Below are 103679 nucleotides of genomic sequence, written 5' to 3'. Positions count from 1 at the left end.
TCATTTTGGAACAGTGTGAGCAGCAGTAGCCGTAGTCTGCTTCGAGACACACATCTGCGAAAAGTAAACCAGTTAAACCAAAGGTAAACTTAGAAGCAGCAGTTTTACTGCACTGTACAATAACTAACCAACATCCAGGGAATTCTTTGCAGCAAACCCTGGTAACATTTCATTTGACATGCGCAAAAACAAAACGGCCTTTTCAGGCATAGCATTTATCCATGCGCTACACAAATTCAATCTGAGTCATGCACCTTTTTGAGTTTTACATTTTACAAAATCTATTTTACCTGCATGCAGGATTTTCTTATTGCTTTCTAATGAGCACTAATGATCCTCAAAAATCCACAAAACCGTGAACAAACTTAACCTGCATTCACAGTACAGAAATGTGCGCCATGGAGTTTGTCAAATTAAAGGGAAAAATTATGTTTAACTAGCACCCTCTAATGGATGTAGTTGGTTGCTAAGAGGCAGAATTTTTAATCAGGGGCAGAAAGCCGCAGTGCTGAAGGCATAACTTCAAGAATTTTTTTTTTTCTTCCACAGAATTTTAATAAGATGGCAATATATCATGACATTTGGCTGTTTGCACCATACCCTAATGTGGTTATAATGTGCTCGTCGTGGGTTCCTAATGTGGTTTTGATGCCACCGCCTTGCTATGCTGTAAGTTTAAATAGTCAAAATGCAGCATCTCACTGAATTTGATTAATGCTATCCCAATGAATTATTTTATCTATTACAACTCACAAACAATCACTAATGGTACATGACAGTGGTCCATACACAAGAGATTTAATATAAATTGGATAACACAATATGCACACCATTATAAAATACAGTTTTCTAAAAATCCTTTCCCTCTTGCATAACCTAAGTGGGGTTCAAACTGATGGATCTCATTTTTGAAGGCAGTTGTGCCAACTAAATACCTCAAAAACCATCCTAAATAAATTATAAATCAGTCCTGGAATTACAGCAGTACAAAATGGATGTGTGCCACGCTCGCTGTTCCAAGCGTTTTAAATATTCAAAACAGGACACTAACAGAAATTGAGTCTTGGCTGCAACATTGTTTTTTTTAATAGTTCTTTTTGAATAAGGATTTGTTTAATGTGCAGAATGCACAAAGCCAAATATGCTGAACCTGTGGAGTATGCTGATATTTCTGCTGTTTCAGTGAGTGAATGGCATCTTTCAGGAATGCCTGAGCATGTGAGGAATCTACACAGGGTAGCAGACTGCTTCCAGACAACAGAAGCTGGATGGTTTATATGTGCGGGATGCTGTCAGTTTACATATATGTTAATACTAACAAATATTGTATATCTGATCTACTAACACATATTTTCATTTTCTTAAAACTGTACTAACTGTGTTAGTGTTGTACTTTTTTTTTTACTGCCTTTCTGTTGTTATACCTTTTCATGTTTTTCGTTGATGTTGTTTTTATGAAGAATTGTTCCTATTTGGTTGGACTTGCTCGGTTTTATTTGTTGTATTTGCTCAGCACTGTTGAACTTACACCGATGGGGAAACTTCCCCCAAACAGAATCTCACTGTGTGACCGAGTCAGAAAGATAAAATAAAAACAGCAGAACAGTTTCTAAAGCCAAAACGTGTTCAGCAATGACCTTGGTGGCATCAGACTTACGGTCACACGAGTCTTCCAGACGGTTTCCCACTCTTGTTCTTACAGACTCTTAACTTCTCTCTCTCAAACTGATCTCGTTGTCTTCCAAAAAACAAACAAACACTTTAAAAAAATGAAAAAGATAAAGAAGCCATAAATAACACTTGGCCTTGGCACCGATTATCCACAGAGGGCAGGCCTGACTCCTCAGGCACCTCCCGAGTGTCACCAGGGATTTAAACACGGACTCCTTGCACTAAGAGCCCAAAGAAGCAGCAGAAGCAGGGACGTTCTGGCTTTTCTGGATATGCCAAGAAGCAGCAAAGCAGGAGTAAAGACCAGCAATATGCAACCAGAACTACCAGCCTGCACTCAAGGAGGGGAAACAAATCTAACACGCTAACTGCACTCACAACTTGCAGGCTATAATGACAGTCTGCAATAAGAATTACTGACATGGGTTGTTTTTTTTCTTAATTTTGTGGTTTTTGCAAAGCATGCATACTTTAATGTTCTTTGGCTCCTTACGGATGACTCCCTCTCAGTATCGACAGACACGTGCCCTCAATTCACCCTCTCTCCATGATTGCCATCAGACCTGTGTACATTTCTACAATAACTCCTACATGAAATGAAAGGAGGTGTCTTATTCTGATATAATATTCAATAAAATAACATATATTTGTATGATTATAAACAATGTTCTCTGATTTTTCTGTGTGATTTCTTTTTGTCTCAGCTTCCTTCTAAATCTTTCTTAAAGGCATTAGCTAGTAACAAAATGAGTTTCCCCTTTATTGCGCTGTAGGACATTAACATTTTTCCTTTCCTTTATTTGTCCTTGCAGTCACATTGCTTGTATTATTCCATAGTCTGATCTATGTAATGTCAAAAAATACATAAAGTAAAAAATGTTTTTGAGCCAAGTTACAATTATGTTAGAAATAAAGAAGTATCTCATTGTTTTTTTTAAATGTAGGTCAGAGTTGAGCTACGGGAGACAAATAACAGAGGGTGGCAGCTCAGGATGAATCAGCTGACCTGCCCCTATTCTTCCCTTTGTTTCTCTAAAGAGCATGTGAGATTGTACTTTGTCCCTCATTTCCTAGTCAAATAAACTGCACCTTCATGATAAATTTTAAATAGTAATGTTGACAGCACTGGGTCAGAATATGTTGACTACAGTAGTTATAAGACAGCATGGGTATTTCAAGTAACAGCTAAAAGATGGGCAGAGGTTAACCAGTCTGCAAAGAACAATATCATTTAGATAATTTCATAATTTACATAAATCAATTAAGATACAATCAATAAAAGGAGAAAAAATAGCAGTAGCAAGAGAACATCACAACAGGCAGAGTAACGTATGCTAAGCACAATGATAACAGGAGAACAGTTTTGGTTAGTTCCTAATAAGATGCTGTATTTACAGTGCAAATTAATGACCTGTGTCAAACCTGAATTAACACCTGAGAGCCCGTAAACTGCACACAGAAAGTCACTTTCCATCTGTAGTGTACTGCTAGCTAAATATTAGCAGCAATCACTGCATAAAAGGGTGATTGTTATTGGAATCGTGTAGTATCAACAGGCATGTGCTGATTTTTATATGCCACCTTACTTTATCAAAGCTTACTTAGCTTACCCAGAATCAACTGACAGTACTGCAAGATCTTATCAAACCCACCTGCTAACTGCTCTTCTTCTCTTAAGCGTATAAGTAAGTGTCCTGGCTCAAATTAATTATATTAATGATAACATAGTTTAGCATCATTTTCTGGAATTATTTTCAAATCTTATATTTTCCGAACTTGACTATTGAGGACAATACAGGATAGAATGAAAACAGGTTTTGTGTCCAGTGTTGTTGATGTCATGATGTTGCAGTGCACTCACACAAAAGCATGGCTTGCCATTAATGGTTGCTGCAGGAGAAAGAAGATGAAGAGGTAATTTCATGGAACAAATCAGAGGTTTAGATTTAAAACACACTTTAACTGAAATAGAGCAAAAGTGTAAACTGTTTTGATAATGTGGGGACATTAGTTACGTTAGCTAGCTAACTAGCTAGTTAGCTAATAATCTTTAGCTACTTATATCACTAAAGGTTATTAGCTAATTGTAACCTTCTGATCCACTGGTCTGCTTGGATCTCATGAGTTGCCAGCCAAGGAGCTAATGTGTTATTATTTCAGTCTGTTAAAACATTTCTATTCCTATTTTGATCAAATTGAGCTTCAGTGTTTGTTTACAATACAGCTCCAGATCCTGGTGATAGCAAGTCAAAATGATGTTACCTGTCCATGTCCAACAGCAGCCTGTATTCAGTCTGAATATTGCTATAAACTGAAACAGATCCATTTATGTATTTTATTCACTGTAACATGTACATTTACCAAAAATGATAAAGCTGTAGTTTCTGTTTTCCACACATTCATCGATGATGATTTCACATAACTAAACAGTGTGCTGTCCTGTTGTCGATTGTGGACGCCCCACTTGCTCTTATAATAATTATTGTAAGATTATATATATATATATTTTTTTTTTGAGGGTGTACACCTCACCCCTGGCGTCGTTGCCCACCTCTCAATTTTAAATACACGTAGACATTGAGGGCTAGCAAGAGGGACTATGCGCTTACCTGCTGCTCTCTGGCAGGTAGCTCCATGCCCTCCTGGGTTTTAATTGCACCTTAGAACACACATGTATCAACACTACAATGAGCGGGTGGAGGGAGGTTTGGAGTCTTCTCTCACCCCCATTCTCTGCGGCCTGCTGGAGCGGGGGGGCTAGGAGGAGGAGTTGGCCGTCCGACTGCGGTCTGGAGTGTGGGGCCTCCCTGCTGCTGCGGAGTCGGGGCGGTCTGCCTCTCCCCACCGCAGGGAAAAGGGTAACACCACCTGGGTCTGGGTCCAGTTCCCCCCTCCAGGGGCAAGGGTACCTAGACCCGGTTCGTAGAGTACGCTTGGGGAGTGTGATCGTGTGTACAGCGTCTCTTTATGTTTGTCTCCACGTTGGTTGAGTGTGGAGTAAGTGCATATGAGAGCATGAGGGTGGGAATGGATGTTTGTATCTGTGTGTGTCTGTATGTCTGTGTCAGGTTGGGTATCAGACGCCACCTCTCTGGGGACATCTCAGGCCCTCCAAGGTTTGGAGGCCTATCTCCCCCTACCACCACTTCCCCTGCCGGTGGCGGACTCCCTCAGACATCGGTGCGTTGGTGGTTCTTTGTGTCTGGGGATGGGCGTCCAGGTACACACCGGCTCACTCCTTGGCGGCCGCTTATCGGGGCCTGGAGCCTGGGGCTCGCTCGGGCCATTTCGGAGGTGGGGTGCCCCCGGCCTCTCGGCCTGGGGCTCGGTCACTCAGGCACAGCTGGCTGCCGGCGGAGCTCACGGGCGCGTCACTGCAACCCCCCCTGGCTTCTGCTCCGCGGCTGCTGAGTGAGCCCTCATCTCCTCAGCTCTTTCTGGGACAGTGGCGCGGCTGCCCCTCTGTTGGTCTTCCTTGGTCTCTTGTGTTCTGGGGGCCTCTGGATGTCTGGAGTTTTGATCTCCTCCATACCTGCTTCATGCCCTGGAGGACGGGGCTGTGGCCCCCCCACACCCTCTAGCAGATCATTACATGAAGGAACCTTTTAAAAACAAGCGCGTCCATGCTCACAGGTGTACACACGGGTAATCACACCCACAAACTACACCCTTTTTGGCTCCTACCTCAAAGCACACTGTGTTCTGTTGATCTTATGTGCTGCACAATAATGTTTAATATTTAGTATTTACTGTCATATTCCCATATATCATTGTGATGTTGTTTATTCTATTACTCTTGTTCTCTTCTGCTTGTTCTCTTTTTTCTTTCTCGACAGGTGATCCAGGTGATCGATATATGCATTTTTTTTTTCTGCCCATTCTGTTGGTTTTTGTTTTTTGCCCTTCTCCCCCGTCCCTCTTCTCAGCTGTTTCTCTTTCCCTCTTTCTTTCTCCCCTTCTTTCCCCCAGTCAAGTCTGTCCCGTATTCAGCAAGTGAAAATAAAATAAACAATAAAAGGTGAATCAAATGGACCATTACGGCAAGGCTGCGATGGTCAATTTGGTAAAGTAAATCCGTTGGGCATCTTTCTTTGCCTTTAGACAATAATTCTGATGGCAAAAGAGCCAAACGGGACAGGCAAAAAAAAAAAAAAAAAAAAAAAAAGATTATATTTTTGTCATTTTCTAGTTTCTAGTTGAATGAGGAGGGTGGAGATAGAGGGGGGGAGAGGACAGGTTGCACAAGAACAGGAAGAACGAGGGACCAAATAGTGAAGTTAACTGGAAAAACAAAAGTTATTTTTCACAAAGTAGTTTTTTTTTTTCATGTATTTCAGTGATGCTCAGTGTGCTTTCCAGTAGCACACTTAAAAAAAACCAGTGGACATTGTAAACATAGCCTATTGATATGAATGACAGGTTTTTACAGGATTCATGTCACTCTAAACATGGCTTGAACAGGATGGATGCCATTACATTGACGTGGACTATAAATGTATTCTCCACTCGTGAAATCGGGGTACATGATGCTCTGTGCTGAGTCTGCTTAATAAAGGGAGGGTTTGTACTGTATGAATTGAAAAACTTTGTGCACATGTCTAAGGAGTGGCAGTGTGATTTTCCAGTGTCTGTACTGAATAATGCCACTTTAAGCTTGATGATTTGTTGGACTTATCTGCTTTGCCAAAAATGTTTCTTTAACTTCTTTAAAGACTTAGCCTTTGCCTTGTGTTTAATAACTAAAGGCTCCACGCTAAAACGGGTGGATTAGATTGAAATCTCTGATCATTCACTCTGAATTACACTCAAAAAAGAACTATTTGAGTGAACATTAAAAAATAATGGAAAGGATTTCCATGTGATTAAATTGCTTTATTTTAGCATTATACAGTTCTGTTATTCCAACTTAATGTACTTGAGTGTGACCAACTTAATTAATTAATGATGAATCAACATATTTACTTTAGTTGAGTTCAGCTTAATTCAATTGAGTTGATCCAACACATGCAAATTATGTTAGTCCAAAGAAAGTACATAATGCTACTAGAAAGGCATTTATTAACATGGAAATCTTTTCCATGAGTATTTTAAGTTCATTTAAAGAATTATTTTTGGAGTGTTCAACAAATCAGAGTCTGGTTAACATAAAGCTTGTCATGCGCATCTTTTTCCCCCCTCCAATTTATTGGATTTAAGAAATGCCATCACTCTCGTCTATCCTTTTCTGCTTGTCCTGGGGGGTAACTGCACGTACCCAGAGAGACACAACAAGGAGAACATGCAGACTCCACACAGAAAGGCCCTGGCCAGTTGGTGGATTTGAACTCAGAACTTTCTTGCACTGATATAACAGTGCTAACCACCATGCCACCAAGCTGCCACTCCATATTTTAAAAGAAGTTGGAAAGCTGTGAATTTGATACAGAATTTTCTTTATGTTGTTGTCCTTGACAGGTTAAACCACAATAAATAGCAATAGCATACACATGGTGTATGTATGCTTTTCTGCCTGACATAACCCCCGATATTTTCCTGTCCATGACTTTGTAATATTGCGAGTCCAGGCTACAAACCAGAGTATATCATGTCATCACAACAAGAATCTCTTTTTTTTGTCCCTAGCTAAAGGCCAGCAAGGTAGGCTGTCCACGAAGCCAATATGCACTGTGGGTTCCGTAGGGATTCCAGCTTGGTCAACGATGCACTTCCAGTCCTTGCGATCTGTGGCCTTAAACTTTACCTTAGATGTCATTGTTTAAGATAATCTTCAGTTCAACAAGAATAAATTTAACTAGTTTTAGGTTGTTGAATTTCATGCAGATCATACGTGATTTAACTACCGTAGAAACATAAAATCCTTTTGTTCAAATTACATGTTAGACTCTTGTAAATGTAACTAATTTGGTTGCTTTTGAAGGTAACATAGTAATGTTTATCCCACTGAATTGAGGTTTGCAAATGTGAAAAGGGTGGATGACATTTGGAAACAGCTTATTCCATTAATGTGAATTAACCTAGAATTGCCCCTGCATTGAAACACTTTCACTTTTAGGTAAGGCCTAAATTACTTTAGTATAACAATCAACAGAAGGCGTTATTCAGTTAGGCCAGTATTTGGTTGCTGGCAGCCATTGCAGCTGTCATTCAGAAGGAGCAAATATCTTCTCATTTTACTCCACAAGTAGAAAAGGCATTCTGGTGGGCCAGAAGGAAAATAATCCAACGCTGTAATTGCTCTTCACTGATCACCCTTACGCTATCTGGTGGAATAGAGGCAGCTCCTTCATGGTGACCAGTTGAAAAAGGCCAGCAACCAGATGGCTTTACGACTAAGTAGAGAGTGTTTGAAGAATAGTGTGCTGCGAAACAATATTCCTTTCCAGCGTCCTATTAATGCCAAATATGAAATGTTATACAGCTAACGCGCTCTTAGCAGCTATTCCAGCTTTCATGTGAGTTTTAATAGAAAAAAAAGGAGAAGCATATTAGTTTGTTATGTCACGAAATGGAGCATGGACACTTACTTATCTTGATTTGAAGCTCTTCAGATGTTGATGCATTTGCTCTCGAGGCCCTCACCGTCCCTTTGAACTTCTTGAGTGCAAATTATATTTCTTAGAGTGCTTTGCCGTTCTGTATTAGTGATGTTCTGACACGGTCAGTGCAGTCCGCCTGTATGTGGATCACCCATGAGAATACTGTGCTGACAAATGTGTCTTTTTCTGTAAAAGTTATTAGTGGTCAAAGGTGCGTCCCAAAGACAAAACACTGTACTGGTATGGATTGTAGAGCTGCCTCTTGGCATTGCACCTTTCCAGCCTTACAAGTTAAATTAAAGCATTGTTGTGCCTTCTTCCTTCTTTGTGTGTATATGTGGAGACCAGTTGTTTATACTGAACACAGCATAGGTTGCCAGACTGTTACAGAATGTGCCCCAAATCTCCAGCTTGACCTCTGAGGTCAGAAGTGGAGAAGTGGCGGTCAGAAGGCAAAATTATTTGCTAGAACAACTCAGATTTCACTTTTCTTCAATTTTCTTCAAAATTGCCCCCTTATCCAATTGACAATCTTGTTTGTGGTTTCCAACGGCCATAATCTACATTCAAATTCAAGGAGTTTTCATGGAGGTTATTGAAGTAAAACATTATGATGTTTAAGATCTGAAAGCTCAAGACAACAGCTGCCAGTCTTCTTGTGTGTCTCTTCCTTCCTCAGCATTGGACTCTCCAAGTGTCTCAGACGATAAGCACAACCAAATCAAAACAAAGTCTGTCAGTTATTTGCAGCTCTTTGGCATGTCTGTAGTTTCTGCAGCCTGATATATATTAAGAAAAAATATCTGTTTTTTTTCCCCTCCTCTTTGCCTCAGCATCCCTGCTGTCAAATCTGTCAGTATAAATCCAAAGGGCAGAGCAAACAAGAGAAATAAATATACATATCATGTACACACATACATACATCCATATTTTTTTTCTGATGGGGAATTAACAAACTAACATCTGTCTGATCTACTAAGAAGCAATCTGTCTTTTCAAAGACCTAAGATTATTTAACCAAAACATATCAGACGGATGAATAGCTGCAATTACGTCTCTCGTTCACGACCCAGCAGTCAGTTACATATTACAATCTGTCAGAGATAACTGTGGTAAATTAATGCCTCGCAGACTTTGATAATTAGACTACAAGTTATATTCTGGAGCCAAAGTTGAGCAGCATCTGATCGAGGAGATTATTGTGCACTCTGGTCTGTCACAACAAGTTCCCCTTTGAGATGTGACCTCAGTCAGGGTCAGACAGCCCGCTTTCTTCCTCTGATCCTTCTTGTGCTTAATGGGAGCATCTTAAATCTCATGGAAGCATGACTCGCGCATTTATATGAGATTATTCTCAGTAAACCCACACAGAGTGGAGCAGTCTGTGCTCAGACTGAATGGAGCTTTATATTTCTTAATGTAACAAATAAGGATTAAGGCATTAAACCAAATATAGTTCTCAGGGTATCTGGAGGAACCAATTACCCTCAGCATGTGTATGTTTCTATTATAGGAATCTACATGCTAAATTTGAACAAACGTGGGAAAATCACAACCTTGCACCGCGTTTAATTATGTTTTCCCAGTGAGTGCCAATGTTCTCCCGACTGCACGCAATTCACATGGTCTGTCGTTGATTTTCCTGTCAACAGCACAGCATCAAACGGATGCAGAGAAATGATAGAAAAATTTGAAAGAATTGCATGTACATTATGGGAATGCATATGAAAATCATGCTTTACTATTTAGCATCACTTCTAAATATGAAGCAAAAGATGTCATAAAAACTAATTCTAACGAAAATGAACATTTAACATTTTAGTAAAAGTTTGCTTAGAGGAAAGAAACTAAATAGAAATCATATCAGTAAGTAATATTCAAAGATGTTGAGTTATGTCAGTGAGACACAGTGTCTGTGTTCCTGCTTCATTCTTCTCAAGTGTTGTCCAATGCCCGAGATGTAAGAGGGCAATGAAAAACATTTTCTAAAGGTACGAGTAAAGCCTTTTACAGCTGCTGTCGAAATACAGCCAAATTTAGATAGTTGGCTAAAGTTTAAAATACTATGTAAATTTAGGCATTAAGATGTGGTCAAGATGAACTGCAGAAGTTAAAGCTGATCATCAGAAGGGACAAAAGGGTGATTTCAGTGATTTTGAACATGGTATGGATTGGTCTGAGCATTTCAGAAATTGCTGATCTACTGAGATTGTCTAACACAACCATCTTTATGGTTTATAGAGAATGGTCAGAAACTATCCAGTAAGCAGCAGTTCTCTGGGTGAAAATGTCTTGTTGTTGGTAGAGGTCAGAGGAGAATGGCAACACTGCTTCAAGCTGAAAAGTAGGTAACAGTAACCTCGGTAACCTCGGCAGCCGGAGGTGATGGACGAGGGGCGCGGGGGGTCCGCGCCTGCCGGAGGAGGAGGAACAGCCGGGTGAAGGGCTGCTCTTGCCGGGAGTGGTGGAGGAGCCGCTCCAATTTGAGGCGGCGGACGAGGAGCGCGAAGGTCTGCGCCAGCCGGAGGAAGAGGAGCCGCGCGAGGGGCTGCTCCAGCCGGGAGCAGCGGCATTTACAGAGGAGCTGCGCGAGGTGACAGAGGTCCCCGTGTTTTAACAGGCGGGCGTGTTTGCGGCTGCCATGCAGGTGCGTCCGCACGGCACCGCAGACCACGCCCACCACAACCATTCATTACAGCCAAGCTATTCAGAAGACCATCTGTGAAGAAGCAGATTGGTTATTGCAGCAGAAGACTACTCCGGTCAGCTTAGAGCAGGAAACTGAGTCTGCAATGCAAAACTGGACAATAGAAGATTTTTAAAAACGTTGCGTTGAGTCTCCATTTCTGTTGGGACACTGTAATTGTAGGGTCAGAATTTGACATAAACAACATAAAAGCATGGATCCATTGTGGGGGCAGTGGGGGGGGTAATGGCGTGGGTGATATTTTCTTTCCTCTCTTTGGGCCCCTTACTACAGCTTGAGCATCATTTGAACTCCACAGCCTACCTGTGTACTGTTATGACCACAGCACACCAATCTTCTGATGGCTGCTTCGAGTATGTCATCTCAAACTGCTTCTTGAGCATGACAGTGATTTCACTGTACTCAAATGGTCTCCACAGCCACCAATTGCGCACTTATGAGATGTGGTGGAATAGGATGTTCATAGCTGTACATCTCTCAGGAATGTTTCCAGCACCTTGTTGACTCTATGCCATGAAAAATTTAGGCAGTTCTGAAGGCAAAAGCAGGGGCCATTCCAGCTGTGTATCTATCTTGTTTAAGATCACAGCTGATTTCTCCACCGCTTTATGGGACAGGAATGACTGCTGGCTCTTTCATTTTTTTTCCATAATGTTTGCTAGAAAATAGCAAATAAGAAGTAGGCTTATAAAACACAGTTTGTGATCATCAAGATTAAAATTGCGTCCATTTGTTTTACCTGTATATATGTGACCCCGTGACTTTAAATGATGATTATAAGAAGTCCCAACATACACCGTGTCCTTAAATATTCAAGCTCCTCTAAATATATGAACAGCATCATATACTCATGGATGTTTTAGTAAAAGCGTGAGCTAAAATGGCTGTGTATAGAACTGCTTTGTGTTCTATTTGCTTTAACCATTAGATGGCAGCATTTCACTTCACATGTCTGTTTGTTTCACCCCTGTGTAACCTTACGTCCTTTATCCTGCTTCCAAGAATCATAAAGAACAATTCTGGGAAAAAAGACCTCAGGTGAGTCATAACTGTATGAGGAAAAGTCCTACGTGATATGCTGAGGTTTCATGCAAACTATAAAATCTGTGATTAGAGAATTTTTGAAACTATGTTAAAATTTCAAAGGTTTTGTTTCATTTTAAAGAGTTCCAGTGAGTTATTTCCTTACGTTGCTCTATAAAATGAACTAAACTACAAAACCTTGTTTGGTTAGTTTGTATGTATTCTGAGGTCAGTAATGTGGATTATAAACCAAACAATAAAGGTGTGATTGATAAGAAAAATTGGATCAACTGTTTAGGAAGTACAGCTATTTTTATACATAGTCCCCACAACCTAACATAATTTTACAGATGTTAATTTCTTTTAAATCATAACCAAATATTCACTTGAGACTTCTTCACTTTACTGCAGCCACCTTGAATTACTGCTTCAGTGCGGGTGCAGATCTAACTTTAGTATTTAATAACTCAAAATCACCTGTTGGATTGAGATCAGGTGACTGACTTGACCATTGAAGAATATCACATCCCACACTTGACCATCTCTTGGGCTGCTTTAGCGGTGCGGTGTGGGTCAATTTCTATTTGCGCCGTCCGATCAGTTTTGCAACATTTGGCTCATTGTGAGTAGAGAGTATATTGCCCTGTTGATCCTGCTTACGTCTATCAACAGTCTGTGGTCCTCTTTCCTGTTTCAGATTGAGAGATATGACTATTGTGTGATATCGTGGTACTTCTGTGTCCTTGGCTTAAGGAAGTAATCTGCTTAAATGCACATTGAGTCACCTTTTAATGAATTAATGTATAAACCACAAGATTTTACATGTTCAGGGTTTTTATTCAGCTGTGTTTCTGATGATTTTTAGGACTCAAGCACATTTCAGCTGTGCTATTGAGGAGTTGAGGAGTGGAAGTGCACAATATTCTCTTTTTGAAAATATTGTCCTCTTTTTTCATTTGAGTGCACAGCAGAGGAGAGTCTGTACAACTGCTGACTGCAATGTTATAGCATTTTTTTCTATATAAGGCTTCTTTGATTTCATGTTATGACGGCGACAAATGCATTAAAAACATTTTTTGGGGGTTGCTCTTTTGTTTCTCAAAAAAGTGGACTGCTGTCTGTTGCAGTAGATGGTTCTGTATATTTGAATTTTTAAACCAGATGCAATTCCTGACGCAATGCTCCCCAGAGGCTAGGATTGTGTTTAAGCCCAGTCACATACCCTAGAGATAGAAGCATTACAACAGCTGAATACATGTATAGTAGTTTGTTTGTTTTTTCTAAATAAGTCTTTTGCTAATTTCTCGTTCTCATGAACACAAATGAATAAAAAAGATGTTCAGCTGAAGGGAGCAGTCGAATGGGGGTTTATAACACAGTGTCCGGTGTCTGAAATCTACACCTACTGCTTTAACTTCAGTTAACTGTGTTAAACTGTTTGGGGTGAGCTGTGAAAACAAGCAGTTGAAGAAGAGTGGTAAGCACTACGTTGGTAAAAGCTTGACTGCAGTGCCAAGATCGATTTTAGTCAGTTTTATGGTCATTCAGCCAATTAGTGTTTTGTTTGCTTGCTTGCTTTCTGGTATTGGAGATTTTTTTTTTTTTTAAAGTATAGCCAAAGGTCTGAAGGCCATCGACACAATTCATAGAATTCAGCGTGTAGAGCAAATACAGATTAAAAGACATGAACCTATTATTTCTTTCATCCGTTCAATTTTGTGTTTTTAACATGCTCGACACTGAGCTTTTGTAAAATGTTCCATAGAAATAAAATCACTTTGAATCAGATGAAGTTCCCTTGCATAGTTTTGCTTTCATTTTTGAGTATGTGTGGTTTTTGTTTTTGAAAGGCAAATGATGTGTCATACTGGGATATATAAAAACTAGCTGCTTCCACTGACTTGACAGATTGCTTGTCTGGTTGGTGCAATTTGCTAATAATTACCAAACTTGTTATACACAGTCCCTCCGCTGTTGTTATATACTCACTTTTCCGCTTTAAAAAAACAGTACCTATTTAAATCTTTTTAAGCAACACACCCTCCCTTTGCTTGTTTTTCTTTTATTAGCTAACCTGTTCAAACCCCTGGCTTCCATCCAGCTTCACCTTTTCAAATCTTCCAACGACAGGAGGAAATGGCCTGTTGTTTAGGCTCAACCAACTAACAATTTGAGATGGAGTTGTGGGGGAGGGGAGCTTGTCAGGCGATGGCTTTAATCATGTGCCCCCCCCCCCCTCTCAATGACGTAGTTCACAGTCACAGAACGTGGGGCACGTGGCTACGTTTACGGCGGGTTAACTAAAATGTAATGGATAAATTGAAAGTTTAACATATCTGTCCAACAACAGATAAGAGATCTACCGGCAATCCTCCCGAAACTTCCGATGAAAGGACACGCCCTGTGAAGCAAAATAAAAACATTTTAGTTGTTCCGTTTGCTGCCATCCGCGTCGAATGAGTCATGTGACTGACCAAAACTCAAGAGACAAGTCAAAAATATTTATCGTTTACTTTCTGTATGATGACTCACAGTGGTGACATCAGATTTAAAGTGAAAAGTCTCGGTTTCATAGTAGAACACCTCTGCTCTACAATTTACTTTTTTGTTAAGATGTTACACACCGGCGCAAAAGCAGGAATAAGTCCACGTGCCTAGCCTTATCGGATATACTTGTAGGTGGAAATTGCATTTGAATGTACAATTTTATGCTTTCCATCAACTCCAGCAGATCCTTAACAAAACCTGTTTGACTGCTGATTGAGTTGGCGCCCACTGCTACCACACAGTTGGCAAACAGAAAAAAGTCAAAAGAGAAAGAGAGCCCTATTTTTCATTCTTTCTATATCAAATATATATTGATTGATTATATCTATGTAATCAAAATTCAGATTTCTCAGCAAGGTACATATTTAAATAATATGAAAATCCAGTTATTGGGAAAAAAAGAAGATGACACAAATCAAAGTACTGGATGTCTATAGACTTTCTGACTGATAACTCGCATTAAAATCTCCAGCATTTCCTCATCTCAACTCATGTTGTTGTTGTGAATTGGTAAAGGCACACCCTCAGGGTGAGTAACACTCTCAGTCTAAGCTTCCTGAATTACTCCCCAGATCTTCACTTTTTTTTCTGTCTATAATTCCAGCAGTAAGACGTGCTTGATAGGAAAATACTTATGTAACAGAGATGGTGGCAATGGTTTTGGCAATATTCACATGTAGTGAATATAAATACCCAAAGACAGAATGTACAAAATTAAATAATTATTTATTATTTGATAATTATTTTTAAATATTACAGTATTGAGGTAAGTTCATAGTCTTGAAGGTGAATTTTAACATGGCTTGTGATCATACTGTTTTACCCATGTGTCTCAAAAACAAATAAACAAACAAAAACACTCACACACAAAACTTATAAACTTATTATTGTTACTGTGGTATTTGTATGAAACTTCACTTCCCACATTACTTCCAGGTATGTAACTGTCACTTCCTACTTTGGAAATTTATTTTGGCTAATAAAAAAGAAAGACAGTTTGTATTCTTATAATACTATTTATACAGCAAAGAGTAATATGAATGCTTAACAGAATGCCACCCTCCAGCTCCCAAAGGAAAAGGGAGGATTGGGTCTCCCCTGCCTCAGGAATTATTATTATGCCGCTCAAATAACCCCCCTCTTATATTGGTGCAACAAAACATACACAGCTAGGTGGAAGGAACTGGAGTCCAGCCTGTTGGACCGATTCCCTCTACAAGCTGTAATGGCAGATAAGGGTCTAATGTGTCGGCTGGAAAAGTTGGGGAACCCCTGGCTAACCCACACCCTCCAAGTTTGGCAGAAGATAATCAACATTTGTGGGATACACAAAATATTAAAAATTTTTCAGGTGGTTTGCTTTCGACTCAGATTTTATTCCAAACAGACACGACTCTAACTTTAAAGCATGGATATCTTATGGCCTTACGACATTCCTCTCTCTTACTCATAGAAATATTGTGCTCAGATTTGAGGTCTTGCGGGACAACCACAACCTGACAAAATATGACTTTCACAGATACCTACAGCTGAGATCACATATTGATCATGAATGCAAATTGTCCGACTTTAATGATGCTGAGTCGCATTTTTTCCTCATCCTGAAAAATGCCACAACCATGAACCCTACTAAATCCATTTCTAAACTATACAAAGCTCTCTCTAGTGCCAGCGAGGATAACACTTTATACACTAAAGATAAATGGAAAAGGGAATCAGGGATTGCTATTTCTATGGGGGAGTGGGAAAATGTTTGGTGCTGCCAGTGGTCCACATCCAGTTCTATGAACTGGAAGGAACATGGCTGGAAGAATATTATTAGATACTTCAAGACACCATATCAGGAGAGATATAAAGGGGCTCATATGCAATGCTGGAGACAATGCGGCTCGACTGTTGCTAACCATTTTCATGTCTTTTTGGACTGTCCCAAGTTAAAAAATTTCTGGATGGGTGTCCAGGCCTCCTTAGGCGCAGTCTTTAACGTTCAAATGCCTTTAGATTTTAAGGTCTTATACATGGGTCTGGTCCCTTTTCTGGAACGTAGGAGTGAGATTAAGTTGGCACAATTACTCTTGGTGGCAAGTAAAAAAAACAATTACTAGAAGATGGTTAAGCCCAGTCCAGCCTACCCTGGATGACTGGTTTGGGATCATTTTAGAGATATTTAGGATGAAAAAACGGTCATATCTGTAAAGAAATCAAAAGGCCAAATTCCACCAAATTTGGAACAATTGGATCCTATTCATTACCCCCACAAGAGCTGACTTCACTTGATCTCACTGTTACTTGTATTTTTGTAATCTACTTATCTAATTTCTGACAATTGTTAATTCACTTTTTTTTTAAATTTACTTATATTACTATTGTTTATTTATTAATTTATTTATTTGTTTACCATGGCAGCAGCATGGGCATCCCCCCCGTTCGTGTTTATAGTTCCATATAATGTGTTGTGTACCTCCTTCTGGAGAGCATGTGAGCAACTCTCCTATAGCCAGTGGAGGATAATATGCACCTGTTGATCACTGTGTTTATCATTTGCTCTCCTGGACTTAATCTAAAAACCTGGAAGGACTCTGTTCCCATGTTATTCATATACTGCTATGCAGATGGATTTTTCTTGTCCATTCCAAATAAAGATATAATAAAAAACAACAACAAACAAAACAAAAACCGAATGGCCCCGTTATAGAAGGCCGAAGCTGCAGACTCTTTCTGGTCAGAAAAGTCTGTCTCCAACAGATGCTGTCTGTACAGCTCAGTGGATAGCAATATTTTAATACTGGTTCACAAAAGTACAACTGAAAGTGCTGCAAAATGTTGTGGTTGTTACTGTTGATTGGTTTCGTTTACTCAGCGTCTTTCTGTGGTAAGAATTGCGGCACTGTGTTGTTTATCACATTCTCACTATGTCAAGGTTTCTTAAAAATATCTTAATATATATATATGTGAACATAAAATTAAGTTTTTATTATTATTTTATTATGTGTTAATTTATGATTGTTAATTTATTATAAATAATACAAAACTATTTATCCAGAATCTTCATTTTGACTGTCGAAACAGTTCAATTTAAAAGACCTCACTATTTTATAGCAGTAAAACAATTCCCCGTCTGTCTTTCTGTATTTCTTATCACTGTGTCAAAAGCGGGACAGGAAGTTGTAATATACATATATGTAATGTGTACAGTTTGTTATAAACTATTTATGGGCATATGCGTGGCATCGCAGTGGTCTGGTTCAGGAAACACATCATGAAACTTCAGGTGTCCGCTGCTACGGCAGACGAAACTACGTGCGCGTCCCCGCCCACCTGTGAAACCGCCTAAAAAAGCTCGCTCCCGTTACTCCCTCTCCATTCAAGGTGCGGCAGCCAAGCAGGTGCGCGAGGAATCGTCGAGAAATCATATAGCTGTTGTTTGCTAACTTTATTTTTTAAAGCTAAGGAAAACGTGCCTAGATAGCAAAAGACGAGCCAGTTTTTTTTTCTCGCAAGGAAGCAGACTTGTTTTTTTTTTAAAGAAGAGAGAAGTCTGTGTCTTGAGGAGTACCTGAACAGGTGAACAGCGTCCTTTGTTGTTTCAAAGTCAAGTCGGAGAAGAAGTAGAAATGGCTAACTCGGGTCTTCAGATTCTGGGATTCGCCCTGGCTCTTCTGGGCGTGATTGGACTCGTAGTTGGTACAATTATGCCCCAGTGGAAGATGTCTGCCTACGTCGGGGACAACATCATCACTGCGATCTCCATGTACGAAGGACTGTGGATGTCCTGTGCGTTCCAGAGCACAGGTCAAATGCAGTGTAAAGTGTACGACTCCATCCTGCAGCTCAACAGTAAGTAACACAGTTGATGGCTTTTAAATAAGTACGAGCGTCCACATAAATTTCTCTCTGTAATGGGCCAAATAGTTTAAAAGTTTAACGGCAGGCTCCGGCTTACTGTGAATACTGCGGCAACTTGTTGTACTGTCATTGTTCTTAAGATGGAAGAGGAAATTTTTAATGTCTGGTAGGAAGTGACTTGCAGATTGTGCCTACTTTAAATCTTTCTGTTAACTTTTTGGCGCAGTCTGTAGCTTGGTTCTTGGTTTCCTAGAACTGGTCTAACCGGTTTAATCACTCGTTCTTTAATTTTCCTGTTTAAACCACAGAGGAAGGCTACACCTGCGCAGAGCAGCACAGGTTCATAAAGGCTTTTAACGGGCCAAATGTTTAAACTTAGCTTCTATTTTACACACGGGAATGTCTGTGCACACCTTGGTAATGATTACCTATAAACCATTGTATGATAGAGAACCCCACCCACCCACATGTGGAGCTTATACCTTTCCGTGTGGGAGTTTATTTGACACCATTTACTCATCTATGTCTGAAGGCCATATGCAAAACCCTTCTCTATAGAGCAGAGCCACAAATGTTTCTAACAAACACCCAATGGCAGCTCCTTTTCGACTATATTCCATGAGGAAAACAAAAAAAGTGTAGTTGGGTCATGGAGCTGTAAAGTCTAGGTCATTCTTGTTGACCAAAGAGTTCTTCCTGTTGTATTCCAACCATCTTTATGGCTCTTATCTCTTATTATAAATCAGTGGCAAAAGTAGGTTAATAGTAGCACAGCAGCTTTATTTCCCGTGCTTCAAATTCAGCTGATCGAAGCTGTGCCCTGGGGTCAAACTGCCTGAAAGTCACTGTGGGACAGATCGCATAACTTGTAGTTGTGAATAGCTAATTCACTTGATGGTTCATAGACAATTTCTTTCAATGAACAAACACAAACCCATCTGTATCAGTTTTCTTTTTTTTTGTGTTATTTGTCAAAACATTTGATTAAAATATCTGCGGCAGTGCCGTATCACCTCTTCAAACATGAACCCAATCCAACTCTGATAAGTACTGTGTGATTAAACCTGGTGGTTAGATATGGAGCAAGTGAGTAAATAATGGCCTGTTGTTCAGAAATGGATGCTTGAAATTTCTTTACCAACAATGGATACCAAAACTGGGGAAGGAAAAACACGAATTCAGAAGTGCGAAAAAGTCGTTTCTGAGCTCGTTGTCTGACTTTTAGCGAAACCCAGATTCTGTCAGATGGTGGGGTTTTGTTTTTTTGTTTTTTAGACTAAGTGTGCACCTGCTTTAAAAAGTGATCTGTTAGTGCCTGAGGTTGGGAGCGTCTTCCTGAAATGAAACCTGAAACCTGGTTAGACCTGTTTCAGACTTTCATGCATGTACTACCAGGCTCCCAACCCCCAACCCCAACCCCTCCCCCTCGAGCTTTGTTAGACTTCCGGGTAGAGCCAGTTTCTGTGTGTCGTTGTTATAGGGAGTGGCAGTGAGACACAAGAGACAGGTCTCTCTGTTGTGTGTTTGTGTCTGTATTTCCACCACCTTCTTCCACATAGAAAATCTAAAAACATAAGTCTGAAAATATAAGTGAAAGCTTAGTATAGTTACCAATAAATTGCTGCAGGAAAATGCTGCTGTTTTGCTTACTGTTTTCTTTTTACCTCCTTTTAGATTCACGGTAGTAAATCCTACAGCCTGTCACCACACCCTTGTAATCCATGTAACATATTACAGAGTGCTTCATGTTTGTCACATTAACTGATGGTTTAACCCTGGCCCTTGTGTTTTTTTTTTTTTTTGTTTGTTTGTTTTTTTTTTTAACCAGGTGCCCTTCAGGCAACCCGCGCCCTCATGATTGTGAGCATTATTGTAACGCTGGCTGGTCTGGGTGTAGCTTGCATGGGGATGAAGTGTACCAACTGTGGCGGAGATGACAAAGTGCGCAAGTCCCGCACTGCAATGGGTGGTGGAATTATTATCTTGATTGGAGGTAAAGAGCAATCTGACTTGGTTGTCTTTAATTTTTATTTATTTATTTTTAAAAGGTTAACAGAGTGAATAATGTTGTTGTGTATTCTGCCACAGCTTTGTGTGCCATTGTTGCCTGCTCTTGGTATGCGAATGACATCATCCGGGCCTTCTACAACCCCTTCACCCCTGTCAACACTAAGTATGTACATTACGATCTCAAACTGACCTTTGTGTACTCTGAATATCGAGTCATCTTGGCATAGTTCATCTGTTTGACTGACTAACTTTTTTTTCTAGGTATGAGTTCGGTGCTGCCATCTTCATTGCCTGGGCTGGTGCGTTCCTGACCGTTGTGGGAGGCGGCATTCTGGCAGCAAGCTGTTCAAAAAGCAAAGGGCGTCAAAGTGGACCAAAGTATCCCATCTCCAACCCCAGATCCAGTGGTAGCAACAAGGATTATGTATGAACAGGAACGTTCCTGGTTTGAAGCTGAAGGAACACTTTAACATTTACACTCGTCCAACTCAGAGATTGAAGCATTGCAAAGATGTATCGCAGGAGGTGGAGACCTCACTTTTTATTTTGTATTTTAGTTTCACCAGTACTAACCTGTGATGTTACTCTATTTTATTAAATTCAGTAAAATATTTTAAATGATGGCTGTTTACCTGAGACCAAGATTATTGGCTTAGTTTTGTCTGGATCTGTACCTACTGCTTGCGTGCTTATATAATGTACACCACACCACCACCCACGTACTATGTCAGTCCTGCCTCATTCTGCCAAAATGCTGTACTGTGACACTGGCAGCAGACCCTTTAGATCAGTTACAGGTTTGGTTCAGTGAACCTCTGCAATGCACTTTGGTGTCTGAAGAGCTTTGGGGCGCGCCAGTTGTAAGCAAATTTCCCCCCCCTCCCAAACTAAATTCTGGCATGTGGCTGTGTTATCTTGCTGCTGCCATCAGAGAGTGCCATAACACATGAGGGAGCATAGTGGGTCAAGTTGCCAACTATGTCAACAATTGGGCAACAAATCCCCCCCCCCCCCCCCAAAATAAAAAAACATGTGTGAGGACTGAATGCATAACATTTAATCTGCCATCCAAGATGAGAAGCTCTGTGCTACCAATATTTTGTTTCCCCTGTGTAAACACACAAATCATACAACCACAAACCATTATAGTTTGTTTTGTTTTTTTAATCATTTGCAGGAGTGAATTTGGAACTACAAATACAGATTTTTCTAAATTTCTAGTGTTTTGCTGAGAAATGTTGTGACCTTGTCTTTGACTTTCTGTCTTGATTACTGTTGTTTTTTGTTTTGTCACAATATCTGTTGCATACAATAAATTTTCAGTTTTTAAAAAAGATTTTGTTTTGTTTTGTTTTTTTATTTGTAAATTTGTGTTGTGCATTAAAAATGGAAAGAATTTCTGGCTTTTAGATTTGCGCCATCTCAAAATGAAGACAATGAAAATATGGAGTATTGCAGTGCAGACATATCAGACTCCAGTTGCAGATAAATTTCTTATTGAGGCTGAAATCATGAAGGCCACACAGTTCTCCCTCTAAAGGGAAGCCATCTTCCTTCCTTCACACATCATTTAGCTGGCTGCTTTGCCTTTAATGCCACCTAGTGGTGTGTATCTCTCTCTCTATATATCTCTGTGTATGTATATATATATATATATATATATATATATAGATATAGATATATAGCTATCTATATAGATCTCTATATCTATATCCTCCTTGCCGTTTATGAGGCTGTAGTGTCTTGCTCTAGATCTCCTTTTCTCATTCTGCCTGCCATTCTCTAATCATTACTCTTTCCTCCCTCCAGGCCAGATCATAAACCTACTTATGATACTGGTTTTTCTTAAAAGGGTCAAACCTTTAACGCCTCTCTGCCAGTGTCCCACACCCTCAAAAAAAGAAACATCTATTGTCTTGTCCTGTAAGATTCAATTCAATTGCTTTTGGTTTATTGTCATATATAACAGTGGCGTTCATGTGGAATCCATTTTGTTTTTAAAGTTGGAAAACATTTGTCTAAATTCTGAACACCATACATCCCCTACTCTAATCAGCCAGATAGCACTGCTAATCAGAAACGTACCTCGCTGAATTGAAGGGACTTTTACTATCCACGTAATAGAAAGCCACATTGATACATAATACTTATTAAATAAACAGGGTCTCTTGCACAAGGCTTCTCGTGTTATAGGAACAGTTCACCTCACAGAGCTATTTATCCACCTGCATTGTTTAGGCATAGGCATGTGTACCCTTTCTTTGATACATCAGGATCAACCTTGTGGGACTCAAAATGTAAAAAAATAAATAAATCTATAAACCTTGTTATAAAACAACATTAACTGTACTTTTTACTGAACTACATCCACACACCAGAAGAGAGGGAAGCCATCAGTGTTTAAAGCATGACCACAAGCCCATTGTCACACTTCCCTCTGCAGTGAGTTGGCAGGTGTGGTTCAGCAAAGAGGTACTTACTGCAGTTTTTCCTTTAAAAAAAAACAAACAACAAAAAAAACCCACATCCTGTACCAATTATTTCCATTATAATCGAGGGAAGGCAGATGCTTAACATCTCCCATAACAGGCAGCTTATACGAAGAATCTAAATAACCAGTAAAATATGTAAACTTAATGTGGAGGTGAAGGTTCCCTTTCAAGCAGCACAATCATTCACATGGTAAGCCATTTGCAGGTTGCTGCAGCACATCTTCACTCAAATATTCAATGTGCTGACACCGGAGGGGGTTCTTTATAGTGGTTTGATCAAACAAAATCAAAAGGATCTTGCTTAGAAACGTGGCCAGTGTACACTAAAGTGGCCTTGGCATTTAACAGCATTACAAAGAGAACTTTATAGCCCATCTGCATTTCTGTAAAATGGTTCCTTTGTCAGATGACAAAACGCCTATAAAAAGTTATTTGTTCAAAGGTCACATGGAAACACTTGATTTTGTTGTTTGCCAGTCTCATCCCTTCTGTCAATGAAACACCAAGAAGAATGTTGTAATAACTCAGAAACCTAATTTTAAATAAACAACAATAACAAAGATACACATTTATTATTTTATTTTATCAATTGAGGGACAGTCTGTTGAAAAGTCGTAAAAACTTGACAGCATGGAATGGTCTTGTGTTTTAACAGGCCTCATGCACTGAGAACAGAATAACCACAGTTGGTCAAACTGCATCTTCAAACTTGATACCAGTAGAAATTTCTATGAAACATTAAACAATTCATTTGCAAATTAACTCACACATACAGTTACTGAGCATGTAACCTTTGGCCGCTGGGCTGTCAGTAGGCATGGCAACACAGAGCAAACAGTTTCACAGAGCTGAAATGTGTTATTACTCCACTTCTAGGTTCGTCGCCCAAACCGATTGGCTGAATCGTTTTCCCCTTGGACGGTAAAAATACATCTCCAACACATTTTGAAAGGAGAGAAATCGCTGTCACAGGATTATGATGCAACAAATCTAAAATTATGATAAACAAACGACAATGTTCTAGAAAGAGTGACACGTGTTCCTGTTTTTAATTATACTAAACCAAACAAACTTCAGAGTATTTTCAGTATTAGATCCCTGTTGAAGCGTGTATTTGTTTTTAAATTGTGTAATAGGTGTATTTTAACTGTTTCTTAATAAGAGTATATCAAACTTACCAAAGTGGGGAGAGAAAAAAATATATATATGAAGAAACAACATAACATTCTCCACTATCTGGTGCCAGAATTTATAAGTTTAAAACAATGCAAGGATTTATTAAAAACAAAAAACAACAACCCCAAAAACAAACAAAAAACCTAAGCCCTGTGCTCTTACAAAAGGGTGATGGAGGTGGACTATGCACCAGCACTGCACAGCTACCGCCCCTCACTACCTCTCCAATCTCTTCATCCAGGAGGGCAAATTGAAGTGGCCTATATGTAAAGAGCGATTTAAGGACAAGTGTGAGGCACTCAGTTCGGCTTCAGAGGGTTTAAGAGGTGCTAAGGGCATAAACAAGTTATAAAAATAGATAAAACTGCAACGTCTGTTATTCCTTCAATGCCTGCCTCCACTTCCACAGCTCTGCAATGACCTGAGGAGAGGAGAAAAAAAAAAACAAAACAAAACATATAAACAGCTGACTTAAATTGTTGTCAAAAACAGCAGGTTCATGCAACATGGTCTCTCATTTACTGCAACACAACTTCCTCCTTACTTATGATTGGAATATTTGGACTTTGATGCCCCCTAGTGGCATGACAAATAAATGCCAGTACACCGCCTCCATTTAAATCAAATTACGGCCAGTAGCTACATTTTCACAATAATCCAAGTAAAAATGTTATAATAGCAGGCAATAGAAATTTGTTGTTTACCTTGGGCTCTGTGACCTTGTGACCATGTTTCACAAAGTTCTCAAACTTGGGCTGGGCTTTAGGTAACGTTACTCCCTATTAGGAAAAATATAAACAAATGTCATCAATTTGCAACTTTAATCATGCCAAACAGATTCAAAAGACATCCAAGAACAAACCTTTTTCACTGCCTCCATCATCTTGGCTTTGATCTCTGGCACACTCAAAGGTCCTTTAGGAGTTGGTGGGGTTTTGGGAGACTTGTCACCTTTTCCTTTAGGTGTCTTTTCCTACATTGGGCAAAAAAATAAATAAATACAAATAAATTAAAGTCTAGACATTAGAAGTGTTGGATTTAATTTTTAAATACATTTGCCTTTGCTCGCCATTCTTGCTCATGTAAACCATTGTTACCTGTTTTTTGGCTGGAGTGTTCGGTTTTGAACTCTTGCCATTCTGTGCAGGTGCTTTGGGTTTGGATGGCGTCTGTTTGGATGGTATAGGTTTGGCTGGAGCTGCCTTGGCCTGTAACAAATGGGCAGCTGTCAGTTGCAGAGTGAGCATGTGTAAATTAAGCTTCAATTTAAAACTCCGCGATAAAGATATCTGCTTGCCTTAACGGGCGATTCTTCTTCCATGCTCTCCTCGTCGTCCTCGTCAGCCTCATCATCATCCCTGAAGAAATGAGAAAGATTAAAGCAATAGCAGTTCAACTTTTTTTTTCCTCAAATTGACCTCTTGCCTGCAGCAAGGTCAAAGCTTGATTAAAAGCAACAGTGCTCCAAACTGTTGTCCTCACCATCCCAGTAGAGAAATGAAACTTAAAGATGCACACAAGTCATAAGGCACTGTAGCCATTTACTGGAGGGAGGAGTGAGGGAGTGGGCTGTTCGATATAACGATATCGGATGATGATATGAAAACGTCTAGGTTTCATATCACACAATCGTGTGTTTGGTGGTGTCGCAAAAATAAACTGTTTGCAGCAATACTTTTTCATCGTTTTGATGTTCACTGTAGTGGCTATATTCTCAAAGTTCTCTCTTTCTCTTATATTAAAATAACCACACTATGGACGGACAAGCGACTGCTTTTATGCGTTGTTGTTAGCAACAACTATTGCTCCAACGTCCGCTTGTTTTTTTCCCCCCCCCCACATAAACCTTTCACAATGAAGGTGAATATCCTGTTGAGATTTTTCAAAATAAACAGAATCCCGTGAAATAGTATGCAGAGTGTTTACGGACGAGAAGCTAAAAAGAGCCGTCAGTTGCTAAAAACCAAACCTTAGAACAGGCTTTTCCCCTGTAGCACAACGTGTAATAAATACTCAAGAAAATTGTGGCCATTTCAACTTATCCAACACTCAACTCCAGGTATACGACACCCAGCTGAAAACATTTCTTGCAAGTCAAGTTGCCCGAGAATCACAGAATTTACAGAAAACGTAGAATTTTTGTGATATTGTTGTCAGGACGATAAATGTCTTATATCGGGATATGAGATTCCTACAAGTTTTGCTTTTATAATGTTATGAAGCAAGCTCCATTAAAGCATTATTTCCACGCAATTAGAGTGTAACAAATGAGCTCTTATAAAACATGACAGAACAAGTGTTCAAAAGCCATCTGACCTTTGCTATGAATTTTATTTTCACAATTTGAGTTTGTTGGGGAAAAAAGGGGGTCATTTTCAACAAAAGCCTGCTACACATGCTGGCAGCAAGATGAGCAGAGGCATGTTCTTTTACCAGCAATGCAGTGACGCAAATATGAAATAACGCTTTGCCCAGAGCTGGCCATCTTTAACAACTGATCTCCTACAGTCATCGGCTCTCCAAGAGGCAGGAGGAGGAAAGATGTAAAGCTACCATCTGTTCGCATGAGGACTGCAACTTAAGGACTTCACAGCATTTGTGTGGTCAGACACTCACTCATCCTCCTCATCTTCATCGTCCTCATCATCGTCATCTTCCTCATCATCGTCGTCATCATCCTCCACCTCCATTTTCATCTTTTTCTGTGTATGACATTAAAAGTCAGTCATGCAATTTACAGCGACAAGTTTACACTTTATACTGAAACCAATATAAAAAAAAAAAAAAAAAAACAAACCTGAGACTTTGCAGCAGGGGAAGTGGCAGGCCTTTTCTTTGATGTTTTGACATCTTCCTCCTCCTCCTCCTCCTCTTCATCGTCATCCTCATCTTCATCAAACGACTGATCTGCATCCATCACTGCGGGGGCAATTTACAAGGAATTTATAATAAAAAAAAAAAAAACTACTCCGTCTGCTGTGCTATGAGGAGTCTTGATTGTGTGAGGGTTATCGCCACATTCTCTGAATTATGAATACTCACTGACAAGGTGCTGTCCACTGATATGGATCGGACCAGAACCTGCCTTCAGGCGAAAAACTGCTGGGGGTGTGATTGTGTAGCCGCCAAGACATGCCTGCAGCAAAACACACAAATAAGCCAGCTGCTGCAAAACTATACAGCAGTTTTTCCTGAGGCAGCACAGAAGCCCCTACATGTGAGGCTAAGGAAGACTAAAGCATAAAATAATTTGGTCGCCAAGGTGTGTTTTCAAGCAGAACGTTTACTTACACTTGGCAAGGTAGAGGGCTTAAGTGAAACCAGAACTGCCTTGACCTTCTGACCCTCTGCGTCCTGCCCTTCTACCTCCACCATATGAAGTTCATCTTTTGTGCTGGGGTCCACACACACCTAAAGACACAACAGAACATTGAAATTTTCCACCACCAAAACATCAAAACTGAAAATGTTAACCAACGATTTGGTATTCACTGTACCACTTGGCTGCATCCTTCTCACACAACCACAAGCAATGTGCTCAGTGTGTGGGACACAATGACATTTTGTACACTGTGTCGTAACAGCTTCAAGTATACAGGGATGAACAAACTGCATGAAAGACACGCACCATCCTCAGATCCAGCTGATGCTCCAAGTCATCGTCATCAGGATTGAAGACAACTTCCTTTCCAGCTTCCAGCACACACCCTGATGAAGAGATTAAAATAAAATAAATTATTTTAAAAGAATACAAAAGTAGAAAATGAGTAGAACCAATCACTTAGGTGTAAAGCGCTACATATAAGGTGCACACAAGAGGGAGCCCTACAGAACAAGGGGTGAACATTGCCACATGGCAACAGCAGGAATTCCCCTCAAATGAAGAAGGGGAAGAAGTGAAAATCACGTCATCAAAACTTATGCTAAAGTTCTGAAACACCTAGCAAAGACACGTGCCATGTTAATATTCCAATATGCATCCTCTACAGGTATGACATTTCAATTAACCTGGGTTAAAAGCCAATTGCAGAGTTTTGGATAAGCATCACCAAACTGGAGACAGTCTATTATCAAATTAGGACGATTTGGCTTGGTTTCTGTGCGTGAAAAAGATATTTAGCTCTTGCTCTTTTAGAACCACCTCAGAATTTGCAACATTAAAACAGTACACTGTGACCGTATCTGCTGTTTAAACGATGTCTGAAGTATCCACCCTAAGAGAAGAGGTTAAATTTTAGTTAGTAAGGGGAGCAGAACGACAGATGAAGAATAGAAACACTCTTTAAGATCTGGGGTGGCTTAAAATGCAGTCGCAGGAGGAGCGGTGGGGAGGTCAACGCGGTCCGCGTGTGTTTGAAGCCACGTTGAGACCAATTTCCCCGGCCAGCAGAAAACTGTCAGCTTGAAGAAGAGCTTCAACGGGACAGCTCATCTAAAAAAAAGCAGGTGCTTCAATAGAACAGCAGCGATAACTCTTTGTTTAAAGAAACTGATCAGATATCAACTCCGTTAATAAATCACGGGGGCCGCCATGTTGATAACCAAGCACGTGTGTGGCAAAGTGGTCTGAAGCACAGCAGCTCAGCAAGACTCATTCAACCTCCTGCCACGACTCATAACAACCAACACCACAAGACATTTTAAATGTTTTAAATGCAAACAGGTCCACTGTCTTCGTCTGGAACAAGGCACGTGTAACTAAGCATGCTACGTGTAATTTTTTCTGTTGCTAACGCCAAAAAACACGAGAACACAGAATATAAAACAACCCCAAGTCACACATAAAACAAAGGTGTGCTCTCACCGTAAAGGAACGTTTGTGGTGCCATTGGTTCATCTAGCCCGTTCATGTTTGACACGAGGACACTGACAAACTCCTTATATGCTGTAGAAGAATAACCAAATGGTACCAGCAGCCACTGACTAACGTGCTACAGTGCTCCCGCTCTTCTTCTTTTCTCAATGAGGCACGGAGTGAAAAAATCAGCCCACACCGCCACCTACAGGACCGCTGCACAGAGCGTCTTAAAGCTAGCTCCATTGTTTGTGTTGGAAAAGTGTAAACGCGCATTGACTGTTAGGAATTACGGTCATTTTGAAATACGTCTCAACACTATAGTCCTTCATTTATTTCCCCATGCATACTACAGTCATTTAAGATGTTTTCTTTACATAAACCTTTAATTTTACGATCCGTAATGCCAAATCACAGCAACAACAAGGTGTTTTATACTGTAATGGAAAGACCCTACAATAATAAAGTATTAAAAAGTATTTTTTTTATTTGTTAAGCCACTCAACACTGATCTATCAGTCATTCAAGAATGATTGAATTAGGACGCATAACTCAAAGGATGAACCTTGAACCAATTTAAAGAACCAATTTTAAATTGTCTCTTTAAGCATTTTACTAGTAGCCCGTCAAAAAATCACATCACTTGTTTCCCTTTTCTGGGTCAATCTATGAGAAATACCAAAGATAACACAGTTTGAAAGGCATAAAACAATATTTTTGCATCACAAGGTAATCCCTAAAGAGCTTTAGCCAAAAACTTGGCATATTGTGGTATGGTGTGCAGTGTGTCCTTAAAGACATAAAGTGAAGGACAAAATAAGTGGCAGGTCTAGAAAAATAATCTCCTGCACATCGACACTATTTGAAAGTAAAAAGTAGAAAAAGAAATTCAACAATTTCTACAGCCACATGTAAAACATGATGACGGCTTTGCCATGTTTTGGGCTCGATGCGGGGATCTTGTCAAAATTGATGAAATTAGGAATGCAGAAAAGTACTGTAAGAGTCTGATCACCATGAAGAAAGATTAAGAATTCAAATTTTGCGCAGAACTGTACTCATAATATAAATGCCAAGAAGTTAGCAACAAATAGTTGATAGATGGGCAATTTCTTCACCAAAAATCTTTTTTTCTGATTTTCCCCCACAGTTTGAATAGTTGAGCTAAATGAATACAGATGGGTAAGAAGAGGAAAAAAAAAGCTAATTAACATGACCCAAAGAGCTTTAAGTGTGAGGACTTGCAAATGTCATGGCATATGATTCACAGTTTTCATACTTGTTACGTCCCCACGATGAAGGTCTAGGGGTGTGTGTGGGGACTGGTAACAAATGGGTCCAGAACAGAATGAAAGGAGAACAGACAGAGGTGTTTAGTAAATAAAATAGTTTTTATTATAGATAAAATTAACATAAAGAGCCGGCAACGCTGTTTTACCAATAACACTAGAAAAAGAAAAAGGTTGCAACAACAAAGAACACAACAACCAAACAAACTCCACACCACGAGGAGGCACTTCCAGGGGCCCACAAGCTAACCCTGTCACTAGCAGCAGCTAGCTTTACTGCTGCCGAAGCCCACAAGCCTACACTACTCATGTGAAGCAGCTACACTGCAAACTGCTTCCACAACTCCACACTATAGGACCTCTCCCGACACCTTCGACACACAATGTGGGAACACCAGAGAAAAAACACTCTCTCATACCCAGTTCATCCCCAGCTTATATGACCTAGGAGAGGTGATTGCTAACTGGGCCCAGGTGGTAAATGAGGCCAATGAACAGCAGCTGTGTCCTGGGGAGAGAGAAGAGCAAGAGAGAGACAGAGGGGTGGAGCAAGAGAGGAAGAGGCGGAGAGAAAACACCACACCCACACAAGGGCAGTTTTAGGAGGCCCAGCTAGGGCCGTAACACCCCCTCCCATAAATACAAACCAGTGGTTTGCCACAGGATGTCCTACACAAATCTTAAATCTATCACCTACCGTGCACCATAATAATGGTTAGGCATACCCTACCAAATCTGCCAAGACCTTTTTGATGGGTTGAAAACACTGAATCGGGTTGGCTCAAGTCCCTCAACATAGTGTCCCAAGTGACAGCCAGATGTTTTTTGAGCCATCACATATGGAGAACCCAGCGAATAGCTAGAAGGCCTTTCTGAAACACAAAGACGCTTCTTCGCTAGCTCATGGCAACAGGCATGCTGGCTAGCCAGAGGTGCAGGTTGGAATGGTTGTGTCACACACAATCTGTCACACTGTAGGTCATCTGGAAGATGGTCAACAGGTGGCAGCTCAGAATTAGTCGACCTCTGACAGTGACCAAAAGACACCACTGAGCAATTATGCTCCAATTGTCGTCTCGGACTGGCAACTTTGTCCGTTTGTGAACCACGATTGACTCCTTTCAAAGCAGAGCCTTTTTGCTTTGAGTGGGCTTTCAAACAGTTAGCAACCAGGTGGCCAGGTTTGTGGCAGAAGAAACAGAGCTTTGTTTTGGCTCTTGAAATCACGCCTGTATCAGCTTTGCTAGCTGGCACACTCCTAGCCCTCGAGACCAACTGTTTCTGTTTGTAGGCCTCACAATTTGCTATCAAATGGCCAGACCTGAAACAGAAGAAAAACTTTCTTTTCACCTTGGGACGGGACACAGGTACCTCGCTCTTTGGGTACTGCACAGCTGGCACATTGCTAACCTTCACTGAGGCATCGCGTCGGTAATGCTTAATGACACTGGTTTTATGGATGAGGGCAAACTCATCAGCCAGTGTTGCAGCCTGCTGTAATGAGGAAACCCTTTGTCCGCTAAGGTGTACTGCGATGCGCTCGGAGACGCAGTTCTTAAATTCCTCTATCAGCATTAATTCACGCATCGACGCCAGGTCTGTAGCTTTGCTGGTGTGAGTACAAGAAAATAATTAGTATAATATGTGTTAAATTTGTTTAGATCAGAGGAATAGGGAAGGATTTGTTTGTCTGTGTTTTAGTTTGGCTTAGTTGTAGGCCTGAGAGTGTGTAATTGTTTAGAGAGAAATGAATTTATGGATACTGGGGGTCTGCCTGCCATAAAAGGAGACAGGAAGCTACAGTTGGGGGTTGCTGATGCTTATACCTTTAATAAAACTCATAAGTGTTATACACTTAGAAGTAGGTTTGCAGGAGATTCTCCACATGATCTGTAAATGTAAGACAGCAAGAGGCCAATGGCCCAGTGGATGCAGAGTGGGGGTCTCAGTGTTTGTAATATGTTAACTCTGTTTTCTATGTTGTGTAGAGGAATTATGTGTAGCTTGGGTGAGATTACTTTTATGACCCCCAGGAAGTCACGTACACAGAGACACACAGTGCTTTGACTGTTATGACGCACCCACACCTACATGCACAGTCACTCACATAGACACACGGGTATGCGCACACACAGGCACTCACATGCTCGTGCATACACACACAGAGAGAGTTTCCAGCACACACTGGGGGGTTTTATGATGGGGTCACTTCTACAAAACTGTTTCACAGACAAAGCAGTGAAGATCTGCAGAGGGACACCGGCCTTGCACGTCTTCCCTTCTAGAAGATGCATGCTTAGATGAAGATGAATAAAGATGAATAAAGGTTTTGTGAAATGACTACTGAGTTCCGGTGGCGTCTCTGGATGCCTGAGGAATAAAAAGAACCGGGGTGAAACTGATTTCTTAACACTGGACACCACCGATCAAAAAGCACACTTTTCTTCCTCGCGAAGTCTCAGTAGGATTGACCTTGTCCTCTTTTTAATCCCCGGAAACGCTGCCTATAAGCTTCTGGGACTAGCTCATAAGCTAGAAGGATGGCACTTTTTAGCTTGTCATAATTCAGACTGTCCTCAGCGGACAATAAGGAACAAACTTTCTGAGCTTCACCTACCAGCTTACATTGTAACAAAATGCCCCACGAATCCCGTGGCCAGTGCAAGGCTGTGGCTATACGCTCAAATGACTCGAAGTAACTGTCGACCTCAGTGTCGCGGAACACCGGAACCAGACGACTGTTTTTCCCTACATCAAACGGTGCATCTGCCTGCCGAATGGAGGCAGTTGGAGGAAGGGAAGCCGGCTGGAGTTCCAACTGTTGCAACTTGACAGCTGTCTCCACCTCCTTCAATTCAACCTCCCTGGCCCTTGCAAGCTCTGCCTCTAAACGCCTAAGTTACAACTCCTTTAACTGGAACTCCCTTTCACGATCCTCCTTTTCCAACTCAAGACGAGCCAGGCGTACACGGAGCCTAGCATCCTGCTTCGAGCCTACTCATGATTCAATGGAGAGAGGTTCGAAGTGAGGCAGTGTCATCTGCTTGTCCTCAGGCAACCCCTGAGCAACAGGCGTAAACACTGATGGAGCTACAGCTTGAGCTGGTACCTGCGGAACAGGCTGAGACGCTACACCATGCTCATGGACTGGTAGACACCGGCAAGGCCACTATCCCTTTCTCCACCAATCCAGACATAAGAGCAGCTTTCAGCTCAGCCTTACGCAGAGCTATGGAGACACAAATGCCATAAATTGCTGCCACCTCATGCAAATCCCTCTTCCTACAGGCGTTCAGCTGGACAATCGAAGGGTTTGCCTTAAACATGGCAACATCAAAGGTAGCCATTCAAAACTACCTGAGGCTAACAATAACAACAAAGCAGCACCACCTCCAACACACAAATCAAAAACAGGTGGGAAATATATGTGACCACAGGGTTAACCAATAAATAAAAATACCATCGACCCTCTCCCCAGACCTACCTACTAAAATCTTAGCCTAGTTAGCTTCTGGAGTGTACCAGGCTCGAGGCAACCTTAAAGTTTATGCATCAAGTGCACAAAGCACAGAGAAGCCTACCCCCGACAGGGAACTAATCCCCACTTGGGATTACTCCGAAAATAAAAAAGGCAAAATAAAAAAATGAGTGCCTGAAGGAGGAGCTTACGCTCAGCTAGACACCCCCCTGTGCTAACTGGAGAGAGTATAGCAGATACAACACAACTACACAAGCCACCGGCAAACAACACACTACAACCCAACCGCTGTTCCTTCCAGTCATATCCCGGACGAGCCCCCACATTGTTACGTCCCCACGATGAAGGTCTAGGGGTGTGTGTGGGGACTGGTAACAAATGGGTCCAGAACAGAATGAAAGGAGAACAGACAGAGGTGTTTAGTAAATAAAATAGTTTTTATTATAGATAAAATTAACATAAAGAGCCGGCAACGCTGTTTTACCAATAACACTAGAAAAAGAAAAAAGTTGCAACAACAAAGAACACAACAACCAAACAAACTCCACACCACGAGGAGGCACTTCCAGGGGCCCACAAGCTCACCCTGTCACTAGCAGCAGCTAGCTTTACTGCTGCCGAAGCCCACAAGCCCACACTACTCATGTGAAGCAGCTACACTGCAAACTGCTTCCACAACTCCACACTACAGGATCTCTCCCGACACCTTCGACACACAATGTGGGAACACCAGAGAAAAAACACTCTCTCATACCCAGTTCATCCCCAGCTTATATGACCTAGGAGAGGTGATTGCTAACTGGGCCCAGGTGGTAAATGAGGCCAATGAACAGCAGCTGTGTCCTGGGGAGAGAGAAGAGCAAGAGAGAGACAGAGGGGTGGAGTAAGAGAGGAAGAGGCGGAGAGAAAACACCACACCCACACAAGGGCAGTTTCAGGAGGCCCAGCTAGGGCCGTAACAATACTCATTAAATTTTTCAGTGACTCCTTAGAGCCTGCCCTGTGTTTTTGTGCTCTTCACTCATCTGTTTAGGTTTCTGCTCTAATAATTATTACATTTTTTAATAGCATACAAAAATATAGGCACACCAGTATAAAGTAGCACACCACTCAAATTTAAGAATGGACACATTTATTCATATGGCTTAGAATGAACCTGTTGGTGAGATTTAATAATCTGATTCCAAAATAAGATCTCCAAGACCTGAGGCTGCGATGTCACACGGTCGCACGGTGCAGAAAAAAGAGCCTCTCTAGTGACTGCGAAAAAGAACAGCAATTAATATTTTAGTGCCTAAACTACGATAGTCTTGCGAGTTTTCTATTATGGTGGCGCATTTAAATACACCACGAGTCACAGGAAACCTTCAGTGGGCTACTGCTACAGAAAAAACCCTATTTTCGGTGTACCATGTACGTCAGTGTGACATCACTGTCCTCGTTTAAATGGAGGACACAGTGCCAAATGTTCATTATTACAAATGGAGCTGTCCTCAGTGTCATATCACATTCCAAAGCTGACATTCAGCGGTTTTCCCTGCAAGATTATCAGAAGCTTTCTCAGTTCTTTGCTGGAATGGACCGGCAGCAAAATCTTGCTTTTTCTGACACAGTGATGTCTTTTGGACAAAACTTCCTCTGTGGCATCGCTGTCTCCATTTGAGAGTCACATCTCGATTACTTGTCATCTGTGCAAATGAACATCTAATAAGCCTCTTCTTCAACATCTTTGATTTGCGGGCATTTCATAATTATGTTTAAAATTTATTCCTGTTCGTTTTTCAATCTTTTTTTAAAAAACATTTTTGACAATACACCAATTTGACCACAAGCCGAAAAGCAGCAGATGAAAATATGAAAAAAAGAATGAATTGGTTTCTTTTTCACTAAAAAAAGAAAAGAAAAGATAAGCACACACACACCATGTAAGACCCAGGAAATGTGCTGCTTTAAAATTATTTGACTTGTACTGTAAGTTTTGGACAGACGAGCATAACACAGACTCAGCACACAAGCGACATCCAGGTCAGCACAAATTTACAAGGGTCACCGCATCAGTGAAACCAACGTACAACGTTTGCGGTATCTCATATCTGTCAACCGCAAGATGGATGAGACACAAGTATAGATTTACTTATGGTCAAATCTGTCAAAAAATTGGAAATAAAACAAGCATGCAATCATACTTTGGCAAAAAAACAATTAAAAAAAAAAGCAAAAAAATAAACAAACCCCAACTGCTTCTTGGCAAAAAAGAAAATAAAACGTTCAGCTTCTTGCGCACATTGCCCTTCGCTGGTCAGGAGCAGCCTCATAATGGATGAGCAGCTTTATCTTTAACAGGCCAATCTTCATGTCTTCATGACAGAACAGAGACGAATGTGTTAAAATCCATGTCTGTCACATCAGTCACTTTGTGTTGTGTGTCGAAACTCGTCAGGAGCACTAAAGAGCATCCCAGTCCAGTCCCTTCATACAAGTCATTGTGGGGGATTCAGCCTATATCCTGACCACAGCTGGATAAAACAGGAGGGGGAGGAGAGACTGGATGTACTGCACATATGCATCCACACACACGCACTCACATTCAGCCCTCTCATTTTTCCATGTGGTTGTCTCCACCCTCTCCGCTTGTTCTACATCACGTTTTCAAACAGCTGCATGGATCTCATCATAGTTTCATCCTGTTGAGAAATAAGACAAATGGTGTATGGAATTATTTTGAATACCTGTGTGTGTGAAATGAAATCATCTGATGGATTGTGGGTTTTTTTATGCTTGACTTTTGACATAAAAAAATTTAAGTAATGGTGAAATTATGTAGGCCTATTTACACTTTATACTATTTACTCTATTAACACTGCATGTATTCAGGCTAATATACACCACTGAGTCCTTCTCTAAAAAAGGGCCAGATTTAACAATGTCTGTGAATCTGGATTAAAAAAAAGTGTTTAAAGTTTTTATAACATGTATAGTGCCATCTTGCACCAGTACATAACGTGATGTCAGTGCGTTAGTTGGTTGCTGCTGATCGCTAATATAATTTAATGTAAGTCTAACTACTCAAAGAACCAATAACTCAATGGAAAACAAAGAAACAAAATCTAAAAAGCAATCTAAAAGAGTCACTTTAGTTTTATGTTTAAATAACAGAGGATATACTGTTCACATTCACTCTCTGTCTTTCAAACAGTAAGTGGCTTTTAATTGTTAGCTAGCTGCAATGAAATGGGAAACTCCACCTCCACCTGCCGTAATGTTAGCGTTCGTAGACCACTTTATGAATGAGGACTGTGTGGAGGAGAGGTTGTTTGAGTCAGGTGTAGTGGTGGTTTCACGACTAGAATAACAAGCTTAAGTAAGAAACTAGTTGCTTTTTTATGCATATTATATTTTAATTCTTTAAAATATAATTCATTTGACAAAAACACATGAAGAAGAATACTGACCTCTTGGCAGGCTACAATGAACTCCTCCAAAGTCACCACGCCATCTTTGTTCTTATCCATTTTCTGTAGAGAAAAAGTTGTTTTTATTTTGTTGATTCTGTTCTGGTGGCATTGCCTTGCATCCTAACCCTAATGAAACAACCCAATAATGACTACAAAGCTGCTATAAACCAACAAAGGTTTCTTGGGAAGTTACGGGGTCATGACAAGAGACATTAAAAGTCTGCTTTCCTTTCATAATGTGTAAACACTAGGGTTTATAAACCTTACGAGACTGAAAAATGTAGTTAAGTTGAAAGTGTGAAAAAAACTCCATAAAGGGAGTTGATCCAATTTAAACAAATAGTATGGCTTGTTGTCTGTAAATCTGTAAATTTTATTGTCAATTCTTACTGTCATTTAATGGTCGGGCATTGCACAGCAATAAGCATTTCACCAAACATCATACTGTGTATGGTTGTGTGTGTGACAAATAAAATTTGAATTTGAATTTGAAATGAACCTGAAAAAAGGCATCCACATGCTGCTGTGGAACGTCTCCCTTCAGTGCAGGGTAGGTGTACTTGCCCATCATGTCATATATGGCCCTCACAATCTCAGTCATTTCCTGCAAGAACAGGAGATTCATGTCATGCTTAGACAAAGATTTGAGATAACAAATAATATCCAGTTAAAACTGTAACAACACAGTCTCACCTCTCTGTTTATGTATCCATCTCTGTTGATGTCATACAGGTGAAACGTCCACTCCAGCTTTTCCCTTAGTGTTCCCCTCAGCAGAATAGATAGTCCCATTACAAAATCCTGTCCAAAATAGATCAGGGAAGTGGGAAAGCATAAATTAAAAAAAGAGCAGAAAATTAAAGAAATAACTAACATTTTATCCATTTTTGTACCTTAAACTTTATGGAACCATTGTTTGCAGTGTCAAAAGCGTTGAACAGATAATGCGCATACATGCTTGCATCTGTAACACACACGGAAGAAAAGTGTAAAAAAAAGAAAAGCTTCATAGTGCAATAAAAAAGATTAAAAACTGTGTACTTTACCTCCATGAGGAAAGAACTGTGCATAAATGTGTTTAAAAGTCTCCTCATTCACAACTCCACTTGGACATTCCTGTGGAAGAAATGAGACTCTACAGTTATTCTACTCAATGAAAATTTGGTTGTCTGATGATGTGATGCACACATATACTATATTGCCAAAAGTATTCACTTGTCTGCCTTCACATGCATATGTACATAACTGACATCTCATTTTTAATCCATGGCATTTAATATTATGTAGCAATAGCAACTTAAACTCTTCTGGAAGGGTTTTCAACAAGACTTAGGAGTGTGTTTATGGGAAGGTTTGACCATTCTTTCCAGAAGTGCAATTGTGAGGTCAGACACTGATGTTGGATGAGGAGGCCTGGCTTGAATTCTTTGCTCTAATTCATCCCAAAGGTGTTCTGGCAGGTTGAGATTAGGTTGAGATACAGACCAGTCAAGTTCTTCTACAACAAACTTGCTCAGTCTTGTCTTTATGGACTTTGCTTTGCGCACTGGTGCGCAGTCATGTTGAAACAGAAAAGGTCATCCCCAAACTGTTCCCACAACATTGAGTTTCTTTCACTGAAACAAAAAGGATGAGCCCCACTCCTGAAACCCCCTCCCCCGCAAACTTTACACCTGGCACAATGCAGTCAGACAAGTACTGCTCTCCTGGCAACCGCCAAACCCAGTATTATCCATTGGATTGGAGAAGCATGATTTCTCAGTCCAAAGAACATGAAGCGCTTTGTGCGCTTTACTTGAGCAAAGGCCACATGAAGCACATGTGCAGTTGATTCCACAGAAAATTAGCGACCTCTGCTCAATATGCACCTCAGTCTTGCTGACCCCACTCTCTAATTTTATGCGGCTTACCACTTAATGAGTTGCTGTCATTCCCAATCTCTTCCATTTTGTCATAGTACCACTAGCAGTTAACTGTGAAATATTTAGTAGTGAGGAAATTTCACAACTGGACTTTTTGCACAGTACCAGAGCTCCTGAGAGCAACCCATTCTTTCACAAATATTTTTAGAAGCCGTCTGCATGCCTATGTGCTTGATGCTATACACCTGTGGCCATGGAAGTGATTGAAACACTTCAATGCCTCAGTGATTTAGAGAGGTGTAAGAATACTTAGAATGGAATAGAACAGAGCTTGGGCAATATAGTGCATTTTAGTATGACTGCATTTTTTAAAATAACAATATCTGGTGTGTGCTTACATTTTTAAAACCACGATAGAGGATCTGCAGTTCCTGTTTGGTGAAGTTTGTTTGGGCTTCGAGTTGCTCAAGTCCTTCTGGTCTGTGGCACACCATCGTCATCTCAAGCTCATCATCTGTTTTATCTACAGGGAAGGGTAAGAGAGAGGCAGTTTAAAAAAAGAAGATGTATGTGAGCCTCAACATTTACACACTGTCTGTTTAACAGTATGTCCCACTCAGGATTTAGAAATATGATGGCTTTTAAATACAGGAAAGAGATGACTCAGCGAAGCTTGAAAATGTTAAGTCGGCAACGAATGTTGTGGGATCAGAGAGAATAAAAAAGTGCTTCTGGGAGTGAAGCAGAAGAAAAATAAGGGAGGATGAGGGAAAAAGAGAACAAAGGAAGGATTTGAGGAGAACTTCATCTACTTGACAAATTAAGTTTCCCCTTAGGAGCTGAAGCATTTTATTAATGGCAACATGGTGCTCAGTGCCCAGTCCTGTGGAGATGGATGGTGGTTAATGATCTGAAGAGATGCTGCTGTGGGCAAGTGTTTGTCACTGTGACTATCTCACGCTACAGGGCAGCGGCTTTACAAACATGGACAAATATCCAGAAGAAAACTCCCAGTGGCTGTTGTGGGCCCCGGTGAAGAAAAATCTGAAGTCCGACGCTTTGTGTGAGGTATAGAGATGGCCTATTTACAAAGGGTGGTCTGTGGCTTGAAATGCATTGTTGAGACTGCAGGTATTATTAGATGATATGTCCTTGAATGAATTGTTTTGGCACAAAAGTGTGGACAAAGCACACTATCAATTCCCAGAATTTCTCAATCACCTATGTTATTAACTTGAAAAACACACGTGAGAACAAATAAGCTTCCTAATGGATTCAGACTCAGTTCAGATGATTAGACACGAAGAAAAGGAGATTAACATGAGCACATTGTTCTTCTTCTTTTTTTTGGATGGTAGTGATGACTCATTCATTTCAGCCCATTCATGAGTGGTGTCAGGATTAATCCTCAACAATGAAACTGTATCAAGTAGCATACATCATTATGCCAGAGGCCATTGTGATTTAAATTTTAAACAGGAAACAGGAGAAGAGGCACAGCTATAGAACTGCCTGCAGCCACATTCTCGGTCGTAACAGGTGCAATCTTCATTTAAGTCCCACCTACACCAGGGGGGAAAGCAATTACCGGCTCTTCATTGACTTTTGAGTGGGAGAGACGATCCTTGTCAATTCTGTCTGCTAGTGAAAAATAGAAAACTTACTTAAACATTCTGTGTGAAATGGACTGCAGACTGATTACAGAACCCAGAATAGGTTTTTATGAATTTCTAAACTGAAAAACTGTGACTTTAAGGAGAAATAAACTTCTAGGAAAATCCCGTGACTAGGAAATGTAGTGAAACTGTGGGATCCTAACAGTCATATACGGAATGAATATGTCAAATAAGTCGATAATGCCAAAATTCCAGCTTATGTCCATACCATAAGCTAAGCAGGGTCAGGCCCGGTTAGTAGTTGGATATGCAATGTGTTAGTTAGTGCTGTTGCCTCATAGGAAAAAGGTTCTGGTTCAAATCCACCATTTAGCCAGGGCCTTTCTGTGTGCTGATTGCATTTTATCCCTTTGTTTGTCTGGGATCTCTCTGGCTTCTCCCACAATCCAAAGACATCCAGTTAGTGGGGTCAGGTTAATTGGTGCTTCTAAATTTCCCATAGTTGTTAGTGAGAATATTGTCTTTCTGTCTGTGTTAGTTCGGTGACAGACTGAGAACCTGACCATGGTGCACCCTGCCTTTTGCCCTTGGATGGCTAGGATAGGCTCCAAGCTCCCTCACAACCCTGAATTAAATAAATGAAAAGATGGATGGATGTCAGTTTTAGTCCACTACATTTCTGCAAAATGAGGTAACAAACTTTCAGAAAGCTGTAACATTACTATGCATGTAAGTGCTTTAGCTAACAACAGTGGCTTGCTACTGTTGTTAGCTAAAAGTTTTTTATTTAGTTTTTATCTTTTTTATTCTCTAGTGTCAGAAAGGAGAATTATTCATGGTATGTTCATTGGTAGAGGAAGATTGAAAAGCTGTTGGCCAATCAGTGTGCACTTTCACAGTGAGATCCATCCCTTGCTTGTCACTTCCAGTTTCAAACAACAAGATGGTGAGACCAAAAATGCTCATCTCAAGGCTTAAAAATGGATGTCTCCGAAGGTACACCCATCTGCTACGCTGTTTAGTATTTCTAATAGATAGCTAACATTAATTTTATAATAGCTATGTAGATACAAGGTGCTAAAAAAGTCCCAGATTAACAAGCTAAATCTAACATTTTAGCCAGCTAGTTGCACTTGTATGGGCAAGCCAGAGGGGCCGATGGCGCGATATGGCAGCCTTGCTTCTGTCAGTCTGCCCCAGGGCAGCTGTGGCTACAACTGTAGCTGCCTCCACCAGTGTATGAATGTGAGAGTGAATGAATAGTGGTATTGTAAAGCGCTTTGGGTGCCTTGAAAAGCGCTATATAAATCCAATCCATTATTATTATTATTATTATTATTATTGTATAAGCATGCCAGCTTTCTTTTTAATATTGTGATGCTAACTTTATTCTCCTGTATTTTCTCCTGTGTTTCATTTAGTAAAAACATGCACTAAAGGTTTAAATACTGCTTACATCTGGACAGGATGGTTGACACAGCTATAAAAACTGTTAGGGAGTAGTCATTTCAATGAGATTTTCCACATGCTTGGGAAACTATAGCAATAAAATGTTCACTAGAGACACACATGTTGCCTCTTACCCCAATCTGCCACTTTTACATGGCCTATTTGTCAGTGGTGAGATAGCATGGTGTCCATTACCATGCAAACATATAATGCGTTACTTTCTCTCAATCTTCCTTCCATCTTCCTCTGAGCTCCAGTTCCAACCCACTGACTCATGTTGTCATGGAGATAGATAGCCATAATAAATGCGAGCAGTGGTGGTATACTGGATCAACCATTTTTTAAAGGTGTCAAACACAATTTGTACATATATTTTCCCTGTGACTAAAAGTCTCTCGGTTACATGAAAACAGAAAGACAAAGGTGCTGTTAAGACTCCACCTATGTGGACTAATCTTTCCTGTGGGCTGATTTCTCTTTGCTGTTAATGTGACAGTGTGATTAGAAACAGATGAAATGGAATGAGGGTGATGAAAAGGCAGAGGTGTTGATTAGAGAAAGCTGAGACAGGACTAGGAGGAGAGGAAGGAAGAGGTGGCAGAGCGTGAAGAAAAACAAGAGACAAGAAGGAGAACAGCAAAGGGCAAAATGGGAAAGCACAGAATAACATCGAGAAGAAACGAGAGCTGAACTGGGCTCAGAAGCACAGTCAGCAAAAGAATATGTTGCCTGAGGGTTTCAAAAACCTGTTGAATATATCATATCATATAACAGAATGATTTGATCGCAGAGTAAGACTCAGACAAAGAAATGCTGCAGACTTTTGCAGTGAGTCTTGTTATAAAAGGTGCAACAACTGCTCTGCATGTGATCACTCATTAGCATGTAATGGAAGAAGGTGGGAGACGCTGAAATGGTGCTGATAATTGAAAGTGCGTGTACATGCTTTCTTACGCAGTCAGTGGCAAACACTGCAGCACTAATGAAAATGAAGGTCATGTAGAAGTCTATGGGAAAATTACTCTTGGTTTTCATTATACATTTATGGTCTTAATCACTAGTTTCAAGTCATAGTTGAATCTAACATGATCTATCACATCATCTTGTAAAGTATGTCCTATAGGCTGATGTTATATTTTGATTAGGAAGTTACTACCATATGAGTGTGCAGAGTCCCTCAGATCTGCCTCCTTCTCATCACATCTGGTTTTGGAAACACCAAGATCAAGGCAGACACTTTTTACAGTTCTGCATGCTTTGACTTTGGCATGATCTTGCTTTCTTCTTCCCTTTTTTCTTCTTTCGTCCTCTTAACTTCACGCAAGCAGCCGACTGCCCAAACAGCTAGCCTTGTTCCAAATATAATCATCCTACCAGTTTATCTAAAGCCTGCTACTTACGAGATTATATCTGGTTTCTTTAATCCAGCAGCCTTCTGGTGTCTGTAGCCATGAGGACAAAAGTTGAAGAAGTCACTGAGCCGGGTCAAAATCATAGTCCCCTACGTGATTCCTCACAAAACCCACAGCAGGCTGTTTGGTTTTGCTTTGTACAAAAGCTGACTGGGCTTTGGAAGTGCTGAATGCTGCAGGAAGAGTGAGGAGAACTGTTTCCCCTACCGTGTTGTGTGGACAAGCCCCCCCAATCCTAAGAACACATTTTGACCTGAATGTTTTTCTTGATTTGCGACAGCAATCTCTCTGCGTGTTTCAAAGTTTTGTTGAAAGTTTATACAGGACCTTTTTCAAGACAAACCAGGTATAGCACAGATTGGCTATACTGGTCAAATATATACCAGTTATATTAGGGCATTAGAGAGATAAAAACAACAAGCCCTCTTCCTCTTAAAATAAGTTATATGATTTTGTGTGTATATATATATATATAGCATTTACGCATACTCAGTGATGAGCAGTATTGCTAGAAAAAGCTATATTTTGTATCCTACTTGTAGCTTACCTCTGAGTCTCATTTCTTGTGTGGCTGTGGTACCTGTTTATCCCCTACAGGATCAGACTTTATCTGTCCTATCTTACATACCTCCTCACAGCTGGCACCACAATGCATTTTTTAACAGACCACTTACTTCGAGCTAAAAACAATCCCTAGATGACCTGCTTTGCTGAAAGGTCATTTAAAGGCTCTTATCAAAACACAGACAAGCGGTATTTTGCTGCCTTTTCATGGTTCTAATCTCGATCTCCCGCTGCCATAAATTCATCATTCACCCTGGTGGAGTATGCGCTCACACTCTCCCTTTATGCCCCTACAACCCAGTCTCCATGACAACAGGCTTTTCAAGCATAAGGCCAGGGAGAGGTATGATATGTGAGCTGCGTGTTAATTCAAATGCCCAAAACCTCGCTCCCTCCGTGTTTCTGTTTCGCTCACTCACTGGCGCGTTCGATGGGCATGCACCAAACACACACAGGCATAATTACAGAGACAGAGCAGTGATTTTGCTCTGTTATTTTCAAGGACATCTTTCTTCCATCCTGTTGTCTCTAAATCATTATCTCCGCACAAGTGCTGTACCTCGTCACTGAACGTGAGTAAGAGATGCTTCACCCTCCACAATACTGCTGCCACTTCTAGAAGTAAACATTGTAGATTTCTTTTTGAGAAAACAGAATCAGCACTACTGGCTTTTCATTAAACCTATGTAACATTTCCACGATTCATTATCCACTTATTTTTTTTCCTTTAACTTCATAGTTCAATTAATTAAATCACTTGGCAAAAACAGGGTGAAAGCATAAAGTCTCTTTGCATTGGATAAGCAAAGAAAATAACTAAAACAAACACATATCATGATTGGCAGCTGGTGTACAAACACTACGATCTTAGTGTTACTGTCAGTTTGGTCTAGCTTTCTGTTGCTCTTTTTGTCTCGTCTCCATCTCTTCTCTTTGTGACTAACATCGACGTACCTCTAGATGGTCTCCTCTGTTTGGTTTGCATGGTCAAAGTGCCCACCACTGCACCCATGTTGTCACCGTGGAAACCAGGACGGCCAAAACAACCCAGAGAGTAATAGTCCCTCTATTTACTTCACGATTTTGTCAGCCTGTCGTCCCGTCGCTGCCTCCCTCCACGGCGCTATACCTTACAGGATTTTTTTTTTTTGCCCCTGTCAAGTCCTTTCACTGGGTCCAGATCTGTCACCGGGGGGACGCTTCTCCTCTTTGAGCTGACTCTCTTGAATTTCTGATCCCTGTCTCCAAAGACACACACACACACTCACACGCACAAGCTGCTCCTGCCTCTTTGCGCCACTCCCTCTGTTCTGTGCCTCACTCTACTCATCTGTCAGCCTTTACCCCCCCACTCTTTCGAGCTCCCTGCCTCCTCATGCCCTTGTGGTATTGTAGAGTGGTGTAGTCACTAATAACGCTTACTGACATGTGAAGTGTGTGCATTTAAAGCACACACGTGTATTTTCTCAACCCAGTGGTTACTACTCCAAATGAGCAATTTGCTCCCTGAAGTGTGTACCATAATGAGGATGTAGCTATATGTAAGACTGCCCACTTGGGATGGCATTTGTGCATGCCTATGTTAACTCACCACAGGATAAAGGAGCACATCTTTTTCTCTATCTAGAAAGAATTAAAGTTAATTGTGAGATTTTGAAGAAATATTTTTAGAAAAAAAACAAATCAAATGTGCTACAAACAAGAACATTTGTATTAAATGGTGCCAACGAATCTTCACAGAGTGGACTGCGTGTAACGTGGGATGGAAAGCTGTGGGGGTGAGTGATGCTTGTTTTCCTTCAAACTCAGAAAATAAAGCAGGGTTGCTGGATTGCAGCACAAACAACACAAGCAACAAAAAATAGCTAATCAGTAAAGCGTAAAATTTAGATTTCACTGTGGATTTCTGCAGGAGAATTCAAATGGTCTAAGTTTATGGAAGCTACTTGAAGGGCAGTTAGCTCAGTCTTTGTAAGCTGCTTGTAAAAACATTGAGAAAAACACAGAAAAAATGTGAATGATATTGCATCCAATCAAATATTCTACTGGCGGCCGACCAAAAAATGTATTGTCTTTGTCTCGCTCCTTGTTTGTGTATGTGTGTGTCTTTGTTTGTGCACGCGAGGTTCAGAAAACCCTCTCACACTTTAAAAAATTCATTGAGGGCCATTTTTTCAGTGCTGTTTCAGCTTTCTTGTTTCTTGAAAGTTGACGTCTATATGTTCTGTTCTGAGTATTAAAAACAAGATCCATGAGCAAAAATGATAATAATGATGATCAAATCCACACTGTATGGGAGTACAGATTATTTTTTACAACCTAACTCTGGAGCCTGACCCTAGATCAGCTGTGCAGTTCAGTTTCTTTGTGTGGGTAGTGCTGAGAAAAAGAACTTAACATGGACTAAATAATTAAACATGAAGTCATGCATAATTCTAAAATAATTTAAACTTCTCTCAACTTAGATATTATCTGAAGTTAGATGGATGTAGCCGCTGGATCTGAAAAGTGAAGCAAATTTAAGGATTTTTTCTTAAGGTTAGAAAAGGTCAACTATTTTGGCTCCAAAAATAAGTCTGACTGCATGCCGGTCAATGAGAAAACGACCCTACTGCTTACTTTACAACCCCAGTAACCAGATTAGTAGCCCCAGCTTTTAGAGAATCCACAGTGATGTATGTTTTGTAAACTGTGATCTAATTTTGAGTAAAATAGATGATCATCATTGTATAGTCAATAAGATAAGTGACTGTATAGTGAATGGGGGTTATCAAGATCTATTGCTTACTTGGTGTCTGAAATCAAAAAAGCCAAGATGGTGAGAGCTGAGCGAGGGGCATTCTGCAAAACATTAAGGACCATCATGTTTTATATCAAGTGTCTGTCCTAAATTTTTCTTGTATCCCAGTTTCATCCATTCAAATACAGTCCCTCTGTATAGTGACTTTCATGTAATGATTTCTCTGCCTTCTTCAATGCAGTAGTATTTATTTTTCCTTCTTGGATAATTCAGGAAGCATAAAGAATTCGTAAACTGTGTCACAGATGTTTCTAACTCGTTTATAATCTTCACCAAAAATAACCTGCTTGACATACAGACAGTCACACTCACACACTTGCGATGGGAAATTAAGTATTCCGATTACTAAATAACCCGGTGTAATCCCTGTGACAGATGTTTGCCATCTGGAACAGTCTTAGTGCACCATATCACCCTGCACTATGACAGACATTCAAGGACGCTGCATTGCAGTCTGGCTTCATAATCTCTTCAAAATCTTTTCTCTAATTCACATACAACCCCTTCTACAAACAGTGGGAAGGACACACTTGGACCTTGTACACTAATCAGCCATTATTTATGATTTTATCAGTCATGTTGTTTTCCATTGCTACTTTGGTTAGTGTTTTTTTTTTTAATAAAAATATGAGATGAGAGAGGTGTTATCTTTGGTTCTGAAACACAGCTGACACAACTGTTTGCTCTTTCTTTCATAGTCAGTATGCCCTGAGCAAAGCAAGAAGCACATTTGTGCACTGCCTATACTGTGTGTTTAGATTTAGTCGCTCCTGGTTCCAGTAAAAAAATCCCTTTATGCTTTTGGAAAATTACACGATTCCCTTATGAAAAACCCAACATACAGGCAGCAAAACCAAGAGATAAGTATACACACCCCTGTATCTGGTCTCTAAGATTGGAATAGAGTCCAGCCTGACATCCAGAACTAACCTGGGCATTGAGTTGCATCCCACTATATCTAGCCAGTACTTCTCAACTGCAAGAGCTCAAGCTCCTTACCCTACGGTGAGGTAATATTCCATGCCCCAACAACCACTTTCAACAGCTGGGGTTTGACCTGCCAGGGGCTCTGCCCTTGACCGCCACACAGCATACACACATTGCAGCCCAACATGGGCCAGTCCTCTTGAGGATTCATCAGCTATCAGACATGCTGTAGGGATTTGGTGCATTGAGTGCTCGGTGGCTGGTTAAAATAACACATTCACAAGAAATCCTGTAATTTGAATGCAAATAATGATAGTGCACATGAAAGACTGTTCTTTTCACTGCCACATGTCCTTTTATTTCCCAAAGTGTTTCATTGCTCCCTCTGCTTTTGGTATTCTGTATGAATGCATGCTCATGCACGCATTAAAGGCAGCTCATCGTTATCATTAAACTCCTCTTACTACTTCCTCTAACAGTTATTTCAACCTGCAATTGCCATGTAAATCAAGTGAACCAAATGATGATTGGACAGGAATCACTTTCCCTCCAGTGGGCTGAGACAGCAGTTTCAGACCTCATGTGGCTTTCTAGTCTGACTATGCAAGAACTTGCATCTTTAAATTATGTCGTCTCGTCTTCTTTCTTTAACCTGACATTCAGTTGTGTCCTTTTTAGAGCTACTACTGAGATGGGAATTATTACACAACAGCTTTTGAAACTAGTATAGCAGCTTTCTGGAAAAAATGGGGAAATTCCTGGAGTTTGTGGTGCTTTTCACTGTCAAGTAAATTTGTGTATATTAATTACTTTTGTTTCTTATGAAATACAAAACCAAATAAACTAAACATAAATGGGTAATATATATTTTACTGTTAATACAACTACATACTACTTATTATTAATGCCATTATTAATATAATAAGCTGAATTACAATGATTCTTTAGGATTCCATAAGGAACGTTTTAATAGAATAATCTCAGGAAGCCATCTCATATGATTTCAAAGTAAGTATGTTTATTTTTTTATATATGATAATACAAATGTTTAAAAGGAGATACTTTTAAAATTAAATCCTATTTTCAAAATGTAAGACTCTTATGAAAATTAAGAATTAGAAATGCATTTGTTGTAAAGTAAAATTAAATGGATGGATGGACCTGTACACCTGCAGTACCTTCATGGCCCACCAGATGCCATCAGCTTACACCTTGGGAATCACTGGTTTAATGCGTCATATAAAGATTAATTGGATGGTATCATTTTCAAGGTTTGACTGATGATTAAAGCTTGTTTTTATTGTAATAACTATTTATTAATATAAGAATACAAATTTAAGCTTTAACTTTTAAAGATTTAAGAAAAACTAAGCCTGAAGACTGTGTCTTATTAGAAAGCTGTGGCTCAACCTTTGTGTGTATCTGTGACAATATGATGCTAATTGTAATCCAAACACTGAGACTGGAGTCACTTATCTGTAATGAATGCTATATAACAAATCTCAGTAACATTTGAAAATTGTTAACAAATTCACAGTATAGTGAATAAAATGTTAAGCATCTAGATTTAAGTGTCATTGTTTGTTATCAGATGTGATAACAAAGATCAGATTGGAAATAATAAACTAAAATACACGATACAATTATTATTGATGAAGACTATTTATCATATGTACTAAATTTGAATGTGTTTTTATTAATTGTGGTTATTATTATGCATTCACCATTAATGAAGCTGCTTTGGCTTCCATCACATCTTTTTGATTTACCTGTATTTGATGACTTTTGAATCTTTAGGCGAGTACCCACAGCTCCCCTTTGTGCCACTTTGAAATGTGTATTAAGTTATCTGTGAGTGCAAAATGATGCTTTATTTCAGGAGGCTAGATAATAATAATAATACTAAAAAAAAACCAAAAATGCATCAAGCATCTTAAAAACAGACAGTCACAAATTTAGTGTGAATGTTCTTACAAAGTGTTTTTAACCCTGCAAGACAAAACCCATCAAAAATAGCCTGAAAATTCAGATTTTTTGGAACTGAGATGTTTAATAACCCCATAACAAAATCCACAAAAATCATTTTGCTATATCATGTTGTGTGAAATTATTATATATTTATTATATTTTTTTTATATCACATTTGATACATTGGAGATTTTTGGCACCTTTTTGTTAACAACAATGTTAATTTTAGACAAAAAAAGAATTTTGTCCATAACGTTTTGAATTTATGGCAAGTATTGATCATGTTGATGAGATAGAGGTCTCAGAAACTCATGTATGAGACATGATACAAAGTGCATTAGAGGGTTAAGTTTTCTCAGCAGAGAACTCTAACACATGAGCTCAAGTTTCTAATGCTGTGGAGTTACTTGTTAAACGACAGATGGCAGCAGAGCGTAACAGTTCCTGATGCAAGCAGCAGCTCATGTCGCCATTCAAAACAAGTTTTGCTCCCGATTTAATGCATCACATGCAAAAATCCTCAGGGAACTACTAAATATGAACATGAAAGAGGAATTCCACAGAAATGTGGCTGAGCAAACATAACCATACTGTTCGCTGGATCGAATAGCCATCTAACCATAGGAGATTCTGCATATAAATACCAAGTAGTAAAACAACGTGGCTGGACAGGAGTAATGGTGGGGCGAAACACGTACACACCCACAGAGGAGGAAAGAGCAAGAGATAAAAATAAATCTAGAAGAAGACGGTTACATAAAAGTATGTAGTGAGGTGATGTAAAAAATTAAAAGCAGAGACACACACTGTCAGCTCCAATCCACTGATTCTACAGCCACAAAAAAAGGGAAAGAATCAGAGGAGAAAGATTTTTTTTAAAGGAAGATGGTTATAAAACTGGAGTTTAATGCCAGATAACTCTTATGCGGGTTTTGAATTAAATAGATGCTACGTTAGAAGAGCTTGAGCCATAGATTTGAATCTATCTCTGCAGTGTGTGGTGACAGAACCACTGCTGCAAGGTTATGCTCTTAGAGGACACATGTGACTTGTAATAGTGAGAGACAGGTGCAGCATGAGGTCGGGTAGGAAAGGTTTCTGTCTTTACCTGCACTCTTCCTGTTTTCAGGACCTGGGTCTACACAAAAGACAGTATAAATCTATTGTGTTTGTTGAACCATGCATTTTTTATGTGCTTCCCCAGATGTGTCTCGTTTCCCGTATCTAAACAAAGATGATTGTCAGTTTGCATGATTGCATGATGTGAACTAAATTTTAAAAGTAGATGTTGAAGTTGTGATAAAGATAATCTTTACCTCATGAGTTTGAATATAATGGCAAATTTAATTTTATGGGTATAGTTTGCTAGGTCCATAGTAAGCTGTGGCTATAGTAAACTATAAACTCTGTAGTTTATTGTGTGAGTGTTGGCAAACAATTACAACAACAGACCTCATTGAAAACATGCTTACAGGGAAGAAGCTGGTTGCAAATGATCCATCCATCCTTCCATCTATCCATCCATTTCAGCTCCTACCTAGGGCCGTGGAATGGGTGGAGTCTATTCCATCTTAAAAAAAAAAGACATGCAACCACAAACCCACCTACAGCCTACATCTACACGCTAACTGAATTTCAGGAAATGTGATAGAGATGGATCATGAGCAAAGGATGGAAGTTTTAATTCTTCCAAGCAATCTAAAGGTGATTGTTTTGTAGGTACAAAACTTTGCTTGTTTACAAAAACAGCAGGGACATTTCAGACGCCTGCTTTAAGCAACAATGCCACAATTTTTATCTCGAAATAGAGGATATATATTTTCATGCAAATTGATGGGGTAGTGTTGAATCTATTTTTTTTACCATTCAGATCTGGGAGTGGTCTTGTGGTATTTAAGAAATGATATTGTTTTAATTGTGAAATTCTTTTAAATACATTCAACGTTAAAAACACAGACATTTTTTTCCTAAAGCTAAACTGTATGTCTGCTGTTGTGGTTGAACAACACATCACAAAAAAGTTTGAAATAGTATTTGTTAAAAGTTGTCCTTAATAAAATTAAATCTGTGTGCTGTTCCAGTTTCCTTGTCATTCTGTCAAAGTCCCGTCAGTTCAAAAAGAGGTTTTTCTTTACTTTGTCAGGTAATGCACAGCATCAGATTTCCCATTAGATTTGACATTCAGATTCCCTGGATGTTGCACTACAACATCAGTACGTCACAGCAAAATATATATAACTCACTCAAAATATACCTCACAAGTCCCTCCCTTTGTCTGAGGCCTTTTAGCTGGTTTCTCACGTGCTGTAAAATTCGAAAAAGTTGCCTCTAGCTGAATGTTTGAGGCTGCACTCTGCCATCTTGCTTTTAAAATGTGCTGTGAGAGGTCACTGTCTCTTTTTATAACAACAGGGAGGACAGCCATTTTTAAATGTGCACTAACATGAATGCAAGGTCAGAGCAACTGTCAAAACACTGAAGCTACTAGTGCTACTCCTTTGTATCTTTACATGGAAACTATTTTTTTTATTTTACAAGGAAAGCACTATGTAAAGAGCATAAAGTACAATGTAATGTTAGAAACAGGAATAACAGTAAGTCAGCTGCAGCCCCGAGGCATATCATAACTACTGTATCCTCACTTGGTTTGCAATGTTTAAAGGTCTGAGGATGAATATGCATGCTGCTGAACTTAATAAGACTTAAGGCATAAGACTAAAGATAAGACAGTTCATTTTTGTCTATAGTGTATGCAAGGAAAAATGCAAAAAACAACATAGCATATAGCTGTTAAAAAAGTCTAAATAGCTTGCTTGTGTGTTAATGTTTATGAGAACATATGTGCATGTTTTCATGTCTTCATCCGTGCATACTTTAGCATGCGGTCTTCCTCTGCCGCAATCTGGAAACAAGTGCTTGAGAAATCTGATTATAATTAAACTGTGCAGAGGAAGGGCTCAAAGCTAAACAAGACATTGTTACTTCATGCTGTAACCACACATTACAAGATCAACCCCCTCCATGTAAGCACCAAAATCAAATTAATACCAATGATGTTTAAAACTTTGAATAATGTTCTGTTATCATTCCTCCTGTGACCCTGAATTGGATACGTGGAAGAAATATTATGTTTGCCTGTGTTTTTGCATGGATGGATAGTTGTGCCTGTTCATCTTGAGCTATGGCAATGAGAACCTAACATTGTATAAATGTAAAAATTCCAAAGGTTTAAAACCCCCACTGTGGCATAAAATCATAGATTTATTAAATCCCAGTTTAGACCACTTGAATGTATTTTGACCAGTGTCTCTTAATTAACTCTGTGACATTTAATTATGAAGCTAAATGAAGACTCGGCCCTTATGCTGCCCAATGCGCACGCATCTTAACTTTAAGTCAGTAAAGGTCAGCGAAGCACAATAGAACATTTTGGACAGAAGCAACAAATGTCCAGATGCACAGTATCAAGCAAGTGGATGCTCAACATAATTTACATTACATTTGATCAATTATGCATCCTTTAAGAATGCAAAGAAAAATATAACTAATGTCTACAAATAATGAGAGAACCAGATATCATCTTGATAACCAAGTCTGCTATAAACTGTAATCCTTCATTCCTTTGGTAAAGGATTAGCTCCTAACCATAAAAAAGTAGGTTTGGGATTGTTTCAGTCAAATAGCTACGGTATGCGATTGTGTTGCATGACCTAGATAGTCAGCCTACTCACTGCCATGAGTTGGTTGGATAATTTTTAGAATAGCTCAGCGGCTGACTAAAACACCACTTTATATCACATAGGTTCATGCTACAAAGGATTTACATACTATTTTTTCTTCTTCTTTTTTTAACATTGCAGATGAAAAAACACTGGACAAACACTGCACATGTAACAGAGTAAGTACTTTGTAAGATTTTGGTTAGTTCATTATTATAAACCTAAGCCTGGCTGGATTCCTGCTTAATTCAATGCAAAACATTGAGCTTGTTGCTCCTGTAAATGCATATTTGCATTTGTAACACAAGCTGTGGGAAATGTGTCAACAGATTCATCCTTCATTATGCATGATAGTAGCTGTTTATGTGTAAAAACGTACAGTTCAGGCATCATGCTGTCATTGTCAGTTTGTTGACAGTATCTGATGTGTTTCTCAGTTTGCAAGTTTCTTTCTTTGCCCTGTGAAAAATCAATTTCTCAGAGTGCTTATGGCTGCAAATAATTTAGAGGTAGATAGTAAGAGTATCCAAATGCTTCTAGATGGAAAAGTCAAGAAGTGGTAAAAATACATAAATTTGGAATTTGTGGCCCACAGCGAGTGTTAAAATGAAGCACTGCCTGCACCTGCACAAATATTTTATGCTCCATACATGTGCGTAGGGTGAATTTTAAATTTATATCAGACCACAGGTTCTTCTGAAAGTGAGAGCAGTACTGTGTTTGTGTGTTTTTTTAGTCGTGACATACTCGCAGCTGCACTCTGACATCGTGACTCAGCGTTTGATTTTTGCAGCTTAGGTGAAAAGTAACTTTTTAACTATAACTGAGAAAGGGGCAGAAAAAGCAAACAAGCACTAAAGCATGATGAATAGAAGAAGTTTAGAGTACACCACAGCCTCAGCCTGTGAGCTATGTGCAGATGGGAGTTAAATGACCTCATCATTTAACTCAAAGCCACTCAAAGCATGCATGTCATACAAGAAGGAGAATTTCCTGGCGTTTTTTTTTACTTGTGTTTTTCTGCACATGTGAGTCTCTATAGCGAAGCTTACTAGATGTAGATGAAAATTAAAAGTATACAGATATGTCCAAATGAAATATTGACATATCTGAAATATCTTATTAGCTAAAGATAAGTCACATAATTTATTGAAGGTCAATTTTTTTTTGTAGGTGGTCCTCAATAAATTTGAGGTCCAAAAAATCATTTTTGGTTATTATCTCAAAATTTTGGGTTTGCAATCTCAAAATTTCAACTTTTTTCCTCAAATTCAAAAGGTTGATATACCTAACCCAACACCAACTGTAAACACATGCAGTCCTGTAGTGACGTTTATGCTTCAGCACAGTAAGCTAACACAGTAAAAAACAGCATTTTCATGCAACCTATAAGAAACGCTAAATTAGTATCATTCAGGTGTTTTTGCAAGACACTTTACGAAAATGTAATTTAGCAACACATCATACGTAGATCAAAGATTGAAGAATGATTTAAAAACAATGAAGAAATATATGACATGTAGGGCTGAAATGTGTAAGTTACATTTCTAGTGTATCAGTTCCCATGTTCCAGACAGTTACATAAAGCTGTGTGAATAAATAGCAACATTCAAAATGTTTGCATTATTTCCTTAACTTGGTTTGGTTTATCTGCTTTTACAGCTTTTATGCTTAGGTCATATTAACGCAGAAATTTAAACAAAAAAAGTACAAGGGATTCGTAAACTCTTTCCTGCAACTGTAGCAAAGCAAATGCTCTGTAATTTTTAAAGACACAGTAACAGAACATGTGCCTCTTGCTAAATAGACCACACAATGGCTCAATGGTGGAATTCAAATTAAATCTATGTCAGAAAAACAATCCTATTACAGTCTTAATATGAACTTTCAGCAAATGAATGATGGGATCATAATTTGACAGATTTCTGCTGCTAGGCTTGGACTAACAAGCACCCCTTTCTTTTCCTGTTTTTCACTCGGTGTGGATTTATGCCATCATTGCATTTCAATTCTGTGTTTTCTCTCCACCGCATTTTCTCTTTGTACCTTTCTACAAGTATCTCTGGCTTCTTGGCTGTAAGTTTTGGATCTGCAGCTACTAGCCTCACCGACCTGCCCAGTATTGATTGCTTGTTGTTTCTCACTGCTCTTCTTTTCTCCTATAGGCCTTCTTATTCCAACACTTGAGCCTACAACCACTTTCACATACGCACTGCAGGCCTGAACCTTGTTAGGACTATGGCACCACATTTGGGTAGGTATTTGGCTATGCAGTGTGAAAGATTTAGGAAACCTGTGGTTGTATGCAACAAAACAAAACAAAACCCCCCACCAGGCTTAGCCAAATGGCTCAAACATCGCTTTTGCAGATTCTACGGGAAAGAATTGCAGACTTTCAGCTACATGCTGTAGCTGTTTTCTGTCACCAGGGGACAGTGTCACAAATAACTGATCTGTGGGCTACACACAGCGTCATCCGAGTTGTGCTGTCTCCTGAGCAGTCTATTCGGGCGGCTTCTTCACAACCCACACAAAGTATTTCCAGTAGTACGAAGCAAGCTATTTCCTGTTGTGTTTTGCATGTGGCTACTGAATTATGTTTCGTAGGTACGCTATAACCATAATCCTTTCTGAAACCCTGCACTATAACCTACAGCGTAACCTACTCTGTAAGCTGATGTGTCCCTCCTCAGGAATGTTGCTACATATTGCATCGACTACACCTGCAATGTGATCTGTACTGTCACTTTGTCCCGCTCATTTCTGGATAATTCTTCTTCTGCCACCATTTCTGAAATTGACTGGAGAGAATGGATCAACACCATCGTCAGCTGATGTTTTGGTGGTGAAATTGCAGTGCAAATGGGGCTCACCGCGGCAACAGTATCTGTCGCTTTCATAAGCTATGTTAAAGGCTCTACGTTAAGTTTAACACAGACGTATAAATTATGCTTGAGAAAGGTAGAGGCAGTGGCAGATGGGTAGGCTTTCTTCAATATATCTTTAGGAATCTTTGAGGTTCTTTAATTAAAGCAAAACTGAGTGCTATTAGAAGGCAGCTGAAATCTGTCACTGATATAAAGTACAACAAACAGGATATCAGAAAAATAGGGACACTTACTAGCAAATTATTTTAGATCAACTGCAGGAAGACAACATTAAGCTGATCAAAGCATTGCTTTGTAGGGGGCGAGAGAGAGAGTGGTGGTGGAAAATGTCCAACATCCATCCACTTTTTGCCAAGTGCTTGGTGACAGGGAATAATTATTTTTCTATATCAAGTAAAGTTTGGCCTAACTGTTCAAAGGCAATAATAAACTATCTTGTGATGTGCTGCCACATAAAGAAAAAGGAACTGAACTGAATTCACATGCATACACAGGAGTAGCCATAAGACCTCACTGTATCTAAGTTAGCTAACACTCAAGAGGCTCAGAATATGTGAGTGCATCAGTACAAAGTACCTTTTGTGAGGGTTCCTGAGACCAATCTCTGCAGGGACTGGATTAATTTGAGCACCCCCTGTCTGCAGCGGCTGGTACAGCCAGCCATCCTGAGGTAGATGCAGTGGCAGATGGGTAGACTTTCTTCAATGTATCTCAAGGAATGTTTGAACTTCTTTAATGTTGCCCGTGATTCTTATCACAAAAACGAATCTGCTTCATGTGACATCATGAGGTCCTTCAAGCAGCTCCTTGTGAAGAAAAGGGATACGATTAAGCCTTTGCTCCACAGCTTATGTGCAAGACATTGAATTTTACTTACAATATGCTTCCAAGCTGTCACACATTAGTACCTAAAGCACTCAGGCGTGTTCCACTCTCTCATTCAGAAAGGCATGCAGAAACACTCAAAAGAAAAACATACAAATATACACAAGCAGTAGCCAAACAACTAGAAAATGTTCAACATTTCCTGTTCTCTGGCTTCAGACCTTTACATTAAACTTTTTAAAAAGCAAAGTTGCTTTTCACAGACCAAAATAAGTGAGAAGATAAATAATTAAAAGGACTCTAAAAGTAGAACACGAAGCGCTTCGCCCCCCTGGAAGTTCTGTCGGTCCAAGAAAGAGCAGAAAACCTCATGCAGTGCTTCTTACCTCCTCTGTCAGTTTGTCTCATCACTTCTTTTCTTGTCCTCCACTTTCCTTTACCTTCTGTCCTGTTAGTTGTTCTGACTGTTGTCCCCTTGTATAATATTTTGGTGTAAGGTTTCCCTCTAAACTGCAGTGGGAACCCTGCGGCTGTGATCTGTCGAGGAGCTCTGCTCTGGTGCTCTCAGCAGATCTGTACTGCAGAGAGTGCCAGCAGCCACCACTATACCCACCCTGCCTCCTCGATGCTCCCTCCTCCTGTCTCACATTCTGCTCTTAGTCTGGTTGATGTGCTTTATCTTACCTTTTTCTTGATCCTGTATATTTGCACGATACACCAACTGGGCTGAATCAATCAAAAGAAACAAATAAAGGTTAAGCATGGTGGATTATAACTGGAGCACTAATTCAATGTATAAAAGGTTCCATACGGAGTTTCCAGATCCTCTCCATGTTGCAATAACAGAGCGCTTTATATTAAAGTGGGTCCACTCTTGGTCCTCTGCAGTTACACTCAGTGTATTAAAATGTAACCTTTTCCTAATAAAACATCAGGAATGTGTTTTAAAGCACACGTGTGCTTCATGAAGCCAAGACTTAAGCCTGAAATTTTAATTGTATGTGAAATACTATTATTTTGACCTTGCAAACAGCTGATTTATTTAATTCAGTTATTTGCATTGAGATTTTTGAATTATTAAAAAAGTGATGTTTTTTATTTAGCATAATAAAGTGTTTAAATATTATTATCATAAACCTTGTCGTACCCATTAAAGATTATTTTTTGGTGTAAACAGGTAGGAAGATGAGAAGATGATACTGTGCATTCGTGTGTTATAAGGTTTCCCAGAATGTATTAAATTAAATACCATGCAACCACATGAAACAAATGGAATAAAACTAAATTAGGAAATTACATTAAAATGTATAATGAAACAGCAGCTATACCAGAACACTATTACCTGATCACCTTCATCGTGTTCATCATTAACCAATATGGAGAGTAACATGCACAGACTGCATGCACGTTTTTGTCACTTTCTTAATCAAACTTCTATCAGAAATGAGACTAAATCCTTGCTGAGACAGAACCACGCTCTGTGCCAAATTCACTTTCAAGCAAGCAACACACAGTAGTCTACTCTATCTCCAAATGACTCCAAAACAGGTTATGTAAGCCTGGGAGTTTGCTTTTGGAGACAGAGCTTTATGTTTCTCACTCCAGTGACCTGGGGAAATGCTCAGGGAGAGCATGACGCAGTACTTCCTCTGTCTGTGTTTCTCCCCCCCCCCCATCCTGTCTCGTCTTTATTTAATGTTTACAGATTCTATTTATCTTCCAAGGTCAGTGGAATATTGTTGTGAGTCTCTGTCTGATACTATCTTCATCCTAAATGTCATCATCAATAGATTCGTACAATAAAGAAAATAAATAAATAAATAAAATAAAGGAAGCTTAAGTAAGACCATAGCTTTCGTGACTTGAGGTGGTTGTTCGCACAATTCTGCTTTGATCCCATGGGAGGTGCACTTTACTCAAAGAGTGGCATGGTAAAAATAGAAGCACAGAGCTGGCCACATTGCCAAAAAGAATATGTGGAGGATATCGGCAATCAAAATTCAATTAGAAAATATGAAAAGGCACTTTTTGCAGTATCATAATGCGTTATTATAACAAGAACACACATAACAGGACAGGGTTGTTTACATTTCTGCCATGAAAATAATTGAATTTTTACTAAAGGGCTAACAAGGGTAAAAAAAAAAAAGAATTGTGTGTTGTGACTGGCCAAACAAATAACACTCGAGGGCTGACAACACTCAATACAGAAATTGACTACAGACCACTGCAAGACAGGCAGTATAATATAGCAACAAATTAGAACAGAACAGAAACTTTTTGCCTACTATTTTCATGTGAAAATGGCTGCAAATGAAAAAGGCTATTAACATTTGTCAGCTGATAGGGCACTTTCTATCATCTGAGTGGCATATGATCCATTAAATTCTGTAAAATGCAAAAAGCAGAAAAAATTATTTTGCTTTAAATGCTTTATATTCTTCAGTTAACAGTTATTCATCCTATTCTACAAATTCAGACATTCATGGTTTAGCAATGAATAGCAATAAAGTTGTATAAATAATTTAATATAGACATAATATAAATGTAAATTTAAAAAATCACAACAAAAATAAATGGCTTGAGAACTGCATGACAGGGTTTACTGTCATATAATATGGTTATGTCAATGTGGTTAAAGTCGTTTTAACTGGGTAAACGTATCAGAACCAGGCAATTAAGTGAAAAACAGCATTTTATTTGATGGCCACCAGATGGCACTAGCTGTGGTTGCAAAAAGACTCAGTCCTATAGAAGTCGGTAGGATAAGAAATTCATTCATTTTGTGTAACATTGATTAAGCAGACCTTCCCAAAGTGTGGGGCCCGCCCCCTGGGGGGGCAGGGCCATGGCAGGGGGGGCGCGGTATGAAAAGGAAAACAACAGAATGCTTGGACACTGCTAGCACTGGGCGCCCACAGAAACGCAAAGCAGGAGATGAAGCATAGCTGAATATGTTTCCAAACCAACTTCATTCTAAGCCAAAGACTAGAAAATATGGTGAAGCATATCTTCCCTTTGGTTTCACCTGCACAAGTGCGAAGGTCTCCCCTGCAGAATTGGTTTTCCCTTCGTCGGGAGCACACACTGGGCTCTTCAAATCACGGACAAACAGTATCCCACATTCTTGATTTTTAGTTGACAAACACTTGTTGTAATGACTAACTACTCCTGGAGATGTTAGCTCTTTATACAGTAAAGTTACAGTGGGATACAAATAATATCAGGCTGATCCTGCCACGATTTGTTCCCTCGGTTCAAATCACGGACAAACAGTATCCCACAGCTGTTTATGTTTTTAAACCCATTTTGCACAGAGAGGCATTTTTTTAAAAAATGTATTGATAGCAATGTTGAATATTATTACACAGGAAAAAAACAACTACACGTAAAATAATTACACCGTGAGGCCTCTGCTTTTGTAAATGGAGGCATGTAAAACCTGAAGACAGTCAGATTAACAGTATTTCGTCTCTATCTGCCATTCTGCAATCTATCTCATGTAAACAATAACAAAAGGCACACACCTTTGACGTTGCGTGACGAACTCTGTATTCCTCGTCCACACATAAAAGCGAAAAATGAGTTTTAAAAAATCTCCGTTTTCGGTGACGAAACAGCTGCGTTTTCAAAAATACCCCTGTAGGTGTGGACGTAGCGTAAACGAGTTAGTAGTTTATTTTATTACTACCAGATTACTTGTATTTGCTTAATTGTTTACTAAATGATTGAGGTGTGAAATAAACCGCAATGGAGCAGAATATGGGTGTGTGTGGTTGGAGGATGTGTGCGTGCGTGTGTGCACGCGGGGGGGGGGGGGCATTTTTCATGTAAGGGGGCCCAGCAAAAAAAGTTTGGGAACCACTGGATTAAGGTGACCCAAAAATGTCACATTTATTAAAAAATGTCAGATTTATTAATTCTTGGTTATACTATCTTTCACAATGGAGGATTATCCATGGCCATTGGCTAGCAACTTGAGGTTGACAAGTCTTCAGGAATGAGAAAAAGTTTCACAGTTCCATACACTCTGCTGGTCCAAGATGGAAGTGGTGAAAATGCTAATCCAGCATCTAAGATTTGATGTGTCCTCCCCATTATTTCTGTGTACGCTTTTCTTGCTTTAGTTCTAAAGGAGTTATTAAAAGCTGCTTATGGTACACTTCAGCTCTTCTTCAGTGTCTTCAGATTTATGATTAGCAAGAGACAACTCATCAGTTAAATCACAGGGTGACTTGCAACTTTCCTTTCTACCATGTTTTGTGCCGTCTGGAGATTGTAACTGTTTCAGAAACCTGCTTCTTTCCCTTCAGTCATTCAGACTGCAGCCTTATCTGTATGTGCAAACAACAACTGCTCCTCCACAAGTTCCAGCCTTTGTTTCATGGACACTTCTGTGAAAATTACAGAAAGGATATGGAGTATTTAATGGATGGCACTCAAGCTAGCTGTCAGACACAGTAGCAACAAAATTGCAGTAATTTACAAGCTGAAAAGAGAAGTCAGCGTAAAAGTGCTTTAAACCTGCCATTCTTTTTAATGGGTAGACAGGGACAACTCATCTGGTTGCAGAAACACTTCTGATTGTATGGGAGTCTATAGGGAAACAGCCCTCATCTTCATTAATCATCAGAGTTCAGTCAACACAGTGGCTTATGTCATGGTGGCTATTTCCATGTCTTATATACAGTCTATGAAGCCAGCAAGAAATAAAAGATATGTTAAGTTCACGAATTTCTGTTATGAGATGGAGACAGGACAGGGAGTGACGCAAGCATTTCTTTACAGGTTGCTTTATCATTAGATGTGCTTTCCAACAAAGCTGCAAAGCACCTTGCGAATCCAGAAAGTCACCCATTGGCATTCTCGTCTGCTGCTTCATCCACATACTCATTGTAATCATGTCTGCCCCGCAGAGACCATTAGTAGCCATGGCAATGTCAACACACATAGAACTTGGATAATTCACTGGTCTAATTTCTGCACCATTTCTAGAGAGTGTGCTCTGTGGCATAGTTATTAGTACAGCCCTTCATCAACGTCATAACCCAAACCAATTATTTGATCTATCATTGTGTACCAGGCAAAAGTGACATTAGTCATAAAAAAATGTTGGCAGCAATATTCTGCAAAGATCACTAAAAAGAAGCCAAAGGAAGTTGAAGAGAGAAGAACTGGTTTGTTCATAGTATCCATGGTGATGTATGAATCTGAATAAATGAACTGATGAAATACTTTGTCACATATTGGCAGAAAATATTGTTGCCATAGTGAAGCACATTCCTCAAGCACAAAGAAGGCTTTTTCAAATAGCGCATATTTTGAATCAAATTGCTTGAAAGTCGAACCCCCGGTGCTCTTTCCTGCACTCATTCTGATGATCCTGGCGAGGGAAGCTACAGATTTTTTGCCATTTCCTCGGGGTTATCTGTTCAGTGCTGTCAGTATGAAAACAACTGCTGTTGGGTGCAGGCATCCGCACAGCTGACCCCTGCAGCAGCAGTGTGCTGCCTCCCACACTCAGATGTTAAGTCTTCCAAGCCCCCGCACTGAGCATGCTCAGACAAACCAGCTCCTGGATCTCTACAGGAGTTTAGCTTAGCAGTCATCTGCGCATGGAACGATGCGAAGTGACAAGAACAGTGGGAAGCCATGGAGCTGAGATAAGAAGCAGAGCCAAAAGCTAGACCGGCATACAAAAATACACACAGGCCCACGATGGCAAATGGAGTATACATAGAAAAATTTATTTATTTATTTATTTTTTGCTCTGTCAACGCACAAGTCCGTCAGAAACCAGACAGAAACATAAAGAAAGACGATCTTGTGTAAGCTGCTACAGTAAGAAAATAATGTTGATATAGCGTAAGAAAACACAATTTTATTAATAACATGCCTTTATCCCATTTTCAGTACTTCTAAACCTAAAAGCAAAACCTGTAAAGTTGTACAGTTATTCCGGCTCTCCCACAGAGCTGCAAATCTGTGCACTTCCTCTGCTGCAGCTGACACTTATGTAGGTAGAACAGAAGTGCTGACTCCACAAAGAAAGCCTGTACTGCATCAGAGAGGAAGGCACAGCACAAACACGTGTTACAACCTTTTCAGTGCAAACGCAAAATATCTCCAGATTAGGCTCCAGACGCAGAGTGCGGTTGTTATCGGAAGCGTATAGCGTAGAGTAGTTTTTTCACTTTTATGTGTTAATTCTAAAACAATTGTAAAACCTCCGTCAACTCCCAGTGCAGCCTGCGGAAGAAATTTGTTTAATTATCCATGGCAGCTGCTGTCCTGTTTGGGTCTACTGGGGACAATTAGGACGTGCGACTTAACAAACACCAGCCAACAGCCTCCAATCACATGCAAAGGCAGTATTAGCAAGCGTATGCAGACTTTCATGATGGCACTGAAACCAGAAAAGGAATCTTATTTTAAGTTATTTTTTTCTTCACCTCACCACCCACCTTCTCCTCCTACTCCGTTGCATAATGCATGAGGATATTTAAATGCTCTTATCACATTCCCAAGACAATAAACAGATAGATACCAAATAAATGAACAAATGGCAGTGACTGGGCACAGACTATGTGAAAATTAGAGAACGCTTTTGAATTTTTAGACTCACATAAAAAACAAAACAAAACAAAAAACTGTATTTATGAGCTGATATCATTTCTATTAGTTCTCTTTTCTTATCTTTGACCTAAGGAGAGTCAGTGTGGACTGAGACATAACCTTCAATTCGGATCTTAATTAAATAATAATAATCATAATAATAAAAAAACTCACTTTGTCTCTTTCTAATCCCAAAGCTGCACATTGGGTACATTCCAGAAGGGTTCTGATCTTAATGACTCGAGTGGTCTCTAATGAATCCTAAAGACCTGCTAAACTCTGCCTCTGACTGCTGTTCATCGTCCAATGCATTATGCTGTCAGAGTGCTCTTTTTAATATGTTGATATTAGTTATTGCGGAGATATAACCACAATCAGCAGACTGTACCTTGATTTACTGTTATTTTAATAATCCATAATTGTTGATTTCTGCTTGTTTGCTTTGTGCCACATGGAGAAAGACTAAGGCCTTGAAAAGCAAATACGCTTCAGATGTTAAACAAGTCATCAGAGAGAAAGCTGGCTAACACTGCCACCTGCTGGAAATATATGGTTTGTTCACTGATATATGGGCATCTAGAAGAAAACACAAACAAACAAACAAAAAAAAAAACAGTTGATCTTGGTGAATCATCTCTGAAAACTATTCCCATGCCTGCTCAGCCACTCAGGGTGAAGCTATGAAATATACTCCTATGAAAAGAATTAATCCACTATATAGGATTATTTTGGCCCAACTAATCCTATAGTGGATTAATTAGAGACTGATCCTTTGGCAATGTAATGTAATATCAGGTCATTCAGAAGCTTGTGTTGTGTCATTTTTGACACATGGTTCCACTTCTGTAAATGATGGGTTCAAAAAACTACATCTTGCTTTGATTTTTTTTGAATTTGGCTAAATTCAAGTTTATTTGTGTAGCTCCAAATCACAATAGCAGTCACCTCAAGGCGCTTTATTCTGTAAGGTAAATGCCCTAAAGTATTACAGAGAATAAATTCCCAACAATAAGATCATCCCCTGTGAGCAAGCAGTAGGGAAAAACTCACTTTCAACAGGAAGAAATCTAAAACTAAAACTAACAGTTAACTCAAGTTTCCACTTCAAGCCAGAATCACAGCATATTAAATTGTTTACTTTAGTTATAGACTTTTGTTTTGAAAGATCATTACCAAAAAAAATAACTGCAATTAACAACAACTCAATCTTATTAAAGAATTTCATAGTTTCATATGATGGTTTTTGCATAGTTTCAGACAAATGAGATTTAACATTTTGTGCCAAAGTGAAACTGACATGACACACATTTTTTTTCTTTCTTTTCTTTTCTTTTTTTTTTTTTTACTGTATGCCCTTAACCCAGCGGTTCATCTTAAACACTGGTAAAAGAGAATTTTATTTACAAAGATAACTGATGCTGAAATGGCAATCCTCAACAGCAGACCTGCTGTTACGCATATGTGATGTGACATGTATGTGCGGTGTTACATAAACGTGGACAAATAACCGTTCGCACAGAGACACACTCCAAAGCTATAATAATCCAGCTATTGACAGTTAGATAAAAGTGCTGCTCTTTGGACATTTAATTTTATTTATCCTCGGCCCTAGAGGTGTAATGTTGGAACTGACGATACACAGGTAAACAGAGATAAAGGATCGCACATCTGAGACTATAAAAGGTTTCAAATGTATCAGGCCTTAAATAAATAGTGAGGCAAGTAAAAATTTTGGATTAGAGCACTTCTGAGCCAACGATGCGTTTTCATAAAGGCCATGATGACGCATCGGCTTTTTCATCAGCTTAATCACAATGAAAAATTACAATTTGGTCCCATCATGTATGCTGATGACTACAGACAGCACTCTTGTATCTTGATTGTCTTTCTGACATTTATATTCAGTCTGGTTTAGTTAAGCTGCAGCACAGACAACCCAGACTAAGTTAGATTTGTATATCCTGTTAAAGAATGGAACCTGTTGTTTGCATAAGTTATTTGTACTTACTTATAATATGTATTTTTTTAAGAAATGCAATATACATTATACATACAGATACATATCAGAGCTTAAAAAATAAGGATCAGTTCATTAATTTTCTGATGAATGATGTTTTCAGTAGGGGTGCAACGATATTCGTATCGATATTGAACCGTTCGATACAGTGCTTTCGGTTCGGTACGCATATGTATCGAACAATACAACATTTGTAATTTATTTTATCAATTTTCCTTCTGACGATGCTGTCTGTGTTGAGCGCTCAGTGAATCTGTGTTCGACTACTCCGCCTAGGCTGCACTGTCGAGCGCAGATCCACTGAGCGCTCAACACAGACAGCACAGTCAGAAGGAAGAGAGCAGGGCAAGCTAGCGAGACAGAAGTTAAGCTATACTTGCAACAGGCAAATTGAACCTCATTCAGATCTCATAGTTTCTTCCCCTCTGCTGTAGTTTCTTCCCCTCTGCTGTAGTTTCTTCCCCTCTGCTGTCGGACACATGAACAATAACCATATGACTGTTCCCACCACTAACACATGACCCTACGCTGTGTTCACTGCATCATTCCATGTTTGGCACTGATCACCACCTGCACTCATGTATATATCATGTATATATCTATCCACTTAGCACTTTTAATTCTTATTCTTATTTTTATATTTTTATGACAGTATGTTGCACTGAAGCACCGCAGCAATTTCCTAATGTTGTAAACCTCCTCAACATCTGGCAATAAACCCTTTCTGATTCTGATTCTGATTCTGATCTGGCGTTTGGAATTATTTTGGTTTTCATGTGACGTATGACCCTGAAGGTAAGCGAGTCATGGACTAAAGTAAAACAGTATGTTGGATGTGCCATGCAATGCTCAATTACATGGGTGTGAACTAGTGTGTTAGCGCAGTTAGCTCGTTAACGTGTTTGCCGTCTAGCCCCATGCACGGAGCGATCGGCGGTAGCTCGTTAACGGAGATTTGCCGTGTTGTGGCGTTAAGGTCATTTCAACGAGATTAACCTGAAAGCACTAGTGGGAACACAACGAATATGACTGCACATTTACGCCGACATCATCCTAGTGCAAAGACAAGTGGAAGCAGACAAAAAAAAGCAAGCATGCTACTAACTTTAGCCGAGTCATTTAGACAGCTGTTAGCACATGATTCTCCTTATGCTGCTGAGAATATAGCCCAGAAGAAGCGTATAGTATAGCTTTTATTTTGGAAAGAGACATTTCTCTGTAATAAACTCTCTTTTCCAAAGATGAGTGATTCCTCAATCAGATACAGGGCTTGCAATATCGCTAGCCCGACGTCCCGGAGCTAGCGATTTTTTCAGTCGGGCTACCAAAATCTATCTCTTCCCTGCCCGTCGGGCTATTGTAGGAAAAATATATGTCAATGCTTTTGCATTCTTTCAGAAATGTAGCTGGGTAATTATGTCATTGGCATCGGTGAGCCACTGTCAATATGTGACATATTGAAGTCGCGTTTGAATTTGCGCTTGTTTCTTTGCTTTCACTTTGCAATCGTGCGAACTGTGTATAGAGCGACAGCACTGATCTGTGAGTGATGATAATTTGTGCACCAATTCCTCTGACATCGTCTTATTAATCGTTAGCTTACTATGCAAACATGACAAGTGAAATCTCCCGCAGCTTAAACATGTGAGAGGTTGATCGCGCAGAGAATCGCTGAGCTTATGTGAGTGAGCGTGTAAAAGCATTTCAGTTCTGCTGAGCCAAATAAGACAGGTCAGGGTGAAGAAGTGACAGCCAAAGAAAAGCTTACCACAAAACGGAGAAGTTATGACAAATCAGACTATAAGGCAAAAAGAAAGTGCAGCTTTATGGTTTCATGGACAAAAGAATTTCTGTGGCTGCAATATGATGAGCTAAATAACCAGGGCTGCACATAAGTGGTCCGCAGGTGCGCATTCGCTGTCAAAATAAAAAACACGCACAAGGGTTAGGGTTAAATTTAAAAACTGTACTTTTGAGTTAAAATATATATTTATAATTTTAATAAATGACAAATTAAAAATGCATGAACATTTTTTTGTATCGAAAAAATATCGAACCGTGACACCAAAGTATCGAACCGAACCGAACCGTGAATTTTGTGTATCGTTGCACCCCTAGTTTTCAGCTATCATTTTTTTTCCAATTAAACACACAAAGCAAACAAATATTGATTATAATCAACATTCACAAGAGCATATCTCTCACTTCACTCACTTCAGATTTTGAAAAGACAAAGAGAAAGCTGCACATTCTGCAGTTGCAGTAATAAATAAACAGTTTAATATAATGCATAGAAACAGATGTAATGTCCAGGAAAGAAAGCCCATTTATTAAATGTTCATGACTCTCTGTTTATGTTTCTCCTGCAGGAAGAACATTTGTCCTTCTGAAATGCCAATGAAACCTCCCACAGCACCTACGTGCAGGAAGCTGTACATGCAACACTCACTCTGAGCTGTGTTTGGTGCAGTAAGGTCCAGCTTGCCTTGTTAATGAGTTTTGTTGAATTAAGTTCCCACTGACAATCTTCTTCATACATTCAAAGACACAAATAAAACCATGTTAGAGCATTATTCAGTATATAGCACACTGTCTGTAAAATATTCACAACATTCATGTCAGTTTACTTTTGAGTAATGTTTGATTTGGTAGAGTTAGGAGGTAATTAATAAAAGTACTTTTATGGAATAAAAATAACAAATATAACATGAAATGAGAATGCTTCATAAATACACTGAATGCATTAATCTCTTGCTGTGCTAATTTCATTATAAATTAAAAATGTAAACAGAAATCATACGTTTTGCTTAGATTTACGTAGATTTGATTTTTACAGTAGTCTATATCACCACTGTGCACAAGTTTCACTTCTGTCTATAATGGCAGATAAGTGATCTCATCTGTTGATGTATTTATAATACATAAAGGCAGCATAGCTATAATGATGTAGCTCATGTCCATTAAGATAAAAGAAAAGAGCTGGTCGTTATCATAGCTTAACTCATATTTTTCTTTAAAAAGTATATCTTGTTCAACTGCAGTTAATCTGTAAAAGTGTCCAGGAAGTCCTTCTGTTTGTCCTATTTGGGTTCATACACATATTGCACATATCAAATGAACTTGCTGGTCACTTATTTACTTTGAATAGCAGGGCTGGAGGGTTTAAAAACAAACAATTTGCAAACTTTTAACTACACATGTCTCCATGCAGCTTTCTGGGAAGCTTACTGAGTCATCTATTTATTCGACTCAGATCAACTTCGCTACACTGAAGACTGCAGTTAAAAACATGCAGTTCGAACTTCTGTCTTAGTCCAACACTATTATAACCAAAGAAAAATGTGCAACTTAAAATAAACATTTAAAAATTTATGTTATTTTCCCCTCCCTTCCTTCCCTCCCCATCTCCAGCTGCCTCCCTCTTCCCGCTCCACCACAACCACCCACACATGCAGGGCCTTGGAGTAGGGGTATGTCACCAGGGTGCAGAGGAGGCTACCCCCCCTCTGTCCCCTTCTGGCTGCCTCTGCCTCAATTTTATCCCACAACTTAGACATTCACATTACTCACACTCTCATTACACATACATATAGGATCTTGGGGGTGGGCACGATACACGGAATCCAAATTACCATCAGGGTGTACACCTCACCCCTGGCGTCGTTGCCCACCTCTCAATTTTAAATACACGTAGACATTGAGGGCTAGCAGGAGGGACTATGCGCTTACCTGCTGCTCTCTGGCAGGTAGCTCCATGCCCTCCTGGGTTTTAATTGCACCTTAGAACACACATGCATCAACACTACAATGAGCGGGTGGAGGGAGGTTTGGAGTCTTCTCTCACCCCCATTCTCTGCGGCCTGCTGGAGCGGGGGGGCTAGGAGGAGGAGTTGGCCGTCCGACTGCGGTCTGGAGTGTGGGGCCTCCCTGCTGCTGCGGAGTCGGGGCGGTCTGCCTCTCCCCACCGCAGGGAAAAGGGTAACACCACCTGGGTCTGGGTGCAGTTCCCCCCTCCAGGGGCAAGGGTACCTAGACCCGGTTCGTAGAGTACGCTTGGGGAGTGTGATCGTGTGTACAGCGTCTCTTTATGTCTGTCTCCACGTTGGTTGAGTGTGGAGTAAGTGCATATGAGAGCATGAGGGTGGGAATGGATGTTTGTGTCTGTGTGTGCCTGTATGTCTGTGTCTATATGTCAGGTTGGGTATCAGACGTCACCTCTCTGGGGACATCTCAGGCCCTCCAAGGTTTGGAGGCCTATCTCCACCCACCACCACTTCCCCTGCCAGTGGCGGACTCCCTCAGGCGTCGGTGCGTTGGTGGTTCTTTGTGTCTGGGGGTGGGCGTCCGGGTACACACCGGCTCACTCCTTGGCGGCCGCTTATCGGGGCCTGGAGCCTGGGGCTCGCTCGGGCCACTTCGGAGGTGGGGTGCCCCCGGCCTCTCGGCCTGGGGCTCGGTCACTCAGGCACAGCTGGCTGCCGGCGGAGCTCACGGGCGCGTCACTGCAACTCCCCCTGGCTTCTGCTCCGCGGCTGCTGAGTGAGCCCTCATCTGGGACTCTCCTCAGCTCTTACTGGGACAGTGGCGCGGCTGCCCCTCTGTTGGTCTTCCTTGGTCTCTTGTGTTCTGGGGGCCTCTGGATGTCTGGAGTTTTGATCTCCTCCATACCTGCTTCATGCCCTGGAGGACGGGGCTTTGGCTCCCCACACTCCCTAGCAGATCGTTACATGGAGAAACCTTTGGAATGCAAGCATGCTGATCCACACAGGTGTGCACACAGGTGTACACACGGGTATTCACAGACGCGGACTACAGCTTTCTTGGCTGCTGCCTCAAAGCACATTGTGCGCTGTCTATCTTGCGTGCTGCACAATATCGTTTATTATTTAGTATCTACTGATATCTACTGCCAGCTAGTTTATTGTGATGGTGCTGTTTTTTTTATTATGTTGCTCTTTGTTGTTTGCTTTCTCTTCTGTTTTTTTTCTCCATACAGGTGACCCAGGTGTTTTTTTTTTTTTTTTTTTTCTTTCTTCCCCCCCTTCTCACCGTCTCTTCTCCCCTTTGGTTTTCTTTCTCTCCCTCTCTTTCTTTCATTCTTTCTCCCTGTCCTATCCCCCAGTCATGTCTGTCCCGTTTGTAGCAACTGAAAATAAAATAAATTCATAATTATAATAAAGGTCAATCAAATGGACCAATATGGCAAGGCCATGATGATCCACTTGGTAAAATAAATCTGCTTGGCATCTTTCTTGGCCTTAAGACAACAATTCTGATGGCTAAAGATCCAAACGGGACACAAAAAAAAATAAAAAAAAAATTGTTATTTTCCTATAACAGTGTTATTAATCATTAATAAAACTTTTATGTAACATTTCTTGTACTGTGCCTGGAATTGCATAAACTTTGGCACTATCTATCATCTAGAAATGAGTGACAGTGTAAACCATTGGATAATCTTTTACTTTGAGTGAGTAATAGTAAGCAATATTTTGCTGGAACTCTAGATTCTATTGGGGAGACAACATCCATAGCATTTCATCTTGGCTCATCAGGAATACTATTTCCCATTTGTAGCGTGAGGGTCTTCTCCTCTGTGTCTTTTTCTTGTATGTCTATCTGTCCCTCACACTGTTGAGAAAGTCTTTTTCCATTACTAAAGATCAATCGATTATTTACCGATACACCGTTAAGATGCAGTTTTCTCCGATATAGTCTTTTGCAGTGAAGCAGCTCTCTGTAGGCTCTGTGGAAATCCCTGTTAAAGGCTGGATAAAGTATTGGATTAAGGGTAGAGTTAAAATAACCCAACCACAGGACTACGGAGTGAAGTGTATTAGGCGGGTTTGTCTTTTCCTTCATTCCAATCCAGGTGAAGTAGGTGAAGTAAGGGAACCAACAGATGACAAAAGCCCCAAGTACTGCAGCCAGGGTCACTGTAGCTTTGTGCTCTCGGGCTATTACTGCAGTTGCTGTACGTGCAAATGATGGCAGGGTGGCACGAATTCGCCTAGCCTGAAAAGATTGGTTAAGAGAAGGACAGAGAGCCAGGGGACAAAGATAATGAGATCTTGGGACTTAACCATGTCACTGATTTGATAGTCAAGGATTTACAATTACAAGACAATATGAATTTAAATAAATGCCATTTAAATGTCCACTGAAAAAACAAAAAAATATCTTTATTCATATATGTATTTCTATAGCAGTTGGCCAGACATCTTCAAAAAGAAATGTAAGCCTTGAAGTAATGACCTTTGACAAAATCATAATAAACACTGACCTGTTCTCGTGCCGTCCTGAATATGCAAAGATACATTCCACACATAACCATCAGAGGCAGGTAAAATGAGCCAAAGGCATAAAGAAGAACATAGTTGTTATTCCATCCAAACTGACAGTAGTAGCCCTCTTTTTCATCATCCCCCATGCCCCAGTCTAAGTTTTGAACCCTGTAGTCCGCTGTGTTCCACCCCAAGTGGATAGGCAGAACGGACACAGCTAGTGACATAGCCCAGATGGTGATGATAGCCAATGTCACCCTTAGAGGTGTAACTCTCCGGGAGTGGCTAAGGGGTGCTGAAATAGCAAGGTATCGGTCCACACTGATTGCTAGGAGGGTCAGGATGGAGGCCGTGCACAGCATGACGTCTAATGAAATGTAGATGTTGCACAGGGCTCCTCCAAACGGCCATTCCCCGCTGCGCAGCTCCACAGTGGCGGACAAGGGAAGCACCAGTAGGCCAAGGAGGAGATCTGTCACTGCCAGCGAAACCACGAAGCAGTTAGCAATTCTCCATAGTCGACGGCTCATTCCTACAGCCAAACACACTAGCACGTTACCACCAATGGTTAGAATGATGAAAAACACCAGGATGAGCCAGCGCAGTGCTGTGGCGATCATGATGCACTCCTTCTCTGGCACTGGAACAGTGCTACTGCCAGTACCTCAGTAGTAAATATTGAAAATGCCTCATCTGCTTATCTCCAAAGTTTCTCAGCTGTTGTCAGGTCCCTCAGACTGTCTTTTCCATGGTATCTATGTGCATAGAAGCAGTCTGGTTTAAAGGTTTATCTCTGTATGGAAAGCCCTTCATAGTCTTCTCTTGTTTCACATTGCCACAGCCTCTGAAGTAAACATGATCCTGGTGAAAAACAAAAACAATGGGGTTACTTAAAAAGCTATAAAAAGGAAACATGTTTATCCCTCTGTCATTTAATGAAAAGTCTAAGTCCAACACTGTTAAAGGTCAAGATACCACAGATGGTCACTGAGAAAATGACAAATAAGCAAACTATGCACAGGGCTGCATACAAATCCTGACATTATGTGTGTATATGTAGATATAAAATAGTGTCACTTCAATTTGTTTTTTAAGTAATAAGGTTTCCATAAAAATATAAATAATTCAATATAAGACAGTGGACTACAATACTGACTGTTTTGGCTGACTGAAACTGAAAATAGTTAAACAGGCGATCATATGCTACACACTGAATGCAGCATGAGCTCTGGACCTTTTCTGCATGTCTTTCTCTGCGTGCTCTTCCTACTTTCTTGTCTCATCTTCATTCCTCCACTATCCAATAAAAAAATAAATCTTCATAAAAGATTTGGTTTTTGATTTTTTATGCTACTAATGCAGTTCTAAGACCAAATGTTCTCAGTTGAAATCAGAAATGAGAAAATTGATCTCTACTCTGACTTTGGATTTGACCTGCCAGGGAATCTGTAACACTGCTAAGTAAAGTTACATATTTTTTCAACACATATTAAAGCATTCCACAATAACATTTTCCATTTTCTTTCACAAAATCATGTTGAATTTACCCTGACTCATAAAACTTAGACCAGAGAAATGTATACAACCCTTGCATTGTGCCTTATATTGTTAAATAAACAAATACATCCAGTTGAGGAGTCCTCTATAGACAGAAATGCACCCAAGTAATGACACCCACACTGACATTTCCCCATGTTACACTATCCATAACTGCCAGATCTGCTATAAAATATACAACAAATAAAAATAAAAAAAACTGTCCCTAGATGCAAATTTTTACTAGCTACACTATATTATGCACAACCATCAGCGTAATGCATAACAAGATATTAAAACAGTCATAAAAGACAATAGTATAAGTCTAAAGGTATAAGAAGACATAAACATTAAAGCTCTTTAAGCATGGGAGGACTTTTAAAAGAAAAAATAATCCCGACTTACATCAAATTTTACAGTATGAAAATATAAAAACCCTGAATGATCAGACTCACGCTGTTTTTTTTTGCCGTGTTTGACAGCTGCCCTGCCTTGAGCCAGTGCTGATGGATGCAACTCATAGTTTAATAACAAGCAACATAAACCAATTTCCTGTAAGAGTTAATTTAATTTGATCACATCTGTATAATGTATGTTGTCATGCTTCATGTGTTGTCCATGCATCATTTTTTAAATTCATTCAAAATAGAAATTAGACACATGAAAATAGCTACAATCATAGACTGTTTCATCGCTAGTGTTTTTGTTTGTTTTTTTTTGGCCTTAGACAAACATCAGAGACACATGCAATATTTAGTGAGCATGGTTTAAACAGAACGTAAGATACCAGAGCAGAGCCTCAACTTTATGACATGTTTACCAAGACAAACTGTTCATTCATGTTTAGATTACAGTTGTGGTAATTTTCTTTTGTGGCACCAATCCAGATCCTCTCTTCAGGGGTTACACAACAGAATGTAATTCATGCTGCAACAGCAAACATGCAAAAATAATAAGAACAGATATCGCGTTATGGTGTTTATATTGGGGTGGAGGAAATTATGGCTGTGTTCCAACAATAATAGAATGATAAGTAATGATAACAGAATAATTATTGTTCTTTTGACAACCGTGTTCAAAGATCCTATTTTTGGAAGAGAGGATATGTGATTAATTTAGCCACGAGGTTTTGTCTCAGGAACATGCTAGGTACACAGACTAATCAGGTGTAAATGTAGGTAGAGCTAATTAAGCTTTTCAATTATTTTTTTTTATTATATTCTCGGAAAGAAAGTTATTATTTCTAGATACAGCCATAGTCTATTATAGCCTATAGTGAATGGCATCTCTAAAACATTGTAGATCAAAATTTTGACAGTCGGTATTCTTCAGAAAGGTTCATTAGGTACACACTTCTAAATGAAACCAAATCGCTCAAATCAAATTAAATTAGCCAAATAGAATTTTTCACAGTAAACCTCACAGTTTTTATTTTTAATTAATTAGATTCTAATTTAACAATTTTTGAAACATTTTTTAATCATTATAATGTATGTATAGTTGACTGTTTTTTGTCATTTCACTTTAATTTTCTGCAAATTATCTAAAAAGCATCATCCCTATTGAATAAAATAGATTCATGTAATTTAATTAATTAATTAATTAAAGAAAGTCAGATCCATATTTCTGGCTTCATTGGCAACAGTTGTGAACAATACTCTTCAAAACGCTGAAGCCCTGTTTTTTTTTTTTTTGTTTTTTTTAAAAATCTCTACACATACTGTTCTGCTAACAGTGTTCCTTCTAAAAAAAAGCACACAAAATGCCAACACCCCTCACCTAAATGTTCCTCCATATGATGATGTGCATGATGGATATTCCGTGATTTGATTTTCTTTTAAATTTACCAGTGTAAATGTGATAAGTCTCAACATTTGGAGACTTTGGAGATCTCATAATGATGGAGCAAAATTCTAAATTAATTTTTTTTCTTCCACAAATACTGTTCAAGCATAACATAACATAAGAAGAGTACAGGAAATGAGTGTCTCCTTTCCTTTTACAGTAAATACCTGAAAGTTAGGTAAGGTGCAGTTTATCAAAAATGACAGTTTTCTTAAGATGTAAGGTGGTTTATTCTTCACACAATTACAAATAAATTAGGCAGTACTTAAAAATATTTATGCAGTACTTAAAATTACTTACGGTATAATTTGTATCTCCTTTCCTCCAAAATTTGGGCGCTATTATTTAATCACGAATCAAATTGACTTACAATGTAATTATTTCTTCTTTCCTGTAAAGTATGTGAAGTTAAGAACTACCTATAATAATATAATAATATAATTGTATCATAATCAACTCATAACTAGGCCATTATTTCAAATCATGACATTACCATTTGTCTTCTCATGCTTCAAGTTAATGAATTTAAAGCAGCCTTTGTTTCACCTGTACTTGGCCATTCAGAGAATCGAACCTTTTAATGTTTTTGATCATCTCGATGGATTTCCCTCGGGGATAAAAACGTGTTGTTTCCATGGGGACTTTGTTTGTTCAGCACAGACAGAGTTTTAGTCATCTGGCTACCGTCATTTACAGCCATAATAACCAGGCTTTACTGAGTATAGGCCATAAAAAGTCAGGGAGGATTTAATAGGAAAGAAATTCAAATAAAAATCACTGATGTTTGTCTCCATTTTTTTGCACTTTTGTTGACTTACAAACACACAGAGAGAACCGGTGAAATGCAACATTTTATCTGCAAACAAATAAAATAAAAATAAATAAATAAAATTTTCAAACAATTTTTGATTTGTCAAACTGTCACTTAGCAAGAGGTTAATAAAAGGAAGAAAAGCCTAAAGATTAAAAAAAAATAAGCTTGCCAAGTAATACTTACAATAGTTCCCTGCAATGTGAATAGTTGGATATAATCTGTGGTCACCATGTTTCAGTAGGACACGTGCGTGTGTTTATAACAAACGGATGTGCGGATTGATGTCAGGCTAACACTCTGTGCATGACTACAAACTACATGCCACAAATAATGCTGCCTCTTTTAGCTCATCATACTACATTGCTTACTAACAGTTACCACATGAAAATTCTTTCTTCAATTCTGCACTCCAGACTATCTCATGAAAATAATGAAATGGTAATATGTTTCTGTTCAGCAGCAATCGTGCACACAGTGGTCAGAGAACCTGAATTGATCATGGAACTAACGAAGGTACCAAAAATCAACAATGAGAGGGAGTAAGATCTTGGCTGGAATGGCAGAAGAATGTAGCGAGTAGGGGGAGGGACCATTATACAGTGGGGCAAAAAAGTATTTAGTCAGCCACCGATTGTGCAAGTTCCCCCACTTAAAATGATGACAGAGGTCAGTAATTTGCACCAGAGGTACACTTCAACTGTGAGAGACAGAATGTGAAAAAAAAATCCATGAATCCACATGGTAGGATTTGTAAAGAATTTATTCGTAAATCAGGGTGGAAAATAAGTATTTGGTCAATAACAAAAATACAACTCAATACTTTGTAACATAACCTTTGTTGGCAATAACAGAGGTCAAACGTTTACTATAGGTCTTTACCAGGTTTGCACACACAGTAGCTGGTATTTTGGCCCATTCCTCCATGCAGATCTTCTCGAGAGCAGTGATGTTTTGGGGCTGTCGCCGAGCAACATGGACTTTCAACTCCCGCCACAGATTTTCTATGGGGTTGAGGTCTGGAGACTGGCTAGGCCACTCCAGGACTTTCAAATGCTTCTTACGGAGCCACTCCTTTGTTGCCCGGGCGGTGTGTTTTGGATCATTGTCGTGTTGGAAGACCCAGCCTCGTTTCATCTTCAAAGTTCTCACTGATGGAAGGAGGTTTTGGCTCAAAATCTCACGATACATGGCCCCATTCATTCTGTCCTTAACACGGATCAGTCGTCCTGTCCCCTTGGCAGAAAAACAGCCCCATAGCATGATGTTTCCACCCCCATGCTTCACAGTAGGTATGGTGTTCTTGGGATGCAACTCAGTATTCTTCTTCCTCCAAACACGACGAGTTGAGTTTATACCAAAAAGTTCTACTTTGGTTTCATCTGACCACATGACATTCTCCCAATCCTCTGCTGTATCATCCATGTGCTCTCTGGCAAACTTCAGACGGGCCTGGACATGCACTGGCTTCAGCAGCGGAACACGTCTGGCACTGCGGGATTTGATTCCCTGCCGTTGTAGTGTGTTACTGATGGTGACCTTTGTTACTTTGGTCCCAGCTCTCTGCAGGTCATTCACCAGGTCCCCCCGTGTGGTTCTGGGATCTTTGCTCACCGTTCTCATGATCATTTTGACCCCACGGGATGAGATCTTGCGTGGAGCCCCAGATCGAGGGAGATTATCAGTGGTCTTGTATGTCTTCCATTTTCTGATGATTGCTCCCACAGTTGATTTTTTCACACCAAGCTGCTTGCCTATTGTAGATTCACTCTTCCCAGTCTGGTGCAGGTCTACAATACTTTTCCTGGTGTCCTTCGAAAGCTCTTTGGTCTTGGCCATGGCAGAGTTTGGAGTCTGACTGTTTGAGGCTGTGGACAGGTGTCTGTTATACAGATGATGAGTTCAAACAGGTGCCATTCATACAGGTAACGAGTGGGGGACAGAAAAGCTTCTTACAGAAGACGTTACAGGTCTGTGAGAGCCAGAGATTTTCCTTGTTTGAGGTGACCAAATACTTATTTTCCACCCTGATTTACGAATAAATTCTTTACAAATCCTACCATGTGGATTCATGGATTTTTTTTTCACATTCTGTCTCTCACAGTTGAAGTGTACCTCTGGTGCAAATTACTGACCTCTGTCATTATTTTAAGTGGGGGAACTTGCACAATCGGTGGCTGACTAAATACTTTTTTGCCCCACTGTAGTTCAATAATTTAACAACTGAAAAAAGAAACCACGAAGAGCAGTCTGGTGAAATCCTAGAAGAGGTTATATAATTTTTGCCCAGTGGCACTGGGTTCTTGCCTTGTCTTCTGAAATTCTGCTTTTTGCTTTTTTACTACTTGTTTACAACTTGTTTAGAGTAAACTGATTTCATTAGGGACACGGCTCATGTCTTTTCAGAGACACAGACTTAATTTCATGTGGCTCATTCGGAACAACTCCTACATGTTTACTGCAATATCAGCAAGCCCTACTGTCATTTACCCAAATCTGAATCTGAAGTATGAAGTCAGCAAAATCAGAAAATAGAACCCATTAACTTGATAATCCACATTTAAAACTCACATATGACATGCAAAAGCATGCCTGGCCACAGCTTATCTCTGTGTTGCCCTATACATACATACATACTGCCAGCTGCCTACATGCCAGCTAACATCCTCTGAATAGGAATAAAAATCAAATAAATCAAATCCCCACATCCGTTTGGTATAAACACACACACGTGTCCTACAGAAACATCAAGTTTATCTTTTTGCGAGAGCCTTCATCTCAGCACTGTCTCATTTCAGATAAGATCACAACAACAACCACAAAAGAGAAATGTTTATTGCCTCACCTCACGTGGTTTGTCATAAACACCTGTCAGATCCAACACTTCTTCCTTGAACGTAGATCTTCTGATTCCTCAGACCTGGCTGTGTAAACGTATCCCTCTCTCTCTCTTGCTCTCGCTCTCTCTCTCTCGCGCGCGCTCTGTCTCTCCCTACTGCCCGCTCTGTTTTTGTAGATGTTATCAGCACATGCACTTCTTGCAGTTCTGTGACATCGTTTCATTTGCTCCCTTTAAAGTTTATTTCAGCCCACATCTTCAGAAGAGTTGAATGCTTATCCCACAACTTCAGCCTGTATCATTCTTTCTTATACAAGACAGAGTTAGTAGGTAATATAATTAGTGGGAAAAAGTGAGCCGCTATTTATTTAATTATAAACAATATGTCTTTAATTATATAACTGTATATTTGTTATCATTTACAATGTTGCAGTGCAGACCACTAGTAGTCATTATATGACACTCAGTCGATCATATAGCAGTAAGTGCATCACCTGCTTAGAAAGTCTATTCTTTTCTCAGCATTTAGAAAGGATCCTTTGAGCAGCATATAATTTAAACAAAAAACCTGCAGCACAGGAAATAAACATATTGTTTTTTTAGTGACCTACACAGCTCAGGGATGATTATCAGGATCCGCACCCTGCACACGTGTGATGCTTTTCATAGAATCAGTATTATACATTCATGTTGGTAAACTGATATGGCAACTTGCTGATGTTTAGCACATGATCCTTGCTATCTGTCACATTTTGACTTGTTTGCATGGTAATATTGATTTATTAATGCAGAGCAAAATTTAAAGTGCAGTTTGCTATTTTTTTTTTTTAATTCTAGGGAATTAAACATGCAATTAAACAAGCTGACTGCACTCGTGGAGTGCAGTCAGCTTCTTCAGCCAGTAGGCTTCAGCCAGTAGGCGTGAACCACGTCAGGGCCTGGTGCCAACTCTTCATATTGGAGACCCTTTCTTGGATGTCTGCCACTGTGATGGTTACTGGACCCTGTTCAGGGAGGTTGCTGTGGTCTCCCCTATGCTCTTCCAGTATTGCTCCGTCTCCAGCCTTGGTGGTGCTGTTTTCATATTGTTCCCCTGCCACTGAGAGTACACCATGGCTGGTTCTGTGGAGAACAGCTGGTTTATTCTCCTGCCTTCAATCTCTCTAGTGTACCTCTTTAAGTGGCTGGCCAAGGCTGCCTCAGGTATGGACAGCTTGCTGTACTTCTTAGGCACCTTCTTTGTCTCACCTTTCTGCAGCTCCGATAGTTGGCTAACCTCTCTCCGTGCTACCTTGGTCTTAGCCTCTAGTCTCCTTCTCCATGGTTCAACTTATAGCCCAGCATCTCACTGATCACTGCTGCCATGGTGTAGATCAGCTTGTTAGAGTTGGTAATGGTGACTGTAGGTATCGTCCGCAGTGCTGCATTAACATCATCTAGCAGACCTTCTGAGGGTACTTCACATAGTCTTGGTAACCAGCTACGGGTGATCCAGGTTTTAAGCTTGGCCATGATCCTATCTTTCAGTTCCTCTCGCACTAACGATCCTGCTTCTATCGCACTTGGGGCTTGGTACCCAGTCTCAGGCGCGGGTGATGATATCTCTCCCCTGACCTGGCATCCTGGCTCCCCCTTGCCGTAGCATTTGTGTTGTACCTGGTCAATAGCTGTGAGAGCAGTCCCTTCTTTCGAATGTTGGAACACTGAGCTGCTAGTTGTTTCGCCGTCATTGTGGATGTTGGGTGTCGAAGATTCCATAGGTCTCTCATCCTATTCATGTAACCCCTTCCACCAGGGTTACATGCGTAGTAGCATTCCAACAACGCCCTATTTTCATCTCTTGCCCACCGATGCCTTCTTGTTCCAGTAGCCCACTTCTCATTAGGGTGCTCTGGTTCCTCAACACCTGACGCGGACCTTGTTGATCCGGGTGATGGCGCCGGCATGCCTTCATATTTATCTGTCTCGCTCATGTCTGCGGTAGGCTTGCTTAGCATGGGGGGTCTAGCCCTGAGAACCTTACTGGATACAGACCCTCCGCTCCAAAGGCATGTAGTCTTACAACTACGCTATCCAGCTATATCTATCTATCTATCTATCTATCTATCTATCTATCTATCTATCCACACACATATATATGTATATAGAACAAAAAGTTCAATTTCACTCTCAGTCATTGTCACTTAACAGGCATTTTATTTATGGTCTGTGTCTTATATATTCAATAACAATGTCTCTTCTCAGCAGCAAGTCCCGACTTAAAAAAAAATTGTTTGTTGGTATTTTAGCTTCAAACCTTCTAGTGTGACATGCACTGTCTCTCTTGAATCCCTAAACTAATATTCAGGCTCTATAATGACTAGTGATCCATTATAAAACTGTACCTCCATTGCAATAAGACTCTAAAAATAAATGGTCATTTAACAAAAAAAGTTAATGGTTTCTTTCAAACGAGGTTCCTGAGTTGACAGTACGTGCTCAAATCACCATACTTGCCCACGAAGGAAAACAAGTTAACAATTAAAGCAAGTCTGAATAATCCTGCAGGCTCAAGGGATTAAACAATAACGATGAGTTATGATACCTAACTGTACTGCAAACTCTAGATGATATAGGAGGCTTCATTTTTTCAAAGATGTCTGTCCTGGGATCCCTGTCACATGTATAGTAGTGCACATATTTGGATGTGTACACACGCAAGATAATCTCGCATGTGTACACATCCAAAATAAAATCAGATATCCTGCTAAAAATGTAAATATAATTCAGTTCAGTTCACTCTAAGATAGAGATATATATACTAAAAAAACAAAAAAAAAATTCCTTTGCAGTAAAATCTGGGTACATACAATGGCTTGCAAAAGTATTCGGCCCCTTGAACTTTTCCACATTTTGTCACATTACAGCCACAAACAAGAATCAATTTTACTGGAATTCCACGTGAAAGACCAACACAAAGTGGTGTACACGTGAGAAGTGGAACGAAAATCATACATGATTCCAAACAGTTTTTACGAATAAATAACTGAAAAGTGGGGTGTGCGTAAATATTCAGCCCCCTGAGTCAATACTTTGTAGAACCACCTTTTGCTGCAATTGCAGCTTCCAGTCTTTTAGGGTTTGTCTCTACCAGCTTTGCACATCTAGAGACTGAAATCTTTGCCCATTCTTCTTTGCAAAACAGCTCCAGCACAGTCAGATTAGATGGACAGCGTATGTGAACAGCAGTTTTCAGATCTTGCCACAGATTCTCGATTGGATTTAGATCTGGACTTTGACTGGGCCGTTCTAACACATGGATATGTTTTGTTTTAAACCATTCCATTGTTGCCCTGGCTTTATGTTTAGGGTCGTTGTCCTTGCTGGAAGGTGAACCTCCGCCCCAGTCTCAAGTCTTTTGCAGACTCCACGAGGTTTTCTTCCAAGATTGCCCTGTATTTGGCTCCATCCATCTTCCCATCAACTCTGACCAGCTTCCCTGTCCCTGCTGAAGAGAAGCACCCCCAGAGCATGATGCTGCCACCACCATATTTGACAGTGGGAATGGTGTGTTCAGAGTGATGTGCAGTGTTAGTTTTCCGCCACACATAGCGTTTTGCATTTTGGCCAAAAAGTTCCATTTTGGTCTCATCTGACCAGAGCAGCTTCTTCCACATGTTTGCTGTGTCCCCCACATGGCTTGTGGCAAACTGCAAATGGGACTTCTTATGGTTTTCTGTTTCTTCTTGCCACTCTTCCATAAAGGCCAACTTTGTGCAGTGCACGACTAATAGTTGTCCTATGGACAGATTCCCCCACCTGAGCTGTAGATCTCTGCAGCCCGTCCAGAGTCACCATGGGCCTCTTGGCTGCATTTCTGATCAGCACTCTCCTTGTCCGGCCTGTGAGTTTAGGTGGACGGCCTTGTCTTGGTAGGTTTACAGTTGTGCCATACTCCTTCCATTTCTGAATGATCGCTTGAACAGTGCTCCGTGGGATGTTCAAGGCCTGGGAAATCTTTTTGTAGCCTAAGCCTGCTTTAAATTTCTCATTAACTTTACCCCTGACCTGTCTGGTGTGTTCTTTGGACATCATGGTGTTGTTGCTCCCAATATTCTCTTAGACAACCTCTGAGGCCGTCACAGGGCAGCTGTATTTGTACTGACATTAGATTACACACAGGTGCACTCTATTTAGTCATTAGCACTCATCAGGCAATGTCTATGGGCAACTGAATGCACTCAGACCAAAGGGGGCTGAATAATTACGCACGCTCCACTTTTCAGTTATTTATTTGTAAAAAATGTTCGGAATCATGTATGATTTTCATTCCACTTCTCACGTGTACACCACTTTGTATTGGTCTTTCACGTGGAATTCCAATAAAATGTATTCATGTTTGTGGCTGTAATGTGACAAAATGCGGAAAAGTTCAAGGGGGCGAATATTTTTGCAAGCCACTGTATCTTCAAATCCTCTAGTCAGTTTAGTAACTCTTTTCTCCCACCTGCTGGGCATGAGTGGGTACTGTAGAAGGGGCTTCAACTCCTGCACTATCAGAAATGGATAGAGACAGAAAGCAATTTCCTAATACAATTGTGCATAATGTCCAGAACTGTACTTTATGGATCTATGTAAACATGTAGTTATTCTGTTATAATTATTATGTTTGTCCTATTCTATAGATATAGATTTGCTTTACTGTATACAGTATGTTCTTAGTTGATGATATTTAGTTTGCTGTCATAGAGAACAGTGAATTTTCACATTTGGAAACACAGCGAAGAACCTTTTAAAATATGATCTTAATTGCTACTCAGATGTTTTAAAGTTTTAGATAAATCAATAAATTATATTATGGATATATCGATATATGCAGCTAACTCTGTTTCAGCTTCTACCTATTGTAACTATATTCTGAAGGAATATAAAATGTACATAAAAAACATGTAATTGTTTGAAACAAATACGATAGAATAAACTAGGAGCAGTGTAAATCATTAATAATCTGACTTATTAAGTAGCTGTTGCACTCAGAGTAGCTTTGCTGAGTCTTTTATTGCAGCGGTTTACAGTGCATTCGCATTTAATGGTGATGTCGCATTCAACATAAATGTATGCATGAACCCAGTTTGCATATGGTTTTCTTTGCCTTCCACAATGAAATTTGCATAGCGCTGTACTTTATAATGTGTTCATGTAAAAATGTTTGCATTTTTGGAGGGAAATCTGCCAAGCTGTTATTATTGCTTATATGCATATTTTCTTGACTGAACGCAGGAATGATAAAGGGCTTTGAGCTATGTTTTAGTCATTCATCATTATTCAAACAGGTGTGCTAACAAGATGTAAGCCTGGAGTGCTGTGCCTGACTAACAAGCTTTCTGTCACTCTCTCCGAGGTGTTGAGTATGTCCTGCTTGGTGTTGATGCGTCCCCAAACCTTAGCTTTCATTTATGACAGCTGTTCTATAAAGTTGAAAAAACACCCAACTCTAATTTCTTTAATAAGCAGGTTTTCTACACACACAGAGATTCACTAGGTAAGTTCTCTTCAGTTGTGGCTTCTTCTTAATTTGCTGATATGTAACATAAGCATTTGAACTAAATATGGATTTAACAAACGAGCAACCAGGTAATTATCTTTGAAATTTGAAAAACTAAAGTACAAAACTTCCAATATCCACACTGCATGCGAAAGAATATGTCAGATGACTCAGGTGTTTATGTTTGGGATAGTCTGTCAAACTGTCTCGGATGTACTAGGCCTCTGTCCATATGAAGCTACGCTCCAGCTCCCCCCAACCCTAAACTGAATAAGTGGAAGAAAATGTATGAATGATTAGATGTCATGCATAGAGGGAGCACAGAGGTGCTGGAGGCATTGTTACTTCAAAAGAGAAATTGTGGTTTGAACATCTCATAGTCAAGTTATACAGGGAGTGCAGAATTATTAGGCAAATGAGTATTTTGTCCACATCATCCTCTTCATGCATGTTGTCTTACTCCAAGCTGTATAGGCTCGAAAGCCTACTACCAATTAAGCATATTAGGTGATGTGCATCTCTGTAATGAGAAGGGGTGTGGTCTAATGACATCAACACCCTCTATCAAAAACCAAGGCGCAAAATAACTGCCCATGAACTGAGAAAAGTCAAGCATGCAGCTGCCAAGATGCCACTTGCCACCAGTTGGCCATATTTCAGAGCTGTCAACATACCTGGAGTGCCCAAAAAGCACAAGGTTGTGCAATAATCAAGACATGGCCAAGGTAAGAAAGGCTGAAAGACGACCACCACTGAACAAGACACACAAGCTGAAACGTCAAGACTGGGCCAAGAATATCTCAAGACTGGTTTTTCTAAGGTTTTATGGACTTATGAAATGAGAGTGAGTCTTGGATGGGCCAGATGGATGGGCCCGTGGCTGGATTGGTAAAGGGCAGAGAGCTCCAGTCCGACTCAGACCCCAGCAAGGTGGAGGTGGAGTACTGGTTTGGGCTGGTATCATCAAAGATGAGCTTGTGGGGCCTTTTCGGGTTGATGATGGAGTCAAGCTCAACCCCCAGTCCTACTGCCAGTTTCTGGAAGACACCTTCTTCAAGCAGTGGTACAGGAAGAAGTCTGCATCCTTCAAGAAAAACATGATTTTCATGCAGGACAATGCTCCATCACACGCGTCCAAGTACTCCACAGCGTGGCTGGCAAGAAAGGGTATAAAAGAAGAAAAACTAATGACATGGCCACCTTGTTCACCTGATCTGAACCCCATTGAGAACCTGTGGTCCAGGTGAGATTTACAAGGAGGGAAAACAGTACACCTCTCTGAACAGTGTCTGGGAGGCTGTGGTTGCTGCTGCACGCAATGTTGATGGTGAACAGATCAAAACACTGACAGAATCCATGGATGGCAGGCTTTTGAGTGTCCTTGCAAAGAAAGGTGGCTATATTGGTCGCTGATTTGTTTTTGTTTTGTTTTTGAATGTCAGAAATGTATATTTGTGAATGTGGAGACGTTATATTGGTTTCACTGGTAAAAATAAATAATTGAAATGGGTATATATTTGTTTTTTGTTAAGTTGCCTAATAATTATGCACAGTAATAGTCACCTGCACACACAGATATCCCCCTAAAATAGCTAAAACTAAAAACAAACTAAAAACTACTTCCAAAAACATTCAGCTTTGATATTAATGAGTTTTTTGGGTTCATTGAGAACATGGTTGTTGTTCAATAATAACATTATTCCTCAAAAATACAACTTGCCTAATAATTCTGCACTCCCTGTATGTATGTTATATGTAATTCCATAGGTGTGAATGTGAGTATGAATGATCCTGTGACAGACTGGTGACCTGAAGTGAACCCTGCCTTTGTAATTCTGTAATTATTAGGCAATTAAAAAACAGATGTCATCATCTGATGTCCAAAAAATGCACAAAAAGTCTAAATTCAATTCAATTCCATTTTATTTATATAGCACCAGACCACAACAAAAGTCACCTCAAGGTGATTCACATTGAAAGGTAAATACCCTACAACAATAAAAAGACACCCCAACAATCAAACGATCCCCTTTGAACGAGTACTTGGCAACAGTGGGAAGGAAAAACTCCCTTTTAACAGGAAGAAACCTCTATCAGAAATAGGCTCAGGCAGGGGCAGCTATCTTCTGCAACCAGTTGGGGATGAGGGGAGGAATACAAGGCAAACGACATACTGTGGAAGAGAGCCAGAGATGAATAATTACTAATGATTAAATGTAAAGTCATCAGTGAGTGAAAAAGGTAGAAATACTTAAAGCATTATGGGAAGCCCCCAGTTCCAAGCTTGTTGCAACATAACTAAGGGAGGATTCAGGATCACCTGATCCAACCCTAACTATAAGCTTTAGCAAAAAGGAAAGTATTATGCCCAGCCTTAGAAGTACAGAGGGGGTCTGTCTCTCAAATCTACTCTGGAAGCTGGTTCCACATAATGGGAAAGTGTGTGAATTAATTTAGTTAATATTTTACTAAATACGTAAAAGCTTTTAGATGCTGGTGACATAAAAGCCAGGGTATTGGTTCTTTTTTTTTTTATTTAAGATTCAGATTATGTATTTTGTATTGTTCTATCACAGACTAAGGAATGGTGTAAAACATACAGTCCAAAAACCATCAGTCTGACATAAGTAAACTCAAGTAAAATTAATGACAAAGATATTCAAACTGCAAACTAAATTACCTTTTAAAAAAAAAGTTAAATGTGTTTTTTAATATTTAATATGCATTAAAAAAATTCTTGTGTTACATGTTTATGTATTCTATGTGTGGATACGTGTGGTAGTCTCCTTGTCAGTCAAATAGATTAGGCTCTTGGGGAAATGAAGGACATGTAATGTCTTGATTACTGTTAGTCATTTTCTTAAAGAGACATCACTTCTATTAAATAAAGCAAGCATTGCTTCTAAACTCTCAAGGTTATCTCTGGTGATTATAATTCACACTACAAATACCGCCTTAATGTGGTGTGATGTGGAGAGATCACAGGTTTCACACATCCCTATTCATTGTTTTTTTATTAATTTGACCTTACGCAATATTTAACATGATGGTGTAAAGTCATGAAAAAGAAAAGTCAGACTAAAGTGGGAATTGTCATGTTTGTTAAACAAGACTATCAAACAACATCACTTCATGTTCAAGACCATAAAATAAACCCCAGTCAATTGACTTGTCTCTTATGGAAATTTAACCATTACGCTCTCCTTTCTCTTCCATGTCATTTTTTCCATTTCTGCTCTGGGGAAAGCCGATATCTTCCATCTCTGCGGATTACTGCTCCTCTAAAACCCCTCTGGAGGACACTCGACCCTGAGAGGAGCAGTGAGCTTAAACCCCAATGTGCCCTTTTCTGCCCTATTCCACTCCTCATTGTCCCCAAGGAACACTGGCAGTGAGTCTCCACGTCAGAATGAGTCATTAGCTTACTCTGTGAATGAAACCGGCAGCAATGTTTCCATATATAGAGGAGAAACACAAGAGCCAGGGATATTTATCTTTGGTAAAACAGCAAATAGGCCACATTCTGATCAAACAATCTGATTTAAACAAATAAATAAGCAAATAAATGAAGACATATGAACTGAAATCAGCTTTACACTCTTATGGCTGATTGGAAACCTGGTGTAGTGATTTTTTTTTTTGCTACATTTTGCATATTGTCCACATTTTGCATGTTGTCCACATATAATGAGGTCAAACTTACATTTTCTGAATATAATTATATTACTGAACAACCCTAATGCTGTCTTAATGCATTTTAAGTGCATTAAGACGGCACTTAAAATTCAGCATGCAGTTTCTTGCGTACAGCCCTACTAATACAGATATTTACTAAATATTTACACTTAACACTTTCAAGTATAACAGCGAGGGCAGGAGTACCTCACTGTGTAAAACATCCTCATGATGACACTGTCAGAGTGAATATACAAAAAAGAAGAAGCTGACATTCTTTTTAACATTAATTGTCAGTAGAGATATAGAAAGAGATTGAAAACTATGGCTAAGATGACTCAAAGTCTTCAAATTTAGGCCAGCTCAGTTTGACTAGATTTTGGAAAATACATTCATTATAGCATCCTGCAGGTGTAGAAATCCACCGCTCACTGTGCTGGAAAGAAAAACAACAGGGCAATTTGCACAGAATTTCAGTCTAAAAAATATCTGTCAGGGCACAGCAGCCTGCCCTGGGAGAAAAGCACTGCAGTGGAAATGATTGTCCTCTCTGAAACTGTCTCTCTTGGGACAGAATCCCCGCCTCCTAAAAAAACAAAACACAACATGTTAAAACACAAAATATTAAAATCTTCACTTTTATTTCAAAAATTGCATGAATGGTAACTTTTTTTCTTATGTTCCTAAATTTCCTAAAAAGAAGGACCCTGCCTTCAAGCTATTTAGGAAAATAGCTTCATCTGTTACTCATGCTAATGTGTGCAAGTACTGTTTGTGCAGTAGTGTGCTCTTAAAAAATTAGCATATGTTATACTGGATTAAAAGCATTCATGAATCATTGGTGTCACATAACACTCACAGCGCTGTAAAAATACAAGAAAATGTAAATCAGCACCAGCTTACTTCGGTGTGCTTATTTGTGGTACGCTTGCTTCCACTCACAAGATCATACAGTGAATATTTTGGAGAAATCCATACAAATCGGGTGACAGATAAACATAGTCACAGATAAAGTCATAGTTTTGTCAAAGAGTAATAAAGAAAAACCATAGTATGGCTTATGAATGCCATACTAATATATATATATATATATATATATATATATATATATATATATATATATATATATATTGAGCCATAGGATTGTGCAAGCAGTATCCTGTTGAAAGTCATCGGAGTTAAATGATTCCGAGTTTCACTTTCTTTCTTGGAAGTGTGCTTTTATCACAAGATGTGTGTGTAGCACATATTAGCATGATAACTAAAGCCATGTTGTGTGTTTTGTGGATCTGACTGTCTAAAAATTAGCATATCAAGGCAAGTTGAGGCAAGTTACAAACAGAAAGGAAACAAACATTAAAAACTAAAATTACTCTGACACAGCATCCTACACATCACTATGTTAGCTTGGGAATATTACCACTTTGCATTAACATTTATCTCAAGGCACTGGGTATTGCAGTTGATATTTCATTATTTATTTATTATTATTTTTTAAATAAAATCATTGATTATGAGAAAACTGGGGCTAAAGAAGGAATATCAGCATTTTCTCTGAAATGGGGCAGCAAATTTTGGGGGGTGGCCACCCCCCACCCCCCCGTGGTGGCACCCCTGCTAACTAATCTGGCTTTCACTATGCCTCATAATCAATGAGTTTTTCATAATTAATGAGGCTGTCTGCCTTTTTTCCACACAAAAAGGCACCAAAACAGGTAGCTCCGTATGTTTGAGCTGCCAGATTTAACAAAAATATATATCTCAGAAATCCTTCATACAACACATGGATTTATAGGAAGAGATTTACTCCTCCTTGGGTCGAACCAGGAATCTTTTACCTTATACTTGATTGTGTAGACCATTAAGCAATGCATCTCATATAGTGATCATTGCCTGGGTACAGTGAAAATAATTAGTTTGGCCCCATTTGACACAAGGTGGAAACCTATATTGTTACCAGTTCCCTTTAATCCTATATTAACTTTTTGGACTACAGTATTATTCATCTACACAATCCAGTCCCTGTTCTTGTCATATAAGTATATTCTATTGCCATAGCTCTTGGGAGGGTAGAGCTTAATATATGATCAACATTATTTACCAGTTGTAAAATCACTTAATCTGCTGTTCAATGCACAGGTACAGTCTACAGTATTCAGTGTAACTTATCTGAGCCTGTGAGCTGGCTGCTACCCTTAGCTTTTTTTTTCTTTAATGCTAGGGCTGATGGAAGTCACTGGACCTAATCCAGATGGACCATTGAACCAAAATAATGAAGTGGCTGAGGGATGCATGGACCTGCAGACCAGCTGCAGTGTTGTAATACTTCACCTGGAAGGCAGTAATCTGATTTGGAGGTAATGTCATCTATTATATGATGCAGACTGAAGGTGGCGGACTTCTTTTTAGTATTGTAGCAACTATAAAAGGTCAATTAGCACTTTATATGTAAACCCGGTTTCTATTATTTGATTATGTGCAGCAAAATGATTTTTATATGCATATGTATACATATGCATGTATACATATACAAAAAATATGTATACATATGCATATACTGCAACGAATGTAAGCTGTGTGTTATTATCTATTTCTGTGGTTTACAAGCTACGTTTTGTAGCTCTCACTATCCTCTTACAAACGTGGGAATATTGTTGAAAATCAGCGTATCAAGGCGAGTTACAAAAAAATCCACCAAAAACATCTATTAAAATTCAAAAGAAGGAAGCATATATTAAAAACTGAAATGACGCTGACAAAGTATAATATGATTGGGGAATCTGGTGAAAATGGCTCACAGAAATGTTTGGAAACTAAACTCCTGACTGTGGGAAAGCAAATGAAGATAAATGCTGTTTTAAATGCATAAAAGCACGGGGGTTTAGATAAACAATCTCCACTTAAATAGAAAATGGCTTCTTAAAGAATTACTTAAAGACTTTATTTGTGCAGTTCCTCAGATATGTATGCTTTAAGTACAGCAGACATTTTAGCATTGATGATTTTTTTTTCCAAATATCTGCCTCCAGCTCTACCCAATTACCTCACTTTAAAAGAAGCAACAGTCATATTTTTTGCAGTGATTGTCTATGAGACACGTTAAATTGTTTTTCTTTGCCTCTTTGTGAGTTACACTAGTTGATTTACAAGCACAGTAAAGGTTGGAAATGACACTGTAGAACTACTTGTCGAACCGCTTTAAAATGTAGCACTTGAATTTGCACATAGATGACACTGGTTTAATTCACAGTGAAAGATAATCTCTGATGTGGATATCAATAAAAAATGTAATATGTGGTCTGCCCTGTTTAAATTTATTTTATGGACCCATTCCTCTTGTCTTCTAGGGCGTGGACTTGCTGTGGCTGCAATATTATTCAGCAGTACCACTTTTCAAAATTAGCAGGCCCCAGATAAGTACACAAACTCAGCAGAATGCTCCTGCACAATTTCTATTAGCCAAAGTTTATAAAGTTATTTTGTGTATAGTAAATTTAAGTGCAAATCTCTCTTTGAAATGAATCAAATCACGTATTACATTTGACTTAAGTTTAACTTAATTTTGCTGAACTGCCTCATGCAGAAATACAAACATTCAGAAATACAAACTCTCCAAAGTGTCTCATTACATTAAAGCACTGACATAGTACAGACTCACACAGGAGCTTTCTTCATAACTGACATGAATTCTGAAAAGTTCTCCTCCTGCACAGCTTGTACCTACAATCCAACCTGACAGTCAGCAGCTATGTGAGAATTTCAGCATATTACGCTATCAACATGCAGGGGGGAAAAAGGCTAAAGAAAAGGCTACAAAAAAATCAGTTCAGTCACTTACCGACCACGTTCTCATACCAGATGACAATGTAATCAAGATGTTTAGAGGGAAAGTGCATTTTTAGGAAAGCCTACCACTAGCTCCAATAATGTTAGCTTATAACCAGCCGTTGTTGTTGTTTAGCTGGCTTATTGTCAGATGTCCCGAGATGAGAGAGGGCCACATGTCTAATTGCTGTGTTAAAGCCCTGAAGATGAAACTTGAGCTGAGGAGGTAGAACTGAGGGAAGCAAGACAGCAGTGGTGGAGGAGCCAGACATAATGAGAAATAAATGATGAAGGATACATGCGCAAATATATAGTTTGAAAGAGCTATTTGTAAAAGTAACTTCTTAGACTGGTCTCTGGCCACATAAAATGTGATTACATGGAACAGTGATCTTGACCAGTGTATGTATATATTATTCATATAGCATCAAATCACAACAACAGTTGCCTCAGGGTGTTTTGGACAATCATACAGTATATTTTATTTATATATTTAGTATTTTATACCTTTATGCATTTTTAAGTCTGCACCTAAAAGTCAATGCAGAATGTTTGGGACTTTAAGTGAAAATTGCACCTTTGCATGTCGCATTACTTACATTTAAATGTACTGAACAGGGCTACTCGTACGAGGCTTCAAGGCTTTCAGAGGTGCTTTGAGCCCTCATTCCTTGTAACAGTGTTACACGACTTTCATTTTCAGTGTGCTTTATTTCTTCTTAGAGGGGTTTTTAATTAAATCCCGAGTATCGCCTGCTAAGAAGGTAATATCACAATCTTTGTTTGACATACTGCTCAAATAAAAGTTGCACGCACTCTTATTCACAAGCTTTCATCCAAAATTCCCCTCACACTTTATGAACAGTTCTATGAAACTACAAGGGTCTGTTTCACGTTGCTAGTTTGCTTTTTATGTCCATAAGTGTGTGTCCATGAGTGTGCTCATGGGTGTGTGCATGCTTCATTGCAGCCTTTCGTCATTTCATTGTTTTACTCAGAGACCTTTTATGAAGTTCAGATTGTTCGGGGATTTGGAGACCATCAGCACAATTGGCAAAGGCATAATGAATGCTTCTGTATTTTGTGCACCCTTGTGGCCAGTTTGCAGTTGTGAAAAGGTTTAGATGCATTGAACGTACATGTCCTAAGTGGAAAAAAAATCTTTATTTCATTCATAAATGACCAAAAACAGTTTAGCAATTAGAATGAATCAAATAAACTAATTTATAGACAAATAAACAGAGGTTATATCAAACTACTTAACGGTAATTAAAAGGTAAAGCGACATTTAAAACAGGGAATATAGAATCAAATGCTTTAATTATAACAGTGCAAACAGAACAGAATCTCATGTACAAAATTAGATATAGAAATCTACATTTTAATGCAAGCATATTGACAAGAAAACATATTTAACTTGAGAAAAAGTGAAAATACATTTCTTATGGATGGTACTAGTTGAAGGTCACAAAGATCAGGTTCAAATTTGAGAAAATCCTTCATATAGGCTTTGACAGTGTGCAGAAGAGTGGAACTTTACTTGGGAAGAACATAATTCAAAGCAATCTCATTCTACGGGCAGAAAGGGAATAGTAAGAGTTCTCTGCAAAAGGCTTCTGCTGGTCACTTGTAACACAGGATAATGGGTATTAAACTGCACACAGGTACTGAAAAGAGTTCTAGACTTTGTGAGTTTTTCTTGGAAGCCATTTGAACAGAGTCTTGCACAGCTTTTTGCTTTTCAGCTTTGTCTTTGTTAAGTTCTTAATGACGACATTTTGGAGCAGGCTGAAGGTTAAAGGCTGGGATAGGTGCGCAGTTGAACGATTCAGAACCTCCAAGAAGCGTCTTTCCTGCTGCCTGAAGTCATACTCTACACTGGAGAGACACACACACAGCCCCAAATTAGTCATTCTCCCACCTGAAGAAAACACACATTACAAAAAACAAAAAGTGTGTCAAACCTGAAAGCTTTCTCCGAAGATGCAAATGAATGTTTTAGTGTGTCGTATCTGCATTTCCAGCTCATTTTTACATAATGCAAAAGCTTTTCATGCCTCAAAATCACTATAAACTGTGTTGCTACATTTCACTTTGCTTCGTGTGGTCTCCTCATGTGGGAAGCGCTGCACTTGTCAGGTTTCAAAGTGGCTGATTGGTTTGGGCAGGTAGACATTTCCCAGCAGGATATCCTCTTTTTTTGGAGGGTACACAAGTCTGGTTTAAATATTCTTATCTTCCCACTTGGCCTTTTAAGGACCAGATGCCCACACACACACTCCACACACACACTCCACACACACGCGCACACACACTAGTCAGCAAATCAACTTATGTAACACTCTTTTTGTCATACAAAAGGGGTTTTGGAAAATAAGGAGATCAACAGGAATGTTTTGAATATTTCACGATGAAGACAATTTAAGGTTTTGCTTTCTCGAGCTTGAGGCGTTTTTGTTTTCCGAAAAGATGATGAGAAGAATTTTAGATTTTCCTCGCCCCACTTAGTAATATTTTTTATTCTCCATTGCTTCCACCTGATGCAACATTTTAGTTATTAGGTGCAAACTATACCAGTGTTGGAATATGAGAACTAACCAATATTCCATGATAAGTCTTACAGGCAAGGGATGTGAAAGCTCTTCTCAGACAGCAGACAAACAATTTCTTACACTGCTTTCTTTAATAAAGGGGAATTAGGTTCAGTTTGCAAAGCACTGAAATGCAACCGCTACTGCTGAATTGCTGTCATGAAAACTAAGACAGTAATAGGTCAGTTAGCAATAACTACTTTTGATATATTCTCCTGCTTCCTACGAGTCATCGAATCTTCTAAAACATTTCATTTTAATACAGCATAACATCAATTAGTCTACAATCCAACTGACAATGCAGATTTTGACTTCGTAAATCAGTATAAATCAGTTTTGTAGGCTGCTTGGACCTGACTCAGTTCAGTCTGCCTGCTTACATTTCCAAATGGACTGTGCTACATAAAGCAAGTGCTTAAATTTGGCAGTTTTTCCATAAAATTTATCGTGTTCTCTGACAGGAAAATATAATCCTTCTGTTACTTCTGAGCAAGAAACTGCTTGCTAATGACAGTAGGTCATTAATTTTTAGAGAAATGAAGAGAACAGACTGGCCAAGAACTGGCAGCTGCAATGGCAAAGGTGCTGACCCATGAACTGAACTGTGTGCCTGAAACTGTAAATCTGTTGTCCGACTTTGTCCTTGAATAAACTGATACGTGTTCCTGTTACTGTGCATGCCATGCATGTTGATTTGGTTTAATTGGTTTCTTTATCTCTTTTATCGAATGAACACCAAAAGGGAAGCAAGTAGCAAAATTAAGGTGTATTAATTATACTGTAGCATTCTTATGGTACATTGCAGCAGATTTGATCAGTTATGTGTTCAGACTTTGCATGTAGGCACAACTGTCATCTCACCTGTATACAACACAAGCAGTTTTCTGACACGTTGAGCAGTCTTTGAAGTCCTGTCCTGTTTTGTGGGATCGCCGACTGGAATACAGATAAAGCACATTTTATATGACAAATATTGTGAATAACTGCTTAACTCTGTAACCCTTTAGTGCAAGAGAGTATGAGCTATTAAGAATTCTAACATAACTTGAATGGAAAAGGAAGGATGAATTAATGTATGACCCTATCAACTATCAGCAGCTTACATGAATCATTGTGTCTTATTGTTAATGAAAGAAAAATAAACGATGCAGCTGATGTAACAACTAAGGTATATGATGTCTTTTTAAGTCATGATGAACCATAAACCCGTACTTTGTGTTAACCAAATCATCCTTTTAGATTTACAGTGTAATCATCTTTCCTATCACTGTATCCATCTGAGACACTTTCAGTCTATATAACATAGCGTGTAAGACATCAGTAGGTTATTAGGAGTTGGTTTTTCTAAAACATGACCTCAGAGACAGTCACAGCTTATTAACACAGCACACTGAATGAGAATGATTGACAGAGACACGTTGCCAGAGGCCTGTTTTAATTCCTGTTATTTGTCCCAGAAGAATTGCGTGGCTATATAAATCTCTGCCCCCCTGAAATGCCCAAGTAGGTTTCTATCATACTCAGGAGCATAATCACGGACCTGTTTTTCAAACCTGCAACAATGTTGCAATGCCACATAACTACAATTCGAATCAGATTTTTTGCACGTTTGTGAAACAGACTTGATAACATGTTAGCAGTACTGCCTTCAAATTGATTTGTGCAACTTAAATCACAGTGTGCGAAATTATTTACACGACTGAAACTCGTTTGGTTCAAATGTCATTGAGGTCTTCCAGTGCGGATGCTGGAATATCTTTCTTCCTATTATTTACTTTAGTTATAGGACAGAATGTGGAAATATGTGAGAAATATGTGAGAAATATGTGAGAAACACGTGAAGCTCTGTGCTTTTGAATAAAAAAAACTGACCCTGTTTTGGTTACTGTACCCTTGCTTTTGTACAGTAATAGATAGAAACATCCTACATCCTGGTTTTCTGTATCATTTTTGTCCTTGGCAATACAGTAATTAGTAGCTAATTAACTGAACAGTGGGTGAGTAAAACATGTGTTTATAAATTTAACAAATGCACAACTGTTTTCAGTCTAAAAACAATGGTGTTTGCATTGATATTCAATGCTGCTGAGTGTTTCCAATCTAAATGATGACTCACTGTAAAGCCAGAGATCAGCAGAAGCAGGAATGCTTTTAAAATAATTCCTAGACAGGATTCTGGCAGCTGTACCTGTACTGGACTGAATATAAAGTATTACAGCAAAGTATTTACAACTCATCTCTAACAAAGCATGTTAAGTATATGCCATTCACAAATATGTAAAGCTCTATTGTACTAAATATTAAATATTCAAGTAAAAAACTGATGATCCTGAAGTGATAAAGAAAGCTCAACACATCCCTTATTACACTTCCACATACACTCAGAGACCAGACACACACGCACATTTACTTACCCACTGGTTGAAGCGTGGCATGTCTCTAGGTCATGGATAATGTTAAGCAGAGTAGTGATCCTGTCCTTGTTGGCTGCCAGGCTGGCCTCCACAGTCTCGAGTCTCTGCTGTAAGGCTGCTGATTTGCAGCACTGTGGGGAAGATGGCAGCAGCAGGGCTGCATCAGCTGGGTGGGAGTGAGCCAGGCTGGTGTCCTCTGGGCACGGCTGAGGAGGAGCGGGGTTGTCAATTGCCTCCACTTTCTTAGACTGGAGGCGGAGATAGGATGCCAAGGGCTTTGTTGATGATAGCAATATGGAATTGCAATCAAGGCCTGTGTGCATACGGGGTTCTCTCTCACTGCTGCATGGGGCTGGCGCAGTGAAAGAACGCTCGGGACGTGTGAGTGTTTGTGGCGGTAATAATGTGTCAGAGTTTTGCTGGACTGAGGATTTGATGATGGGTTTGACATTTCTAGTTGAGGTGATGGGTCCACAGTTTGTTTGCACTGTTATAGAGGGTGTTGAGTTGATGGGATGTGTCTCTTTAACTACGTCAGTTTTAAGCTTAACATTTGCATGACTGGCTGATACACCCAAGGCAAACCGTTCTGCATTTGAATTCTTTTGCTGGGCTGTTGTTACCGGTGGGCATGTTGCACAGTGTCCCTCATGTTCTGTTTCTGCACATCCTTGATTATGTGCAGGCTTTTGTTGTTCCGTTTTTATGAAACCCTGCAGACAAGAGCTGTTTGACTTAATTAGGGAAATGTAATTCTGGAGGTTTGCGACCTGCGATGGATTTGAATTTTCATGGTCTTTTGACTCATGCACAATTAATTCATTGGTTAGATTAGCACTGAAGTTACTTTTATCAGAATGCAACTCCTCGCTGGGTTTATTGGTTGATTTAGGGTTATTAGTGCTAGCATCACTGCCCCTGTTATGATCTTTTGGCACAATTTGAGGCTTAGATAATGCATGCGGAGGTGCTAAGTTGCTTTCCTGATGACAAACAACACCACATTTACCAGGTTTGTTACTGCTTTGAGTTCTGATGTCTGGTCCTAGTGTGCATTGAGGTTTGCTTTTGTCGGGGGCTTCATTACAGCTAACTACCTGTGCTGTGCCTATTGATTGAAGCAAATTTGCACTTGATACAGAGACATTATTTTGTTTCTCTGTCAAGGCAAACAAATGCGTGCCAGCTGGGGTTGCAGATTTTTTCGAATTGAATGCTGTGTTCCTGAGAGCTATATTTTTGTTCAGGGTGCTGTTAAATCCAAGTCTAGAGCTGGAAGTAGTACTCACAGGCACCTTAACTTCCGAGTCTAGGAGATTGGATGCACTAGATGTTGTGTCTAGGGAAGATGTACAAGCGTGAAGCAGAGGTTCAGAATTTGAAGAGTTAGGGTGAATTATTTGTGCAGGCACAGACTTATCATCACATGCAATTTGATCTGAATTAGTTTTATAATTTAAAATGCTCAAATATAGATGCGGTATAGCTGGATGCTGTGGATTAGCAAAAGCTTGAATTCCAGTTGAGCTTATTCCTCTGTCAGTAAAAGGTATTTTAGCTAAAGATGTGCTAGCAGCTACTGTGGATGCCTTTTCTTGTAGTTTATGATGTTCAAGCAGAGCATGCGGTGGACCTGAGGGTAAAACGTGTGCAGGTGACTTTGATTTATGCATTTGGTTGAATGCATTGCTGGCCAGTGATAATGTGGGGCATTTAGGGCTAATTTGTTGGTTACTAGTTGTATTTATTTGACCCGCATGCTTGGAGTGTAGAGGCTTGTGCTGAGTATTGACTTTAGCAGCTATGCTTTCAGTGGACGATGGTGCAGAATTAAAAACTGTGGTTGATATGAGTGTGTTGGTACTGGATGTATTTCCAGTCCCTGTGGCTACAGTATAGAAATGCGAAGGTGGTGACAGTGTAATCTCAGGTGCAGCATGTATAGACACACATACATTTTGAGATTCATTGTATTGTGTAGAAATGTGTTGTGTTGTCTTAAGGCGCTTGGGGTAAGTGTGCGAATGTGGGTTGTTGGCCTTGGTAGCTATGGCCAACTTGGGGGTCAAAGGGAGAGTTGTTGGACGAGAGAGCTTATGGTCCTGTGGAGGTTTGGCAGCACAGGAAACATCCTGTCTGGTTTCTATTGTTGCTTTTGTGATAGTGATGGTTTTAGCATGTAGGACGGTTGTAGGTTGGATTGATGTTTCACTTCTGGCAGGATTTATATTTGACAAAGTGACTTGATTGCCTATAGAGTGGACCGGGCATGCAGGGTGTGGTGTTTTTCGATACCTTAGTTCCTCATTAACGTATAATAATTGCGGATTGACTGTAATTTGGGTCCTGTTGTCAGTATTATTAATGCTGTCGGAGAGTTGTTGGTTTGCCGTAGGGTTTTTTTCAGTGTGGGATATTTGGAAAGGCGTAGAGTTTGAGAGTGAGGTGAAGGATGAGTTTAAAGAGTTCCCTCTAAGGAAAGCATTGGGAGTAGGAATTTTCTCCCCTATAGTAACAGCTCTGTTGGTTACAGACTGTCTCCCTCCACAGTGGTTGCATATTTTTTGAGGCATACCAAAAGGTCGGGCAGCAGATAATGGCAGCGTCTTCCTACACAAATCTGTATAATGACCTTGCAATCTGGTCCGGTCTCCTCCACGACAGGTTGCTCCCTTTACAGGCTCGGCCTCATCATTGTGTACGGTAATCCCACCGATTGCCTCTGAGTCAACCACACTGCCATTAGTGTAACGGTTACCAGATTTACAATTAGACCTGGCATTCCCTGCAATGTGTGGATTTGTCTTGATTGCCCTGGTATAGCAATAAGTCCCTCTACTGTTCCTCTGACAGCAGGCCACATCCTTTGAGGCCTCACCTCCAAGTGCTTTGAAAGTCACTTCCTTTTTGGTCTTGGATTCGCCACTTTTCTGTTTTAGAATAGCCTTTTTCTCCTTGTCACTCTTTGTTAGCAGTATCTCCTTGTCTTCCGTTTCCTTGGTAATATAGCTGTTGGATGTTTGACTAATGTTATCTGAGAGTGTATCAGTTAGCTGGGTAGGAGGTCTACTTATCGCAGGGGATGTCTGAACACCAACACTGCACTGAAGTCCCCACAGGGCTCCTCCGGATCTGTCTCCTCCTGTTGCCTTCCAACCACGCACGCCAACCAAGGCAGGGACTCCTAAAACCGGAACCGAAGTCGTCAGGTCAGCTGCTCGTCTCCCCATTCCTCGACTGGTCGACTCAAAAGTCTGATAATTCAAAAAGGGGGTCAGCGTTTCCACATCATTACATCCATCTAAAAGTAAAAGAGGAACATGTTTAAAGCGAGAGACATTTTAGATGGCACTGTGAAGGAAATCCATGAGTAAGCAGGAAACAATGCACAGAGCTTGGGCTGAGACAAGGAAGCGCTTTAATAGTGCAAAAAAAAGGAGGGTAACTAGAGTTGTCAAGAATTGTGAGGATTGTGCTCTTACTTTCTTGGAATAAGACTGGAAAAAGCAATGACAATGTGCAAATGCTGATAACAAGAGAAGTGTTGTATATTATATCAGCACTTTGAACATAATGCAAAGATCCCACCCACATTAATGTTTCAACATAGCGCCTGGAGTAAACTCTAATGTCTTCTTTCATTACAGTATTTGCCATAGAAGGCAGCTTTCACCCCATTACCCTTCACGTTCAGCTCACCTTGAAAAAGAGTACCATACACTAATGCTATAGCCTTAATTAAGGTCTGTGTGCATTTAACCGTAACACCATTTTACGAAGGGGACAGCCTGTGTAAGTGTGTGTGTGTGTGTGTGTCTATGCGTGCACACAAGTTTTCTCATGTGTAGAGGAGGTCATTTTAATGATTTATGCAACAACAGTTCAGTTGTCAACACCAGGGTGATCATGTGTGGATTTTTCAGCAATTCTTTATTATACAGTTAAACACAGAGTGTGTGTCTATGTTAGCGCTTGCATGTATTCATTCATGACAAAAAAAGAACATGTAAATACATTCTGGTAAGGCTTTCTTCACTTTCTCCTGGCCTTCATACCCCTCAAAGTCCTTTATCCAGATATGTCTAAATTGCTAGACGAACATTAGTCATCCACAGGGACTATTATTTTGGTTCTCGTGTCAACTGATGTTAGTTGAGCTAGGTCAAGTGACCCACGTCTGTAGTTGCTGTCTAATAATAAGTGACAACTGTCTTGCCCTGTTAATACACCATAAAAAAGCAAGCAGAGAAAAAACAAGCTATTGAAAAGCCGCAAAATGTTTACATGCCCTCAACTTAAGAATAAAAAACAGACATACCTCAGTCTTTGTATGATCCTGCTGCAAGTCTTGGCTCCAAATGAGTTAGTTTTACGCACTCTCTTTTATGTCCTCATGGATTCTCAAGGTTCTGAGTGACTTTGTTTTCATATGTTTTTATCCCTTGGCTGCACAATTCAAACTCAGTGCAGTCCACAAGCAGTCATCTCGGTAAAGCAATGCTGCTTAATGAGTCCTCTTCGTAACTGCTCAGATTCTGAACTAATCTACCTTTTATTGATCAGGCATAAAGCCAAGCTGTGTCCTCACTGCGCCCGCTTCTTGTTTTGGTCCTGCTGCTCCACACTGCTCCATAGTATGCCACAGTATGCTGTCCTCCAACACACTCTGCCCTACTATGCCTTATCTTTTTACCTCCTCTTCTCACTTACTCTTTCTGCGGTGCTCCCTCTCTGCTCTTTCTGCTACAGTCCTCCTTCCCAGCATTCATGTATCCTGGTCTATAGCTGGGTGGAGAAAGAGAGCAAGAGAGAGAAAGAGAGAGAAAGAGAGGGAGAGAGAGGAAGTGACTTGCATCAGTGGGGTAGGGACTGTGTGTAAATTACCATACAAGTTAAAAAACAGGAAATGTAAATGGCAGCAAATGTATGTAAACAAAGTTGTAGCAGTCTGAAGAGGCAGTAATTACAAATTAAGCCTCTTTAACACTATTACTAATTTGAGTCTCTAATTTCTTTAATGTATGTGGTTTCTTTTACAGAGAAGGCACTTTTATTCTAGATCGGGTTTAGTCCAAGTAGAAAATAAGCATTCATGTATAGCTAATGTTTGATTTTTCACATTTTGGGCACACATCCTTTTATTATCAGGATGTGTGGCCCCATGTCTTCAGTGCTCTGGGGGGTCTTCGGATGCCCTGGGTCTCCTGGGCTTTTCTCTGTCTGCATCTAGTTCCCAGAGGCCATTGTTTCAGCTTCTCACTGCTCATTATGTACATTTCATGACCAGTGTTGGGGTTGTTATGTACGTATTTCACATTACTTTTCTTAAAAGCAATCAAGTACTTTCTTAATTACTCACTGGAAAAAGCAATTCAATACACTAAACATTACTTTCACTTTATTCCAGTAAACAATATATACCTTAAGCTAATGTTCTACATACCAACACAAATCCATATTCTAATGAGGACACATCTTTGAGGATGAGGATCTCTCTTTTAGTGATTAGATATGAACACAAAATCGACAGCACAAAGCAAAGTTGAAAACCAACCCAAAGAGAATTCAAAATGATCGTCACAGTGATTCTACTTTAGCATGTAAAGACAGAAATGGAGGCAACAGTGTTTCAATCCTGACTCCTTATCACTTCCTCTGTTATGCCACTGCCTCTGTTGAAGTTCAGGGTCCAGTTGCGGGTCTGGGGCTTGGAATCACTCAGCTTCAACATCACTCTGGGTTGTTTGTTTTTTTTGCCAGCTTTGCATTAGCATGCTGTCTGTGCAAATGTTCGCAAAAAGGAGCCAAAGTTATGTTAGCAGAATAATACAGATGTTTCTGTCCTGTACACAGTTTGCATTTCACCATCACACCCAGGTCCTTTGGCACAACAGTGGATGTAGACCATAATTCTGCTTGGACAGGACACCCTTAAAAAGTACTTGTAATTAACATATAGTATTTCTATCGTACAGTGTACTTTTCTCCACATTGGCATTTAAAGCACTTCACCACATGTGTATTCTTACTTTTATGAATATTAATTACTTTTCAGATTCAGATTTTTTCTTGTTTTTGCAACTTTATTATGTTGTTGTGCAAAATTTTTGATGTCTTCACAAATAAATAAAAAAATAAATAAATAAATACATTAAAAAAAAAAGAGCTTTGAAGGTTTTTTCCTGCTGCTGACATTAAAGCATGGTTTCTACCTTTATCAAGTACTGCAGTTAAGCCCTGTGGAATTCTTTTCTTTTGGCAAATTTCTTTAATTATAACAACAATTTGAATATTGTCTTGGGATAATGGAAAAAAATATTATTTTCCATAGCAAACATGCAACATTCAAGTACATGTTTTAAGTGAATAAAAGTTTAATTTAATATCATTTAATGTGTATTTAGTGTGTATTTTAAAAACCATGTATTTTTACATCTGACAAATAATTGATAAAACATCGAAATGTTTCTCATTTATGGATTTTAATGTGTCGTATATAAGCCCTTTGATGTATGTCATTTAAGTTTATGGACACTAGAGCCCACAGCCTCTAACATGATTTATCACCATGCCTGCATCAACAGGATATTCATAGGATATATTGAAATTATGAATAATCAAGTATGGTAATGTTTATATTTGCTGTCA

General features: G+C 39.6%; 5 protein-coding genes and 1 long non-coding RNA gene across 8 annotated transcripts; 1 reads left to right on the top strand and 5 right to left on the bottom strand.

The window, feature by feature from the left end:
• Nucleotides 1–17862: 17862 nt before the first annotated feature.
• On the top strand, nt 17863–21388 carry LOC120723299 (claudin-7-A-like). Its single transcript, XM_040014674.1, has 4 exons — nt 17863–18321; nt 20159–20323; nt 20419–20503; nt 20602–21388. Exons 1-4 carry the CDS (start codon nt 18099–18101, stop codon nt 20768–20770), a joined length of 642 nt encoding a protein of 213 aa, XP_039870608.1. The 5' UTR covers nt 17863–18098; the 3' UTR covers nt 20771–21388.
• Nucleotides 21389–23388: 2000 nt separating this feature from the next.
• npm1a (nucleophosmin 1a) lies at nt 23389–28969 on the bottom strand. The gene is made up of 11 exons (XM_040014673.1): nt 28813–28969; nt 27637–27716; nt 27300–27419; nt 27051–27144; nt 26806–26927; nt 26625–26710; nt 25306–25366; nt 25106–25216; nt 24871–24981; nt 24713–24787; nt 23389–24429 (listed from the first exon to the last, which is right to left on the bottom strand). The coding sequence occupies exons 1-11, from the start codon at nt 28856–28858 to the stop codon at nt 24385–24387; spliced, it is 951 nt and encodes a 316-aa protein (XP_039870607.1). The 5' UTR covers nt 28859–28969; the 3' UTR covers nt 23389–24384.
• Nucleotides 28970–35175: 6206 nt separating this feature from the next.
• kcnip1b (Kv channel interacting protein 1 b) lies at nt 35176–57665 on the bottom strand. 2 transcript variants are annotated; one of them, XM_040014692.1, is made up of 9 exons: nt 57442–57665; nt 56807–57036; nt 39286–39410; nt 38072–38141; nt 37919–37989; nt 37719–37826; nt 37525–37629; nt 37023–37085; nt 35176–36254 (listed from the first exon to the last, which is right to left on the bottom strand). In XM_040014692.1, the coding sequence occupies exons 2-9, from the start codon at nt 56892–56894 to the stop codon at nt 36207–36209; spliced, it is 678 nt and encodes a 225-aa protein (XP_039870626.1). In that variant the 5' UTR covers nt 56895–57036; nt 57442–57665; the 3' UTR covers nt 35176–36206. The 2 variants fall into 2 exon arrangements, with proteins under 2 accessions (XP_039870626.1, XP_039870627.1); XM_040014693.1 differs by lacking the exons at nt 56807–57036; nt 57442–57665 and adding an exon at nt 44883–48517.
• Nucleotides 57666–71225: 13560 nt separating this feature from the next.
• Nucleotides 71226–72612, bottom strand: hrh2b (histamine receptor H2b). Its single transcript, XM_040014670.1, has 2 exons — nt 71971–72612; nt 71226–71702 (listed from the first exon to the last, which is right to left on the bottom strand). Exons 1-2 carry the CDS (start codon nt 72589–72591, stop codon nt 71226–71228), a joined length of 1098 nt encoding a protein of 365 aa, XP_039870604.1. The 5' UTR covers nt 72592–72612.
• Nucleotides 72613–73228: 616 nt separating this feature from the next.
• Nucleotides 73229–85328, bottom strand: LOC120723342. The gene is made up of 3 exons (XR_005693716.1): nt 85201–85328; nt 83528–83529; nt 73229–73240 (listed from the first exon to the last, which is right to left on the bottom strand). It is a non-coding gene; the product is annotated as an uncharacterized LOC120723342 (long non-coding RNA).
• A 7210-nt stretch (nt 85329–92538) lies between these two features.
• LOC120723323 (mucin-6) lies at nt 92539–102350 on the bottom strand. 2 transcript variants are annotated; one of them, XM_040014712.1, is made up of 4 exons: nt 101350–102350; nt 97032–100332; nt 95479–95553; nt 92539–93904 (listed from the first exon to the last, which is right to left on the bottom strand). In XM_040014712.1, the coding sequence occupies exons 2-4, from the start codon at nt 100259–100261 to the stop codon at nt 93706–93708; spliced, it is 3504 nt and encodes a 1167-aa protein (XP_039870646.1). In that variant the 5' UTR covers nt 100262–100332; nt 101350–102350; the 3' UTR covers nt 92539–93705. The 2 variants fall into 2 exon arrangements, with proteins under 2 accessions (XP_039870646.1, XP_039870647.1); XM_040014713.1 differs by having other exon boundaries at nt 97032–100285.
• Nucleotides 102351–103679: the final 1329 nt, after the last annotated feature.

Source organism: Simochromis diagramma, unplaced genomic scaffold (assembly GCF_900408965.1).
Source record: "Simochromis diagramma unplaced genomic scaffold, fSimDia1.1 OVJJ01000676.1, whole genome shotgun sequence".
Classification (NCBI taxonomy): domain Eukaryota; kingdom Metazoa; phylum Chordata; class Actinopteri; order Cichliformes; family Cichlidae; genus Simochromis; species Simochromis diagramma.
This window is presented reverse-complemented; position numbering and strand designations above follow the sequence as displayed.

Excerpts from the sequence above, each read along its gene's own strand:
- LOC120723299 (XM_040014674.1), top strand. The coding sequence starts at position 18,099 with ATGGCTAACTCGGGTCTTCAGATTCTGGGATTCGCCCTGGCTCTTCTG. Across the intron at positions 20,324-20,418 it reads AATTATTATCTTGATTGGAG|CTTTGTGTGCCATTGTTGCC; the intron begins GTAAAGAGCAAT and ends ATTCTGCCACAG. Across the intron at positions 20,504-20,601 it reads TTCACCCCTGTCAACACTAA|GTATGAGTTCGGTGCTGCCA; the intron begins GTATGTACATTA and ends TTTTTTTTCTAG.
- npm1a (XM_040014673.1), bottom strand. The coding sequence starts at position 28,858 with ATGAACGGGCTAGATGAACCAATGGCACCACAAACGTTCCTTTACG. Across the intron at positions 24,788-24,870 it reads TGATGGAGGCAGTGAAAAAG|GGAGTAACGTTACCTAAAGC; the intron begins GTTTGTTCTTGG and ends TTTTCCTAATAG. Across the intron at positions 24,430-24,712 it reads ACAAGGTCACAGAGCCCAAG|GTCATTGCAGAGCTGTGGAA; the intron begins GTAAACAACAAA and ends TCCTCTCCTCAG.
- kcnip1b (XM_040014692.1), bottom strand. The coding sequence starts at position 56,894 with ATGGCTGGCTGTACCAGCCGCTGCAGACAGGGGGTGCTCAAATTAATC. Across the intron at positions 37,086-37,524 it reads ATGTGGATGCCTTTTTTCAG|AAAATGGATAAGAACAAAGA; the intron begins GTTCATTTCAAA and ends TTTTCTCTACAG. Across the intron at positions 36,255-37,022 it reads TCATTGTAGCCTGCCAAGAG|GATGAAACTATGATGAGATC; the intron begins GTCAGTATTCTT and ends ATTTCTCAACAG.
- hrh2b (XM_040014670.1), bottom strand. The coding sequence starts at position 72,591 with ATGATCGCCACAGCACTGCGCTGGCTCATCCTGGTGTTTTTCATCATT. Across the intron at positions 71,703-71,970 it reads TCAGGACGGCACGAGAACAG|GCTAGGCGAATTCGTGCCAC; the intron begins GTCAGTGTTTAT and ends CAATCTTTTCAG.
- LOC120723323 (XM_040014712.1), bottom strand. The coding sequence starts at position 100,261 with ATGGGGAGACGAGCAGCTGACCTGACGACTTCGGTTCCGGTTTTAGGA. Across the intron at positions 95,554-97,031 it reads TGCCACGCTTCAACCAGTGG|TCGGCGATCCCACAAAACAG; the intron begins GTAAGTAAATGT and ends TCTGTATTCCAG. Across the intron at positions 93,905-95,478 it reads ACTGCTTGTGTTGTATACAG|TGTAGAGTATGACTTCAGGC; the intron begins GTGAGATGACAG and ends GTGTCTCTCCAG.